Source organism: Chlorocebus sabaeus, chromosome 20 (genome assembly GCF_047675955.1).
Source record: "Chlorocebus sabaeus isolate Y175 chromosome 20, mChlSab1.0.hap1, whole genome shotgun sequence".
Classification (NCBI taxonomy): domain Eukaryota; kingdom Metazoa; phylum Chordata; class Mammalia; order Primates; family Cercopithecidae; genus Chlorocebus; species Chlorocebus sabaeus.
Window position 1 is genome coordinate 6,510,632 of NC_132923.1, and position 137,754 is coordinate 6,648,385.

The 137,754-nt window shown below is 50.7% G+C and overlaps 7 protein-coding genes across 16 annotated transcripts; 5 read left to right on the forward strand and 2 right to left on the reverse strand.

Annotated features, from left to right (window-relative positions):
• Positions 1–4,246: 4,246 nt before the first annotated feature.
• Positions 4,247–36,538, reverse strand: PRCC (proline rich mitotic checkpoint control factor). Its single transcript, XM_007976711.3, has 7 exons — positions 35,671–36,538; positions 21,565–21,612; positions 17,051–17,617; positions 11,609–11,704; positions 8,314–8,457; positions 5,762–5,827; positions 4,247–4,695 (listed from the first exon to the last, which is right to left on the reverse strand). The coding sequence occupies exons 1-7, from the start codon at positions 36,136–36,138 to the stop codon at positions 4,609–4,611; spliced, it is 1,476 nt and encodes a 491-aa protein (XP_007974902.1). The 5' UTR covers positions 36,139–36,538; the 3' UTR covers positions 4,247–4,608.
• Positions 36,539–51,979: 15,441 nt separating this feature from the next.
• Positions 51,980–62,364, forward strand: HDGF (heparin binding growth factor). 3 transcript variants are annotated; one of them, XM_007976712.3, is made up of 6 exons: positions 51,980–52,200; positions 59,100–59,176; positions 59,327–59,465; positions 60,125–60,310; positions 60,592–60,818; positions 61,015–62,364. In XM_007976712.3, exons 1-6 carry the CDS (start codon positions 52,066–52,068, stop codon positions 61,019–61,021), a joined length of 771 nt encoding a protein of 256 aa, XP_007974903.1. In that variant the 5' UTR covers positions 51,980–52,065; the 3' UTR covers positions 61,022–62,364. The 3 variants fall into 3 exon arrangements, with proteins under 3 accessions (XP_007974903.1, XP_007974906.2, XP_007974904.1); XM_007976715.3 differs by lacking the exon at positions 51,980–52,200 and adding an exon at positions 52,710–53,184; XM_007976713.3 differs by lacking the exon at positions 51,980–52,200 and adding an exon at positions 52,713–53,091.
• A 792-nt stretch (positions 62,365–63,156) lies between these two features.
• MRPL24 (mitochondrial ribosomal protein L24) lies at positions 63,157–67,172 on the forward strand. Of its 2 annotated transcripts, none has more exons than XM_007976719.3 (6): positions 63,157–63,409; positions 65,697–65,940; positions 66,042–66,137; positions 66,346–66,449; positions 66,706–66,836; positions 66,945–67,172. In XM_007976719.3, exons 2-6 carry the CDS (start codon positions 65,758–65,760, stop codon positions 67,079–67,081), a joined length of 651 nt encoding a protein of 216 aa, XP_007974910.1. In that variant the 5' UTR covers positions 63,157–63,409; positions 65,697–65,757; the 3' UTR covers positions 67,082–67,172. The 2 variants fall into 2 exon arrangements, with proteins under 2 accessions (XP_007974910.1, XP_007974907.1); XM_007976716.3 differs by having other exon boundaries at positions 63,173–63,450.
• A 353-nt stretch (positions 67,173–67,525) lies between these two features.
• METTL25B (methyltransferase like 25B) lies at positions 67,526–76,611 on the reverse strand. 4 transcript variants are annotated; one of them, XM_037997744.2, is made up of 8 exons: positions 76,522–76,611; positions 72,648–72,772; positions 72,290–72,482; positions 71,715–71,777; positions 71,231–71,374; positions 70,256–70,740; positions 68,576–68,760; positions 67,526–67,843 (listed from the first exon to the last, which is right to left on the reverse strand). In XM_037997744.2, exons 2-8 carry the CDS (start codon positions 72,683–72,685, stop codon positions 67,722–67,724), a joined length of 1,230 nt encoding a protein of 409 aa, XP_037853672.1. In that variant the 5' UTR covers positions 72,686–72,772; positions 76,522–76,611; the 3' UTR covers positions 67,526–67,721. The 4 variants fall into 4 exon arrangements, with proteins under 4 accessions (XP_037853672.1, XP_007974912.1, XP_007974911.1 ...); XM_007976721.3 differs by lacking the exon at positions 76,522–76,611 and adding an exon at positions 75,860–75,978 and having other exon boundaries at positions 68,576–68,690; XM_007976720.3 differs by lacking the exon at positions 76,522–76,611 and adding an exon at positions 75,860–75,978.
• Positions 76,457–83,042, forward strand: ISG20L2 (interferon stimulated exonuclease gene 20 like 2). 4 transcript variants are annotated; one of them, XM_007976728.3, is made up of 4 exons: positions 76,457–76,666; positions 77,310–78,173; positions 80,587–80,787; positions 81,498–83,042. In XM_007976728.3, exons 2-4 carry the CDS (start codon positions 77,427–77,429, stop codon positions 81,609–81,611), a joined length of 1,062 nt encoding a protein of 353 aa, XP_007974919.3. In that variant the 5' UTR covers positions 76,457–76,666; positions 77,310–77,426; the 3' UTR covers positions 81,612–83,042. The 4 variants fall into 4 exon arrangements, with proteins under 4 accessions (XP_007974919.3, XP_007974921.3, XP_007974920.3 ...); XM_007976730.3 differs by having other exon boundaries at positions 76,509–76,726; XM_007976729.3 differs by having other exon boundaries at positions 76,509–76,666; positions 77,271–78,173.
• A 16,509-nt stretch (positions 83,043–99,551) lies between these two features.
• Positions 99,552–105,037, forward strand: CRABP2 (cellular retinoic acid binding protein 2). The gene is made up of 4 exons (XM_007976731.3): positions 99,552–99,758; positions 103,585–103,763; positions 103,980–104,096; positions 104,564–105,037. The coding sequence occupies exons 1-4, from the start codon at positions 99,689–99,691 to the stop codon at positions 104,612–104,614; spliced, it is 417 nt and encodes a 138-aa protein (XP_007974922.1). The 5' UTR covers positions 99,552–99,688; the 3' UTR covers positions 104,615–105,037.
• A 22,672-nt stretch (positions 105,038–127,709) lies between these two features.
• Positions 127,710–136,304, forward strand: NES (nestin). The gene is made up of 4 exons (XM_007976732.3): positions 127,710–128,636; positions 129,753–129,877; positions 131,565–131,638; positions 131,888–136,304. The coding sequence occupies exons 1-4, from the start codon at positions 127,854–127,856 to the stop codon at positions 135,763–135,765; spliced, it is 4,860 nt and encodes a 1,619-aa protein (XP_007974923.3). The 5' UTR covers positions 127,710–127,853; the 3' UTR covers positions 135,766–136,304.
• Positions 136,305–137,754: the final 1,450 nt, after the last annotated feature.

Here is a 137,754-nt window from a genome sequence, read left to right on the forward strand (position 1 = left end):
CAGTGTCTGCCCCTGGATCATCCTCAGGGCTCAGAGCAGAGACGGCCCCTCCAGAGCTGCCCAGGCCTGGGGACTCCTGTGGTCCCATCTGTGCAGCCTGTTCTTTTCACATTCATTCCTGTAAGAGTCTAGTCCAGGCAATCAGCACCTGTCAGGGCCCCTGTACCTACCTGAGGCACAGGAATCTTCCAGACCATTTCCTTAAGCCACAGTCCCTAGGCCTGGGCACTGCCACCACCGCACCACCCCCAGCCTGGCCCAGGTGCCAGCTCCAGTGACTGGCCAATTCCCCTCCTTTCCACTCCAGTGCTAATCAGCTTAAGGAGAAATATGGTTGCTGAGTCAACAGAGTTGGGGTTCCACTTCCCTTCCCTTTGTTTAGACCTCAGATCTAAATGCCCTCCTGAGCAAGAGGAGAGGTGGGGAGAGAGGCAGAGGGGCAGGGAAGGAGGAGCAGAGGACTTTTCTGAAATCAGAGAGGAGGCTGAAAGTGCCAGAAAGGTCTCAGATTAGACGCAGGGAGTCAGTTACCTCGTGGCTGATTCCTTGGGGCAGGGGAGGAAGCAGAAAAGAGTGGCGTATTTATTGTACAGCAAGAGACAGAAATCAGAAAGTCAGACAATACATTTCCCCAGACTTTGGGGTGTAACAGAATGGGCAGGTGTGGGGAGGGGGCCAGAAATGCCTAGTGACCCACTTGGTGTTTCTAGAGGAGAAAGCCTGGGGCGGAACAGGGGCAGGAGCAAAGCCAGGGGCAGAGCAGGACCTAGGGACCCTCTTCTTCTTTCTGTTACTCCACAGAGCATGCGGTGGACACACCAAAGGGGTGGTGGAGCTCAGATGAACCTATGGCATCAAGAGCCCTGGGTCTGTTGTGGCGCTGTGCTAACTAGTGCAACCTTCAGCAGGGGAACCCTTTTTCTGTGCCACTGCTCCCTCCATTCTTTATGCATGGAGATAATGCCTCATTGCACACACATGAGACCATGCAAGTGAAGGGCTTTGAAAAGCAGTACTGCTGGGTCTAGAAGGGACTTCAGAGACCCTTAATGACAGAGTTTTTGGCTCAACTAAAGAGGAAACTGAGGTCTAGAGAGGGGAGGTGACAGGGAGCCAAAGGCAGTAAGGCCCAGGGCCCAGATCTTGTCCTCCCAACCCAGGGTTCCTCTTAATACCACGGGGCCCCTCCTAGGCTAAAGGATAAGGTCCCAGTCCTGCTGAGGGCCACAGCTGGAGGCCCAGCCCTGAAGACCAAGGTGGTGGAACCTCCCTCCCCTTCACGAGGGGCAATCCCGCTGACTTTACTCCTCCAAGCTGAGGCCTGGGGCTGCGGTGAGACCTCAGGAGGGAGAAGTTGAGTAACTTGTACAGGAAAAGTGAACTGGGGCGATTATGCTGAGCGAGACTCCACATGCCAAGAGGGGGAGGGCATTTCTCACCGACAGTCTTCCCATGGTCATTCCATCCCTCCTCCTGCCTCCTCCAGGTAGAGCCTCTCTGGCTGAGCCCACTGTTATATCTGTGAAAGGGCAACCTCTCACCCTGTCACAGCACACGGAAGACCTTGCTGTAAACAGAGCACGGCTCCCACTACAGGGTCCAGCTTTGTCCTCCAGCCCCTGCCCCTTCAGTTCCATGCCTTACCCTGATGGCTCTTTCCTGCTCCAGCCTCCCCTGAGCTGCCCCTTTCTTCCTATCTGCTCCCTCAACTAACGCAGCACAGTCTCAGTAAGGTGATCTGTAACTGGCTCAGGGGCTTCTCAGGGGGACTGAAGAGCTAACATTACATCCCATGAACCCACTCAGGGAGGGGTGGGGCTGGTCATCACTGAGTCCTCACCTGAAAGAAAGCTAAACTTAGGCCGGGTGCGCTGGGCGTGGTGGCTCATGCGTATAATCCCAACACTTTGAGAGGCCGAGGCAGGTGGATCACCTGAGGTCAGGAATTCGAGACCAGCCTGGCCAATATGGTGAAACCCAGTCTCTACTAAAAACACAAAAAAATTAGCCGAGTGTGGTGGCATGCGCCTGTGATCCCAGCTACTCAGGAGAATCACTTGAACCCGGAAGGCAGAGGTTGCAGTAAGCCGAGATTGCACCACTGCACTCCAGCCTGGGCAACACAGAGAGACTCCACCTCAAAAAAAGAAAAAGGAAAAAGAAAACTGAACCTAGAGGGAAAGGGGTAAAAAGGGGCAGACGGGAGCACACAGCCCAGTGTTTTCAGCATCCTTGCCACTTCCCCCAGGCCCCACCGAACTTTAACCACTCCTCCGTACATTGGGGCTTCTTGGACAGTGAGCTCAGCACGCCAGCTAGAGTGCAGATGTGGCTGGGCCCCTCCGAAGGGGCCAGCGGTGTTGCAGAGGCACTAAAACACCCTCATTACGACAACCACATCATCTCTGTGAGGGTTCTAAGTCTGATCCTTGCAGACCTCAGCTTCTCCAGCTCTACTGTCCTGGTCAATGCGACACTGCACATCCAGCTTTGCCCCGGCCCCACCAACATCTTCCAGGGCTCACTGGATCCATTTCTGACCAAGGCCTTCACACCTTTCTCCTTCTGCGCCTTGGCTGTTGCTGCCATGCTAATTTTAACCAAGTTATCACTCTTATTTCTCCCTCATTCTGTCTCTGTCTTCTGTTCATCAGAACTTGAGGCTACCACCTCCAGGAAGCCCTCCCAAATGAAGTCTATCCATTTTCTAATTGTTAGTTATTTCTCGGCGACCAGGAAATTCCAACCACCAAATAAAATGCCATCTTTGGTAGGACTAAAAAGTGGCTTTAAAAAAAATGTGGCTTAAGCCTCTTGAGTGAACTGAAGGAAGTGGGAGGCAAGAGGACCCTTATAGAGATCTAGCCCAATTCTGTCCATTTCCAGAAGACCAGGGAGTCTCCCTCTCACCATTTTCTGCCTCCCAGCCCAGAGCACTTCCAGCTACATCATGACACAGCCCCTAAAATGAGAAAGTTGAATTACTGAATCCCAGGAGCGTGGCGACTCATACGGTTAGGGCTGCATCTGTAGCATACTGGATATAAGAAAGGAAGCACTGGATTCATTGGAACCTAAGATTTTAGGCCCTGCTGAGCACACCTCACCACCTGTGACACCCCAGAGGGGCAGATCTCAGCCCTGACCCCCAGTGCCTCTGTGAACACTGGGAGCATGGTAGGGCTGAAGCTCCTTGCTGAAGTCTTAACTGGCTGCACAGATCTGGACAACTACAGCCTGAGTGTCCCTGTGGGATGCAGGAGCCCTGTCTGGCTCCAGCCCGAAGTAGGTCAGATTTCAGATAAGCGGGTGGTTTTCCTGTAAGTGATGAAACCTTCTCTGTACTTAATGAGAAACAGACTCCTCAACTTACCCCAGCACACAAAACCAGAAGCTTGGTGAGGTTCTAACTTCTGCCTCTTCCTTCCCATCCCCAGGTCTCCACCACATACCTCAAATGCCCCAATGGCCTTAGCCTCCCTTCTCTGTCACCAGGACTGCCAAACACTAATTCTTCCCAGTGTTTTCCAGCAACAGCACACTCAAGCGTCTATTTCTGGTCAACAGCTCCTCCACCTGACATCCAAGGCTCTCTTGCAGGAGTTTCCTCAATGCTACTTTCCTGCAGGAAACCACAGCAGCTAAGCCCTACTGGAATCCTGATACCCTTAGCCATATTTTTCAGTGGTGGTTTGCAGTATGAGTTGCACATTGTTTTTGGAATTATGCCATCTGTCTTGTCACTTCTGAGTGTCACAGTGCATTACAGATAATTGGAGTCTATAGACCCTGTACCTCCTTTCTTCAACAAAGGCTAGGGCTCTGGACGTCTCTAAGGGTATCTCTAGCACCCAAGTTCAATGTGAAGCTTCCAAACCAATCCAGACCAATGGACTACGAGTGTCAATCTGAATCATCTTTAGGGACAGGGATTTTGCCACTTTACCTCTTGCTGGATAGGATTTTTACGTCTGACAACTATTTTGTGCTATTGAAAAAACCTCCTGACTTCACCCAGTCTCCAGAGGTACCTGAGACAAGCAATACATATTTGGGACCACAGGTCTCTCTGAAAATCATCCCACCTCATATAAAGTTGTGCACACCATTTCTAGGGTTTTCAATGGCCACAAACACAGCTAGACGGTGGATACAGAGAAAAAATAGCAAAGCAATCAGGCAGCTCAAGATCATTTGGAAGGTGCTTTACACAAGGCAAACACAAATCCAGAGACAGGGCAGCCAATGTTTGTCAGACTGAATGTTTTATTTCAACAGACATCCCTGGTTTAAAAAAAAAAAAAAGTGGTGGTGGGGAGGGTTCAACATTTCATCACACCTGACAGGGAGCAAAACTCCCATCCCAGAACTCAGAGCCCCTTCAGAGGCATCACACAAGTCTTTGCTAGCTCCAGGACAGAGAGGAGCTGAATTTTCTAACTTGTTAAGAAAAATCTATCAAATATGTTCATTCTCGCAGAGGCGAGGGCTGGGTCCTTGGGGAAAGAGATCCTGGGCTTAGAGCAGCTGCTGGGGTCCCAGAGGTGAAGCTGGGGGCCAGGCCAGCTGGGCTGGCAGGAGATCCTGGGAGCAATCAGTTCCAGAGCCCTAGAATCCATATTTGGCTTGGGTCTGACGGCGGCTGAGCTTGTTCTCCGACCAGGTGTTCTTCAGTTCCAGCTCCCGCTCCTTGGCCTATGGCAAGGAAGAAGGGGAGGGGAGGGTCAAACCAGAATTCTGAGAAACGCTGTCCTCTTGCCTCTGTGAGCTTCCCAATGTAAAATCTTTCTCCTATCAAAATGATTATGGGGAAACTGCAAACTCCTTGAAAGACTTATCGAAGTAAAAGGGGAAGACCCCAAGAAAGCAAAGAAAAATCATTTCTTTGGAGAGTTATCAAGGTTTAAGCAGAATAAAGACTCAAGAATCCTGGTGCTTCCTCTAGTAGAATTAAAACTCAAAAGCTGAAGTGGGAAATGGGCAAATGAAAACTAGAATTTAGCATCTAAAAGGAAGAAAATCAGCCGCCTTAGACACCCAACCGGCAGAGTAGGAGAGGACAGCCTCAAAAGGCTTGGACCAGTCAAAACAGAACACCAACAAACAATTGCTTAGCCTGGAGATGCAGTTTTGCAATTGTGTTGAAAACAGCGTGTAGTACCTTAGAAATTCAAACGATTTTAAAGTAATGACTGAAGCTGTGAAAAACTAGGAGGTGGCCGGGCACGGTGGCTCAAGCCTGTAATCCCAGCACTTTGGGAGGCCGAGATGGGCGGATCACAAGGTCAGGAGATCAAGACCATCCTGGCTAACACGGTGAAACCCCGTCTCTACTAAAAAATGCAAAAAAAAAAACTAGCCGGGCGAGGTGGCAGGCACCTGTAGTCCCAGCTACTCGGGAGGCTGAGGCAGGAGAATGGCGTGAACCCGGGAGGCGGAGCTTGCAGTGAGCCAAGACCATGCCGCTGTACTTCAGCCTGGGCGACAGAGCAAGACTCCATCTCAAAAAAAAAAAAAAAAAAAAAAAAAAAGAGAGAGTTTTATTCTAAGCACCTGCACCTGAATCTTATCTGCATTGAGACTGAAGCAGAGCAGGATAATTCTGAAGGATGTATCCCCTCCTAGTGGCCACTCTGAGAACAGCAGAGGATGCCTGCTAAAAGATGGTCCCTGGCATCTGGGTTTCTAACTCAAATTCAGCCTTCAAATTACCAGATTTACAGAGATCCTGCCTGAGCCAGAGCCCTCAGCTCTCTCTCACCTGATGAATAAGATATGTGATCTGGTGTTTCCGCCGCTGCTGGCCTGTTGGCTGCTCACCTTTCTTCTGCAAGAGAAGAAAACATACTCATTAACCCACAGGATGAAAGCAGAAGTTTCTCATGTGCCCAGATGGTGTGGTATTAGGGACTAAAAGCCCATTCCTCAGCCCAGATCCTGGGGGAGAAAAGTTGGACCTGTTTTTACCTCTATATACTTACAAAGCCTTTATTTTTATTAAAGCCATTATACCAAAAAACCCAGCTCAGAACACTTGCCTGAAATAGCCTGCTAATATCCCCCACTAGACTGGAACTACTTTGAGGTCAGGACTGTCTTCTGCGTCTTTGGTAATCCCACCCTAGCCCTAGCACCCAGCATGGGGCTCTGTCTGCTATGGACATCTGAGACCAGTTTTACTGCCTGCAATCAGTCTGAAACAGTTTGTGGGCCAGGGCACAGGTGACCTTCTGCCCCCCTGCCAGGTCCTCCCACAATCCCTGTGCCCATCTCCCTTCAAACCCTCTTCATCTCTGTCCTCTTCTCCCCAGTCAAGCCAGATGTCTAGCCTGTCTGCCACCTACTGCTTATCAAGCTCGCTCCCATCAATCACCTCTGGCTAAAACCCCCACCTTCCCCATTGTAGTAAGTGCCAGCAGTTTCCCTGGAATTAGAAATTTCACAATCACTCTACCTCTCCCCAGTCTTCCAGCCTCCGCCCGTAACTGCACTGAACCCATAACCAAACTTTGATGCAAATGATTTACTGTCAAAGTCTATATTGGTCTGGGCTTTCATTCTGTGGTTTTTCTGTCCTCTGCCAGAGTTGTCTCAGACTAGAAGCTTCCTAATCATCTCCACCCAACTCCCAAAACTCCTCTCTAGAGTCTCCTCAGCACTTATGTAATCAATTTGCACTGTAATCATTTACACTCAAGTGTCCTTAAATCTCTTCTTCCCAACTATGCTGTCAACTCCTCAAGGACAAGGACCATATCTTTTTCTCCTTTTAACAAAATCTAGTTCAATACAATGAGACGGTGGCAAGAAAACTTGGAGATAGGAAAAGAGCAAATACTAATTGCTTGCTGCTATTTAATGTCATTTAATGTGACAGTTAAAGATGACAATACATAAAACATCCAGCTCCATTCCTGGCCCACAGTGAGCATTAACAACAGTAGCTATTACTATGTGACTATGCTTCTCGACCCACAGTTGGTAGAGCATGCTCTCCTAAGTGGTTTTTCCAGTAAACAGTGATGGATTTATGCTGATCTAACCACAATCCTTTGCTCTGTCCTGTATGACCGCCAGCATTCAGTTAAAACAAACGGCTGGAGCTTGTATGGCCATCTGTGGCCATAGAACAAAGCAAAGCAAATGGGGGGAGGAAAAGGGAACAAAATCCTCGACCTTGGCCTTGCTGGTGCTGGGCTCAAGTCCAGGGCTTTCCCACGTTTTCCCTCCTGTGGCAGGCTCATAAATGTCCACGTTTGCTGTTCTCAGCTACTAGGTGAAGAAATGTTCATCATACTGACTAAAGACAACTAGGACAGAAAAGGCAGGAGTATAGTGTGGGAAATGTGATGAATAAAGGCACTGGAAAGACTACAGCTGGCTACAATCAATAATGAAGAGAACACAGAAGAGTTACACACTCAGAATCTAGGGACTCCAGGATTTCTGAGGTTCTGTTGTGCTCACACCTCAAAGATGTGCTGAGCCAGGTCCCAGCTTGAAACAATGAACTAACTGGGGCCGGGTATAGTGGCTCATGCCTGTAATCCCAGCACTTTGGGAGGTCAAGGCCAAGATGGGTGGATCACTTGAGGCCAGGAGTTCAACACCAGCCTGGACAATATGGTGAAACTCCAACTCTACAAAAAAATACAAAAATTAGATGGGCATGGTGGCATGCACCTGTAGTCCCAGCAACTCAGGAGGCTGAGGTGGGAGGATCACTTGAGCCTGGGAGGCAGAGGTTGCAATGAGCTGTGACTGAGCCAGTGCATGCCAGACTGGGCAACAGAGTGAGACTCTGAAAAACAAAACAAAACCAAAAAAAACCACCACCAAAAAATGAAAACAATTGGAACGAAGAAAGGAGAAAAGGAAGAAGGGAGGGAAGGAGGGAAGGAAATGAAGAAGATAGTATTTTAAAAGAATAAAAATTAAAACAAAAAAAAGCAAAAAACTTTAAATCAAGAAAAGGAAAGAAGGATCTGACTGTAGGGAAAGAGTAGAGTAGCTGTGGATTCTGTGCAGCCTGGGAAGGAGCCACAGCCACAGGCTGGAGTCCTCTCCAACTACTCAGTCTCAGCAACCGGACCCCCCATCCAGCTGGAGAGCTGTTAAACTCCCGCAAAGTTCTAGAGGGAAGGAGCTGCTGTATCTGTGAGGTTTGCTGCATACTCAAGTACCATAGGCAAAATGTGTTTACTAAAGGTGCTGTGACAATAACAATGGGGTGTGGGGTCTAGACGGGGAGTAAGACAAGATTTTGCTTGGCAGCCTCCCAAGCTGACCACTCAATAGACCTTTCCCACTTACTTTGCTGAATGACTTCATGGTTTTCTCTTCTGTCAATGACTTAGTCATCCATTGCTGGGCCCCACTGAGCTGGTCATCACCTTTAATCTCCACAAAGTTGATTTCTTCTCTCCCTCGGTTTCTCTTGCCCTGCAGCCGCTTAAACTAGAAAAGAAAAAAATGCAGGACTCAGGAATCTGGGCAAGGGGGTCGGCAGATGTCACTAAAGAGCCAGAGTTTATGGAATGATTTTGTGACTCACCAATCCCAAGGCACCCTCAGTTCTTCTCTATATCCTTTTACCTGCCACCTACCAAATTCCCTTGATGCCAGATGAAAGGCTACTTGTACTCAGAACGTCTCTTGAACCCACGAAAAGGGAAGCTAAGAGGTATCTCCAAACATGAATGACAACAGAGAACCAGTGGTATGAATTTGTACTCAAACAGTATCTGCCTACCACTATGCAATATATCCATGTAACAAACTGGCACATGTACCCCTGAATCAATTTTATTTTTAATGATATCTGCCTAAAAGGACTGCATACAATTTTCAAATTAAGAATTCAGGGCGGGCGCCGTGGCTCAAGCCTGTAATCCCAGCACTTTGGGAGGCCGAGACGGGCGGATCACAAGGTCAGGAGATAGAGACCATCCTGGCTAACACGGTGAAACCCCGTCTCTACTAAAAAATACAAAAAAACTAGCCGGGCGAGGTGGCAGGCGCCTGTAGTCCCAGCTACTCGGGAGGCTGAGGCAGGAGAATGGCATAAACCCGGGAGGCGGAGCTTGCAGTGAGCTGAGATCCGGCCACTGCACTCCAGCCTGGGCGACAGAGCAAGACTCTGTCTCAAAAAAAAAAAAAAAAAAAAAAGAATTCAGAGCAGGCCGGGAACGGTGGCTCACAACTGTAATCCCAGCACTTTGGGAGGCCGAGGCAGGCGGATCACCTGAGGTCGGGAGTTTAATACCAGCCTGACCAACATGGAGAAACCTCGTCTCTACTAAAAATATAAAATCAACTAGGCGTGGTGGTGCATACTTGTAATCCCAGCTACTTGGGAGGCTGAGTCAGGAGAATTGCTTGAACCAGGGAGGCAGAGGTTGCGGAGAGCTGAGATTGCACCATTGCACTCTGGCCTGGGCAAGAAGAGTGAAACTCTGTCTCAAAAGAGTTTTCAGACTCAAAAAAAAAAAAAAAAAAGAATTCAGAGCAGGCCAGGCAGGGTGACTCACACCTATAATACCAGCATTTTGGGAGGCAAGGGTGGGAGGATCACTTGAGCCCAGGAGTTTGAGACAAGCCTGGGCAATAAAGTGAGACCCCATCTCTATAAAAAAATTAAAAAATTAGCCAGGTGTGGTGGTGCATGCCTGTGGTCCCTGGGAAACACAGCAAGACCTTGCCTCCAAAAAAATAAAATTCCAAGCCCCAAAAAAACACAGAACTCCAGGATTTCTCCTTTAAAAATCAGTTCTTTGTCCGTCTCTGTTCCTTCTAATTGTTCGGTATCACCGAATCAACAGACCCCACACCAAATTGGACATCAGAGACAAAGAATGTGGGGCTGCATAGAAGAGGAGCCTCACACACACACAGAGGCTTAGCTTTAACTTCAAAAGTTTTTAAGGGTAAAGAAAAAAGAAAGCCCAGTAAACTTTCTAGGAGACTGCTACTCTTTCCTCTTCCTAAAAAAACAAAATGCAAACCACACAAGTCATCCAGAGGTGTGCCTCAAAGGGAATGTGGGTGAAGGAGAATAGAATTTTAAAACTCAGAAGCTTCAGTGAGACCCAGGTCCTGATCTCAACATTAGTGAGGCCTTCTATACTCACTCCACCTATAAGAAACTGACTTTTGCCACTAAGTGGGTTCTCAGCTGTCTCCTAGGCTTAGTTGGTTCCCAAAGAAACCAACTATCAAACCTGCCAAGAAGGAGATCCATAGGGAAGTGGATGAACAGTATCAAGCACAGGCAGAAGTATGCAAAGGGACGGACACCTTTCTGGGAAAAGGTAAGCAGAGAAGAATTATTTTTTATAAGAACCTCCATGGAAAGGTAGCACCCCTATTTCTGCAGATCCCTCCTAATAGGCTGTGACTTCCCTGCAGATAAGATAGAACAGTACTTTATATCCCGAATAACGGCCTGAAAGTCACAGGACATTGTGCTTTTACCCTTCCTTTTGCTGAAGCTTGGGAAAGCTAGCAGCAGGGAGAGACCATTATGTGAAACACAAGGGTTATTTAACATAGCTGCTTGGTGCCTCCCCAGATCCATTCTCCTCTTCTTTAGTGTGAAAGAATCCAAAATTTTTGCTAGGCATATTGCCACACAACTAATAAAACACTACATTTCCTAGACCCCCTTAGAACTAGATATGGCCGGCTAGATGCGATGGCTCACGCCTGTAATCCCAGCACTTTGGAAGGCCAAGATGGGCTGATCACTTGAGGCCAGGAGTTTGAGACTAGCCTGAGCCAACGTGGTGAAACCCCATCTTTACTAAAAATACAAAAATTAGCTGGGCATGGTGGCACATGCCTGTAATCCCAGCTACTCCTACTCAGGAGGCTGAGGCACAAGAATCGCTTGAGCCTGGGCGGCAGAGGTTGCAGTGAGCTGAGATCGTGCCACTGTACTCGAGCCTGGGCGACAGAGCAAGACTCTGCTCAAAACAAACAAACAGAAAACAAAAAAAACCAAACAACTAGCTATGGCCACTTGAGCAGATTCTAGTCAGTGAGATCAAAATGGACGTGCTCTTAGGAACTTTCAGGAAGTCTCCTAGAAAGGGAGATGAAGTGTTCCTCCTCTTTCTTTCTCTACCCTGCTGCATCTTCAATGCCAGTGTGATGGCTGTAGCTTTAACTGCTATCATGGATCATAAGAATAAAGGCCACAGCCTAGGGATGGCAAAGCAATGATCAGAAAGAGACTGAGACCAGGCATGGTAAATCACACCTGTAATCCCACCACTTTGGGAGACCAAGGCAGAAGGATTGCTTGAGCCCAGGAGTTCAAGTGCAGCCTGGGCAACAAGCAAGACCCCGTCTCTACCCAAAAAAAAGGAGACTAGATCCCTGACTCCGTGGAGCTTCCAAAGCACCCCTGTATCCTTCTTCCATGAAGAAAAAAACTAACTTGCTTTATATAAGCCACTATTAATTAGAGGTTCTCCGTTACATGTTGCCAACCTAATCCTGATACAGTTTTGTCTTGTGTGTGTGTGTTTTTTAATTTCCTTTGGCTTCAGATTTGAAACATGGTGCCCAGGGGTCAAAGATGGTCACTTGTGCTTTGTTAACTTACTGCTTCGTCATCGATGAAGGAGGCATCTGGGGCAATTTCCTGGGGTGGGACCAGGGCCGGGTCCTGTGCAGGATAGTAGCCACCACTGTAATAATCCTGCAGCCAAACAGGAAAGAAAAACACACCAACTGAGGGCACAGTTGGAGAGGGGAAGGTAAGGTCTGTCCAGAAATGGAAAATCATCATCAAAGAGGCAGTGGTGAGATATCCACACTACAGCTTCTTCAAACAGACCAGTTAAAGGCATAGATCCCAAGGACTTACCTATAACTCAAGAACAGTCCCTACAGCTTTTCTCATCTACACTATCCAGACAGATGGGTATTTTTTAGGAAACGGTAACAAGAAATAAAAACTGTCTCTCCTGCTTCAGTCTATACCTTACTCCCTCAGCTACTTCCTAAGAGCGACTCTCACCCCTTACCTCTACCATGCCCTCAGCCCTGCTCCTCCTGCTCATAAGACCCCAATGAGCTACGATGCGAGCAGGGACAAGAAGGCATATGTCATGCCATTCCTGCTCCTCATTCTAGTTTGGTCCCGTGGATACAGGGAAACAGTCTAAACAGGGTGGGGAGGCTATAGATCTCTGATTTAAAATAACCACTATTAGGATACAATGAAACTTACAAAGCTGGGAACAAAGCAGGTTTATTTACCAGATTTTTAGTTCAGGAATCTCATGATTCCCCTTAGAGGTGAGTGGCCCAGATGTTGTTGCAGATCCTAGAGAAGAGGAGGGTGACGGCAAGGGCAAGGCCCCTGCTTGGCCAAGTCAGGCAGCCACAGGGCCAATAAACTGTTTCCTCCAAGGGCCTACACTTTTTTCTAATTCGTCCACTTCGTCTTAAACTCCAAGAAATGTCCCTCTAAGAATATTCATTTTATGATGAGCTAAATGAAAATAGGTTTAATATTCACTACATAAAAATAATATATAAAAATCCAGAGCAATTAGAGTATGGATTTTTTTTAAATGGTATTCACAATAAGATACATTTAAATTTCAGAGTCCCCTAGTGTATTTAAAGTGCTTTAATTTACATAGATTATCTCAATGGTGTTTATAACTGCACATAGAATTCTAATTTGTTATTCAATTTAAATAGCTTTTTTTTTTCTGCTAAAGAGTTAAAAACACTATCTTTCTCCATCCTTCTTTTTTTGTTGTTGTTTTTTGAGATGGAGTTTCGCTCTTGTTGCCTAGGCTGGAGTGCAATGGTGCCACCTTGGCTCACTGCAACCTCCGCCTCCTGGGTTCAAGTGATTCTCCTGTCTCAGCCTCCCATGTGGCTGGGATTATAGGCGCATGCCACCACGCCCAGCTAAGTTTTGTATTTTTACTAGAGACGGAGTTTCATCATATTGGTCAGGCTGGTCTCGAACTCCTAACCTCAGGTGATCCACCCACCTTGGCCTCCCAAAGTGCTGGAATTACAGGCGTGAGCCACCAAGCCCAGCCTATCTTCCTCCATCCTTCTAACAACAACCTTAAGGGCAGATATACTATCTCTGCTCAGCCTATATGAAACAACAAGGCTTAACAGCAAAGATTTAGGAAACACAATTGTTTTCAAAGTATTTGGTCAGAACAGGTTCTCCACAAAGCCCTCCCTCTTCACTCATGCCCGGATTGAAAACAATAACGCTGACCATTCAGAGAATCACAGTGGTTGAAGAGATTTAAGTCTTCCAACCATCCCAGGCCAGCAGTTTTTAAACTTGCTGAAGCTGCCCAGTCATGGGGCCAGCAAGCTGCCTCTGTTCAACTCCACCACTGGTGCCAGGTCCCCCAGCCCCTGCTCCTAGGAGCCCTCTACATCTTGGGAAGCTCTGACTGCTAGGAATTATCTCTTAAACCTACTTACAACCTGACATTCTATACTTTTACTCTCTGAGGCCATACGGATCAAATCTAAATATCTCTTCCAAACAACAGGTGAATACAATATGAATAAAAAGTTACAATCAGCATTTATTGAACATTGACTATTTTCCAGGAACCACCATGCTAAACTAATGTAATTATTTTAGCAATGCTTTGAGTTGCTCTGATATCCCATTTTAACCTGAAGAACCTGAGACTGAGAGGCGGTTAAGTAACTTGCCCAAACTCAGCTTGAGATTCAAACCTCAAATCACGCTCACGATTCTCTTTATTCTTCTTTTTTTTGGGGGGTGGGGGGTGGTGGTGAGGGGATTCTCTTTATTCTTATTTTGCACTCAACCCTCCAGATTCCATTCTTTCCTCTTTGGCCCCAACTGTCCCTTCCTGTTTTTCTCAATACTCCTCACCTCCATAAACTCTTCTTAGACTAACTGCTATCTAGAAGTCTATGCCATAGATTCCCTTATCCTCATTATCCACATTTCAGGAAGCTATCTTGTAACTCCAAGATTAGATACCAGTCCTCTTCCGCCTTCCCTTCATACCTCTCATCAGCTCCCACAATCAGATTTTGTTTTCAACATAGGGGAAGTGCTCCAGGACACTGGTCTAGGCAAAAATTTTATAGCTAAAACCTCAAAAGCACAGACAATAAAACCAAAAGTCGGCGGGGTACGGTGGCTCACACCTGTAATCCCATCACTGTGGGAGTCCAAGGCAAGCAGATCACCTGAGATCAGGAGTTCCAGACCAGCCTGACCAACATGGTGAAACCCAGTCTCTACTAAAAATACAAAAATTAGCCAGGCGTGGTGGCAGGTGGGTATAATCCCAGTTACTCGAGAGGCCTGAGGCAGGAGAATCGCTTGAACCCGGGAGGTGGAGGTTGCAGTGAGCTGGGATCACACCACTGCACTCCAGCCTGGGTGACAGAGCAAGACTCCATCTCAAAAGTAAAAAAAATTAAAAATTAAAAATAGGCAGGGTGCGGGAGCTCACGTCTGTAATCCCAGCACTTTGGCAGGCCCAGGTGGGCAGATCATTTGAGGTCAGGAGTTCGGGTCCAGCCTGGCCAACATGGTGAAACCCCGTCTCTACTAAAAATACAAAAAAAATTCGCCGGGCGTGGTGGCACATGCCTGTAATCCCAGCTACCCAGGAGACTGAGGCAGGAGAATTGCTTGAACACAGGAGGCGGAGGTTGTAGTGAGCTGGGATCGCACCACTGCACTCCAGCCTGGGCGACAGAACAAGACCCTGTCTCAAGAAAAAAATTAATTAATTAATTAATTAAATAAATAAAAACAATGCCCAGGCACAGTGGCTCTCGCCTGTAATCCCAGTACTTTCGGAGGCTGAAGTGGGCGGATCACCTAAGGTCAGGAGTTAGAGACCAGTCTGACCAACATAGAGAAACCCGCCTCTACTAAAAATACAAAAAATTAGCCAGGTGTGGTGGCGCATGCCTGTAATCCAAGCTACTCGAGAGGCTGAGGCAGGATAATCACTTGAACGTGGGAGGCGGAGGTTGTGGTGAACCGAGATCGCGCCATTGCACTCCAGCCTGGGCAACAAGAGCGAAACTCCGTCTCTAAATAAATAAATAAATAAATATACAAAAATTAGCCGGGTGTGGTGGCAGGCACCTGTAATCCCAGCTACTCAAGGCTGAGGCAAGAGAATCTCTTGAACCTGGGAGGCAGAGGATGCAGTGAGCCGAGATTGCACCACTGCACTCCAGCCTAGGCAACAGAGGGAGATTCCATCTTGGGGGAAAAAACAAAACAAAACAAAAAAACACACACACACAACCAAACTTCGACAAATGGCACTATATTAAACCAAAAAACTTCTGCATAGCAAAGGAAACAACAGAATGAAGAGACAACATGTAGAACGGGAGAAAATATTTACAAACTATCCATCTGACAAGGGACTATATTGTGGAATATACAAGAAACTCAAACTTAACAATTAAAATAATAATAATTTCATGAAAAAGTGGGCAAAGGATCTGAATAGACACTTCTCAAAACAAGTAATAGAAATGGCCAGTATCTATATCTTTAAATGCTCAACATCACTAATTATCAGGGAAATACAAATCAAAACTACAATGAGATACCATCTCACACCAGTCAGAATGGCTATTATTGCAAAGTAAAAAAATAACAGATGCTGGCAAGGTTGTGGAGAAAACGAGAACACTTATACACTGGGGATGGGAATGTAAATTAGTTCAGTCACCATGGAAAGCAGTTTGGAGATTTCTCAGAGAACTTAAAACAGAGCTACCATTCAACCAAGCAACTCCATTACTGGGTATATACCCAAAGGAATATAAATTATTCTACTGTAAAAACACATGCACACATTTCATCACAACACTATTCGCAACAGCAAAGACACAGAATCAACCTACATGCCCATCAACAGTGGCCTGAAAAAAGAAAATGTGGTACACATATACCATGGAATACTACACAGCCATAAAAAAAGAACAAAATCATGTCCTTTGCAGCAGCATGGATGGAGCTGGAAGCCATTAAGCAAATTAACACAGAAACAGAAAACCAAATACCACGTTTTCACTTATAAATGGGAACTAAATACTGAGTACACATGGACACAAGGAAGGGAACAATAGACACCAGGGCCTACTTGAGTGTGGAGGGTGAGGAATAAAAACTACCTATTACAGCCAAGTGTGGTGGCTCACACTATAATCCTATCACTTTAGGAGGCTGAAACGGGCAGATCACTTAAGGCCAGAAGTTTGAGACCAACCTGGTCAAATGGTGAAACCCGTCTACTAAAAATACAAAAATTAAATTAGCAGGCATGGTGGAATGTGCCTGTAGTCCCAGCTATTAGGGAGGCTGAAGAGGGAGAGTTGCTTGAACCTGGGAGGTAGAGGTTGCAGTGAATCAAGATCGTGCCACTGCACTCCAGCCTGGGCAACAGAACAAGACTCCATCTCAAAAAATATAAAATACAAATACAAAAATTAGCGGGGCGTGGTAGTGGCAGCACACACCTGTAGTCCCAGCTACTCGGGAGGCTGAGGCAGGAGAATCACTTGAACTCAGGAGGCAGAGGTTGCAGTTGAGCCAAGATTGCACCACTGCACTCCAGCCTGGGCGACACAGATTCTCTCTCAAAAAAAAAAAAAAAAAAAATCTGTACACCAAACCGCTGTATCATGCAATTTACCCATGTAACAAACCTGTATATGTACCTTCTGAACCTAAAATAAAGGTTAGGAAGAAAAAAACAGATATATATATATATATATCACAAATATGTACAAATATTATGGATCAATAAACAATAAATAGATTGTTTTCAAAATAAAGGTGTCATTTATGTGGTTCACCCTGTCAGACTTCAAGACTTAGGCAATTTAGATTAATATCATTCAGAATACAGGTATGTTCTGCGGCCTAATAAATCAAGCCAAGGTGACACCACAGAGGCTGTATCACTAGCTCAAAGCTCTCCTTGACCACCATGTTCCAATATTCCCTCGCCTGCCCTCTGTGCCTCCTACCCACCTGATAATAAGCACCAGCGGCATTGGCATCGCCATACGTGGAAAACTGATTGTAGCTGTAGTCATCCCCAGGCTTAGGCATCCAAGGGGCCCCACTTGAGCCTGCTGCCATCTTGAATTCAAGGGGGGCATTGGCTGCATCGTCCTGGAAAGCCGGCTCTGGTTCCGTGCCTGGAGGCAGCTCTTCAGGGACAGTGGGGATGGGGTAAGGGTATGGCTCAACTCCAGGTGGCTCGGCCTTTTCAGGGAGGGAGAAAAAGTTTTCGGGGGCTACTTCCTCATCACTGTCGTCTTCCTCCTGCGTGATCTGCTTTGTCACCTGCAGGGCAGCACTCTTGGCAGCAGCCTTGATAGCAGAGGGCGACGGAGTGGTGGTTGTGGTGCCCACAACAGGGGCAAGAGAGGAAGTCTTGGTCTTAGAAGCCAGTCTGGAGGGCTTAGTATCAGGGGAGCCATCCGAGGGTTTGCGGGAGAAGGCATGGGGCAGGAGCAACCTGTTAGTCTCTTTCACAGTCAGGTTTTTAGGTTGGGGAAGCAAGGCAGACAAACCAGTCCCCTCGCCGGATCCCTGGTGAGCCCAGGTTTGGGGTAAGAGGAAAGAAAGATGACAAGTGAGATTTTATGTACTAGCAACACCAAAAACAACAATTACAGATAAGTTCTCTAGCCTAAAGTCTTACCAGCCCTTGTTTCCTCCTCACTTCCATCCACTCAGACCACCCAATCTGGGCTTGACTCCTGCTACCTCAGACCTTTCTGCGGGCTGCTTCTCCCAAGGTGAGGTATCATTCTTCTCCTCTTCCATCCCAACCCCAGCTCCACTGCCCTCTTCCACAGAGCGAGCCTTCCTCAACTCTGTCTTCAACAAATACGATGCTCTTAACCTCACATCATCCTTCCTCCCAAAAAGCCCAGGTCTCTCCGGTTCATCACTCAACCTCTCTCCATGTCCTGAAGGGACCTCTTAACACAAGAGCCCTCGCCTTCCTTCGGAACACTACCCAAAATCAGGAACAAGGTTCTGTCCAAAAGAGACATCCATACTGCTGCCAGAAGTTCCCTCCCGGCCAGGCGCAGTGGCTCACGCCTGTAATCCCAGCACTCTGGGAGGCTAAGGTGGGCAGATCACGAGGTCAGGAGCTCCAGACCAGCCTGGCCAACATACCGAAGGCCCGTCTCTACTAAAAATACAAAAATTAGCCAGGCGTGGTGGCGGGTGCCTATAATCCCAGCTGGGCCCTGTAATCCCAGCTACTCGGGAGGCTGACGCAGGAGAATTGCATTGAACCCAGGAGGCGGAGGTTGCAGTGAGCCAATATCATACCACTGTACTCCAGCCTGGGTGACAGAGTGAGACTCCGTCTCAAAAAATAAAATAAATAAATAAATAATAGTACCTTTGCCTAATCAAGGGAGAAAGCTAACCCTGAGCGAGACCCCTCGGCAGTGCTAATGGTGCCTAGGAAAGACTGGAGGCCCAGCACGCTCAACAAGGAAGTAGTGAGTCCAGAGACTGCAAGGTGCCTCACACAGTTTTTTCCAACCCTTTAAATTGCTCTCCTTGTCACCATCCCCAGAGCACAGCAAACAGGATTTCCTTTCTCTTTTCTTTCCCCACTTAGATAGGAACCTGAAGCCTCAGTGTGGATGGAGCAGCTCCCTCAGGACTTCAGTGCTAAAGCTATTTTTTTTTTTTTTTAGTCGGAGTCTTGCTCTGTCACCCAGGCTGGTGTGCAGTGACATGATCTCGGCTTACTGCAACCTCCACCTCCCAGGTTCAAGCAATTCTCTGCCTCAGCCTCCCGAGTAGCTGGGATTACAGGGGCCCACCACCATGCATGCCTGGCTAATTTTTGTATTTTTAGTAGAGACGGGGTTTTACCATCTTGGCCAAGCTGGTCTTGAACACCTGACCTGTGATCCACCCCCTCGGCCTCCCAAAGTGCTGGGATTACAGGCGTGAGCCACAGCGCCTGGCCTAAGGGTATTTTTTAGTTACGACCATAGAATCCTACACTAGCTGACTGAAAGGGTTTTTATAAGATCATCTTTGGTTCTTTTCAGATTTACTCAGCTTGCAAATTTCCCTAATCTAACACATTACAGCTTTTTTAAAAAATATGTAATTTTAGCATGCTTAGTGCCATCATACATACAGACGTAGTTTTGTCAGCCAGAAATGAGTATATATATGCTGCATTTTTTTAATCTGAAGAAAGTCCCCTACCCTACCCAAGGAAGATCCTATAGATGTGGCATATTAGCTTGTTAATGCCAGAGTCAAGCATTTAACTTTTGATCTGTAAGCTAATTGGCCCAGCCCATTCAGAGTTCCTATTACCCAAAATAATCTCTGATTCTGCTTTCTCTATGCTAAAAGGCCAGCTTGGCCTAACTGTAGAGCTGAGGGAAATGACAATTGGAAAAACAGAATGGATACGGTCACTGTGTCACTGTCTTAGAGTACCTGTGTACTCCAGCCTTCTCAGCCAAGAAATGCCCAGAATGAATAAGACATTTGAGTCAAGCCACACACAACTGCTCATCTGGAGAGTGGGCTCTTCTTGCTGTGCGTGTGTTCACAAATTTGGGTTAGTCCAGCCTGGCCGTGCCCAGGGGCTCCGGTTCATAGGAACCAGACTGAGGTATGGGGCGGAGCACACCCTCAGGCTACCTTTGAAGTGTCCGACTTATCAGATATCTGGGGTCATGGCTACAACACTTTGCAGTCCTAGGTCCCCACTCTGCCTTAAGAGCTCACAGTTCCTCTGTCTACTCATTTCTTCCTACCACCTGGAAGACTGTTCTTTACAGTCTTTAGTCTTACAGTGGGGGCGCCTTCTGAGCCAGTCCACCTCCTTCAGGAAGCTATCCTGGTAACAGGTCTGCCTTTGCTCAGTCTCAGCACGCCAGTGTCGTCCATGACTCCTTTTTCATCCACTACAAATGCAAACACCAGCCTCGCCAGTTATCTTTCTAACTTCCACACAACTACATCCTTCTAAGACCGCTCAGAGGTGGAAGCAACATTTAACCAAGTCAGGAGAAGGGGCAGCTTCGTACCATATACTTGAATCACAAGACAGCCACTATTTTATTTCTTTTATTTTATTTTATTTTATTATTTATTTACTTATTTATTTATTTATTTTTGACAGAGTCTTGCTCTGTTGCCCAGGCTGAAGTGCAGTGGCACAATCTTAGCTCACTGCAACTTCCGTCTCCCGGGTTCAAGCGATTCTCCTGCCTCAACCTCCCGAGTAGCTGGGACAACAAGCACCCGCCACCACACCCGGCTAATTTTTGTATTTTTAGTATAAACCATGTTGGTCAGGCTGGTCTCAAACTCCTGACCTCAGGTGATCTGCCTGCCTGGACCTCCCAGTGTTGGGATTACAGGTGTGAGCCACCGTGCCAGGCAAGACAGCCACTTTATACGATCAACATCAGGTTAGAATATATAAATCACCAAGTGTGGAAGGAATGGGAAGAAACTCCTGGGGGCCAGGATAATGGTACTGAGATGAAGGGAAACAGAAGCAAACAGCAGGGAAATCATCTACTAGCACTGTCTTGTTGAGGACTTCTGGTTTCAATTACAAGGAGCTAAGTGCAGCAGTTAAGAGCTTGGACTCAATACTGGTCAGGTGCAGTGGCTCACGCCTGTAATCCCAGCACTTTGGGGAGGCCGAGGTGGGCAGATCACCTGAGGTCGGGAGTTTGAGACCAGCCTGACCAACATGGAGAAACCCCGTCTCTACTAAAAATGCAAAATTAGCCAGGTGTGGTGGCACATGCCTGTAAACCCAGCTACTCAGGAGGCTGAGGCAGGAGAATCACTTGAACTAGGAGGAAGAGGATATGATGAGCCGAGATCACGCCATTGCACTCGAGCCTGGGCAACAAGAGAGAAACTCTGTCTCAAAAAAAAAAAAAAAATTGTCAGATTGCCTGAGTCTGAATCCCAGCTCTGCCCATACTAGTTGTCTGATCTTAGGCAAATTCCTCGTTTCCTCATATGTAAAACAGAGATGATAATACTATGACTTAGGCACTATCATGAGGATGAAATCAATTAAATGCTAGTAAAGCACTTAGAACAGTGCCTAGTACATAGTAAGTGCTATTTAAATGCTTATTTTCCAGGTTAAAAATAAGATAGGGAGAAGACAGACAATTTTAACATCATTTTGACTAATCCACTTATTCTACCCTCCCTAAATAATCCTTTTACACTATATGTAATGAACTGAATTGAGTTACAATTCATCTCCCTACCACTGCCTGTCTTCCAGGAAAGGTAAGACCAGCATGTTAAAGCCAGGAACAGAGTGGAGAGGGTATAGATGCACAAGGTCTAAAGTTATAAAGAAAAACAAAGCCAAACCTAAATAGTCCTCAAATATCTGTGTTTGCTCTAAACCTAATTTGAAAACTGCTGGGTACTGTAAGTTCTGTCTTTGAGAAAATAATACAGGAAGAGAAAAAAAAAATGGTTTATGTCACAATGCTTACCTGAAGGATAGTTTTCTTCTTTGTGGGTTCATCTTCCTCAGAATCTGACTAAGAGAAAAAGAAATGAAGTAAGGCCTCACTGTTTCAGGACAGTAAAGGAAACACCTTAAATAAAGCACATAGGAAGGGTTGGACAACAGAGGCCATCTTGTCTGTGCCCCACCTCTGTCAGAGGTACACTCACCCCAGGCCCAGTCAAACAACACAGCTCCCTTCCTGATCTCAAACAGCTTCAGAGAAATCGGGGTATGCCTTGGCCCCCCTTGATTACTCAATTCCCCTGCCCTCGCAGACCTGTTGCACAGCCTTTTTGGCATCAATTTCTTTTCTGTTAAATTAAGACTATCTCCTCCCATTTGGTCCTTGGTGGAAAGGAAAAGCTATACCCATTCTTCTTCCTATAATTCTGTCCACTAGAAGATGAATGGGAATTGGCCTACAATTTCACCCAATCTCAGCTTCACTTTTAAAACCACTTATATAGACTACATAACCACAAAGCTGGGGAACTCCAGTGGGATTGAGTGGTGTGTTAACTACTCCTCTATGAGGCATTAAAGGTCAAAGCCATTGGAGAAATCCATTCCCTCTCCAAGTATGATCTATTGACTGACACAGTTGTTCATGCCCAGGAAGAAAGTAGGCAAATGATGATCGTAAGGATCTGGGGCAAGACAGAAGGTCATCTGTGTTATCCTTCTGACTCATCAGGATTGTTTCTAAGACAAGCTCTCATGCTGAAAAATAGCTACACTTTTAGCTCAATCTCAGTTCCTTGGCATCTTCAAGTCAAGGAGAACCACAAGGCATACGAATAGCAAGCTTTAACCTTTTTATTTTAAAAAATTATTCCCCCAGCCATGAAACTTAAAGCTTTCCATTTGTTCCCAGGGCCTTGGTTTGGATATCTGTAAATAAAAAAGTGATTAGGCAAGAATTTCAGATCCCATTCATCTCCAAGATTCTGTGAGAACTCAAATCCTCTGCTGTTCTATACTCGCTCCCATATCTCACAAGTTCCTTTTTGAATTTACCTGTTCCAAGGATCTTTCAATCATAATTACCTATTATATTCAAGACACTGTGCTAAGTACTGTACACAGCATTTCCTAACCAGTGTCCCAGGCAGGGCTTGGCCAGCTAGAGTCCCAGACCACTAGTCTCAGTCTGGACCATTTCCCTCAGTGTGCTTCAAAGATTCCCTGTGTGTGCCATGATATGAAAAAAGTACCTGCCCTCAAAGAATTTACAATCCAGTAAGAATAATAGGTACCCAAATCACTGTAATAAAAGGCAGTATAAGGCCGGGCACCATGGCTCACACCTGTAACTCAGCACTTTGAGAGGCCAAGACAGGTGGATCACCTGAGGACAGAAGTTTGAGACCACCCTGGCCAACATGGTGAAACCCTGTCTCTACTAAAAATACAAAAATTAGCTGGGCAAAAATTAGGTGGTGGGCGCCTGTAATCCCAGCTACTCGGGAGGCTGAGGCAGGAGAAATGCTTGAACCAGGGAAGCAGAGGTTACAATGAGCCAAGATCTTGCAATCCAGTCTGGGTGACAGAGCAAGACTCTGCCTCAAAAAACAAAATAAAATAAAAATAAAGGGCAGTATAAGATAAGAGCACGAAGTATGGTTCAAACATCCCCTCAATTAGTACTACCATTAAGGAAAACTGTACGGAGGTGCCTTAAGAAAACTAAGAATATAAATTTAGTCAGGCGTGGTGGTACACGCCTGTAGTCCCAGCTACTCAGGAGGCTGAGGTGGGTCACCTGAGCCTAGGAGGTCAAGGCTGCAGCGAGCCGTGATCATGTCACTGCATTCTACCCTGGGCGACAGAGTGAGACCTTGTCTCAAATACTAAAAATAAATAAAAATAATAAAAATTTTAAAAAAATTAACAATAGAATTTACCAAATGACAGTGTGGCACGGTGGCTTGTGCCTGTAATCCCGGCACTTTGGGAGGCCAAGGCGGGAGGATTGCTTGAGCCCAGGAGTTTGAGACCAGCCCAAACAACATGGTGAAACCCCGTCTCTACTAAAAATACAAAAGATTAGCTGGGTGTGGTGGCACATGCCTGTAATCCCAGCTACTCGGGAGGCTGAGGCAAGAGAATCGCTTGAACCCGGGAGGCGGAGGTTGCAGTGAGCCAAGATCATGCCACTGCACTCCAGCCCAGGCGACAGAGTGAAACTCTGTCTCAAAAATATAAATAAATAAAAATGCAAAAGTTAGCCAGGCGTGGTGGCACGTGCTTCTCAGGAGGCGGAGGTACAAGAATTGCTTGAACCCAGGAGGCGGAGGTTGCCGTGCGCTGAAATTGTGCCACTGGACTCCAGCCTGGGTGACAGAGCAGACAGTCTCAAAAAACAAAAAAAGAAAAAAAAATTAGACCAGGCATTTACATGGTGCCTCACACCTGTAATCCTAGCACTTTGGGAGGCCAAAATGGGAGAATCACTTGAGGCCAGGAGTTTAAGACCAGCCTGGTCAACACAATGAGACCCCCACCTCTAATTTTTTTTTTTTTTTTTTTTTAGACGGAGTCTCGCTCTGTCGCCCAGGCTGGAGTGCTGTGGCGCAATCTCGGCTGATTGCAAGCTCCGCCTCCTGGGTTCATGTCATTCTCCTGCCTCAGCCTCCCGAGTAGCTGGGACTACAGGCGCCCGCCACTGCGCCCGGCTAATTTTTTTCTATTTTTTAGTAGAGACGGGGTTTCACCATGGTCTCCATCTCCTGACCTTGTGATCCGCCCGCCTCGGCCTCCCAAAGTGCTGGGATTACAGGCGTGAGCCACCGCGCCTGGCTTTTTTTTTTTTTTTTTTTTTAAAGATGAAATAGAAAATAAAAGAGGGACCTCACTCAGAAATTTTTTACAAAATAAATAAAAATTTAAAATAGGCCCAGTCCAGTGGCTTGCACCTGTAATCCCAGCACTTTGGGAGGCCAATGAAGGCAGATCACTTGAGGTCAGGAGTTCGAGACCAGCCTGGCCAACATGGTGAAACCTCAGCTCTACAAAAAATACAAAAATTAGCTAGGCATGAGGGCAGGCGCCTTTGCCTGTAGTCCCAGTTACTCGGGTGACTGAGGCAGGAGAATTGCTTGAACCCAGGAAGCGAAGGTAACAGTGAGCACCAAGCTTGCGCCACTGCACTCCAGCCTGGGTGACAGAGCGAGACTTGGTCTCAATAATAATAATACAAATTTTTAAATTTTTAAAATTAAAAATTAGCTGGGCATGGTGATGCACACCTGTAGTCCTAGCTACTAGGGAGGCTGAGGTGAGAGGATCGCTTGAGCCTGGGAAGTGGAAGTTATAGTGAGCCAAAATTACAATGGTAAAAGAATGTACTTCATAGAAGCAGAGTACAATGGTGGTTACCACTGAGGAGATGATGGTCAAAGGGTACAAAATCTCAGACAGGAAGAAGAAGTCTGAGAGTATTTTTGAGATCTATTGCACAGTATGGTGAATATAGCTAATAATAGTGTATTATACATTTCAAAACTGCTGAGAGTGAATTTCGAATGTTCTCACCACAAAAAAAAAAAAATAAGCATTTGAAGTGACAGCTATATTAGTTTAATTATTCTACAGTATTCATAATTCTTAACATCACCATGTATCCTATAGATACAATGATAAATTGTCAACTTACAATAAAAATGTTGCATCCCCTTAAAGAATCTCCTGTTTGTATTTGTGCTTCCTTTCATGTAAGTCCTTCCCCTTGTCACTCCCACCCCTCCCATATCACTGCCACCTCTCATTCTGTTACCAATCTGTGTTCTGTACTTCCTGACTCAAAACTCCTGAGAAGTCTCTCTGATGAATCTCACCTTGCTCCTTTTCACTAGGTGTCCCTACATCACTCATTTGTTTAGGGTGGCATCATATTAATTTGGGTTCATTTGTGCCTGCTCTGTAAACATTACATTTTTCACATATATTCTTGCCTTCACTCTGACGGCAAAGGGTATTTCTTTTTTTTTTCTTTCTGGTTTTTTTTTTTTTTGAGACAGAGTTTTTTTTTTTTTTTTTTTTTTTTTTTTTTGAGACGGAGTCTCGCTCTGTCGCCCAGGCTGGAGTGCAGTGGCCGGATCTCAGCTCACTGCAAGCTCCGCCTCCCGGGTTCACGCCATTCTCCTGCCTCAGCCTCCCGAGTAGCTGGGACTACAGGCGCCGCCACCTCGCCCGGCTAGTTTTTTGTATTGTTAGTAGAGACGGGGTTTCACCGTGTTAGCCAGGATGGTCTCAATCTCCTGACCTCGTGATCCGCCCGTCTCGGCCTCCCAAAGTGCTGGGATTTTGCTCATGTTGCCCAGGCTGGAGTGTAATGGCGTGATCTCGGCTCACTGCAACCTCTGCCTCCCAGGTTCAAGCGATTCTCCTGCCTCGGCCTCCCTAGTAGCTGGGATTACAGGCGTGTGCCACCACGCCCAGCTAATTTTGTATTTTTAGTAGAGATGGGGTTTCTCCATATTGGTCAGGCTGGTCTCGAACTCCTGACCTCAGGTGATCCCCCTCCTCGGCCTCCCAAAGTGCTGGGATTACAGGCGTGAGCCACCGGGCCCGGCCCAGCAAAGGGTATTTCTTATAGTTGAATACTTCCTCCCAGTAGTCAGTACACAATGAGTTTAATTACTAACTGCTATCAAATATTTATATATATATATATATATATATATATATATATATTTTAAACCCGTAAGGGAAATCCATCTTGGTATCTAAGTGTGGGGGATAAAGGAAAGGGTGGCAAAGGAAAGCACAACCATCTACCAAGTGCTTCCTATGTATCAGGCAATTTACTCATTTTTCATTCAATCCTTATAACATTTCAAAGTAGGCATTATTATCATCTCAATTTTATGGTAAAGAAAGTAAGGCTCAGAGAGATAAAATAGGATGGGGCAGAACCAGGATCAGAACCAGTTCTAGTGCCCGTGCTTTTGCAGGAACACCACACTGAGCTGTCTGCTGCCAGGTCTGAGATTCACACTCACTAGATCCCACACGACACAGCTGAGAGAGCATGAGGCACAAAATCAGAAGCACTGGTTTGAGTCTCAGCTCTGCCCCTTACTGGCTGAGGGATCCCGCTATTTAACTTCCCCAAGCCTAAAGTGCAAATAATACTTACCCATGTCACAACCACAGGAGCTACTGTCAGTGAAAATGATACAAACTAAAATTCTAAACAAAGTTCAAAAAGTATTATTTTCTCTGGTTTGCCAAGATATCAAACTCACCCAAGAAAAGACTTAAGCACCTGGCACCTAAGCATTTTCTACCTTTTCTCTCTGTTCTAAACTAACTCTCACTGCCCCTTACAGACTCCTGACCATCTCTCTTGTCTTTTGACCATAAAGACTTATCTCCTTTCTGGCAGACCACACAGAACCACCTCACTATGGGGTATACAAGGTTTTCATGGAGTCCCCAAATACGTTTTAACTTTGACATCCTTAGGCAACAGGTCCAATGGCAACAATCTGAAATAAACAAATTTCATCCAAATTTAAGATGATTACATTTATAAAACTATACAAGCATATTCTTATTTTTCAGATCCTTTGAAAAACAAAAAGTGGCTACTCTGAGACTGTAGCAGGCAAAATGCCCCACAGCTAATAGAATTGAAGGCCAGATCCATGGTGGAAAGAAAATTCAATTTCTCTGTAAATGTCACAGACCGTTTCCATTATACTGACAACCTGAGTTTATAGTTTAAAAGCACACACAAAAAAAACCTGTACAAAGACTTCGGAACAGTCTATTTCTAGATTTAGAGGATTGCTATGGCTACTCACAATCACTCTTCTCTTTGAACACCTTTTTCCCTTAAGACATGGTCTTGCTCTGCTGTGCCCAGGCTGGAGTAGAGTGGTGCAATTACAGCTCACTGTAACCTCAAACTCCTGGTCTCAAGCAATCTTCCTGCCTCAGCTGGGACTACAGACACTTGCCCACCATGCTCAGCTATTTTATTTTTTTAATTTTTTTGTAGAGATAAAAGGCGGGGTCTCACTCTGTTGCCCAGGCTGGTCTCAAACTCCTGTCCTCAAGCAATTTACCTGCCTTGGCCTCCCAAAGTGTTGGGAGAGGCCCAGATGGGAGGATTGCTTGAGCCCAGGAGTTTGAGACAAGTCTGGGCACTGTAGACAGACCTCATCTCTACCAAAAAATTTTAAAAATTAGCTGGGCATGGTGGCTCATGCCTGTAATCCCAGCACTTTGGGAGGCCGAGGTGGGCAGATCACAAGGTCAGGAGTTCGAGACCAGCCTGGCCAATATGGTGAAACCCCATCTCTACTAAAAATACAAAAATTAGCCGGGGATGGTGGCGGGCGCCTGTAGTCCCAGCTACTCAGGAGGCTGAGGCAGGAGAATCGCTTGAACCCGGGAAGTGGAGGTTGCAGTGAGCCAAGATCATGCCACTGCATTCCAGCCTGGGTGACAGATGAGACTATGTCTCAAAAAACAAAAACAAAAACAAAAAAATTTAAATCAGCCATGGGCCTATACTCCCAGCTACTCAGAAGGCTGAGGTGGGAGGACTGCTTGAGCCAAGGAGGTCAAGGCTGAAGTAAGCTAAGACTGTGCCACTACACTCCAGGCTGGGCAACACAGCAGGACTCTGTCTCAAAAAAAAAAAAGGAAAGAAAAATGAGGCAGGAGGATCACTTGAGCCCCAGGGGATTGAGGCCAGCCCAGAGAACATCATAAGACCCCCATCTCCACAAACAAAAAAATTTTTTTCTTTTTTTTTTTTGTGAGACAGAGTCTCGCTCTGTGGCCCAGGCTGGAGTGCAGTGGCGCGATCTCAGCTCACTGCAAGCTCTGCCTCCTGGGTTCACACCATTCTCCTGCCTCAGCCTCCCAAGTAGCTGGGACTACAGGCGTCCACCACCACGCCCGGCTAATTTTTTGTATTTTTAGTAGAGACGGGGTTTCACTGCATTAGCCAGGATGGTCTTGATCTCCTGACTTTGTGATCCGCCCGCCTCAGCCTCCCAAAGTGCTGGGATTACAGGTGTGAGCCACCGCACCTGGCTTTTTTTTTTTTTTTGAGATGGAGTCTCACTCTGTCACCCAGGCGGGAGTGCACTGGCGCGATCTTGGCTCACTGCAACCTCTGTCTCCCCAGTTCAAGCAATTCTGTGCCTCAACCTCCCGAGTAGCTGGGATTACAGGCATGCGCCACCACGCCCAGCTAATTTTTATATTTTTAGTAGAGAGAGTGTTTCACCATCTTGGCCAGGCTGGTCTTGAACTCTTGACCTCGTGATCCACCCGCCTCGGCCTCCCAAAGTGCGGGGTTTACAGGCATGAGCCACCATGCCCCGCAAAAAAGTTTTTTAAAAACATAGCCAGGTACAGTAGCACATTACCGTGGTCCCAGCTACTGGGAAGACTGAGGCAGGAGGGTTGCTTAAGCCCAGGAGGTAGAGGCTGCAGTGAGCCATTATCAAGCCACTACATTCCAGCCTGGGCAACAGACTGAGACCCTGTCTCATTTAAAAAAAAAAGAAAGAAAGAAAGAAACTCTGCACCCATTAAACAGTAACTCTTTATCCTCACCTCCCCCCAGCCCCTGGTAACTGTTATTCCACTTTCTGTCTCTATGAACTTGACTTTTCTAGGTACCTCATATAAGTGGAACTATACAATATTCGTCCTTTTGTGACTGGCTTACTTTACTTAGCATAATGTCTTCAAGGTCCATCCATGTTGTAGCACGTATCAGAATTTCATTCCTTTTTTTTTTTTTTTTTCTTTGAGACGGAGTCTCGCTCTGTCACCCAAGCTGGAGTGCAGTGGCCGGATCTCAGCTCACCGCAAGCTCCATCTCCCGGGTTCGTGCCATTCTCCTGCCTCAGCCTCCCTAGTAGCTGGGACTACAGGCGCCCGCCACCTCGCCCGGCTAGTTTTTTCTATTTTTTTTAGTAGAGACGGGGTTTCACCATGTTAGCCAGGATGGTCTCGATCTCCTGACCTTGTGATCCGCCCGTCTCGGCCTCCCAAAGTGCTGGGATTACAGGCTTCAGCCACCGCGCCCGGCCTTCATTCCTTTTTAAGGCTGAATAATATCCTAACGTGTGCACATACCACATTTTATCTACTGTTGATGAACACTTGGGTTGTTGCCACCTTTGGCTACTGGGAGTATTGCTGCTATGAACACTGGCGTACAAGTATCTGTTTGAATCTCCACTTTCGATTCTTTTCACCTAGGAGTGAAATTGGTAGATCATCATTCTGTTTGTTTAACCTTTTGAGGGGGCCGGGCGCGGTGGCTCAAGCCTGTAATCCCAGCACTTTGGGAGGCCGAGACGGGCGGATCACGAGGTCAGGAGATCGAGACTAGCCTGGCTAACACGGTGAAACCCCGTCTCTACTAAAAAAATACAAAAAACTAGCCGGGCGAGGTTGCGGGCGCCTGTAGTCCCAGCTACTGGGGAAGCTGAGGCAGGAGAATGGCGTAGACCCGGGAGGCGGAGCTTGCAGTGAGCTGAGATCCGGCCACTGCACTCCAGCCTGGGCAAAAGAGCAAGACTCCGTCTCAAAAAAAAAAAAAACACCTTTTGAGGAAATGCCAACCTGTTTTCCTCAGGAGTATATTAAATGGAGGTTGTGGAGTCAACTTCTAGAGAGTGCTAAAGACCAACAAATGGCCATCTGAGTGGGTCTGTGCCATTAGATCAAGGAAGAAGGGCAATGCTAGAAACACCGAAGCATCCAGGGCTGAGAGTGTCCTCGGCCACAACAGGCACACATTGGTTTTGAGAAACAAACTGTTGAGTTTGTTAATACGAAAGTACTGTATTTCTTCTTGGCCTCACGAGAACCTGAGCCTCAATGGCCACCACTGTCCTCTCTGTTCCAGCTGCCAAGAGTGACAAGACGCACATACCCCGAGATTGCTGAGCAAGAACGGAAACAGACATTTTCCATTAAGCTAGGTCCTGTGGGATCTGCTAATCTATCAGAGCCTCATTCCCCATGGCAGCCTCTCTCTTATCTTCCCAGGCTCTGAGACACTCCCTCTCCAAAAAGCAATCACTAGCTGCCAGGACTAAAAGCCAAGGAGGAAATAACCCAAGAACAGATGCCCCCTAAGCCCCACACCTGGGGGCTCCAAACCCTAATCATTACTATTATCCCCATTTGCTAGATTCATCAACCTTTTTTACTCTTAAGTCTCAAGTACCTGCTGCTAGGATACCATTTTCACTCCCATTTTTGCACTCCTCATTTGTATTGCTTTCTGCTTTTTCAGGCTCTTCCTTCTATGTTTTCAATAGACACCCCGATAAACACAACAAATCTCATCCAGGTTCAAATACAATCGCAGCTACCCACAGACTGTGTGTTTTCAGGCAAATCACCTCTGTTCTCTAAACTTCTGATTTCTTCTTTATAAACTAAAGGTAAGTGTCAGACATTAAGCAGGTGCCCCACACATATAAGCACACTCTCCCTTCCCTTTAGCTAGGGCTAAAACTTAGCTAAATCCACTGCAGGCAATTCTTATTTGGTTACTAGAAGTGACAAAAATTAGTGAAATATGCCTCAGAGCTTCAAATTTTCTACTATCTGGGTAAACAATCTGAAAGTGGTGATAAATACTAATCCAGATAACCCTAAAATTTCTGTGTGCTTTGGAATACGCATTATATGATAGAAAACTCTTCCAGCAGACTTATTCTTCTGATTTTGGTTTTTCATACGCTAGGGGAAGTCTGCCTCCCCTAAGCCTATGAAATCAACCAGTGTAGCTTGGGTCACAGCAAGAAGGGAAAAAGAAGGGATGATTATCCATTCTATGGATCATTCCTAATTCCTCACAAAAATCAAAAACTGACTGAATTTAATTTTGGAATACACCTGGAGGGAGAATTTGGTACTACCCTGACTACAGATGATTGGGTAATATGACCCAAATCAAATCAACCAAATTCTCACTCCAGGAAAACCAGAATTGAGACTACCATCGTAGTTCAATCTGGACTGATCTCTAAAAGGAAAGAAATAAAAACCAAGGTGTGGGTGACCATCTTTCACCTACAACAAAGGTTAAGAAGCTAATCTGCAGAGGAATAATGAATCCGCAGAGAAAAAAAACCAAGGTGTGGGTGGCCATCTTTCACCTACAACAAAGGTTAAGAAGCTAATCCGCAGAGAAATAATGAATCAAGGCCAGGAGCAGTGGCTCACGCCTGTAACCCCAGCACTTTGGGAGGCCAAGGCAGGCAGATCAGTTGAGCCCAGGAGTTTGAGACCAGCCTTGGCAACATGGTGAAACTTCATCTCTACTAAAATTACAAAAATTAACCAGTCTCATAATCTGGTCTCAAAATAAATAAATCAATATATTAAAATTTAAAAATAAAATAAAAAATTTTTTAAATAAATCAAATGTGCAAAGAACAGCTGTGTAGAGATCCCCAACAGATCTCAGGTTCCTGATGCAGGTTCCTTCTGAGGTACCACGGTATATTTATGATGCATTACCATTTAAGGCCAGGCATGGTGGCTCACATCTGTAATCCCAGCACTTCGAGAGGCCAAGGCAGAAGGGCTGCTTGAGCTCAAGAGTTCAAGACCAGCCTGGGCAACATAGCGAGACAACGTCTCCATTTATTTAAAAAAGAAAAGAAGAAGAAAAAAAAAAAACATTTAAACTAGCTTGAGCTGGCTTCTAACACTTGCAACAAATGAAATCTAATCCCCAATCTGCTCTGCCTTCCGTATTCCCTCAATAAATAGCAACACCACCCCCCAGCTGCCTGAGGCAAAATGCAGTGGGGGTCAACCTTGAATCCTCTCCTTAGTGTAACATCTAATCAATCCTCCAGTCTTACCACTTCCCCCTCCTAAATGTACCTCGATGCTCCAGTTCTCTCCATCCCCTAGTTCATCAACCAGGCCACCAGCCTCTCACATTCTGCCAGTCTTGCTCCCTCCAAGTTTCTTACCACTCTGTGATCAGAGATTTCTTGCCTTTAAGGGGTCTTCACTACCCCCAAATAAGGTAGAAAGACCCTAGCATGGCATCCAAGGCCCATTATCCGGCCTCAGCCTCTCTCTCTCTAGCCCCATTCTCTCAGCACTCCCCACCCTCTCAAATGCTCCAGCCACTGTGCTTAACTCACCTGAGGTTCCCTGAAAGCGTTCTCCCTCTTTGTCCTCCAAGCTTTTATACATTGTTTCCTCTGCTGTGCTGCTCCCACACTACCCTTTCATCAGCCTTATCTCTGCTTAGACATCTCCCCCTAGAGGGCTCCCCAACCTCCCAAGACTGGACTAATGCCCACTAGGTGTACTCCAATGGCACCAGCTTATCGCGGTCCTCTGCCTTTATCTAAAATCTATTTCCTTCTGTTTTCTCCAGTAGATCATAAGCTCCTTTTGGGCTGGGGCTATCATGTTCACTACTGTACATTCTTAGCTCCAGGTACAAAGAAAGAGCTCAATATCAATTGAATGAAATAGTTGAGAGTTAATTACTTCTAATTACTTCTACTTCACCACCAAACTCTAAAGGGAAATTATTTACTTAAGGAAACCTAATTCATTCTTTCAACTGCGTACTAAGAGCCTACTAAGTGTAAGACATAGAGCTCAGAACTGGAGGGGCTTAGAACTGGAGGGGCACAGCTCTTTTAAAGACAATGGTTGGCTGACGCGGTGGCTCACGCCTGTAATCCCAGCACTTTGGGAAGCCAAGGTGGTCAGATCACCTGAGGTCAGGAGTTCAAGACCTGCCTGACCAACAAGGAGAAACCCCAGTCTCTACCAAAAATACAAAATTAGCTGGGCGTGGTGGCGCACGCCTGTAATCCCAGGTACTCTACTCGGGAGGCTGAGGCAGGAGAATTGCTTGAACCCTGGAGGCGGAGGTTGCGGTGAGCCGAGATTGTGCCATTGCACTCCAGCCTGGGCAATGAACGAAACTACATCTCAAAAGATAAATAAAGACAAAGGTTACCATCACCTGACCATCTTGAACATTCTTAGGCTACCTTTCTGCAGGAATTACGTGTTCCAAGAACAAAAAGAGCAACTTGAACAGAACAAAAATGGGAAACTCAACCAGCAAGGGCTAGGACTTTAATTAGCCATGTCACTGTTCACTTCAGAAATTTAGTGAATGCTTACAAAGGAGGGAGTGTTAGGAGTCTTCAGCGTTTTCTGCCACCTCAGCCACCTTAAATGGCAGATTCTACATCCTCTCCCAACTTTCTATAATGCTGCCTTCACAGCGCTAGAAATGAGCCTTTCCATGTCCGTGTAGACTGTTTTTATTTGTCTCATTCAGGGATCCTTCCATGTTCCAGGTTAAATCAAAGCCAAGGTAAGTTTCCATGGAGCAATAAAAGGCTTTTTTTTGGATCCTAGACTTAGGATGACAGACTCTCAGGTGTGCAAGAAGAGGGAAATAAAATGGAAGAAAGTGACCAGGCGCGGGGGCTCACGCCTGTAATCCCAGCACTTTAGGAGGCCAAGGCGGGTGGATCACGAGGTCGGGAGATCGAGATCATCCTGGCTAACACAGTGAAACCCCGTCTCTACTAAAAATAGAAAAAAATTAGCCGGGTGTGGCACAGGCGCCTGTAGTCCCAGCTACTGGGGAGGCTGAGGCAGGAGAATGGAGTGAACCCGGGAGGCGGAGCTTGCAGTGAGCCGAGATCGCGCCACTGCACTCCAGCCTGGGAGACAGAAGGAGACTCTGTCTCAAAAAAAAAAAAAAAAAAAAAAAGAAGAAAGTTTCCAACAAGATGGGGGGGGGGAAACTCTGCAACCTCCTTCCATGAAGAATCCATATTGGAGTTCTTTCACTCATAAAACATCCATGGGAGTATTCAGTATGTGCCAGACACTGTTGTAAGTACTAGGATTATAGCAGTGAATTTCTTTTGTAATCCCTGTCTTCATGGAGTTTATATACTAGTGGGAGGATAGATGATGTTAAGTGCAATGGAGAAAAATAAAACAAAGAGCAATGGGGAGGAGGTTATAGGAGGTTGCAATTTAAATAACAGGCTAGAGAAGTCCGCACAGAAAACAGGCCTTTTAGGCCAAGTGAGGTGAGGGAGAGAACATTAGGATATCTGAGGGAAGAAATTTAAGGAACAGCAGGTTCAAAGAATGAAAATGGCTCCTAGGCAGAGCTGGGAGTCTGAAGAAAAGCAAAGGCAATAAATTTCTCTCTGGTAAGTAATTCTAAGCAGTTCCTGCTCCCAGGCTTAATCTCTCCTTTATCTCCAAAGCCCTCACTCCAGAAGCCTTGTATTTTTCCACTGTCACATACAGAAACAGGTAAGACTCGCTGCCTCTTCTAGAAACAGTACCCAAGCATCCTAATTCACCTAGCTTTGACCATGGCTAAATGGTGAAAATGAGGCACAGATCTGAGGTTCAGAGAGACTGAACCTTCATCTTCACTCTGCCCTTTACCAGGTAAAATCGTGCATGCTGGACACCTGTTTCTCATCTGTAAAACAATAGTATGTTACCTCCCAGAACTCTGTAATAATTGAAAGAAAGGACCAATGAACGGCAAACCATCTGCACTCAACAAACATTCGATTTCTCCTCTAACTCCCCTCAAAAACAGAATCCAAGATTACTATCATTTTCCTCCAGGCCTGACGTTTTTGAGTTCAGAGGCAAGGAAAAGATTTGTCCCAGATGTTCGGCAAAGGTTCAGGAGCCCTGTCTCCTGTCATTCCTCAGGTGCCAGATTTCATCCTATTCTCAGGAGGAGGAAAGGGGAAAAAGCCGGACTGAGGTGAAGATGCAGAGAGGGAGCGGATCCAAGTGTCCCTAGGCCTGTCAGTACCAGGTGATGATGACATGTGACCTTCTGCAGGCAAGCCCAGCTTCAGGAAACCCACATGGGCAAACACCCAAACTCCCCGAAGTTGACCAACTTCAGCTCAATTAATCACATTATAAGAGGATTCCAGTGGCCTTGAATCCACGGATGTGTTTGTGGGAAGGAGTTCCGAAATCTCCACATGTCCCTCCTACCGCCGACTCAAACCCGATGGACAGTTTGGGGGTGCCTTCCCCGGATACTCACATCTCCCTTATGCAACTCCGGCGCCGCGATCTTCACGGGCTCTTTCCTCTTCTTTGGCTTGGGAAGCCCCAGCGGGGGGCCGGCACCGCCAATTGGAGGGGGCAGACTGAGGCCAGGGCCTCGGGGCGAGGGCAACCCCAATCCCAGTCCCTCCCCAACTCCCGCCGCTTCAGCCGGGCTCACGCCTGGAGGTGGGGGGAAGCCTCCCAGGCCGAAGGGCAAGGGGGGAGGAGGCTGAAGCCTGGGGTCTGCGGTGGGTGGGGGAAGCAACAGCGGCGGGGGAAAGGCTGGGGCCAGCATCTGAGGGGGCGGAGGCAGCAAGGCCGGGCCCTTGGGCGCAGGGAGAGAAGCGAACAAGCCCCCTAAAGCGGGCCCAGATGTAGGGGCCACCGCCTCCTCTTCCTCCGGCTCGGGCTCAGCCTCATCCGGCTCGCTCTCATCGCTGCTGGCGTAAGCAACCAGCGACATGGCGCCTCCCGCGTTTGGGGCGCCCTTGCCGGCAGATGAGGCCTACTTGAGACCGGGGATGCCTGGAGGCCTAGTAGGCCCCGCCACCTGGCGGGGCGGGGAATCGAAAAGTCCGCCTGCTCCGTACTCTAGGGCTAGCCGCGGCAGAAGCTCATGGCTACGGCTGATTTCCACCGAATAAGGCGTCCCTCTTCACTTAAGCTCCTAGTCCCGGGCAACTACACACAGCTAATGGCCGCCGAGTCACTCCGCCTCCTCCTTGCCTCACCAATAGAGGAACTACAACTCCCAGAGAACCCTTTGGACATAGCCCGATTCTTTGTCGCAGGGATCTCAGCGCAAGACACGGCGGGAGTTGGAGTCCGAGGAAGGATTTAGGCGAGAGCCGAGAGAGATAGAAGAGAAACCCGCCTCTGACGCAGGGACACTTGGGGTGAGTAGTTTTTTTCGTCGCCTAACAATTCCGAGGTGACTACAAGCCCCACCGGTCACCACGGCAGTCACCGAGACGCATAAGAGAGCATTTCGGTACTTGAAGTTCCCTAGGGTAGCCCCTTGGCCACTAAGATTTCTGGGAGATGTGGTGCTCTTAGAGACTGCAAGTGACGTCGGGAACGAAAGGGAGTCTGGGAAGCTGGCGGATTAGGGAAAATTGCTTAAAGGGAAAGTGATCTGTAAATGAACTGGTGAAGCTTCCCCGTCGGCTGGGGCTGGGAATTAGAGTAAAACATACCAAAAAGAGCAAGGGCCCAAGGGACTCGTACGAAATTGGGCTGCAAGCCAGAAATAAGCGAGGCTGCAGGCCTAATAATAAGTATCTAAGATTTGAAATAAATGTGATGTAAGAAGGAGGAGGTGATCTCCCTCACCAGGATTGGGGTGCGCATCCGGGAGCACACCTTACCCTGGAGCCTGGGGCCTGGCCTCCCTCTGCAGCAACCAGTGAGACAAAGATGGGCAAGGCCCTAGCAGCCCCGGCCAGGTACTTGAGGTTAATCCCTTCTCAGCTCAGTGGGGTAAAGGGCTACCGTTCTGAGGAATCACTTGAGTCCGTCCTACCTGGGTGTGCCTCCCACCTATCCATTTGCAGGGGTCCTTTGCATTCCTTTACGTCTGTGAGTTTTGTCTCTTATGGCTTTGGGTGTGACCTTGTTACATCTGTCTCTGTAAGTGCTCTTCCTTTCCATCCATGTTTATAGGTGTCCTTTTCCAGCCCATTTATGTCTGCTTGTAATGATCTGCTGTGCGCCTGTCCTTCCCTGTCCGCTTGTCATTTTGTATCCTTTTCTTGTTTACCCATCTCTGCCCCTTCCTGTCTGCCTGTGACTGAGTGCCCTCTACTTGTCTGCCCTGTATGTGTGTGTCCTTTACATGCTAATCCATCTCTGTGTGGGCACCATCTCCCTGTTCCCAGATTGCAGAAAATTATATTGAGCAAAGTCAGAGAAAAGGCTGTTGAAGTTTTGGGAGGAGGCTGAAGAGAAAATTGGAAAGATTGATGAGGAAGGACAATGATGACCACAATGCAGAGAGATAGTGAAAGGCCCAAGCTTGAATCCTCTTATCAGAGGAGCCTGATATGGGGCCCCTCCTCCCCAGTCTCTCCAGCCTTCAGAGACAAACTCCATGATGCCTTCTCTATGAAGGCTCCTTAGAGCTATCTCCTTGCACAATGCTGATTTCTAAAACCTGCTTTCAAATCTAGGTTCCCTAACGTACTCTGGTGACTTTGTGCCGTCACTTCTCTTCTCTGAGTCTCACTTTCCTCCTTTGAAAACTGGATAAAGTAGGCCGGGCGTAGTGGCTCACGCTTGTAATCCCAGCACTTTGAGAGGCCAAGGCGGGTGGATCACGAGGTCAGGAGTTCGAGACCAGCCTTGCCAAGATGGTGAAACCCCGTCTCTACTAAAAATACAAAAATTAGCTAGGTTCGGTGGCAGGCGCCTGTAAGCCCAGCTACTCGGGAGGCTGAGGCAGGAGAATCGCTTGAACCCGGGAGGTGGAGGTTGCAGTGAACCAAGATGGCACCACTGTACTCCGGCCCAGGCAACAGTGCAAGACTCCGTTCCGTCTCAAAAAAAAAAAAGAGAGAGAGAGAGAAAGAAAGAAAGAAAAATGGATAAAGTAGGTCGGGCATGGCAGCTCATGCCTGTATCCAAGCACTTTGGGAGGCCGAGGCGGGCAGATCTCCTGAGGTTGGGAGTTTGAGACCAAAGTGACCAACATGGAGAAGCCCCGTTTCTACTAAAAATACAAAAATTAACCGGGTGCAGTGGTGGGCGCCTGTAATCCCAGCTACTCAGGAGGCTGAGGCAGGAGAATCACTTTGGGAGGTGGAGATTGTGGTGAGCCGAGATCACACCATTGCACTCCAGCCTGGGCAACAAAAGCGAAATTCAGTCTCAAAAAAAAAAAAAAATGAAGTATTATGGAGCCCTATCCTTTCTGTGAGAAAAGCCTGATATTTAACACACAGTGAAATGATTTAGAGCTAAGAAAAATGATTGTCCTTGTTGTCAACACATCTTGCCACCTTGCAGAGAAGCCCCTAAGGGACAGGGATCTGTCTCAAGTGTTTTCTTTTTTTTTTTTTTTTTTTGGAGATAGAGTCTTGTACTGTTGCCCATGCTGGAGTGCAGTGGCGCAATCTCGGCTCACCGCAACCTCTGCCGCCCAGCTTCAAGCGATTCTTGTGCCTCAGCCTCCCAAGTAGCTGGGATTACAGGTGTGCACCACCATGCCCAGCTAATTTTTGTATTTTTTAGTAGAGATGGGGTTTCACCATGTTGGCCAGGCTGTGTTTAACAAATGTTTTCTAAGCGGGGTCCCCTTACTGTGAAAATTAATGATTCACCTTATTGGTTATAAATCCTCAAAAAGTTGTTTTCAAGCAAGAAATTGATAATAGAAACCTCATGATAGTGAAGGAAAGGGGATTTATTTCTCATTATGTACCATTTTATACCTTTAGAAATTTGTAACTGTGCAAGGCCAGGTGCGGTGTCTCATGCCTGTAATCCCAGCACTTTGGGAGGCCAAGGCGGGCAGATCACCTGAGGTCAAGAGTTCAGACCAGCCTGCCCAACATGGAGAAACCCCGTCTCTAATAAAAATATTAAAAGTTAGCCGGGTGTGGTGGCAGGCACCTGTAATCCCAGCTACTCAGGAGGCTGAGGCAGGAGAATCGCTTGAACCCAGGAGGTGGAGGTTTCAGTGAGCCAAGATCATGCCACTGCATTCCAGCCCAAAAAAAAAAAAAAAAGACAAGAAAAGAAAACAAAAAAAAAAAAAAGAAAGTTTTAACTGCACACAGTGGTTCACGCCTGTAATCCCAGCACTTTAGGAGGCCAAGGTGGGAGAATCCTTTGAGTCTAAGAGTTAGAGACCAGGCGTGGTAAAACCTTGTCTCTACAAAAAAAAAAAAAAAAAAAAAAAAAAACCGGAAAAAAAAAAGCCAGGCATGGGCTTGGTGGTACAGACCTGTAGTCTCACCTCGTTGGGGAGGGCTGAAACAGGAGGATCGCTTGAGCCTGGGAGGTTGAGACTGCAGTTTGCAGTGAGCCGAGGTCGCACCACTGCACTCCAGCCTGGGTGACAGAGCATGACCCTGTCTCAATAAAAATTTTAAGGGATAGAAATTTAGGCCGGGCGCAGTAGCTCATGCCTGTAACCCTAACACTTTGGGAGGCCGAGGCGTGCGGATTGCCTGAGCTCAGGAGTTCGAGACCAGCCTGGGCAACACGGGTGAAACCCCGACTCTACTAAAAATACAAAAAAGTTAGCTGGGCGTGGCAGCGTGCGCCTGTAGTCCCAGCTACTTGGGAGGCTAAGGCGGGAGAATTGCTTGAACCTGGGAGGCGGAGGCTGTAGTCAGCCAAGATCACGCCACTGCACTCCAGCCTGGACAACAGAGCAAGCCTCCGTCTCAAAAAGAAAAAAAAAAAAAGAATAGAAATTTGTAACTGGTACATCTATGACCCTTTCAAAAGTAATCATAATAAAAGTTTTCCAGTAAAAGAGAATGAAATGAATAAACATATATGTTTCCCTCCTAAAACCCTACTGAAACATCAGTAAAGATTTTTTTGAAAAGGCATTAAAGATCGTTTTAAAAAACTTAAACCCACAAAGATGGAGAGTTCAGAAGAGAAGACAACACAGTAACAACATTTTGGAAGGTGGAAAAGAGACGCACCAGAGATAATTGGGCACATCCAAGAGAGCTGAGAACCAAGGTGGCCTTGGGAAATGCTGAGAATCAATGTTTAGAGTCTGATACCAGGGAGTCCCCCTACAAACTCCCAACCAGATCACCCTGATAGAAAGGTTTTTCTTTTATTTTTTTTGAGACAGGGTTTCACTCGTTGCCCAGGCTGGAGTGCAATGGCGCGGCCTTGGCTCACCACAACCTCCGCCTCCCAGGTTCAAGTGATTCTCCTGCCTCAGCCTCCCGAGTAGCTGGGATTACAGGTATATGCCACTATGCCCGGCTAATTTTTGGTTTTTCTTTTTTTTTTTTTTTTTTGAGACAGAGTCTTGCTCTGTCGCCCAGGCTGGAGTGCAGTGGCGCGATCTCAGCTCACTGCAAGCTCCGCCTCCCAGGTTCACCATTATCCTGCCTCAGCCTCCCGAGTATCTGGGACTATAGGTGCCTGCCACCACACCCAGCTGATTTTTTGTATTTTTAGTAGAGACGGGGTTTCACCATGTTAGCCAGGATGGTCTCAATTTCCTGACCTCGTGATCCGCCCGCCTTGGCCTCCCAAACTGCCAGGATTACAGACATGAGCCACCACGCCCGGCCAATGTTTTGCATTTTTAGTAGAGACGGAGTTTCTCCATGTTGGTCAGGCTGCTCTCGAACTCCCGACCTCAGGTGATCCGACCACCTCAGCCTCCCAAAGTGCTGGGATTACAGGCGTGAGCCACCGTGCCTGGTCATGATGTAAAGTTTTTAGTATGACAAGCCCCAACCAGGTACTCAGAGGTACAAAGTGGCTTTTCTAGCCCACTTCTGTTATACATGAGCAGGAATCAAGGGTTATATATTGAGGAAAGCCTCTAATAAAAATAATAGAGATAAAACAAACAGGCTACTCTGCCCAGCTAAATTTTTTTATTTTTAGTATAGACAAGGTCTCACTAAAGAGGCTACCAGCCTCTTGACGAGGCTCATCTTGAGCTCCTGAGGTCAAGCAATCCTCCTGCCTCAGCCTCCCAAAATGCTGGGATTACAGGATTACAGGCAGGAGCCACCATGCTCGGCCTGTTTTCTTTTTCCTTATATGAAACTGTTGCCAGGTGCGGTGGCTCAAGCCTGTAATCCCAGCACTTTAGGAGGCTGAGACGGGCGGATCACGAGGTCAGGAGATCGAGACCATCCTGGCTAACACAGTGAAACCCCGTCTCTACTAAAAAATACAAAAAAATAGCCGGGCGAGGTGGCAGGCGCCTGTAGTCCCAGCTATAGGGAGGCTGAGGCAGGAGAATGGCGCAAACCCGGGAGGCGGAGCTTGCAGTGAGCTGCAATCCGGCCACTGCACTCCAGCCTAGGCGACAGCTCGAGACTCCCTCTCAAAAAAAAAAAAAAAAAGAAACTGTTGTTCATGTAATTGTTTTCCTATTGTTCGTCCTTTTCTTTATTGATTTGTAAGAGTTTTTTTAGTGTCTTGAGATAGATAGATAGATAGATAGATAGATAGATAGATAGATAGATATTTTTTTTTTTTCTTAATTCAGGATCTCACTGTGACATCCAGGTGAGAGTGCAGTGGCGCTATCTGAGCTCACTGCAGCCTCGACCTCCCCAGCTCAAGCAATCCTCCCACCTCAAGCAATCCTCCCACCTCAGCCTCAGGAGTAGCTGGGACCTTACAGACCCATTGCCACCAAGCCTGGCTAATTTTTGTATTTTTAATTTTTTTTTTTTAATAATTTTTTTTTGGGGGCCGGGCGCGGTGGCTCAAGCCTGTAATCCCAGCACTTTGGGAGGCCGAGACGGGCAGATCACGAGGTCAGGAGATAGAGACCATCCTGGCTAACACGGTGAAACCCCGTCTCTACTAAAAAATACAAAAAACTAGCGGGCGAGGTGGCGGGCGCCTGTAGTCCCAGCTACTCGGGAGGCTAAGGCAGGAGAATGGCGTGAACCCGGGAGGCGGAGCTTGCTGTGAGCGGAGATCCGGCCACTGCACTCCAGCCTGGGTGACAGAGCGAGACTCCGTCTCAAAAAAAAGAATTAAAAAATAAATAAATAAATAAATAAATAAACAAATTTTTTTTTTTTTTTTTTTTTTGAGACAGAGACTCTGTCGCCAGGCTGGAGTGCAGTAGTGCGATTTCGTCTCACTGCAACCTCCGCCTCCTGGGTTCAAGCATTTCTCCTGCCTCAGCCTCCCGAGTAGCTGGGACTATAGGCACGTGCCACCACACCCAGCTAATTTTTGTATTTTTAGTAGAGCCGGGGTTTCACCATGTTGGCCAGGATAGTCTTGATCTCTTGACCTCGATATCCACCCACCTCGGCCTCCCAAAGTGCTGGGATTACAGGTGTGAGCCACCGCGTCCGGGCTTTTTTTTATTTTTTATTTTTTGGAGACAGAGTCTCACTCTGTTGCCCAGTCTGGAGTACAGTGGCACAATCTCAGCTCACTGCAACCTCCGCTTCCTGGGTTCAAGTGATTCTCCTGCCTCAGCCTCTCGAGTAACTGGGATTACAGGCATGTTCCACCACGCCCGGTTAATTTTTGTATTTTTAGTAGAGAGAGGGTTTCACCATGTTGGCCAGGCTGGTCTCAAACCCGACCTCAGCTGATCCCCCTACCTCTGCTTCTCAGTGTGCTGGGATTACAGGCGTGAGCCACTGCGCCCTGCCTGTATTTTTTTGTAGAAACATTTTTGCCATGTAGCCCAGGTCTTGAACTCCTGAGCTCAAGCGATCTGCCTGCCTCAGCCAAAGTGCTGGGATTATAGGCGTGCGCCACTGCGCCTGGCCTCTTGATATAATCTTATTTTGGTTTCCATGTATACTTTGAATTTTAAAGATACTGGGAGGGAAAAAAAAAAAAGCTTGGGGGAAAAAAGCAAGGAGAGGTCAGGGAAGGATAAAATTTGGAGAAAAATAAAAGCTCACAAACAGGAACGATGAAGTCAGAGCAGGATCAGGGCGTGTCAGGGTGACTGACAGCCCCCAGGGCTGAAGAGCAAAGGACTCATGGATGAGCCTCTTTCTCGTCCTGGCCAGCCACCTGTCATTGTCATCTTTAGAACTACTCCCATCCCCCAACACTCATCCAGGGCCTGGCACACACCTAACAATGCCCAAGGCTTATATGTGAGAGTGAATAAATGAATGACCGGGTGAATGAGTGAAGCCCTGAGCCCATAGGCAATGTGGTGGCAGAAATGGCCTTTCAGCCCCCACCCTGCCATCTGTCCTCTACAGAACCACAATCAGCCTCCACCAGCCTGGCCAGAGCTACTGCCCAGCATGTGGGGAGGCTACCTCTACCCTGAGAGAGAGGGCTCAATCTTATTAGTCCAGAAAAGAGGACTTGGCCCCTCCTCACTCACATGCCTTCCTGAGTCCTCTCCTCCCCAGGCCTCTGTCCCCAGTGTCTCACCAGCAACACCCTTGTGGGAAAGGGCTGAAGAGTATGACCAGGCCTGCTCAGAGCCATGGCAAATCTGTTGGCCTGACTCTGACCGCACATCACATTACTTTAATCTCCAGGGACCACGGGAATGCAGACATACCTGGGGGCTGTGGCTGTACAGAATGGTGGGCTTCTCATCTAACATATGGCACCTGTCTGTAGGCAGCAAAGTTACTTCCAGTACTGCTTGTCAGCAAACTCCTGCAAACAATATTGCTATGACTGGCCTTATATCTTTTTCACTTTGCAAAGTGGAAAGAAAAATGGTGAGAGATCCTCACTCCTGAATAAGATGAAACGTATGCAGTATTATTTACTACTGCATTGTCTGTGTTATCAAAAGAAACAACCTAAATGCCCATCAACAGGGGACTGGTTAAATAATGTGTAATAGTTCCAGTCCTGGGATGCAAGTAAAATAACAATTTATGATACAGAAACATTGTAAACTATTACCATTAAAATGAATGGGGTGGGCCGGGCGTGGTGGCTCAAGCCTGTAATCCCAGCACTTTGGGAGGCCGAGATGGGTGGATCACGAGGTCAGGAGATTGAGACCATCCTGGCTAACACGGTGAAACCCCGTCTCTACTAAAAAAATACAAAAAGCTAGCCGGGCGTGGTGGGCGCCTGTAGTCCCAGCTACTCGGGAGGCTGAGGCAGGAGAATGGCGTAAACCCAGGAGGCAGAGATTGCAGTGAGCTGAGATCCGGCCACTGCACTCCAGCCTGGGTGACAGAGCGAGACTCCATCTCAAAAAAAAAAAAAAAAAAAAAAATGAATGGGGTGGCAGGGCACAGTGGGGTGTGGTGGCTCACGCCTGTAATCCCAGCACTTTGGGACACTGAGGTGGGCAGATCACAAGGTCAGGAGTTTCAGACCAGCCTGACCAACATGGTGAAACCCCATTTCTACTAAAAATACAAAAATTAGCTGGGCATGGTGGCATGCACCTGTAATCCCAGCTACCCGGGAGGCTGAGACAGAAGAATCACTTGAACCTGGGAGGTGGAGGTTGCGGTGAGCAGAGACCGTGCCACCGCACTCCAGCCTGGGCGCGCCACTGCACTCCAGCCTGGGTGACAGAGTGAGACTCCTTCTCAAAAAATAAAACAAAAAAAGAATGGAGTATGGGGTGGATCTTTATGTACTAATATGGAGTCTCAAAATATATTGCTGAGTAAAAAAGAGCAAAGTGTATATGGTGTGTCACAATTTGTGTAAAGGAAATAGATATCTCTGCATTTGCTTGAAAATTAGAAATAATATTACTGGAAGAATACACACAAAATTAGTAATATTTCTGCCTCTAAGGAGAAAACTGGGTTGTAAGGGAGAGGGGTAACATGGAGATGACTTTTCAGTAAATCACTCCCTTTACCTCCTAAAGTTTGCATCATTGGCATGTATTACCTACACAAAACATTAAGCCAGATTTTAAAGATGGTGGCCTGGAACTCATGAAGATCTTCAGGTGCTTTGACCGCTTCCTGCCCTACTAAGGGTGAAGATCTCTCCTTTGACGGCCAAGGAGCCATTCATTGTCACCACAATTCTTGAAAAGAGCTGAAAAGGCCGGGCGCGGTGGCTCAAGCCTGTAATCCTAGCACTTTGGGAGGCCGAGACGGGCGGATCACGAGGTCAGGAGATCGAGACCATCCTGGCTAACATGGTGAAACCCCGTCTCTACTAAAAAATACAAAAAACTAGCCGGGCGCGGTGGCGGGCGCCTGTAGTCCCAGCTACTCGGGAGGCTGAGGCAGGAGAATGGCGTGAACCCGGGAGGCGGAGCTTGCAGTGAGCTGAGATCGGGCCACTGCACTCCAGCCTGGGCGACAGAGCGTGACTCCGTCTCAAAAAAAAAAAAAAAAAAAAAAAAAAGAGCTGAAAAAAGAACCCAGGAATACAACTCCCCAGGAGCCTCCACAGTCCCTTCCCCATGCAGGTACACATGTCACTCAGCCAGGACTGCTGCTGTCCTCCCTCTCCTGACTTAGCAACTTCAGGCCCTTCCACCTCTGCACTGCTGCCAGATAAAACTTCTAGAAATTCACCTCTGCTCATGTCTTTCTCCTGGCCAAATCCTCTTATGGCAATTAAATCTAACTCTGGGGTGTCTGACTCAGGCACTTTTTTTTTTTTTTTGAGACGGAGTCTCGCTCTGTCGCCCAGGCTGGAGTGCAGTGGTGTGATCTCGGCTCACTGCAACCTCTGCTTCCTGGGTTCAAGTGATTCTCCTGCCGCAGCCTCCTAAGTAGCTGGGATTACAGGCACCCACCACCACGCCCAGCTAATTATTTAAACTTATTAATTTATTTTTATTTATTTCTCTGTTTTTTTTTGTTTGGTTGGTTTTTTTTGAAACGGAGTCTCGCTCTGTCGCCCAAGCTGGAGTGCAGTGGCGCGATCTCGGCTCACTGCAACCGCTGCTTCCTGGATTCAAGTGATTCTCCTGCCTCAGCCTTCTGACTAGCTAGGACTACAGATGCACACCACCACACCCAGCTAATTTTTGTATTTTTAGTAGAGATAGGGTTTCACCATGTTGGTCAGGCTGGTCTCGAACTCCTGACCTCAGGTGATCCACCTGCCTCGGCCTCCCAAAGTGCTGGGATTACAGGTGTGAGCCACCGCGCCCGGCCATATCTTTTCATTCTTCAAGTGACTCCAATGTGCAGCTCCAGTCGACAGCCACTGCCCTGGAACAAAGGTGTCCAATAGAACTTACTGCAGTGATGGAAATGTTCTGTATATACACCATACTAGCCATATGAGGCCACTGAACACTTGCAATGTAGCCAGTAAAACTAAGGAACTGAATATTTAACTGGACTTAATTTTAGTCAAATTAAATTTAACTTTTTTTTTTTTTTTTTCTATTTTGAGATAGAGTCTTGCTCCCAGGCTGGAGTGCAGTGTCACGATCTTGGCTCGTTGCAACCTCTGCCTGTCGGGCTCAAGTGATTCTCATGCCTCAGCCTCCCAAGTAGCTGGGACTATAGTTGTGCTCAACCACACCCAGCTAATTTTTGTATTTTTAGTAGACATGGGGTTTCACCATGTTGGCCAGGCTGGTCTTGAACTCCTGGCCTCAAGTGATCCACCCGCCTTGGCTTCCCAAAGTGCTGGGATTACAGCACTTTGCCCGGCCTTTAATTTAAATGTAAATGGCCACACGTGTTGGCCAGTAGTGACTTAGAGAATAACTCTTCCAATTTTCCCTTTTCTAAAAAACAGAATCCGGCCAGGCGCAGTGGCTCACGCCTGTAATCCCAGCACTTTGGGAGGCTGAGGGAGGTGGATCACCTGAGATCAAGAGTTCAAGACCAGGCCGGGCGCGGTGGCTGAAGCCTGTAATCCCAGCACTTTGGGAGGCCGAGACGGGCGGATCACGAGGTCAGGAGATCGAGACCATCCTGGCTAACCCGGTGAAACCCCGTCTCTACTAAAAAATACAAAAAAAAAAAACTAGCCGGGCGAGGTGGCGGGCGCCTGTAGTCCCAGCTACTCCGGAGGCTGAGGCAGGAGAATGGCGTAAACCCGGGAGGCGGAGCTTGCAGTGAGCTGAGATCCGGCCACTGCACTCCAGCCCGGGTGACAGAGCGAGACTCCATCTCAAAAAAAAAAAAAAAAAAAGAGTTCAAGACCAGCCTGGCCAACATGGCAAAACTCTGTCTCTACTAAAAATACAAAAATTAGCTGGGCATGGTGGCACACAACTGTAATCCTAGCTACTCAGGAGGCTGAGGCGGGAGAATTGCTTAAACACGGGAGGTGGAGGTTGCAATGAGATGAGATTGCGCCACTGCACTCTAGCCTGGGCAACAGGCAAAAAAAAAAAAAAAAAAAAAAGGACCATCTTTTTTAAAAAATAACTTTTAATTATGTTATATCTATATACAGAGGAGTTAGAAAACATAGGCATTTTAAAGAAAAATAGCTAATACTATAATACTAACAGCTAATAGCTAACACATGGTAATAGTACCTGCCATGGGCCAGGCACTGCTCTAGGCATTTTACATATATCATATATATTAACTGGTTTAGCAACATCCCCCTTTACAGATGAGAAAACTGAGAAACAGAACGGTTGAGTAACTTGCTGCAGGTCACACAGCTGGTAAGTGGTATAGCTGGGATTCAAACCCAAGTAAGCTGACTCCCAACTCCATCCTAAACACCCTCACCCACTGTGGTACTGCCAGCTTTGTCAGGGCATAATGCCAGTACCTCAGAAGCTTACTGCGAAGGAATCCATTTTTTTCAAACCAAATATTACACAAAATCTAATATAACAATAAATACAGTGATAACCAATTTTATTAAGCACTCATTACGTCCCAGGCTCTGTGCAAGTAACTTTATTTATTTATTTATTTATGTGTTGAGACCTAGTCTCACTCTGTCATCCAGGCTGGAGTGCAGTGGCATGATCTCAGCTCACTGCAATCTCCGCCTCCTGGGTTCAAGCGATTCTCCCACCTCAGCCTTCTGAGTAGCTGGGATTACAGGTGGCCTGCCACCACACCTAGCTAATTTTTGTATTTTTTAGTAGAGATGGAGTTTCCCCATGTTGGCCAGACTGGTCTCAAACTCCTGACCTCAAGTGATCCACCCACCTTGGCCTCTCAAAGTGCTGGGATTATAAGCGTGAGCCACCTCGCCCTGGCCTAAAGAACTTCAGTGTATTCATTCATTCAATCCTAATTACAACCTATTTTCTGGAAGTGAAACTGAGGCTCAGGGTAGTTAAAAGTGTCTTTCCTAAAGTTACACACAAAGTGTCTGTGGTGGTGGCAGTATTCAGGCTGTTATCTCTACAGCCCATACTCTCAACCACTCTGACTCCACATAGAATGCACAAAGGCAGGCCTGCTCTGTTATTTTGGGTGGCGTGGGTGGAAGTAGGCAATGGAGGCACAGTTTTCAAAGCCACTGGTCTATTCTAACCATTCTTCTCTTCTTCATTTTACAGAGGGTGTAACTTGGGCCAAGAAGTCGTGATATGAGCAGGTCATACAGTGTTGACGGCCAAACCCCTCGACTCCGTTGGGAGTTAAAGGGAAGGAAGTGGACATTTCCTTTGAACCTATGAATGAGCAGGTGAGGTTTTGTATTCTCATTTTTCACGGTGGAAGAAAATTTTGTTTAGAAATTCTAGTTAAGTAATTTACCCAAAGCCCTAAAGCGAGTAAATGGCCAGCAGGATTCAAACCAAGTCCCTTGACATGACAAACCAGCTTCTTTCCACTAGACCACCCCTTCCCCCATTACAGTAAACTCCACCTCTCTGCTCCTGTCAGCAACTTCCTGATCCGTACAGAAATAAGTTGGCCACCATTTTGCCTGACCTCCTCCAGAGACTCGCTTCAGGATCCTAGAGCCAATCTGCACCCCACAACCTTATCTGCTTTGGGGCCCCAAGTCCCTCAACTTCTGTCCTGACCTCTTTCCCCACATAAATGTAGAAGTGCGCACCAGCATCAACGGAATCATTTCACTGAGACATTTGTAAACTAGTTCCAACGTGGGCTGGTGGGTTGAGGGCTTGTGAGTTGTGTTGTTTTAGACCCTTACTACTCAAATGATGGTTCTAAGCAGCAGCAACAGCACCTTGGAGCGCGTTAGAAATGCACACACTCCGAACCTCCTGAATTAGAATCTACTTTTTGTTTTGTTTTTGAGACAGAGATTCACTCTTGTTGCCCAGGCTGGAGTGCAATGGTGCCATCTCAGCTCACTGCAACCTCTGCCTCCCGGGTTCAAGTGATTCTCCTGCCTCAGCCTCCCAAGTACCTGGGATTACAGGCTCCTGCCACCACACCCAGCTAATTTTTATTTTGTATTTTTAGTAGAGACGGGGTTTTACCATGTTGGCCAGGCTGATCTTTAACTCCTGACCTCAGGTGATCTACCTGCCTTGGCCTCCCAAAGTGCTGGGATTACAGGCGTGAGCCACCATGCCCAGCATAGAATCTACTCTTTAAAAAAGAGATTCCCAGGTGATTTGATTGCACGTTAACGTCTGCAAAGCACTAGGTTAGATGTGAATCCCAGGGGAAGCAGGCTTATGCCCTCCTGTGTAACTGACCCTCTGCAGCTCTTGGCTTAGTTGTTAGGGGCAGCTGCGAGTTGGTTGATGATGTTACTGTAAGGAGAACTTGGATATTAAATTGCAACCAAGGCCTGGGAGATTACTGCAACAAAGGGAACGCTGGTTGTATTATTGCAACCAGCATCTGCATGGTGGACTGAATGAGAGGCCCAAGAGATTTTGCTGCAACAAGAATTTAGAAGCCTATTTCCACTTCCAAACTGGCTATTATAATGCAACAAAGTGGAGAAATTGGAAGAGCTCTTGCTTTTTACTAAATTGAGTGTACCAAATTGGAAAATAGTTTAAAAGCATGTTTGTTGGCTGGGCGCAACAATTGCTCACACCTGTAATCCTAGCACTTTGGGAGGCCAAGGCTGGTAGATCAAAAGGTCAGGAGTTTGAGACCAGCCTGACTAACATGGTGAAACCCCATCTCTACTAAAAATACAAAAATTAGCCTGGCGTAGTGACGCGTGCCCGTAATCCCAGCTACTCAGGAGGCTGAGGCAGGAAAATTGCTTGAACCTGGGAGGCAGAGGTTGCAGTGAGCCAAGATTGCACCATTGCACTCCAGCTAGGGCAACAGAACGAGACTCCGTCTCAACACAAAACAACAACAATTAAACAAACAAACAAACCATGTTTGTTGCATTGAAACTGTGCATATTTATAATAATGACCTAGGCCGGGCGTGGTGGCTCACGCCTGTAATCCCAGCGTTCTGGGAGGCCCAGGTGGGCAGATCACGAGGTCAGGAGTTCGAAACCAGGCTGACTAACATGGTGAAACACGGTGTCCACTAAAAATACAAAAATTAGCTGGGCATGGTGGCATACACCTATAATCCCAGCTACTCAGGAGGCTGAGGCAGGAGAATAGCTTGAACCCGGGAGGCGGAGGTTGCAGTGAGCCGAGATCGCGCCACTGCACTCCAGCCTGGGCAACGGAGCGAGATTCTGTCCTAGATAGATAGATCTATAGATAGATAGAATAAAATAATCACTTAGACAGTTAAAGAAAACCTGTCCTGATGCTGGACTTAATCTTGAAACATCTTCAAGAACTTGTGACAAGATTCTCTCCTAACAAAAAGATTAGCCTGATAGAATCTGGACTGTTACACTGACTGCATTTCAAAATGGAATGCATTGTAGAGCAAACACCAACTGGAACCTAGTTGCTCTGTTGCAACAAGTTTGAATTTGCTATGGAAACAAATCGACAAGCTTGTGGCTAAGGGCCTGCTTGGCTGTTTTCTTGCAATAGGACCTTCCAGAATGCCCCTCCTGTGCCAGCAGCCTGGTGTGCCTCTTATCACAAGGGGATCTATGGTTGAGAGGCCACACTATTATAAAGGCAAAAGTCATGAAACATATTGCCATGGACATAAGGACAGCCAAGTGTCATGCAGGACTCTGGGAACAACTGCAGGCATCCCCTAATGACAAGCAGCCATTCTATGCCTCTGATGTTAGTTACCAGGGCAGTCATGTTATCCCATCTTACAGCAGAGGAAACTGAGGCTGAGTCCAGGAGGTTGTCCAAGTTCTCAGGACTGAGAACAGTAGGGTAGGATGTGGATTTGGAACTTTTGGCTACATCCTGGACTTCTTCGCAGGAAGACTTTGCATATGCTTTGAAATAGGATCAGGAAACGTGAGAAGAAGAAATGCATATTTTACCTATTCAAATCTAGCATATTTTGTTGCTAAATTTTAAGGACATGTAAATGCTGTAACATAAGATCCAAATATCTTATTTCTAAGGGAACATAGGTGTCTGGAATGTGGGCAAATACAGGGACAGCAAATCAAAGACGTAATTACAATAAAGTCTTATTTAGCATAATGGAAGAGACCTGAGTTCAAGTTTTGGTTCTATCACTTCTTAGCTTATAACCTAGGCCAAAATGTAGTCTCAGAATTTGGCAAAATTCTACTCATTCTTTAATGCCCAGTTCAGTCACCACCTTTGTGAAGCCTTCCCAGACTCCCCTCCCCACCTTCTAAAAGAGGTAGCACCTGGCCCCTCAGTCTTCACAGTTTACCGAAAGGGTTGGGTTTATTGGCATTCTACTGTAACCCACTAGAACTGAGCTCATCTTTGCGGGGTTAACTAGTCATTGAGTCCAAGTCTCCTGGGCAAGACAGTAGCGTAGAGAAACGAGATTGAATGCACCCGGAAGTTGGCCAATTTGTGCCTCAACTCCTTGGCCATCTCCTGGCTACCAAATTCAAGCGTTTCTTCCTTAGCAAAGGCGGACGTAGGGCTCAAATCCCCGACGTTTCCAGGGCCACCCCACATACGGTAAGCACGGCGAGGTCCAGGGAGGACCCCAGTGCGCGGAGCGGCACGGTGCCCACTCCTCTCGCCCTGGGCGCCTAGCACACTGCCAAGAACCGCGGGTGCCCAGTAAATATTCGTGGATTGAGATGGAGCAGAGGGCAGGCGGAAACCGCGTATAGACGTCCACACTTAACTGCGCTGGGGCCGCGGTGGTGAGCACTCCGCGGAGGCAGGGGAAGGGCGGGGGCCGCTCCGTCCAGCCGGGCGCCAGCTCCTCCCGGGCGGGCGGGCACCCACCGACGCGGGGACACAAAGCCTGCTCGGCGAGCTCGGCGATCGTCTCCTTATGCCTGTGCCGCCACGCGCCGTCAGGCGGCTCCAGGTTGGGCGTTGGGCCGTGGCAGGCCCTGGGCGTCAAGAAGCTGCACGCATCAAACCGCCGCGGGAGGGAGCGCGAGGCGGGGGGGCGGGGGGAGGAGGAGGAGTGGGCCCGGGAGGAGGGAGGAGGAGGAGGAGGAGTGGGGACCGGGCGGGGGGTGGAGGAAGAGGCCTCGCGCAGAGGAGGGAGCAATTGAATTTCAAACACAAACAACTGCACGAGCGCGCACCCACCGCGCCGGAGCTTTGACCCGATCCACGCCCGCCCCGTCCGTGTGGCGCGCGGGCGGAGACGCCGTGGCAGCGCCGGAGCTCGGGCCGGGGGCCACCATCGAGGCGGGGGCCGCGCGAGGGCCGGAGCGGAGCGGCGCCGCCACCGCCGCACGCGCAAACTTGGGCTCGCGCTTCCCGGCCCGGCGCGGAGCCCGGGGCGCCCGGAGCCCCGCCATGTCGCGATCCAACCGGCAGAAGGAGTACAAATGCGGGGACCTGGTGTTTGCCAAGATGAAGGGCTACCCACACTGGCCGGCCCGGGTGAGCAGCGCGGCCCGCCGCCCCCAACCCCCTGCGGGTTTGGGTTGCATAACACCGGGAAGGGCACGAACGCTCCGCGCGGCGCGGGCAGAGGTGGGGGCAGGGGGGTTGTGGGTCTCCGACTCTTTCCCTGTAGCTTCCAAGCCCACCCGCCGGTTATATAATGGTGGAGGCGGGCGGGGGTGGGGGTAGACACCTGGTGGGCACGGTGTCCGCGCATAGTGGCGTGTGCACGGCGTGGGGATCCGAGGGCGCCGGTCACTTCCCGGCCCCCGGCTCCGCGTGCTCAGTTCCGCCCCCAGCCCCCATACTCCCAGAGGTTTCGAGCGCGAAGTCTGGCTTTGGGCCAGTCGTGTTACTCCTTCCCCCTACCCCAGGCGCCGCCGCCACCCCTCTTAAGACCCCCTTAGAGACCCCCAGTTTGTTCGTTGATTGTCGCCCCCAGTTCAAACTCTTCTCTTCCTGGATAAATGGTTAAGAAGGATCCTAACCCGGAGAGGGCTAGATGAAGGCGGAGTTCGCTTCTAGGAAACTTTGGTTTGGGGCATCTGTAAGAGGTCTAAAGTTGGGAAGGTCGAAGGATCGTTGGGGGCTGCGTAAGGGGATCTACCTGGCTTGGAAATTATCCGTCAGAACCCATCAGCCCTCAGCTCCACAGAAATATTCCTCCATATGTTGCTAACTCAAATTTAGGATTGAGGTGACAGGTTCCCTTGTGGTATTAGGAAATCCAGCCCAGACTCCCTCTTAGTAGGGGTTAGGGGAGCCCAAGTTCCTTCCCCGGCTCAGATGTGAAGATCTTCCGCCAGAACGGCGCAGTCTCTGCCATGTGGTTGATTCAGCCCGCCAGTATGAGCTCCCCCACAACCCCATCACCTGGCCAGGTGGGAGGGTGGGGCCCTGCAGCCGAGCCTGGTGTGCTCATCATGTTTCCCCTAAGGACTGAGACAGGTTAAGTAAGGAGGATGGGAGGTTGCCAGTTGCTGGAGGAAAGGAAGCGGGGTGGGGGTGGGGGCAGTGCATTTGGCACTTAAAGTTGGTGTAGAGGGGCCTTTGGTTTTGGGAGAGGGCATGACTCAGTATCCTAGAGTGCAGGACTGCTGTAGAGTGAAATCCAAGGGCAGAAGGACTGCATGGCTTTGGGGTGCTCTTCTCAGTGTAAGTCTGTGTCTGTCTGGCCCAGGCTCATTCAGGGTATCAGGTCAACTTTGGGGCCACTCAGAAAACTCAGAGACCCTTCCTCGCTGTATACCCACTCCTTAGGAGTGTGCCTAATCGCACATGCCTGCAGCTCCTGGTTCCCTGAAACTTTCAAATGGATCGAATGAGGACCAGCTTCTGCTAATGGGAGTGAAGTACAGAGAGAAGTGGGACTCTCCGTGTGCGAACTCTTGTGTACTTTACCCTGCACCCTTTGACCCCACTGGCTTCTTGGCCCAGATGCCAAGGCCCTGGTGGGCAGGACAAGAACTGAACCCAGGTCTCTACTGTTCCTACCTCCTGAGGGTGGGACAAAGTCCAGAGGCTGGATAAGCCCTGGGGAGGGGGTGTTAGCTGGAATGTGGGTTGCAGGGAACCCCTTCTGCATCCGGTAAGAGAGAAAAGGGGTAGGGACACAGAAGGACCCACACTGGCCCCTGTGAGGAAGACCTCAAGTTTCTGGTGGCCTTTGGAGTAAGGGCAGTCCTTGGGACTAGGGATCCCATCCATTTCCTCTCCACTTTGGGCCTCCAGGACAGAAGGGAGGGACAGGGGAGGCAGCGTTTCTTCCTCTGTTCAGGCCTGGACCTTTTAGATAAAGTTAGAACTGGGGTAGGGAGATCAGACTGGATCTCAAAGCGGTAGGACCCCACACTTTGCCTGTCTCCGGCTCTTGATTGTGATACTTGCAGGGAGGGCTACACCCAAGGCTGTTACCTCCCAGACACAGTCCCCTTGTACTCCAAAAGAACAGACCTCAAGTCTCCTCACCATTCCTTGGACTGTGTCTTAGTCCCTAGAGAGGCAGAACCTGAGGGGCCCTTCCTGAGATGAATGAGAAGTAAGAGGGAACCTCACTGACTCCCCCATCTCATAGGAAGCCCGAATCTTCAGCCATAAAGAAGGCCCGTGTGTGGATTTTCCTTCTTCAATCCCCGCTGCTGAAGAGGATGGGTGATTCTGGGTGAAACTACAAGGGCCCAGTGCTTGAGAGAGAGCCCAGCCAGAGGGGCCATGTGATAGGCAGGACCTGCCTGGAAGGATGGTGTGACTCCATCTTAACCTTCTCCTTTCCCTCTTCCGCCTGCCTAACTTCCTGGGGGATCTCCAAGTACTTAACAATTAACCTCCAATACTTCAGAGATTTTCCCCCCTGGTCCCTTTCTCCTTTGGCTGATTCCTGTTTCACAGTCCCAGAAAACCTGGGCAGCCAGGACCTCACCCGTCTTTCCTCCTTGTGCCCCTTCCCCCTGTACCTTCTCTTTTCTGCCTCTTGGGCTTGCCACACTTTCCTGGCCCCAACTGTCTCCTGCCCCAGATTTTCCGGTTCCTGGGTCAGGTTGGGCCTCAGCCCTGGGTGTGGTGGTCAGAACCCTGGTTGGCAGCCAGTGTGTGCTTAGCCTTCCCTGCTGCCTTCCTAAGTGTTGAGTCTGTTTTTAGTTTGAGGCAGGGGGAGAGGTATTCAGTTATCTTTCCCCACTCTACCTGAAAACTTCAGATTCCTCTTTGGACCTCAGAGCGTGTCTGTGGCTTGGGAGGCTGGTATTTCATGTGCTCAAGCCTGTCTGATGGAAACGGGCAAATGCAAGGCCTGAGAAGAAGTAACTTGCCTGCATCTGGAATGGTTAAGAGGTAGCCGAGTTCCCCTATTACTGGCTAGTGGAGGGGGTACAGTGGGGTCCCCAGCACTATTTGGCGCCACCCTGACACAGTTAGCCTTGACTCACTTGTTCTGAGTCACAGCCTGGATATAAAGGCACCGCCTGGAAGAGAGATGTCTGTATTGGGGTATGGGGCTCCCCCAAGATCTCATATCCTCTACATCTAGGAAGAACCGCCCTCCACTTCCAAATGTAAGAAAGGACATTTCCTTTGTAGCTTGCGGAATAGAGGTGCCACTGTAGAAGGAATTTCTCCCCTTTTGGTTGAAGGGTTAGGAATTCCATTAAGTGAAAAGAGCACACCTCCCCTGGCCCTTCCCTCACAAGTGCCTACACTCTAGGTGAGGGAGCCAGGTGGGCTGATGCTTTTCGGGGAGGTGCCTATCTGCTCGGCCCGTCTTCCTCTTTCTTCCCTCTAGACCCATCCTTTATGTAGCTAGAAGTCAGCAGGGCTGGCGTATCTGGTGTGCCTCATGCTATTTTTAATCCCTTTGGTTCTTTTGTTTCTCCCCCACCGCTGGGGCTAGGCAGCTGGTGGCCTCCTGGGTCCCCTGCCACACCATTCAGCTATCTGCCTCTGAGTTTGCTTTCCATGGGAAGCTGGGGTGGCACGAGACCATGGCCAGGTAGCCGCTTTGCAGTCTGTGCGTCTGCAAAGAACCTCATTTCTCCTTATTTCTGACCCTTCACCCACCCACCCCCTCTTGCGAAGCCTCAGTTTCTCCTCTTCCATCACACATTTACTGTGGGCATCTTAATGCCCGGGCTCAGGTGTGGGCGCTGAAAATGCAGAGCTCTAAGTCCCCTGCTGCACTCCCAGTCTTAGACCCTTCAGTCCCCACCCCCACCCCGGTTCTAGGTGCACACAGATCCACAGAGGAAAGGCCTAGGGAAGGCGTTTGCTATTATTGTCCTATGCCTGCCTCCTGGTATCTCTAAGCCCTGGGGGCGCTCGTTTTGTTTTTTGCTTCCCCCTGTTAAGAGGAGGGTGGGAGCTAGCTGGTAACAGGACCCAGGTGTCCTGGCTGAGGACTGGCTCCTCTGCCCCTGCTCCAGGTCTGGCTTCCTGAGAAGGACGCCTGCCTCCTCTCCGTACCCCCTGCAGCGGTAATCCAGCCCTAGCTGTGGTTTCCAGCACAGCCGGGGACCCAGGTGCCAGACTGCAGGCTTGGGGGTGGGGTGTGTGTTAGTGTCCCCTCCTCCCCAATCCGGAGAGAAGGCCCGGAGGGGGAGGGGCAGTCACATTCCTGGTTGCTGAGTGGCCCCAGGGGCGGGGTTGGGTTGTCATGGCGATGGGGATCGTGTTTGTGGGGGGAGCTGCGTGCCTTTCCACCCCCTGCTCTCACACCCGGTGTCTCCTGGTTGTGGGAAGGGCCCAGTTTGTGCTGGGCCTTCCTGGGGGGAAGGGCTGGACCTCTGTCCCCAGAGGCCACGGGGCAAGCGGGGAGGTGCCCAAAAGTCTGAAGATTCCAAGTCTGGGGCAAGATGCCCCTCAGATTCATACCCAGGCCCCTACCCCCTCTCCTGGGTGTGTCTCAGTGCATTCCCATCCACCCTGTCTCCCCAGGCCCCCAGTTGGGCCCTCTGTCCTTGTCTCTGTGTGTTAATCACTGCCTTGGCCTTTCTGTCCCTCCTGTTTGCGCCTGGGGCCCCAGTCATCATGGCCACCTGGCTTCTGTCCGGCGGGAAGCCTGGCTGCTGGGGCTGCTGCAAGTGCTGCTGGGAGTTGTAGTCCCCACCTGCCCCACCTTCCCCCTACCCACCCCCGGCTCAGCTTGGCCTGAGCTTCCAGGCCTGATCTGGGAGAGGCTGGTGAGGCCACTGCCTCTGGATTCCCTGACCTCAGACCTCTGCACCTCTCACCTTCACCACAGCACTCCTCACCACGGGCACACGTGGGGCAGGGGATTTAGTCAGGTGATCTGAGTCCGAAACCTGGTCCTCAACAACTTGCTGTGTTATTTTGGGCAAATCACTTGTTTTCTGGGCTCAGTTTCCTCATCTGTAAAATGAGAGTTTGACTGTGTGCCTTTCAGAGTTCCCTAGAAGCCTTTCAGCAGGTGTTGGATAGGCAGCCCTTTAACCTCACCCCTCCACTTCAGTGAGAGCAGCTTGCTTTTTTTATCTGTTTGATAAATTCATTCAGTAAATAATTGTATACCTACTGTATGCTAAGCACCGTGCTGCAGATAAAAGCAGAGCTGGTCTCTGACCTTGGGGCTGGTCTAGTCCAGGTAGTGCACACAGATGTTAAAAAATAATATGAATCAGTGTAAAATTAGAACTGGGAAAGCACTGTAAAGGGGAGGTCTCAGGAAAGAATTTTACCTAGCGAGTCAGCCAGGCCAGGAGTGATAGGGAAGCTTTCTGGAGGAAGTAATGGCGGAGCTGAGGCTGGAAGGATGATCAGGAGTGAGTGAGTATTAAGAGGCTGCAAGAACCATGGTCAGAGCAGAAAGGGCAGTGTACTGGGAGAGGCTGATGACGTGTAGGATGTACCGTGTGCCAAGTTATGGTCATTTCATCCTCACAGCCCTGTAGCTTTAGTACTATGACTGTCTCCCTTTTACAGATGAGGAAACTGAGGCAGAGAGAGGTTCAGTAAGTTGCCCAAAGTCATACAAGTGGGGGCAGAGTTGGGATTCAGATCTTGCCATTGTGCAGAAGGGGTGAACAAGTGGGCCCTAGAGTCCTTAAAAGATATTGAAGGGTTTTGAAGCAAGGGGACAAAATCCTTGGACCAGCATTCCCAAAGGCCCACTCTGGCTGCATTGTGGAGAATAGAATGTGGAAAATGGAGATTGTGAGAAGAGTTAGAGGCAGTGGTTTTCGTCCAGGCAAGAGATGACAGTAGTTGGACCAAGGTGATGGCAAAGTCAGGGGGCTTTGTGGCGAGACACATTGGGAGGCAAAATGGGTGCTGTCTGGCTGGTGAAGGAGAGGGAGGGATTCCTGGGTTTCTGTTGGGCGTTCATGTCTGACATTTGAATAAAGTGTCCGCTAGAAATGGTCCAAAAGCCATCTGGCTGACTATCCTGGGTCCCTCTCAGTCTGATTTTATATAAATGTGCCTTGGAGGTCAGCACCCCTGCCTCAGACTCAAAACCTCAGGACTCTAGCTGACCTCATCCCCTCATCTCACCCCAGATTGACGAGATGCCCGAGGCTGCCATGAAATCAACAGCCAACAAATACCAAGTCTTTTTTTTCGGGACCCACGAGACGTGAGTGGAGGCCAAAGGGGTATCGGTCGGGAGAGCCCCGGGCGGACTACTTTGGGGAAGGAGAGGTGGTGTTGGTACCCTTTTCATGTCGGGCTGTGCAGCTCAGGGGCAGTGAGGGGCTTGAGAGCACAGTCTCCCATCTCTCACCAGGGCATTCCTGGGCCCCAAAGACCTCTTCCCTTACGAGGAATCCAAGGAGAAGTTTGGCAAGCCTAACAAGAGGAAAGGGTTCAGCGAGGGGCTGTGGGAGATCGAGAACAACCCTACCGTCAAGGCTTCCGGCTATCAGGTGAGCCACCGCCTGCCCCAAAGACCCCCTGGAAAGCAGATGTGGCCATGGGCTCTGGCAGCCCCCGGCCCACAGATGATGCTTAGTCTTCAGAAACTCCAGGGCTTTCAGGGTAGGAGCTAATCGGGGTGGTGGGAAGGGGGCTTCCTGCAAGAGGGGATAGGGTTGGGCTGTGTGGTGTAGTTGTGGTTAGGGACAACTGTGAGGCAGCAGTCTGGGGGGCAAGAACAGGATGGAGGCGGTAAGTGGGGACAGGCCTTTGTTGGGCCCAGTGTGAGTATAGGACACGGCCTTAACTCTTTCCACGAAGGCTTCCAGGAGGAGGTGCTTGTGAGCCGGGCAGGACGAGGCGGGAGGGTGGGGGGCGGGGGTTGGCGGGGAAAGGGTCCTAGCTCCCTTTGGGAGAAGTTGACCCGAGGTTTTGCCTCCTGCTCCAGCCCTCCCCCCTCCTGCACAGAGCCCTGCCTGCCCGGCCAGTGGGTTTACCCCGGGGCTAATCCGACAGAGGTGGGTCTCAAATCACTCGTGAGACTGGGCACCTGGGTGGGGGTGGGGGAGAGGCGGGAAAAGGAAGGAGTGAGTGGCCGAGGGAGGGTCTGGGGAGGGGGCCCAGCATGGCAGCGTCTGGTGCCACTCAGCCTGTGCTGTCTCTGCTGCAGTCCTCCCAGAAAAAGAGCTGTGTGGAAGAGCCTGAACCCGAGCCCGAAGCCACAGAGGGTGACGGTGATAAGAAGGGGAATGCAGAGGGCAGCAGCGACGAGGAAGGGAAGCTGGTCATTGATGAGCCAGCCAAGGAGAAGAACGAGAAGGGAGCGCTGAAGAGGAGAGCAGGGGACTTGCTGGAGGTAACTGCTGCCTGCCTAGGGCCTAGGCCCCCCTCAGCATTCCCCATGGGGTATCCCACAAGAGCAGGGCTTTGCCTCAGAGGTGCCCAGTCTGATAGGTAGATCCAGCCTCTAGCTTGGGGAGTCCCCAGCTGATGAGATGGGACACAGAAGTCATTTCAGCTAGTAGGGCTGGGGAAGGACTGGGTGTCAGCCTGGGAAGGAGGCCCGGAGGAGAGGAGTGGGTGGCTGGTGGCCTCCCTCTCCAGCCTCAGCCCGCTTCCTCTGTCGATCCTGCCTAGGACTCTCCTAAACGTCCCAAGGAGGCAGAAAACCCTGAAGGAGAGGAGAAGGAGGCAGCCACCTTGGAGGGCGAGAGGCCCCTTCTTATGGAGGTGGAAAAGAATAGCACCCCCTCTGAGCCTGGCTCTGGCCGGGGGCTTCCCCAAGAGGAAGAAGAAGAGGAGGAGGAAGAGGAAGAGGCTGCCAAGGAAGATGCTGAGGCCCCAGGCATCAGAGATCATGAGAGGTAAGTGAGACCCCTGACCCCTTGGCAGCTGGACTAGTGGGGGCTGGTCACCCTCAGAGAGGAGGATGAAAAGGGCCTACAGTGGCCAGCCTCTGGGGAGGCGGGGTGGGCTCTCCTAGGAGACTGGCACTGGCTGGGGCAAGGCCAAGCCAAGGCCACACCATTAACCCTTCTCCCCTTCAACCCTCCCTCACAGCCTGTAGCCACCAATGTTTGAAGAGGAGCCCCCACCCTGTTCCTGCTGCCGTCTGGGTGCTACTGGGGAAACTGGCCATGGCCTGCAAACTGGGAACCCCTTTCCCACCCCAACCTGCTCTCCTCTTCCACTCACTTTTCCCACTCCAAGCCCAGCCCATGGAGATTGACCTGGATGGGGCGGACCACCTGGCCCTCACCTCTAGGTCCCCATTCTCCTATGATCTGAGTCAGAGCCGTGTCTTCTCCCTGGAATGAGATGAGGCCATTGTGTTCCTTCCGCTTGGAGCTATTTTCCAGGCTTCTGCTGGGGCCTGGGACAACTGTTCCCACCTCCTGACACCCTTCTCCCACTCTCCTAGGCATTCTGGAACTCTGGGTTTGGATCAGGGGTAGGAATGGAAAAGATGGAGCATAAACAGCAGGGTGGGCTTGTGGGGCCTGGGAGGGGCAATCCTCAAATGGGGCATAGGGACAGCACAGGAGGGCAGCCTCCTCCTGAGCTCCTGTCCCCTGCTACACCTATTATCCCAGCTGCCTAGATTCAGGGAAAGTGGAACAGCTTGTAGGGGAGGGGCTCCTTTCCATAAATCCTTGATGATTAACACTACCCATTTTTCCTTTTGCCGACCCAAGAGTTTTGGGAGTTGTAGTTAATCATCAAAAGACTTTGGGGCTTCCTAGTTGTTTGGGCCAAGGACCTGAGACCTGAAGGGTTGACTTTACCCATTTGGGTGTGAGTATTGAGCATCTGTTCCCCTTTAGATCTCTGAAGCCAGAAATGGGATGCTTGGGAAGACCCCTAGCTGTCCTTTTCCCTCTCCGCACAGTGCTCAAGGCCAGCTTATAGTCATATATATCACCCAGACATAAAAGAAAAGACACATTTTTTAGGAAATGTTTTTAATAAAAGAAAATTACAAAAAAAAAATTTTAAAGACCCCTAACCCTTTGTGTGCTCCCTATTCTGCTCCTTCCTTCCCCATCGTTGCCCCCATTTCTGAGGTGCACTGGGAGGCTCCCCTTCTATTTGGGGCTTGATGACTTTCTTTTTGTAGCTGGGGCTTTGGTGTTCCTTCCAGTGTCATTTCTCATCCACTACCCTGACCTGGCCCCCCCAGTGTTGTCACCAGATCTGATTTGTAACCCACTGAGAGGACAGAGAGATATAAGTGCCCTCTCCCGCCCTCTTCCTACTGGTCTCTCTATGCCTCTCTACAGTCTCGTCTCTTTTACCCTGGCCCCGCTCCCTTGGGCTCTGATGAAAAATTGCTGACTGTAGCTTTGGAAGTTTAGCTCTGAGAACTGTAGATGATTTGAGTTCTAGGAAAATAAAACCCGTTGATTACTATATTGGATTCTGACTGATTCTTTGGGGCATATTGGTTAACTGAAGACAGAAAGTGGGGTAAGGGAATGCAAATGATTTCCAGATCATCTCAGATTGAGGTAGAGGGTGTCAGCCTCCTCCATTAGGCATTTGGAAATCCAAACTTCTTGTGGGCAGAGTCCTAGAATAAACCACACCATTCATTCTACCTTTCCTGCCCAGCCACTGTTTAACGCACCTGGAAGAGTCTTTTTTTTTTTTTTTTTTTAAAGGGTTTGCATAAGAAGTGGGGTGTGGGAGGATGCCAGTATCGGCCACAGCCCAAGATGAAGTGGGAGTTTGGAGGCTGATTGTATAAACAACTTTGACCCCAAAAGTCAAGTCAAATAATAGTATAACCCTTTCTCCTTGCTAATGCTACCTGCCACCCTTAGCTGGTGATGGGGTGGTAGGGGGAGGGGGTTGGTAGGGTGAAATCCCGATAGTACTCCCTGAGTTAAGTGGCTTAGACCATTTCTGTTTCCTTCCAGATCTGACATTTTGTAACTAGATCGGCTACTAGCATTTGGAAGGGCCCACGTTTCATCCCTTCCTCTAGAAAGCCTACAGGCAGTTTTTGAATCTGCCCTGCCCCCACTCCAGCAGAGAAGGTCAGGGAGAGCATTGGCTGTAGCCCTGTCTGGTAAGGGCGGCCCTTCGCCTTGAACAGGAAGCCAGAACCACCTAGAAAATGGAGCCTTCTTCTCTAGAAACTACAATTCCCAGCGGCCTCCACGCAGAGCATGCGCGGGAATGTGCCAGGCGGGCCGCCCTAACTAGCTTGCCTTTCGATTCCCAACATGCTTCATGGTGTGTTTTGGTTTCCTTGATTTCCTACCCCGCCAAACTTCCTGTTTCCAGCTTTCTAGCGGCGGACTGCAACTCCCAGCATGCTGAGAGATCAGATTCGTGGTTGAGCTGCCGTTTTACACTTGGACTACATCTCCCACAAAGTCGACGGGCGTGGCAGGGGAGGGGACGCTGAGGGCCCATGTGCTGAGCAGCCGAAGTGCCACGGAAAGTGGAGGTGAGGGCCACCCGCCCCGGAGGTGCTCGTTCGAGAGGCAGGTGCGGGAAGAGCCTAACCTTTTCCCTGCCCATGGCTCAGTCGCCTCCCCAGGGTTTCTTTGCACCGAAAGTTTGGAGCGGGTGGGCGCTGAAGATAGCTAGGCCTTGACGTTGTCTGCGATGAGGCTGGTGGGGGAAGCCTTTGGAACCGTGACCTGAGAGGGCAGACCTTCGACCCCGCTATATTGCACGGCGCCTCCAGAACATGCAGGGAAAGCCCCACTGCGGGACGCTCACCAGCAGCATCTCCAGATTGTGGAGGGAAAGAAGGGAATGATATCGGGGGCATGCAAGCTGCTCTGGGCTGGGGTGGTTCAGACCTGGAATGACTGAGGTGAAGGGGCTCCTTGCAGCAATCACGCGGGAGGCTTGGGTCTTAAGATTGGCCCTGCTCCTGTCAAACTTTATGAACCAGGGTAGTCACTCCGGCTTTCAGGCCTTGATTTCCTTGTCTATAAAAGGGACTTTATGATGCATCTGGCAACCTCACCTCCCTCACTGGGCAATGTGAAGACCAAATGCCAGCAATGAAATTCCCAGCATTAGGTTTGTCATATAGTAGTCCTCTCTAAGCATTTGTTGAATACTCAGGAACACTAGGCCAATCAGCATTAATTGAAAATAACAGGGGTTTTTTTTGTTTGTTTTTGTTTCTTTTTCCGAAAATAACATCAGGGCTTTATACTGAGAAGTATAAAGAAGAAAAATGACCCAGTATCTCACTGTTCAGATAACCCGTTAATACATATTTTTAAGTGCACATGGTTAGAAAATGCAAACGTTATTATGGGAAGAAGCAAAATGGAATTAACAGTCCTCCCAAACAGTTCCTCTCCCGTAAAACAAGTACTTTGGTTTCTTGTTTCCTTTCCATAAATGTAACTGTGCTGGAATATATATTCATATACCCGAAAGGGATACTACTACTCACATTACTTTGCACCTTGCTTTGTTAAAATACTTAAAATAATCTAAATGACACCCACAACCCTGTAAATTTTGTGGATGATGAAACTGAGGTTCAAAAGTTAAATTGCCAGCTGGGCGTGGTGGCTCATGCCTGTAATCCCAGCACTCTGGGAGGCCAAGGCGGATGGATCACCTGATTTCAGGAGTTCGAGGCCAGCCTGGCCAACATGGTAAAACCCTGTCTCTACTAAAAATACAAAAAAAAAAAAAAATTAGCGGGTCGTGGTGGCACATACCTGTAATCCTAGCTATTAAGGAGGCTGAGGCAGGAGAATCACTTGAACCCGAGGTGCAGAGGTTGCGGTGAGCTGAGATCATGCCACTGCACTCCAGCCTGGGTGACAGAACAAGACTCCATCTCAAAAAATAAATAAGTAAAGTTGCCTAGTGTCATACAGTAAGATGATGGTAGAGCAGGGAGTAGAACCCAGGTGATCTGACTTCCCTGTCCAGGGCTCTTTATGCCATTGTAGTATCTTTGTCTTTGAAGAAACTTATAGATAAGGTTCATTTTTATCTATAAAATGAGGTTAATGGTGACTTCTTCATTTGGTTGTCCTTAGGCTTAAATGAGATACAGGAAAGCACCTAGCATTGCACCTGGGAAGTTGCAAGTATTCAGTAAACTGAAGCACTTACCATTTATGTCTTCAGTTCATTCACTACCTCATTAATTGAGAATTGAGTGGTTTAGAGCACATACTTAGTTGGGAAATTTAGGACTCAGTAATTCTAGAGTCTGGCCTTGGGTCTTTTTCCTTTAGAAAAGGAGCTATCTTAGGGAGGAGTGGTTATTTCCTTTCTGAGGACAGGAATTGTAAGTGGGATAGGGACATTTTAACCCCAGTTTTTATTTCTGCTACCTATTTGTTCATTTCACTGACTTACAACTGCCTACCTTTTGGCCATATGCCAGCGTTCCATCCTCTGTTTTCTTCCTATCCTGCTGTTCATACATTGATTTAATAAGTATTTCTTAAGCACCTACTAGGTGCCAAGCTCTGGATTCATGAACTTGAGATAGATAACATGGCCCTTGTCCTTAATGAATTTTTTGGACTTTGAAGTCAGATATATGTGGGTTTGAATGCTGATTCTCCAATGTAGTAACTTTGTAATCATAAATAAGTTACTTGACCTTTCTATTTCCTCATCTATAAAGATGATAACCTCTTGTGAAGATTCAATGTGATGAGGTCCATTGAGCAACGGAGTAAGTGCTTTAAAAAATGTTCCTTCCCTTGCCTCTTTGCTCCCGTTTCTATCCATCTACCCAGAGCTGACAAGGAAGATTTCTGAGCATTTTGCTGGCAAAGGGATTTCTTACAGCCTCCAGGCATGCGTCTTTCTGCCCTGCTGGCCTTGGCATCCAAGGTCACTCTGCCCCCCAATTACTGCTATGGGATGAGCCCCCCAGGCTCCTCGGCAGACAAAAGGAAGAACGCCCCATGGAGCAGGCGGCGCCCAGTGGTTGTGGAACCCATCTCTGATGAAGACTGGTATCTGTTCTGTGGGGACACGGTGAGAGCCTCATACAGGGCATAGAGTGATGGGGAATCTCCTGGGCAAGGGGAATCTCCTGGGCAAGGATCCCTCTCCCTAACCTTCGTATCTTCCCACAGGTGGAGATCCTAGAAGGCAAGGATGCTGGAAAGCAGGGCAAAGTGGTTCAAGTTATCCGGCAGCAAAACTGCGTGGTCGTGGGAGGGCTGAACACAGTAAGTGGAGAGAGAGGATGGGGAAGCTTGGGAAGCCCGTCTCATCCATCCCTCTCCATTCCAAGCAGCGCAGGGTGGCAGGAGACTGGCTGAGGGGATGGTGGCATTACTGAACCTTCTACTTTTCAACTTGGGCTGAATGTGCTGAGTAGCAAGGGCAAACCCCTTTCACACCCCTTGTTTTCTGACACTCCCCTCTCTTGGACAGTATTACCGCTACATTGGCAAGACCATGGATTACCGAGGAACCATGATCCCTAGTGAAGCCCCCTTGCTCCACCGCCAGGTCAAACTTGTGGATCCTATGGACAGGCAAGCGACAGGGCTGTGGGCAGAGGGTTTCTCACCCTCTGGGTCCACAAAGTGCTGTCCAATGGGAATGATGGGTTGGATGCTCTGGAGATTGAGAGGGACCATCTCATGGACATGATTCCCTGTGGGTAACCCCAACACAGAGGTGGAGAAACGCGGTGGTAACCCTGGTGTTTTGAACCCTTGACTCTGCTTTTGGGTTGGAGGGTGGCAGGAAACTGGCTCATAGGCCAGGCTCACCTCTTCTATCCACCAGGAAACCCACTGAGATTGAGTGGAGATATACTGAAGCAGGAGAGCGGGTACGAGTCTCCACACGATCAGGGAGAATTATCCCTAAACCTGACTTTCCCAGAGCTGATGGCATCGTCCCTGAAACATGGATTGGTGAGCGAGGGGCAGGAAGGTCAGGGGTGGGTGCTAGGAGTGAGAGTAGGGGATGTTAATGAAAGTTGGCAAGCCCTCCCACCCATCTCCTTTCCTCTGGCTTAACAGATGGCCCCAAAGACACATCAGTGGAAGATGCTTTAGAAAGAACCTACGTGCCCCGTCTAAAGACACTACAGGAGGAGGTGATGGAGGCCATGGGGATCAAGGAGACTCGGAAATACAAGAAGGTCTATTGGTATTGAGCCCAGGGACAGCACCTCCTCCCCAACTTCTGTCCCAGCCTTGAAGGCTGAGGCACCTCTTTTTCAGATGCCAATAAAGAGCAGTTTATGAGTCCTGTGTACAGCTGCTGTGAGATAGAATGGCACCCCTAATCCCAGCACACTCAGGGACTGAAGGAAAGGAGCTTCTTCCCTGAGTTTATGACAGAACCTGGATGGAAGTTAGCTGGCCTTAAGGCAGCCCTCCCAAGGGGCAGGGCCTGCAGATTCTGAGTTGGAGGCCAAAGTGGGGTAAAGAAGTCCCCTCCATGGAGATCTGTGAGTAACAGAAGCTGTCACCTACACCACCTGCTAGGGAGGCCAGTGGGGAGTGGCGTGTGAGTCCTAACTGTAGCACCCTTGCAGCAGTGCCACAGGGAGGGTGCGCGTCTCCTTTTATCTACCTACAGAAATGGGAAGGAAACAAAGATTTCTAATTTTTAATAAATTAAAACTTTACACTGTATTACATAATCCATGGAGGGAGAGAAAGGGGATGAAACTGAAGGAACCACGACTCAGGAGGATGCAGGATGCTGCTTCTCTGTATGAGATGTACTCTGCCACTGTGCTATCTGGGCACTTTCAAATGATGGGGTCTGAGATGTGTCCTCAGGCTGCATCAGCTGTCTTCAGTCTCCAGAATAGAAAGAGCCTGACCCAGGGGCATCTTGGTGGCCACCAGAACCAGGTTTCTGGGAGAGAGTTCAGGACTGAAGATGGGCAGGAGCTCAGCATGGAAACCTGGAAGAAAGGGCTTAATCATAAGGGGAAGAATGAACCAAACTCACTCAGCCTCTTCTGCCCAGGCCTACAGGCACAGTCCCTTTTCCCCATGGGGGAGGATCCAGCCGGGCTAAGGAGACCCCATTCTCCATAAGGAACACAGGTTCCCAAGGCACTGACTTGGGAGGCAGTCCTCTTGCATTGTAGGTTCTCGATGCCTGGGAAGCTTGCTTAACATGCACCTTAGGGAGGTTCACCAGAGGCTGATTTGGTAGGAATCTTAATTTTTTCTTTTTTCCAAGATGGTGTCTCTGTCACCCAGGCTGGAGTACAGCGGTGCAATCTTGGCTCACTGCAACCTCTGTCTCCTGGCTTCAAGCAATTTTTTTTGCCTCAGCCACCCGAATAGCTGAGAGTACAGGCGTGTACCACCATACCCGGCTACTTTTTGTATTTTTAGTAGAGATGGGGTTTCACTATGGCTGGTCTTGAACTCCTGACCTCAATTGATCTACCCACCTTGGCCTCCCAAAGTGCTGGGATTATAGGCATGAGCTACTGCACCCCGCCTGGATTCTTAATTTTTTAACAAATCCCCTACTCCCAACCCACTAGTGACTCAAAGGTGGGGTCCAAGGATCACAACAGTGATTAGCTGGGCCCAGGAGACGTTGGAGCTGGGACTTGGAGAAGGAGTCCCAGAACCCCAGTCACCATAGTCCTTGGGTCCCTGCTGTAGGCCACCCTCACCCTGCTCCTGAAGGTACAGCAGCCGGTCCAGTAGAATAAGCGTCTCCACCAGTGGGGCAAGCAGTAGAGCCAGGCTGAAGAAGGCCACCACACGGTTCTCCTGGGCCTGGTGGGCCTGAAGGGCAGCCAGATTCAGTGGCAGCTGGGGGTCCAGCCCCACTCGCTGTAGCCCCCGCTGCACATATCTGCGGGATCAGTCACATTCAGCACTCAGTTTGGTTTTAAGAACTGTCACCTCGCACTTAAACTTTGTTCCTAATTCCAACTTTGCTTTATTTTGTACCCTAATATGCGTTTTCACGAATATATATATATATATACATATATATATATACATACACACTTTTTTTTTTTTTTTTGAGACGGAGTCTCACTGTCACCCAGGCTGGAGTGCAGTAGCATGATCTCTGCTCACTGCAAGCTCCGCCGTCCATGTTCACGCCATTCTCCTGCCTCAGCCTCCACAGTAGCTGGGACTACAGGCACCCGCCACCACGCCCGGCTAATTTTTTGTATTTTTTAGTAGAGATGGTGTTTCACTGTGTTAGCCAGGATGGTCTCGATCTCCTGACCTTGTGATCCGCCCACCTCAGCCTCCCAAATATGTATTTTTTAAGACAGGGTCTTGCTGTCACCCAGGCTGGAGAGCAGCAGTGCAATCATAGCTCACTGTAGTCTCAAACACCCCAATCCTCCCACATCAGCCTCCCAAGTAGCTGGGTCTACAGGTATGAGCTACCATGTCTGCCTATGTTTTTTTGTACAGAGGTATCTCTCTACGTAGCCCAAGCTGGCCTCTAACTCCCAGCCTCAAGGAATCCTCCTGCCTTGACATCCCAAAGATCTGGGATTACAGGCATGAGCCACCACACCTGGCTGTGTATTTTTGAATGTTTCTCTGGCTGTGAGCTGTCTATCCAATAGTAAATTGATTTAAACATTTTCAGCCAGTTCTGTCCAACTAGCCATATTTTTAGCATTTAAAAACCTTTTTTTTTTTTTTTTTTGAGACAGTCTTGCTCTGTCGCCCAGGCTAGAGTGCAGTGGCACAATCTCGGTTCACTGCAACCTCCACCTCCTGGGTTCAAACTATTCTGCCTCAGCCTCCCCAGTAGCTGGGATTACAGGCGTGAGCCACCGCGCCTGGCCAAAACTTCATGTTTCTTTGTTAGTCTCCTGATAAAAGAGGGACAACTCTCTTAAAGAAATTTTGAGAAGGTACCCTGGTCAGAGAACTCCAAATCACTCCTCTGGGTATACTTAGATTTTCTTTTTTTTTTTTTTTTTTTTTTTTTTTTGAGACAGAGTCTGGCTCTGTCGCCCAGGCTGGAGTGCAGTGGCCGGATCTCAGCTCACTGCAAGCTCCGCCTCCCGGGTTTACGCCATTCTCCTGCCTCAGCCTCCGGAGTAGCTGGGACTACAGGCGCCCGCCACCTCGCCCGGCTAGTTTTTTGTATTTTTAGTAGAGACGGGGTTTCACCGTGTTCGCCAGGATGGTCTCGATCTCCTGACCTCGTGATCCGCCCGTCTCGGCCTCCCAAAGTGCTGGGATTACAGGCTTGAGCCACCGCGCCCGGCCTATACTTAGATTTTCTTTAGCCTATGCTGAAAGTGAGGGCGGAAGATCTCCAGTTAGAAATCTCCCCTCCACTGCCCCCCACCCCCGTACCCCAACCTCACTCTTCAATCTTGAGCTCGTGGACCCTGGGGATACCCTGCACGCCTGGCCGACGGAGCTCGGGCCGGGCCCGTCGGATGACTGTCTCCAGTGCTGCACGGTAGCAGTGAGTTCGGAGGCCAGGGCCAGCTTTCTGTAGCCGCTCAGCATATTCCTCCAGGGCATGGCAGGCCCCCTCCCGAAGCCTGTAGGGCAGTTCATAGCCAGGCAGCCCAGCCACCCACTGACTCAGTGGGTAGCCGCCAGGGTCACTCAGCTTCATGTAGCAGCAGCCCACTGAGGCCAGGGCCACCACCTCAGGACAGCAGGAGAAGTGCCTCAGCAAGGCAACACTCAGATCCCCACAGGCGTGGAGGCCTGTGAGCAGCAAGCGGGCCCTGCCCTGACACGGGTTCTCCAGTGGAAGCAGAAGCTCCTCACACAGGGCTGTGGGGTCTACCCACCTAACCACATGGTGTGGGGAGTGACGAGGGCTGGTTTGGACCACCTGTGGAGGCAGGAAAGGACAAAGGCAGATGGCAAGTCTGTTTGCTGTCCCTAGGCCACCTCAGGCCACAGGAAGGGATCTGTCCTCCATGTTATTCCCCAAGGAGGAACGTGGGAGATAAGCTGGGTGCGGGAGAGGGCTGGACCACAAGTCAGGAGATGGGATAAATCCTGGACCTATCATTCACCATGTACATCTTTTCATCTCTGAGACCCAGTTTTCTGATTTGTAATAAGTCTAAAACCTGAGTGGCCACTTCACAGGTTGTGAGAAGTATACATTGGTGTGGAAAGCACTTTGTAAATAGAAAATAACTTTGAGATACAGGGAGGCACTGGGGAAGGGGGGACCTTGGGAAAGAGGTAATAGAAATTAGGGACCACACCACTTCAAGCTGAGAAACTGGAAAGATGGAATCCAGCCTCTGTGCTCAATTCCAGCCAAGCAGCCCCTCCTCCCACAGTCCAGATGGCAGGAAGGGGTGGCCTACCTGCGGGTTCCTCTTCTCCTCTTTCTCCAGAGCCTGCAGAAGCTCCTGGTCCAGGCGCTGGGCTCTCTCCACCAGTCTCTGATCCCCTTCGATGCTCTTCACCATCAACCCCAGGCCAAGAGCCATGAAGCGGGAGAGATGGCCCTGGCGTCATGAGGAAGATGGAAACAGTCCTGTTCAGTGCCGTATCCATTGTCACCCTCCCCAGGGGCAACCTGGACACCTGGGTCCCAGGCCCGACAGAAGGCTTAAATTTTACCCTACAGAACTTATTAACATCAGTGTGGCTTAAGTTGGTATATAACTCCCCCATCTAAATCTGACTGGCTTAAAACAAATTATGCAAAGAGAAAAAAAATCTACCCTGCTTAGTTCCACCGCTTCTTGACACCTGCCTCGCTGGGCCTGTGGCCCAATAACCTGCCTTCCAGGTGTTCTATCTCCCCATGACTCAAAAAAACAGTACATCAAGACTCTGGCTCACCTGGCCTGAGCCCACGTCTACAACCTGGGTGCAGCCTGTGAAATCACTCAGCTTCTTCACCAACTGAAAGAGGAGGGAACAAAGGTCTCCTGGCCACTGGTTCTTGACTCCTGGGGCAAACACCCATAGTGAGAGTGGAGGAGACAAAGATGACAGAGAAAGATGGACACAGGATGCCCCGGATGTGATGACAGATTTGGAAAGAAAGATATAGGGGTGAGGGTGGAAGCAAGGAGAGTGGACCTGATCCAGGTTCAGGCCCACTCTCCTTGCCTTACAGGTCAGTGATTCAATCTCCCCCACAGAACAAGAACCCTGCGTTAAGCCATGAGCGGATTATGGAGATTTGAGAACAGGAATGAGACGGTGATTCAGACCTAGCTACCAACTAACCCCACAAAAGGATGAAAAAGAACCCCAGCATCAAAATATGATTATAGTTATATCTGTTGAGGTAAAGGAATGTCTAGGCCCTCTGGCCTTGCATGTGAAGTAAAGGGCACATATCTTTGTAAGCCACGCTTAAGGAGTCCCTGGGTTCCCAGACACCACCCATGCTCCAGCCATCTCCTCACCTCTCCCAGCCTCCGGATCTCATGCTGCTTCTTGGGCCTGACATGTTTCCGGAATGGAGCTGTTAGTCGGGAGCTCTGGCTGGGGTTCTCCAGGAACTCTGAGGGGGTCTGAAAGCCAGGCGTCCGGGTAAAGGCCAGGGCACAGGCTGTGGACTTCAGGGCCAGCAGGGTGAGTGGCCACACTGACCTGTACCTGAGATAGTCCAGCCCAGGCCTCCAGTGAATAGTCCCATCGAATCTGAGTGCACCAGTTTACAACCCAAGGCCCAGGAAGACCTTATGAGACTCTCTGAGCAATACGCTCACTGCAGGGCTCAAAGCCTTGAGTTCCCCAGCACAGGGCCCTTCTAGCCCATACCTGATGACCTCCCCTTCCCCAGGCATCCCCAGCAGCATTGTGGCCAGCTGTGGTGGGTTCAGTCCATCCAGTGCTTCCTGCCATGAGCAAGGGAGTGTGTCCCATAGGTTGTCTGTGAAAAATTCCTACAGAAGAAGGGGAGAAATAATTAGCAAACTACTACCACTTCCATTCTTTCCCACCCCACTCTCAACTCCACACCTCACTGCCTGCCTCTTCCCAGCACTGCTGCCACATAGGGCCACTGTAACCGGCAGGTACCTCCTACTCAGCCAAGTCAGTTCTTCTCTGAAGTCTGCTCCAGCCTCCCCCACTCTGGTGGCTTAACTCTGTTTCCTTGGAGTCCAGATTGCATTCTGGACACACTTCTTTTAGCAATTTCTGCACTTATTTATGTCTGTTTTCTCTATTAAACTGAATTTCTTAAGAGGAGGGATGGGATGGGATCTTCCCATCTGCATCCCTAACACTTACCAGAGTGACTGACACACAGTATTAGTACATTACCACTTAGTAACCTGCCATTACATGTGCCAGACACTGGTGTCTTTTTATTCATTCATTTGTCCACCACAAATTCTGGGGCTATGTTTTGGTTATACATCAAGCTCTATTGTAGGCTCAGGGAATACAACAGTGAACCTGAGACAAGATTCTGGCTCCTGCAGAGTTTACATTAAAAAAATAACTTCGGCCGGGCATGGTTGCTCACGCCTGTAATCCCAGCACTTTGGGAGACCAAGGCAGGCAGATCACCTGAGATCAGGAGTTCGAGACCAGCCTGGTCAATATGGTGAAACCTCATCTCTACTAAAATTACAAAAATTTGCCGGCATGTTGGCGTGCGCCTATAATCCCAGCTACCCAGTAGGCTGAGGCAGGAGAATCACTGGAACCTGGGAGGCAGAGGGTGGAGTGAGCCTAGATCACGCCACTGCACTCCAGCCTGGTCAACAGAGCAAGACTCCGCCTCAAAAAACCAAACCAAAACAAACAAAACTTCAGACAACATCATATGTCACATAGACAAAACACTTAATGAAATAGTAATATAATGGAGAGTTTGGGCAAGGACTACTTTAGATAGGATGATGAGGGAAGACTTGTCTGACGAGTTGACATTTGAGCTGAGACTTGAAGGATGAATAGGTGCTAGGCACGTAAAGAAAAATACAGGTAATAGCAAACGCTTATTTAACACCTTCTCTGCCAGACACCGTTGTAAACATTTGACATGTATTAACGCATTTGATTCTTTAAACAACACTTTGAGGTAGGTATTATTTTGTATCCCCCATTTTACAGATGTAGAAACAGGCACAGCACTTAAGTAACTTGCCCACGTCCAAAAGCTAGCAAATAGCTGAGCTGGGATTATTTATTTATTTATTTAATTTATTTATTTTTTGAGACGGAGTCTGGCTCTGTTGCCCAGGCTGGAGTGCAGTGGCCGGATCTCAGATCACTGCAAGCCCCGCCTCCTGGGTTCACGCCATTCTCCTGCCTCAGCCTCCCAAGTAACTGGGAGTACAGGCGCCTGCCACCTCGCCCAGCTAATTTTTTTTGTATTTTAGTAGAGACGGGGTTTCACCGTGTTAGCCAGGATGGTCTCGATCTCCTGACCTCGTGATCCGCCCGTCTCGGCCTCCCAAAGTGCTGGGATTACAGGCTTGAGCCACCGCGCCCGGCCTATTTATTTATTTTTTAGAGATGGAGTCTCACTCTGCCACCCAGGCGGGAGTGCAGTGGTGCAATCTCAGCTCACTGCAACCTCCACCTCCCTGGTTCTAGCAATTCTCCTGCCTCAGCCTCCTGAGTAGCTGGGACTACAGGTGTGTGCTGCCAAGCCCAGCTTTTTTTTTTTTTTTTTTTTTTTTTTTTCCTTGGATTTTAGTAGAGACGGGGTTTCACCGTGTTGCCCAGGCTGGTCTCGAACTCCTGAGCTCAAGCAATCCACCCGCCTCGGCCTCCCAGAGTGCTAGGATTATAGGCATGAGCCATCACACCCAGCCTGAGCTGGGATTTGAAACCAATTTTACTCTAGAGTCCTTGCTCTTAACGATTCTGTGATTGCCTTTCTGTGGAGGAAGATCAGTGAGTGCAAAGGTCCAGATGCCTGCCATATTGGCAGAGCAGAAATCAGGCCAGCAGAGGTATAGCACAGTGAAATGTGTGAGAGAATAAAATGGGATAGAGTTGAAGAGACAGTAGGAGTCAGATCATGGGCTTTATAGGTAATAGTAAGGAATCAGGATTTCATAAAAGTATGTAGGAAGCAAGGGATTGTTGTGATCAGATTTACATTTGAATGCTATCGATCTAGCTGCTCAGTGAAGAATTGGTTATGGCAGGGCAGAGGTAAGCACACAGCGAGATCGGTTAGGAAGTAGTTCAGAACAGAGGTGATGGTGGCTTGGCTTAGGGTGGCAGCAATGGAGGTGGGGACAAATGGATGAATTTGGGATCTATTCTGAAGACAGAGCCAAGACTCTTGTTGAAGGACTGGATTGTGGATCAATGAAGGACAGCGCTGAATCAAGGATGGCCTCTGGGTTTGCGGTCTAAACAATTCAGTGGATGGTGGTGCCATTTACGCATTCTCTATTCTTCACAATGATCCTTCAGACTGGGATCCACTGTATAGCTGAGGAAACCTGGGCTAGGACAAGTTGGGGGTTAGGGAAGCCTAAGGTTAACATCATAGGGGAGGCAGGATTCCAGACCAAGCCTTTTTGATTCCAGAGCCAGGCCTGTCTACTATACCACAAAACCACGAATTTATTCAAAGCTTGGATGAATAACATGTGTGTTCTTGGAACACCTCACATGCTCCAAGAAGAGTTTAACATAGTTGCAGCATGGTTCCAATGTCCACGCATTTTATTACCTTGGATCTGGGAAGATTACAAAAATAATCTAGGTAGGTATTAGAAATATTATTTATACAGTGAGCCGAGATCACGCCACTGCACTCTAGCCTGGGACAGAACGAGACTCCGTCTCAAAAAAAAAAAAAAAAAAGAAATATTATTTATGCCAGCTGAAAAAAAAGGAGGGGTCACTCCAGTTTTAACCCCTCCTTGTACAGACAAAAGACTGAAACTCATAGAAGGAAAGAGATCAGAGGCTAATTCTCCAGATTCTCTCCCTGACGTGGACACCTAGCCAACCACACGACCAGAGACACCCCACCCACGCCCCTGTGGCCTCACGATGATGTAGGCATCCAGGATGGAACGGTAGAGCGCCAGGACACGGGTAAGGTTAACAGCTAGCTGCCTCCTCCCCTCATGAGAGAGGCCTCGGGCGGAGATGCCCGGCATCCCGCGGTCCAGAAGGCAGCGCGGGAAGCGAGAACGCAGTGAACAGGGATCCAGGGTCACTACCACGCGGGTCCAGGACCCGGACGGGGCTCAGCTCTGCAGGCAGAACAGGAAGAGTTTTGGGTCCAGTCTCCGACGCTGCCTTTCCGGGATCCCATGCTGCAGCTGAAGATTTGAGGCGCCCCCAAGAGGTCACAGGTTGCGACGTTTCACAGTGCGAAGGTGTCAGCGTCGGAGACACGTAGGGCGGGGTAACAGTGCAATGACGCCACAAAAGCGTGCCGCGGAGCTCAGCTCACAACGAGGCGGGCCAAGTTCCAGTTCCCGCCCCTTCCCGTACACGCCTCTCCGCTGCCGGAAGTGAAGCCGGAGGTGTCCGGCTGGCTGTAGTTCCGGTTTATCGCGGCCTTCCCACACCTTCGCGTTGTACCACCACGGGGCTAGAGGGGCCGGGGAGCGCATCCCGCCCCCGCCCCCGCCCCCACCCACACCGCCCCCTCCTCCGCCGCCACTGCCGCTCCTCACACACTCCGAATCACAGGCCTCGCTACCTGAGGTCGGGGCGGTGCGGCTGCGCGCGCGCCGACCTCTGGCGCGTTCTAACCCGCGCGCCTGCCTTCCCGGGCTTCGTCGGCGCGCACCGATTTCCGCATCCGGCTCTGGACGCTTCCGGCCTTAGCTAAACCCATCTGGGAGGTAGGTTCGTGAGTGTGAGAGGGCGATCTGTACCGCGGGGACCAAAGTATGCTTATCCAGGTGGGCTGCCTCGAGCCTCGATCCCACCCACCCGCTGGTAGGTGGTGTCAAGGTCCTTGCTTGGGAGGACTTGGGTGAGATGCATGTGGAGATTGTCCCCAATTCCGGCCTGGAGCCAAGGGAAAGGGATGCCTGGATTTGTGTCTGTATTCGTGGGCCACGCTGCGGATGCCTGGGTAGCCCAGAGGTTATCTACGCCATACTTCTCACTGTTTTCGAGCGTACCTAGATGTTCCCTTCCTAGGCAGAGTATAGAGCTCACGTGTTCTGGCCTCTTAGACTCATAGAGGGTTCGAGCTCTATGGGACCCTCCAGTCCCTTCATTTTACAAATGAGATTCAAACCTAGAGCGCGGTAATGACCTTACTAAGACCAAACGGCTGGTGAATTGGGCTTCACTAGAATCCAGGCTTGCTGGCTAACACCATTGCTTCCTCCATCATTTCATGTTATGTTTTCATTTCCCCTCTGTCTGAGAGATTGCTCTGATGTCTTTCCTTCCATAAGTCCTACGTAGATCGATCTTGCCTCATTTTTCTCCCAGGCCTAGGAGCTCAATCACCAGGATCACTTTCTTCCCCAGGGTGTACTACAGACCTCCACATGTTGGACAGTAGGATTCAGCAAAGAATGAGTCCAACATCATCTTTTCATCCATAAGCCACTCTTCCCAACTGCTCTTCCACCTCCCATTGTCCCTATGTCTACTTTACTGCTCAATCTGGATTTTGGGGAACCTCCTCCCAAAAAGGCATTAGAAGGAAATGCCAAGCACCGAAATTTTGTCAAGAAGCGGAGGCTCTTAGAACGGAGAGGCTTTCTGAGTAAAAAGAACCAACCCCCTAGCAAGGCGCCTAAGTTGCACTCTGAACCTCCAAAGAAAGGGGAAACTCCCATGGTGGATGGCACTTGGAAGACCCCTTCCTTCCCAAAAAAGAAGACAGCTGCCTGCAGCAATGGGTCAGGACAGCCCCTGGACAAGAAAGCTGCAGTGTCTTGGCTGACCCCTGCCCCTTCAAAAAAGGCTGATTCTGTTGCTGCTAAAGTAGATTTGCTGGGGGAATTCCAGAGTGCCCTTCCAAAGATCAATAGCCACCCAACCCGCTCTCAGAAGAAGGGCTCCCAGAAGAAATCCTCTAAGAAGAATCATCCTCAGAAGAATGCCCCACAGAACTCCACCCAAGCTCATTCAGAGAATAAATGCTCCAGAATATCCCAGAAGTTGCCACAGAAGATGGTGGCAATTGACTGTGAGATGGTGGGCACAGGACCAAAGGGGCATGTTAGTTCCTTAGCTCGATGTAGCATTGTCAACTACAACGGAGATGTGCTTTATGATGAGTACATTCTTCCCCCCTGCCACATTGTGGACTACCGAACCAGATGGAGTGGTATCCGAAAGCAGCACATGGTGAATGCCACACCCTTCAAGATTGCTCGAGGCCAGGTAAGAAGCATGGGGCTTGATGGTGGCAGGGAGGTGGATGGAGAGAGGTGTAAATCATTTTTCAGCAAAGGATATCACTATGGGAAGACACCAAAGGTTTGTGGAGGGAGGGAGGAGAATCTATCAGTTATTGAAGAAGGCCCCCTGTCGGTGCAAGGAGCCATGAAAGTCAGGGAGGTACAATTAGCTGGTGTCACAAACTTCATTGGTCAAGACCTATTTTAGCCGGGCGCGGTGGCACTTGCCTATAATCCCAGCACTTTGAGAGGCTGAGGCAGGAGAGTCGCTCAAGCCCAGGAACTCAAGATCTGTCTGGGTAACAAAACGAGACTCGTCTACAAAAAAGTTAGCTAAGTGTGATGGTGCATGCCTGTAGTGCCAGCTACTCAGGTGGTCGAGGCTGCAGTGAGCTTAGATCACACCACTGCCACTGCACTCCAGCCTGAGTGACAGAGTGAGACCCTGTCTCAAACAGACAGACAGACAATTTTAGGTTCCAAATTGGGTCTGGGGAACTAGGAATCTGCATAGAGAAATAACAGTAAGTAATGTCTGGACAGAGCTACAGACATCAGTGTCAGGAGAAAGGGCTTGATTTGGAAAAACCTTGTGAATTGGACCCTAAGCTTTAGACAGGAAAGGTGGAGAGCTCTTCCCAAGCAAAAAGTAACGTGGGGCAAGTGCGGAAAGTGGTGGTGGTAAGAGAGGGCAGAAAGTTGACAGGAGGAGCTGGGATATATTTGTCCAACTGGAACAGGTAACCAGTGAAGGGCATAAACAGCAGAGGGCCAGCACTTCGGGTTGTCATCTAACTTCTAGCCCTGTGCTGGTTATTGGGAGCGCAAGGCATGAACAGGAAAGGAGAGTGAGCTAGGAGGGGTGAAAGGAGGAAATGAAGGGAGAGCAAGAGGGGCGCCTGCTGGTCTCAGGAGGCCACCAGAGGGCGCCCTTGGTCCACGTCTTTGCAGATTCAGGGCCACACTCTGCCTTCTCTGGACACACTGTTCCCATAATGCCTTATGTGCGGTCAGTTGGAGAAAGTTCATTAGAGGTGAGGTGACTGACTATTTTAGAAAAGACAGAAAGAAGAGTTGAACATCCTGGGCACAAAGGGGCACAGCCAAGCAAAGGCATAGGAGAGGCGGAAGATGGGACGGGTCTGAGACAGCAAATCTGCCCAGCTTTGATGAGGGCTATATGTTGAGGTTAATAAGAAATGAAGGTGGTGGTGGACAGTAAGTAGGTGAAGTCAGGAGTAACTAAATACCTAGTTCACGGGACTACGTCTGGTTTTCGTCATAAAGCACTTCCCCAGTGCCAAGCTGGGGTTATGAGACTAAGGTATGTCCAGATGAGCCTAGCCCCTTCAAAGGGGGTCCCTTTGGGAGGCTATGCAGGACTGTCACTTTTGTTGAAAACCTGTTTGGAACCTCATTTTGAGAATGATCTTCAGAGCCTGTGGCATGTTCTTTGGTTGTCCTCATTGGTAGTATGTCCTCCTGCTTTAAGAGCCTAAAATGGCTAGGTGTGGTGACGTGTAGTTTCCTGAAGACCAAGTGTGGTGGCTCACACCTGTAATCCCAGCACTTTGGGAGGCCCAGGCGGGCAGATCGATCACCTGAGGTCAGGAGTTCGAGACCAGCCTGGCCCATATGGTGAAACTCCATCTCTACTAAAAATACAAAAATTAGCCGGGCGTGATGATGGATGCCAGTAGTCTCAGCTACCTGGGAGGCGGAGGTTGTAGTGAGCCAAGGTCGCACCAGTACACTCCAGCGTGGGCAACAGAGCAAGACTCTGTCTCAAAAAAAAAAGTTTCCTGAAATATTAAGAAGTTATTTTACTTGGTTCCAAAACTAGTGTGAATAAGGTTCCTTCTGCAACTTTAGTTTATACGTGATTCTTAATTTTTTATGGTTTGTAGACTCTGAGAATTTGATGAAAGCCACAGATTCTCTTCCGCTAGTACCCATACACATCTAATTGCATGTAATTTTGGGCTTTTGTTAGCCTCCCTGGAGCCATGGTCCCAGCCATGTGTCTAAGGCCAGCATAATGGTAATAGCTAAAGGACTTCATGTAGCAAGCCAGAACCGAACTAAATACATGGACATCTTAAACATGAGTGTCATTTAGGACTGAAGGCAAATTAATGTCATGGGGTGGAGATCAATAAGAAGGTAAAGAGCCACTGGCAGTATGAGTCCAAACAGGGTACACCATGGAAATCACCTGCGGAAGAGGAAGTGGATTGCAGAAGAAAGAAAACTTGTGGGAGTGAGCATTTCGAGGATGGAGAGGTGGGCAGTTGGTGAAAGAATCCAGAAGGGTTTGATGGTCATGTTGGGCTTTCAGAATGCAGGGGTTCCACCGCAGTCTTGCTTCTCACCACTCTCTTCCACACTTGTTCCAGATCTTGAAGATACTCACAGGGAAGATAGTGGTGGGACATGCCATCCACAACGACTTCAAAGCCCTTCAGTACTTTCATCCCAAGTCCCTCACCCGTGACACCTCCCATATCCCCCCCCTCAACCGGAAGGCTGACTGCCCGGAGAATGCCACCATGTCTCTGAAGCATCTCACCAAGAAGCTGCTAAACCGGGATATCCAGGTAGCATCTCCCCACATCCCCCGCCCCCATCTTGGACATGGCTCTCATTGATGCCCCTAGCCAGACTCTGATCCCAGAAGTCCTGTAGTTGTAGAGCTCCAGAAGGGCTGCTATGATGGGAAGAGCTTTGGATGAAGGGCCCAGTAGTGTCTCTCCATCTGTACACAGGATAATAATTCCTGTTGTCTACCTCATAGAATGTTTCTAAGTGTGCTTTGGAAAAGGGAAAAAGTCATAAGTAGATATAAAACCCTAAGTAAGGAAGAAAGCAGGTAGCAGTGGTGGTCTAAGAGACCATGTAGTGGATGCAAGGACCGCTCATATTTTACATGCTATCATTTAGCAAAAGGTGGCCCATCTGGCGGGAAGGTGTGGACATAGATCACATATAGAGCAGTTAAGGAACTAGGGAAAGTGGAAGACTCAGAAGACCTGTCTTTGACCTGGTATGTTCTGGCTCTACAGAACCTAATATGGTTTATACATACTGCCACACAAAGGACTGAAGTAGATAGTGGCAAAGACTTCCTAGGACTTGAACCCCTGAAATTACATAAGGAATAGGGCCCCACCAGAGTTCTGTCTTTGTAGCCTGCTGACTGCAGAAGAAACTGTGTAGCGGAGGCAGGGGAAAGAGGAGTGCAGAGTCAACTGGAAAGGAAGAAACGGTTTCTTGTTGCTTCATGCTCTTGTCTTCCTTGCTTGCTCAGGTTGGGAAGAGCGGACATTCCTCTGTGGAAGATGCCCAGGCCACCATGGAGCTGTACAAGTTGGTTGAAGTCGAGTGGGAAGAGCACCTAGCCCAGAATCCCCCTAAAGACTAGTGACAGTGGGGATGCTGGTGATATGGGGAGGCAGAGGCAGTGCCCAGGAGAAACAGGGCAGCGGACCAATGGACAGCTCCACCAGCTCCACATCTTTGGAAGCTAGATTTGTGGGGAGAGACAAACTCTACCCCAGACTTAATACCCACTGAAATTTCACCTTAGGTGTTGTGTCCTATGTCTGGTTAAGTGTCCCATGGAAGGGGGAGGCCTTCACGTCAGAACCCAGCCCTATACCGTTTACTTCTTAAATGGTGCTAACCACAGGTGTCCCAGCGTGCTCTGTGCCAGTTAAGATTTTTAACTTTCAAGGGGCAGGGCATACTGGGAAATGTAGTTTCCCAAACTGCCTTATCACTTGGGTGGACATATGTCTCCTTTTATGCCTTTTGATTTGAGTAATTAACAGCATCCTCTTCCACACTCAGAAGTGTTCTGGTTGGGGCCAGGTGTGGTGGCTCACGCCTGTAATCCCAACACTTAGGGAGGCCAAGGCAGGCGGATCACCTGAGGTCAGGAGTTCAAGACCAGCCTGGCCAACATGGCAAAATCCCGTTCTCTACTAAAAATACAAAAAATTAGTGGGGCGTGGTGGCAGGCGCCTGTAATCCTAGCTACTCAGGAGGCTGAGGCAGAATTACTTGAGCCCAGGAGGTGGAGATTGTAGCGAGCCGAGATCGCGTCACTGCACTCCAGCCTGGGTGACAAGAGTGAGACTCTTTCTCGAAGGAAAACAAAAAAGTGTCCTGGTTGGCTAATAAATTGTGTGGTCCCTGCTGGGCACGGTGGGTCACACCTGTAATCCCAGCACTTTGGGAGGTTGAGGTGGGCAGATCACGAGGTCAGGAGATCGAGACCATCCTCGCTAACACAGTGAAACCCTGTCTCTACTAAAAATACAAAAAATTAGCCAGGCGTGGTGGCAGGCTCCTGTAGTTGCAGCTACTCGGGAGGCTGGGGCAGGAAAATGGCGTGAACCCAGGAGGCGGAGCTTGCAGTGAGCTGAGATTGTGCCGCTGCACTCCAGCCTGGTCCACAGAGCAAGACTCCATCTCAAAAAAAAAATTGTGTGATCCCTTTCCATGTCACAGACTCTGCTTTTGGCTCAGAGTCTGTATCTAGCCTGTGTCAGGATATTGCCTGTTCTTCCCACCTTGACTTCCAGAGCAGCCATCGCTGGTGAGCTTTAGTTCTCCTTAGGGTTCCACGGCATTAAAAGTAAGAGTGTAGCTTGGAAATCAACTTTTGTGATTTAGGAAAGCTGTCTCTTTCCTAAGGTAATGGGGGTTTATTTCATTTAGGCCCCAATTGGTAGGTTTTAAAATAATTTATAAAGTGTTTTAATAATTTGGTTGTCTTTTTTACCTTGCTAAACCAAGCCTCTAAAAACTCAAATTATTCCCTTGATAAACTTTTATAATGGAAAAGCAATTATGTATGGTTTCTTCTTTATGTTAAATAGCTCTATCACAAAGTATCGTGGGGCTGTAGGGGATTTCCAGGGTCACTGGATGACACTAACTGGGGCCCTTCCTGGAAGTCATTGAGAAGAACTGACCAAGCCTTTGTGCGTAACACATGTGACACATACAGTGCCTTGTCCTCATCCCTACCACACATCAGAGCTGGGCATGGCAGCTCACGCCTGTAATCCCAGCTCCCCTGCAGGCTGAGGCATGAGGATTCCTTGAGCCCAGGAATTTAAATCCAGTCTAGGCAAAATAGACCCCATCTCAATTTTTTAAAAAATTAGGGGCCAGGCGCGGTGGCTCAAGCCTGTAATCCCAGCACTTTGGGAGGCCGAAACGGGTGGATCACGAGGTCAGGAGATCGAGACCATCCTGGCTAACACGGCGAAACCCCGTCTCTACTAAAAAATACAAAAAACTAGCCGGGCGAGGTGGCGGGCGCCTGTAGTCCCAGCTACAGAGACTGAGGCAAGGGAATGGCGTGAACCCGGGAGGCGGAGCTTGCAGTGAGCTGAGATCTGGCCACTGCACTCCAGCCTGGGCGACAGAGCGAGACTCCGTCTCAAAAAAAAAAAAAAATTAACAAGCACACCTAGAATGACACCCCAAGCCATGCAACTCCTGGTCCCACACACACAGGGTATGTGACCAGGAGAGTGAGGTAGAGAGAATGGGCATGAAGGAGGGGCAGAGCAGGGGAGAAAGAGTGCTTGGTGATGACAGCCTGGTCCTGCTGCCAGCTCTTGGTGGTACACACCTCATATTGGAAAAGAGTCGCCAGTCTGACCTTGTGTCCAGGATCATTATCTGTACTTTCTTGAGAGAATGCAGACTCCATGTCTGCACCAGGACTTTTGCATTCTTGAGTGGCTGGTCTGGTTCCAGGGACTAGAGTCACAGTCACAGCTGCCTATAGAAGGGAATTTCCTGCAACCAGACCAGACCCAGACATGGTTTTGTTGTGGCCTGCACTGTGGGGTCTGTTACACAGATAGCCATTATGCTCTGAGCAAATTGGTTCCTGTGGGGCCCAACATATTTAATGTCCATGACTTCACAAAGGGGTGCCAGGTACCCTTGCAGAGCAAGAAGTGAGAATAGTGCAAGGAGGCCACAACAGAAACTGGCAGGAATACACACATGGAAGCGATTCTTAACTACATGGTAATCAGTAAATGAAGATAACTGTGATATTCTCATTAGGGTACTTCTTAGCTGAAACAAAACTAGCTTTGTCAGGCTGGGTGCGGTGGCTCACACCTGTAATCCCAGCACTTTGGGGAGGCTGAGGCAGGAGGACGGATTGAGCCCAGGAGTTTGAGACCAGCCTGGGCAACATAGACCCATCTCTACAAAAAAAAAAAAAAACTGGCTTTATATGTGTCTTGGTGAAGTAGCAACTGGCTTTTATGATCCACCTACCCCCACACCCCATGTCTAAAAAGGCACATGACTCTGCTACAGCCTCAAAACAAAAGTACCTGATCTCAGTCCAATGTTGAAAAGAGCTCATTCTGCCAGGCGCGGTGGCTCATGCCTGTAATCTCAGCACTTTGGGAAGCCGAGGCAGGCAGATCATGACGTCAGGAGATCAAGACCATCCTGGCTAACATGGTGAAACCCCATCTCTACTAAAAAAATACAAAAAATTAGCCAGGCGTGGTGGTGGGCACCTGTACTCCCAGCTACTCGGGAGGCTGAGGCAGGAGAATGGTGTCAACCCTGAGAGGCAGAGTTTGCAGTGAGCCGAGATTGTGCCACTGCACTCCAGCCTGGGCGACAGAGCGAGACTCCATCTCAAAAAAAAAAAAAAAAGAAAAGAACTCATTCTTACTTTTGCTCACCAAGAGAAACCCGGGAGACCAGAAGACCTTGCAGGCAACTCCTTAACTGTCTACCCTCATCACACTTCCTTGTCAGAGCCCAGCTTACCTAGCAAGGGTGCCTGGAATCCCCTGTACCTCAATCCCCTTCCTGTTCTGTCTCTGTCCTGACTTCAGTTGATAGTGGACAAACCCTATTGTAGATTGCTGCCTGAACCCCAGTCAGCAAGTCCTGTTTTGCCTTAAATCTAAGGTCTTGTTGGATGCAGTGGCTCACACCCGTAATCCCAACGCTGAGAGACCAAGACAGGCAGATCAGTTGAGATCAGGAGATTAAGACCAGACTGGACAACATGAAACCCCATCTCTACTAAAAATACAAAACTACAAAAAAGTCCCCGGCACATGGGGCGCATGCCTGTATTCCCAGCTACTCGGGATGCTGAGGCAGGAGGATAGCTTGAAGCCGGGAGGCAGAGGTTGCTGTGAGCCAAGATCATGCCACTGAACTCCACTGCAGCCTGGGCGACAGAGTGAGGACTCCGTCTCAAAAAAAAAGTAATTAAATCTAAGGTCTTTCAGCGTGGAGCAAATGCATGACAGCATGTAAGCTTTTGCTAGTAATATTCTTTTCATGGCATAATGAAGTTTTCTAATACTAAAAGACCCTCTGCTACAAGTAAGACTAGGAAAAGACAAGAGTGTAAGAACATACCCTGCTGAACATACTTGTGATAGTCTAAAACTTCACTTAACAAAGCAGTTCTCAAACGGGGAAGGGAGGGAGCATTATTTTGAGATTTTAGGCATTAGCACTACTCATCTCTCTACCCTTAAGAACCAGTGATCGGCCAGGCACAGTGGCTCACGCCTGTAGTCCCAGTACTTTGGGAGGCCAAGGTGGGTGGATCTCAAGGTCTCAAGTTTGAGACCAGCCTGGCCAACATAGTGAAACACGGTCTATACTAGAAAAACAAAAAATTAGCCAGGTGTGGTGGCAGGCGCCTGTAGTCCCAGCTACTCAGGAGGCTGAGGCAGGAGAATTGCCTTGCGGTGACCCAAGATCGAGCCACTGCACTCCAGCCTGGGCAACAGAGTGAGATTCCGTCTCAAAAAAAAAAAAAAAAAAAAAGGCCAGGTGCGGTGGCTCACGCCTGTAATCCTAGCACTTTGGGAGGCTGAGGCCGGCGGATCACAAGGTCAGGAGTTCAAGACCAGTCTGGTCAGCGTGGTGAAACCCCGTCTTTACTAAAAAATAGAAAAATTAGCCAGGCATGGTGGCACCTGCCTGTAATCCCAGCTACTCAGGAGGCTGAGGCAGGAGAATTGCCTGAACTCAGGAGGCGAAGGTTGCAGTGAGCCGAGATCGTGCCACTGCGCTCTTCCCTGGGCAACCAAGCAAGACTCCGTCTCAAAAAAAAGAAAAAGTTATCTAGGGAAGGCTCCAAGGAGGAATCATTTGATTACTAGTTTAATAGATAATTACAGTGGACAACAATAGGAAAGATCAACAGTACTGTAATTATGAACTTGCCCCAAGGCACATTAGCCCAAGTTCAAGTTTAGAGAGACAAACACCTAAGAATGCGATGTGCCAGGTACCTCTATGAATATCCTGAATCCACAGTCTGGGTGTAATGTAGGTCACAAAGCACTTTCACCAAAGAGCTGACAGCTTAAAGAAGTTACTTTGCATAGATAATGGGTTCCAAACTTGATTTTGCCACTTACTAAATTTGTGACATGAGTAAGTCACTTTGATTTTTGGAGTCTTAATGGTTCTAGTGCCAAAATCCTGGGATTTTTTTCTAACCTTGATATTTAACTGATGGTTGCTATCATCAATAATAATAATAATGGCAACCATTTATTGAGTGCTTCTCTGTGCCAGCCACTGTGCCAACCCCTTTAGATACAATATCTCAGTCCAGTGCGGTGGCTCACACATGTAATCCCAGCACTTTGAGAGGCCAAGACAGGTGGATGGTTGAGACCAGGAGTTCAAGACCAGCCTGGCCAACATGGAGAAACCCATCTCTACTAAAAATACAAAAAAATTAGTCAGGTGTGGTGATGCATGCTGTAACCCAGCTACTTGAGAGGCTGAGACACGAGAATCACTTGAACCCGGGAGGCAGAGGCTCAGTGAGCCGAGATCACGCCACTGTACTCCAGCCTGAGCAACAGAGCAAGACTGTCTCAAAAAAAATAATAAAATAAGTAAGAAGATGCATTATCTCAGTCTCTGTAAAGTAGGTGGTATTGTAATTTAACAGTTGAGGAAACAGGTTGACAAAAGATAAGAAATCTTTCCCAGGCCAAATAGCTGGAGGTTGGCAATGCTGGCACTCAGACTTCCCAGGTCTGCCAATCTGAAGTCTCTGCTCTTAACCACTGCCCTGCTCTTCTGTTAACACAAGACTTGGAATCTTGCCACTGAAATATTTATTAAGCACCTGCTATGTGTTAGGCATTGTGCTAGGCACTAGGGAAATGGGCATTGTCTTTGCCCCTGAGTTGCTTACAGCAACCTGAAGAAGAGAAACCAGTAAACTATTTTCAGTGCAGTGTGGCAAGTGCCATCCCAAGTCTTTGAAGGATTTCAAGCAGGGCAGTGATCTGATCAGATCTGTGGTTTTTTTTGGAAGATGATGCTGGCAACCAAATGGAAGCTGGATTGAGGAAGGCCCGGGAGATGAATTCTGTTGGGATAATTTGTATAAGCAATGATGGAGGCCTCAATCAATAAAGCGGGAGGATGCATCTGAGCATCACCGAGGAGGTAGAATCAATAAGACAGAGATCGGCCGGGCACGATGGCTCACACCTGTAATCCCAGCACTTTCGGAGGCTGAGGCGGGTGGATCACGAGGTCAGGAGATCAGGACCATCCTGGCTAACACGGTGAAACCCCGGCTCTACTAAAAACTACAAAAAATTAACCAGGCGTGGTGGCAGGCGCCTGTAGTCCCAGCTACTCAGGAGACTGAGGCAGGAGAATGGCGGGAACCCGGGAGGCGGAGCTTCCAGTGAGCCAAGATCGCGCCACTGCACTCCAGCCTGGGCGACAGAGCGAGACTCCGTCTCAAAAAAAAATAAAAATAAAAAACAAGACAGAGATCAAGGCAAGAGATAAAAGGTTGACTTGAGCCGAGCATGGTGGCTCATGGTCTCCCAGCACTTTGGGAGACCAAGGCGGGTGGATCACCTGAGGTTGGGAGTTCAAGACCAGCCTGACCAACATGGAGAAACCCCATGTCTACTAAAAATACAAAATTAGCCGGGCGTGGTGGCGCATGCCTGTAATCTCAGCTACCCAGGAGGCTGAGGCAGGATAATCACTTGAATCCGGGAGGTGGAGGATGCAGTGAGTGGAGATCACATCATTGCACTCCAGCCTGGGCAACAAGAGCACAACTCCGTCTCTCAAAAAAAAAAAAAAAAAAAAAGTTGACTTGATATTTCTGAATGAGGGTGAGTAGACAGTAGTGGTGCCATTCACCAACATAGAGAATATGCTGGAGAGAACTGCAGATTTTGAAGATGTGTTAGGTATTCTACTAGGTTGACTTTAAGCTGTCTGAAGATATCCAGTCAGCAGCTGGATAACTAGACTGGAGCTTAGCATAGCAAAGAGATCTGGGGCTAGAAACTAAGGCTCAAAGACAACAGGGTAGCAGGGGGATGGAAGACTTGGATTGGGATGAAGCCTTCCAGGAAAGGTATATAAAGAAGACCAGAAGGTTGGCCCGGTGCAGTAGCTTACACCTGTAATCCCAGCACTTTGGGAGGCTGAGGCAAGCAGATCACTTGAAGTCAAGAGTTCGAGACCAGCCTGGCTAACATGGTCTCCACTAAAAACACAAATAAGCTGGGCATGGTGGTGCACACCTGTAATCCCAGCTATTCAGGAGGCTGAGGCAGAAGGATCACTTGAACCCGGGGGGCAGATGTTGCAGTGAGCCGAGATGGCACCATTGAACTCCAGCGTGGGTGACAGAGCGAGACTCCGTCCGCCTCAAAAAAAAAAAAAAAAAAAAAAGAAGAAGGGCAGAAGGTCAAAATCAGAGTTTAGGGGAACACCTGGACTTACAAGCTTCTGGAGGTAGAGAGGCCTAAGAGAGAGCTAGCAGACAGGTAAGAGGACAACCAAGGAGACTTTCCAGGAAGAAGGAGATCAGACTTCATGGAGAAGTCAGTAAGGTAAGGTAAGAACAAACAAAGGGGTCTGTTGTAGCCCCTCCTCTGTACAATCTCTGGGGTGGGAGTTGGGAAGGTAGCAAAAAGCTCAATTGCAGTGGGTTGGAGGATAAACTGGAAGTGGGGAAGGAGAGAAGTGGGTGTGGACTGCTCTTTCTTGGTTCTGGAGGGAAGCAGGTGAGGGTCGCTATAGGAGCAGAGGCCTGAAGATACTTAGGGATGGAGCCAGTGGATCATAATGTGGCTGGGCAAGGGGCAGGTGAATGAATACTACAGTAGATCCGGAAAGGGTAGACAGGAGGGATCCCAGGCTTAGCCTTGGCCAGCAGTAAGGACACCTTATCTTCTAGGAAAGAAAGGAAAGAAGAAAGGGTAAGGGCAGATAGATATATTTCTGGGTGGTGGTGGAATAAAGTGATTATCACCTAGTGACCTTGATCTCATTCAGTTGGAGGCAGAGTGGTCTGCTGAGTGAGGAGAAAGCCAATGGGTCATGAACTGAGAAGAATAAAGACAGCTTGGAGAGGGCTTCAAGAAGAACAGGAGAGTGAGCTGACCAGGAACTTAAGGAAAGGCTGCCGAACAATATTGAATTCCTGATTTGTCAGAAACTGAATTTGCAGGGGCACTGCAAGTTGATCGTGATTTTTTTTTTTAAGCATCACTTGGCAGCCCAGATGTAGAAAGGGAGAGTTTATATGGTTGGGCTATGTAGGCTACAATGGAAGGACGGGGTGTGGGTCCAGAGGCCAGCGTCAAACAGGATGGAGACAAAGTAGTTGACATCCGTATTGAGTAAGCATTGAAGGTCCATTGGTGGCTGCAGGATTAGAAGCAGAGAAAGATTGGGAGCTGAGGTAGACACGCAGTGACCTGAGCTGCGCAGATGCAGCAAAGGAAAAGACACAATGAGCACATGGCCATGACCCTTAAAGAATTTGGGGGAGGCCGGGCGCGGTGGCTCACGCCTGTAATCCCAGTACTTTGGGAGGCTGAGGCAGGCAGATCACGAGGTCAGGAGATCGAGATCATCCTAGCTAACACAGTGAAACCCCATCTCTACTAAAAATACAAAAATATTAGCTGGGCATGGTGGCAGGCACCTGTAGTCCCAGCTTCTTGGGAGGCTGAGGCAGGAGAATGGTGTGAACCCGGGAGGCAGTGGAGCTTGCAGTGAGCAGAGATCACGCCACTGCACTCCAGCCTGGCCGACAGAGCGAGACTCCATCTCAAAAAAATAAATAAATAAATAAATAAAAATAAAAATAAAAATTAGCTGGGTGTGGTGGTGCGTGCCTGTAATCCCAGCTACTCGGGAGGCTGAGGCAGGAGAATGCAAAAATTAGCTGGGCATGGTAGCGGATGTGTATAATCTCAGCTATTTGGGAGGCTGAAAGCAGGCGAATCACTTGAACCTGGGAGGCGGAGGTGGCAGTGAACTGAGATCGCGCCACTGTACTCCAGTCTGGGCGACGTGAGTGAGACTCCGTCTCAAAAAAAATAAAAAATAAAAAATAATCTGGGGGAGGTGGCCGGGCCTGGTGGCTCCTGCCTGTAATCCAATAACTTTGGGAGGCCGAGGCGGGTGGATCGCCTGAGGTTGGGAGTTTGAGACCAGCCTGGCCAACAGGTCAAAACCCTGTCTCTATTAAAAATACAAAAATTAGCCGGTCATGGTGGCACACTCCTGTGATCTCAGCTACTCAGGAAGTTGAGGCAGGAGATTTGCTTGACCACAGGAGGCGGAGGTTGCAGTGAGCCAAGATCACACCACTGTACTCCAGTCAGGCAACAGAGTAAGACTCCATCTCAAAAAAAAAAAAAAAATGGAATTTGGGGGAGGGATTTCTAAGAGGACAACCGAGGTATAGGAAGAATTGAGAAGACTAAAGAGTTCTGAGCTCTCCCAGCCAGAGATAATTGTCTCAACCAGGGCTGTGTCACTCTCTTTTTTATTTATTTATTTATTTATTTATTTATTTCTGATACAGAGTCTTGCTCTGTCGCCCAGGCTAGAGTGCAATGGCATGATCTCTGCTCACTGCAACCTCAGCCTCCCAGGTTCAAGTGATTCGCCTGCTTTCAGCCTCCCAAATAGCTGAGATTATACACATCCGCTACCATGCCCAGCTAATTTTTGCATTTTTGGTAGAGACAGGGTTTCACTATGTTGGCCAGGCTGATCTCAGACTCCCAACCTCAGGTGATCTGCCGGGCTGCCCCAGCCTCCCAAAGTGCTGGGATTACAGGCGGGAGCTACCGCACAACGGCTTTTTTTTTTTTTTTTTGAGACAGAGTTTCACTCTTGTTGCCCAGGCTGGAGTGCGGCGGTACAGTCTTGGCTCACTGCAACCTCTGCCTCCCAGATTCAAGCGATTCCCCTGCCTCAGCCTCCCGAGTCGCTGGAATTACAGGCATGCACCACCACACTCAGCTAATTTTTGTATTTTTAGTAGAGACGGGGTTTCACCATGTTGGCCAGCCGGGTCTTGAACTCCTGACCTAGTGATTCACCCACCTCAGCTTCCCAAAGTGCTGGGATTACAGGCGTGAGTCAACGCACCTAGCCGGCCTCTCCTTTTAATTTTTATTTTATTTTATTTTATTTTAGGTATTTATTTATTTTGAGACAGAGTCTTACTCTGTCACCTAGGCTGGAGTACAGTGGCACAATCTGGGCTCACTGCAACCTCCACCTCCTGGGTTCAAATGATTCTCTTGCCTCCGCCTCCCAAGTAGCTGGGATTACAGGCATGTGCCACCATGCCCAGCTAATTTTGTATTTTTTAGTAGAGACGGGGTTTCTCCATGTTGCTCAGGCTGGTCTCGAACTCCCGACCTCAGATGATCCACCCCCTTCGGCCTCCCAGAGTGCTGGGGTTACAGGCGTGAGCCACCGTGTGCAGCCGCTATGCTTTCTTTCAAAGGGTACATATAATGCATAGGATTTGGAGAGGTGGGGAAGTGTGGAGAGAGAAGGTGTTTTTAAGAATTTGGCATGGAAAGACAAGCACACCTTAATCCTCTTCCAGGCTCAACCAAATTCCATTCTGAAGTGTTTAAAAGCAAAACTTTGGAATCAGACACACCCAGGACACCACATGGAAACTCTTGCACAGCGCTGGGCCCAGAGTAAGTGCCACTCATTTCCCAGGCCCGAGTCTGTGACCCTGACTCTGCCTGCCAGAGCACATAGCAGCACCAGAAATGTAAATCATCAATCATTTGGTTCCCCGAGGCCAGAGGCAGCTTCCTTAAAAGTCAGGTCCTTTACTCCCTTGCACCCGGTGGAATCTTGCTTGGTTGCTTCTTTGGAAAGATTTCATGAAAGGGATCCAAACCATAACTGAAGGAGGAAGAAGGCAACTGACTGTCCCTGCCCTGGGAGCTGGGGAGGGAGAGGGAGCCCACACGAGGGCCGATAGGGAGGCAGAGGCAGACAATCCAGCCTGCAGTTCTAGACCCAAGGCTGTGGCTGGCTCTCCCAGTTGGACTGGCAGAATGGGTAGTTCTTGGGGAGGTTTCCTGAATGTAGGAGGGTGGAGTTCAGGTGAGCATGAAGGGGCCAGGACTGGGGTAAGGGCAGAGTATTCTGGTGGCTTCCTCAGCCACATGTGCACAAGCATGCTCTCTCTCTCTCTCTCTCTCTCCCCCTCCACTCTACCGCAGGGACTGCCCCTTCCCAGCTTTGGAATAAATTCCCTGGGACTCCTGGGAGACCAGCACCTGAGGATCAGAGAGCTTATGAGGAGATTTGGCCCACAGAGACCATAAGTGCCCTCAAGTAACGAGAAAGGTGCACCCAGTGAGTGTCCTGGATCTGGCGGGCTCCCTCTCTAGGATAGTTACTGTGGGCTCAGTGGGAAGACTGATCCACCAAATAGCCAGATCAGGCCAGGTGCAGTGGCTCATGTCTGCCTGTAATCTCAATGGTTTGGGAGGCCGAAGTGGGAGGATTGCTTGAGGCCAGGAGTTTGAGACCAGCCTGGGCAACATAGCGAGACCCCCATCTCTACAAAAAACCAAAATTGTTAAGTTAGCTGGACGTGGTGGTGCATGCCTGTAGTCCCAACTACTCAGGAGGCTAAGGTGGGAGGATCACTTGAGCCTAGGAGTTCGAGGCTGCAGTGAGCTACGATTGTGCCACTGCATTCCAACCTGGGCAGCAGAGTGAGACTGTCTCAAAAAAATAAACAAACAAACAAATACCCAGATCATCTGGAAACCTGGAAACCTGGCACTGACAGTCCCTGAGCTCTGGGATTTAGGAGGCTGAGACTGTGGCAGGAGTTTGGCAGCTGTGAAATTCAGGAGCTGCTGGCTCCTTTGATCCCCCAGGGACGTGTCCCTGCGGATCCTCAAGTTCCAAAGCACCCACTTGGATGCCTAGCTCCAGGTTGTTAGAGGAATCACAGGCAGGGAGAGGTTGGGGGCTTCCTGAGGGGGGTTTGCATCCTCAGCCTGGCTAACTCTGACATTCACAGGCCTTAGCTCAGTGCCCTTTGGGAATCCAGGCAGGCTGGGGGACCCTGGCGGATGGGATGGGGTAGGAGTACTGGGCAGGGGGAGGTGGGAGACTGTTCAGTCTCTCTTTCTTTGACAGCTAACATTTTCCAGAGCTGGCGCCTGCAGAGGAAAGGAAATCAGAGCTTCCCACCTCACACATCTTTTTCCCATTTTGTTCATGCTGCCCAGAGAAAACCATTAGGGCTAGGTCAGTCTGGGGCCTCCCCCGCCCGCCCATCTCTCAGCCCTGCTATAAGGAGGGGTGGGGGTGGGGGGTCATTGGAAGGACAAGGCCCTAGCCTGGCTAAGAGGCCAGACTCTGAACTCTTGTATCCCTTCTTAATTCCCTGCCAGTTCAAGATGGGAGGGTGGGGGCGGGGACCAGGAGTCTGGGCTCCTGGGGCCCTCCTTTATTCTGCTCAAATCCCCCAACACCTCTGACTATCTCCCGGGAGTCTGACTCACTGGCCCTAAGGAAAGGGCCTGCCTGGCTGCCAGTCCTGGGTCTGGTCTGCAGCAGGAAGGGCCCAGAGGTTGGGGAAGCTGGTCCTTATTTCCCAGCTTCTGGGACCCCAGCCTCCTCCCTGGAAGCCCTAGGAAAGCTGGTTTCCACAGGTCCCTAGGAAGTAGGCTGGGGGATGGCTGCTGGGTCCCACTGTCTGGAGACAAGAGCTGCATTTGGGGACTTGAGAGGAGGGAAATGGGAGCCCCAAGGAGCCTTGGAGAGGAGTTCTGCACAAGCTGGCTGACCACCTTCCTGAAGCTGAGCCATTAGCTCCTCCTACTGCCTCCTAGGGACAGTGAGTCCAATATCCTCTTTCTGTCCCCACATAGAACCTCAAAACCCAGACCTGCACCCCTCTCAGTCTCCTCTTCTCTGGGACCTTGCCTTTCTCCTCTCCTCTTGCCTCTTCCCTCTTGAATCCCAGAATCCAGTTATCTGGCCCAGTGCCCACCCCGCTTGCAGCACACTCCCCACCCAACCTTTTCCTTCTTCCTCCAGAAACTCCACATCATCTCAGTGCCAGGGGGTGGGGGCAAGGTGAAGGTGCCCAGACCCTGGATCTTTTATTTCCCATCCTTAGAGGGTAGGAGAGGAGGTATCTGAGACGTGGCCTGTGTTCCCTAGGTCTAGCGCCCTGGCAAGGTCGAAGGCTGCAAGCTGGTTGTGCACCTTGTCTAGGGCTGGCCACTTCTAGGTGCCACGCGAACCCATGTGTTCAGCTTGCCAAACTTGCCATGGCTACACCTTTGGCCTCCTGCCCTGGGCTGCCAGGGGTTAAGAGGCCAGTGCAGGGTGAAGGGTGGGAGTGGTGGAGGGGTCCAGCCCTAGAAACTGGATCTTAAAAGCCAAGAGGAGTTGAACTGCAGGTCAAATCACTGCGCAGACTGACTTCTCCATCCAGGGAACTGAAACCCAGTCTGGACAAGCCCTCAACCAGTGCATCCCCACCTCCTCCCTCTCCCCGAGGCTCAGCAGCCCAGCCCAGCCCTGAGAAGAGTGTTGGCAGCTGGAGCTGGGAATGAGGTGGCAGAGCCAAGAACAACAGAGGCACCGCCTGGGTGCTGTGCAGATCCTCCCTGGTCTGCCCACAATGCCTCTTGTCAAAGTCAGAGGCACCACCTGGCCACCTGGGTACTGCGCAGACCCTCTCCTTATCTGACTGTAATCCTGGTCAGCCCCCTCCTCCCAGTCTATGGTCCTGACCCTACCTGGCCACATCTGCCTCTCTTTGCCAGACCTCAGGGCTGGCCCTGGAGGTTACTGTCATCCCCTGCCTTTGGGTCCAGTTACCCCTTTCCCCAGGTCACTCAGGATTCTCTACCCTAACCATCCCTAGTTTTCATGATTTCTCTCCTGCATCCAAATGTTTCTGGGAAATGAGTTGCCTCCTTTCTAGATTTCTGACCCTTCTCCCTGCTTGCACTTCAGTTTGCTGGAAACTTTTTTCAGGCCTAACTCCTATTTATCCTGCTGCGAGGACAATTTCATTTGGGGCAAATCAGAGCCTGGCCTTCTCAGACTTGAAAAGGGCTGAGCTCCTGAAACCAGAGAGATCAGAAAGCAGCACTCTGCTCTGCACCAAGGATCAGGCCAGACTGGGAGGCAGCCTGCCTGAGTCTGTGCTCTGTGCTAAGTGGAATCCTGAGGGCTCAGAGTGGCCAGGAGACAGAACTCTCTTGCCCCAGCTGCTCCCGGCCCCTCTCTCCTGCTCTGAGACTTCCCTGCATTCTGTAGAAGTCCTGAATTCACTGCTGCCCCTACACTGAGTAGCAGAGACCCAGGTGTCTAGCCCCACCTGGGTTTAATTTCTACATGCGTTCCAGCCAACAAACTCTCTGACCCAGCAGATGAAATAACACTGCCCAGGGTGAGGTTCTTCTCCAAATGCTGAATTTGGCTAGAGAATCTTCATGGCCCCGGTTGGGGGTGAGGGTGGGGGCTTAATCACTCTCCCACACTTCCCATCCCCAGTCAACCCTTCCCTCTCCGGCGGCTGGGCTGGGTGGTCACTCCTTCTCCCTGCTAGCCTCAAGGAAGTAATGGAGAGGGGAGGGGGGTCTCCTCTCCCCAGGTCCTAGACCCCTGAGTTATACACACATCTACACCCACTCACACTCTTCACCATCCAGGAGCCCTCTCCTGCCCATCTCTATTCCTTCAGGTGTAAGACCAGCCACCTTCCTTTTAGCCACACCACCATGGAACAAAGCCCCAGAATGTTGCTCTCCTAAGTCTCTAAGCTTGTTTCCTCCTCACTCCACCCCTACCTATCCCACCTCTGCCCCCCGCCCAGCTTTTCTCATCAACTTTGCACCCTCCCCTCACTGAGTCTCCAAATTCCTGGGGGGGCCCAAGAGGGTTATGACTAAAGCTCCTGCAAAGGGTCACCCTGGGCAGATCTGTAGCAGATTTGGTCATAATTAAAAGGCCAGAGGCACTGGGAAATTCCTTCTCCTTATTGATCCCAGCGGGAAATTAAAGCCAGTTGTTTGTGACTGAGTGGCTGATGAAGGTTGCAGCTCCTCCCCATTGCCTGCTTCCAGGGTCCTAGCCCCTGCTCCTTGCCTCTAGGCATCTCCATCCTCCTCCTCGGTTAGTCCCCTCCCCCAAGCCCCTCCACACTCTCATCTCCCACCCCTCAGCCTCCCCAAGTTCCCTTCCCCAGCATCTTTCCTAAGCACCCTCCGCGCCTGCTGCTCCCTGGAGTAACAGGGCTGCTAGAGGGTGAGACCTCAGCCTCAGCTATTCAGCACCCTGCTTAGACCCCCTACCCACCTCCCTCAGCCAGGGTTGGGATGCTAGGGCTGGAGCTGGAGCTCAGGCCCAGAGCTGCCAAACCGCAAATGCTAACATCTGGAAAGAATTCCTCTCCCAGCCCGGCTTCCCTTTGTCTTTCTTCTGTCTCTTTGGAAATCATGGCCGGTGGGCTGGTGGGGGAAGTGGGGAAGTGAGGAGAGGAGAGTGGGCCCAGGTCTCCCTGCCCCCAACCCAGGGAGTCCCACTCCCTGGCTCTAGCCTCCCCAGCAGCCTCAGCCAAGCCATTCAGTCTGTGCTCCCCTGCTCTAGCATCGAGGGGCCAATCACCCCCTCCTATGAACTCTGTTCCTGCATCCTGGTGACCATCTTTTGGGTGAGGTTTTAACATCCTTAGTCACTGACAAGGCTGTGGGGGAGAGTGCACTGGTCCTTTTGTTGTGCGGGAGGAGGGATGCCTATTGAGCAGGAGGCTGGGCACTTCTGGCTGGGGGCTCGAGAAGGCTGGTGGTGTGGAGATGGACATAATGACCTGGGTTGGGGAGGCAGGGGGCAGTGAAGGGAAGGAGGAGCAGCAGGAGTCTGGTTTCCACCATGTTCCCTCCTCTAGCCTCTCCTCATCCCTTTGGCCAGGAGCCCGATTTCACTGTCAGAGCCTAATCCCCCTCCTTTACCTACAGCATTGCTGAGCAGGGAGGATGGGGGAGGAGCTCAGGCTGTGCCTGCAACCCCAGGCCCTAAGCACTTCCCAGGGACCCCCCCAACCCCACTTCCTTCCACCACCTCTGCTTTTGTCTGTCCTTCCTCAGAGAACTCCTTGACCTGCTGCCCTCTTCCTTCCAGAAGCACAGGCCCCCCAAACACCCCCAAATAAGCTCTCCCACACAAACCTGGACCCCTAAACCCAGGCTGAAGTATTCAGCTCCCTTCTTCAAATCTCTGTTGGCTACTGCAGGCGGGGCCCCACAGAGAAGTCCTTTCTGCAGTGGAATCTCCATCCCTCCTGCTGCCCAGTCAGCCCAGCTGCTTTATTTTCTCACCCACCCATTTCTGCAGATTTCCCTGTCTGCAACCCGGAGGCCCGACCCCCCAGTACATTCTCCAGCCTTCAGTTCTCAATGGTGAGGTCACTCTGGCCCCTCTCCTTTGGTCATCTTCCTCCAGACTCCTCCCCAGCTCCCACCAAAGCCCCCAACTCCCTAGATCCCTCCTAGGTTCTAAGCATAAGGGCTCAGAGATCTGAGAGAGCCTGCCTGCTCCACCCTTGGCCACGCTGGCGAGGAGGGGCCGGGGCAGGGACCCAGGGCTGGGACCAGATGTGGGGTTTTTCTTCCCGCCTCAGAAGGAGCTGGGAGGGAGAGTCCGGGGAGGGTGGGGGATGGGATGCAGCGTCGGTTCGCCCAGGGCCACCGGTCCGAAGGGCCCCCCGAGTTGGACACGCCGGGACGGTTCCTTTGGCTCCAATCACTGCATCCCGCCAGGCTCCGCTCCTCTGCGGTTTCCGGCCTCAGGTCCCAGGCCTGTCTCCGAGGCTCCCTGCCTGACCTCAGTTTCTGTTTCTCCGTCTCCCTGCCATCTCCACTGGGGTCTCGCCCACTCCCACTCGGGTCTCTGCAGGAAGCCTTGCCCTCCTCCCACCCTCTTTGATCTCCCGTTTCAAAGCCGCTCGCCAAGGGAGGGGAGGTAGCTCCTTCCGCCCGTTTTACAGCTCAGGATGGTGACACCTGAGACCCTGCTCCGCCTTCTCCCCGGGCACCCATCCTCCCTCCTATCTTGGTGGCGGCGCAGCTCGCCAGGGCTCCGCGCCTCTGTCCCCGCCTCCCTCCCTTCCGCCTACGGAGACCCCCTCGGGGTCTGGGGAGTGAAGCGACAGAGAAAGCGCTTTAATAAAGACCTCGCGTCAAGTGATTGACTGTGACCTCTGCCCTCCCAGCCTCGCGCCCTGGGCTCCTGCTTAACCCTTCAGTGTCCGCCCAGCCCATTAAGGGGAGCGAGTCGCCTGGCGACTACTTCCAGAGTCCCCAGGCACTACGTGAGCCCGAAGCAGGGTGGAGTGGTGGGGGGACCGTGCCACCCCCGCCCAGCCTCTCCTAGTTGTTCCAGCAGGGGGCGCCGTTGCCTCACTTAGATCCCTAATCCCCCAGAACCCCGGAGCTCCCCCGCCCCTCTCTGAGTTCGAAGTGGTCCCACTGGATCCAGTTCAGGCTTCAATGGAGCCAGGGCTCAGTTGCCCACTTCCCCCGGTCAGCTACGGCTCAAGATCTGGGATCCGCCCGCGGGTGGGGTCGCCAGGTGTCCAGCGCCAAGGAGTTGAATGCATCCCCCGAGTCAGGTTGGGGATGGGTGGCGAACAGGCGAGACGTGAGGAACTCTGGTGGGGGACAGCCATACAAGAGCCCTGAGCATCTGCGCCCGCAGCTGGCTCCCCGCGCCTAGGCGGACAGCGCAATTCAAGTGCAGGCTTTGCATCCGCTTCCCCATCCACTCACTAGAGCAGGAGCAGGCTATCTCGGTCCCCAGAGAAGCCTGGACCCACACACCGGCTAGATCCAGAGGTTGGTGGCGGGGGCGCAGGGCCCCCCCAAGTGGGGGAGGGGGCGGAGCAGAGGGCGGGGCCGCTTCAATCCTGGGCAGGGGCGGTTCCGCACAGGGTACAAAAGCTGTCCGCGCAGGAGCCCAGGCCAGCTTTGGGGTTGTCCCTGGTCGTATCTTGGTTCCTGAACCTCACGACTCGGCGACGGCGACGTCTCTTTTGACTAAAAGACAGTGTCCAGTGCTCCAGCCTAGGGGTCTAAGGGGACCACCACCCGCGCCGCCACCATGCCCAACTTCTCTGGCAATTGGAAAATCATCCGATCGGAAAACTTCGAGGATTTGCTCAAAGTGCTGGGTAAGGAAATGTTCGAGGGCCCAGGTGGGGCAAGGGGGGCTCTGGAGTCCTCGAAGGTGGGGATGAAAAAGAAAGCGGGACCACAGGGCGTGAGACACTGGGCGCCTGCATCACTGAAAAACGTGCCAGGCGTCCGGGTCCCGGGGCGCTGGGCACGACGCCTAAATCCCGCTTTCTCCTGCGGGGGCCCACCGGTGCCAGCACTGCGGTGACTCACAGCCTGTGAATCACGTAGAAACCAGAAGCGCGAGGTTGGCCTCTGGGGGAAGGGGAGGCTGGCCTCAGCGGCCGGACTCGGCGAGCCGAGGCACCTGGCTGTCCGCAGTTCAGAAACTGCGGGCTGGTGGAGCCACGAACCCTGCATCCAGACTGGGAGCCCGGTTCCCTAACCTGCCCAGCCGCTCGGACACATTCCAATCTCCTTCCCGGTGCCCCCCTCGGTAACTCAATCCCCAGAGCAGGCTCATTACCCCTAGGCGCCCAGCTCTGCCTACCAGGTGATCTGCCGCCCCAGCGCCCCCTGAGCTCGCCTTTCCTTCCCGTCTGCACTTTCCACTCTACTCTCCCTACCCCCCATCTGTGAGACAAGTATTTTACTACAACGAGCAGCTCCAGAGTTCTAAAATCGCTAGGGATAATTATCACTTTCTTGGATTTCAACAAATGGTTTCGTGTGAAACCCCAATCCCACATTTCCAAAAATCTAGGTTCCCACCTCCCTCCACACACGGTAGATCAGCTGCAGCCCAACTGGGTGTGTTTGTCAAAGGTGGGGAAAACAAAGTCAATCCAGACTGCCCTTCCCACTTTCCCAGCCCACTTTCTGTGTGCTCTCTGGGCCAACTGGGCTAGACATCTGGGGCTCTGGGGGAGAGATGGACGATAGTTAAGGACCCCAGTCACTGGGAGCATAAAGACAGGCCTGCTGCCTTCAATTCCTGCACTGAACAGAGAGAGGGTAGTTGGGCTGGGCTGGGCAAGGGGGTAGGAAGGGAGAGCACCCTGGACTATAGGAGTGAGACTGGATCTAAGAAGGGTCTGGAATGTTGCAGAGAGAGCAGGAATCTCCATCTTTCCTTGCTGTTGGTTCTTCCTGCTATCTAACCACAATACTTCTTGGAGTCATATCAGTCTTTTTCGCTCTGTCCTTGCTGAACTTAAAGACGAAAAGATAGAAGTTTTCTCTTTGGAAAGCCTAGATGCCACTCCCTCCTCATCTTCTCTGGATTCTGGCTCCTGTCCCCAGTGGATGAGGTGGTGGCCTGGCACACCCCCAGGTCCCAGCTGAAGAATAAGATTCAAGGCCCCAATCCTGCTGTCTGTCTTCAGTCTGTTTGTCCTCTCTGCAGGGTCTCTCTGAGCCACGTGCCCTCCTCAGGCCCTGCAGGGGGGAGATTAAAAACAGATCCGTTAGACAAACACAGTCCTGAGCCAGTCAAGGCCGGCTGAGCTGGGCCCCCAGCTCCACAGGCACCAGGGGCTCGCTGAAGGGATGTCTCCTCTGAACCCAGCCTTACTTCTGCAGGAACTTCGGTCCCGGCACAGCTCTCTTAGCTCTAGTCAAGGGTCTATCTCAATAAGACTTGGGAACCTCAGTCATTTCTCCCTAGACCCAAGAGTTCAGCAGCCAACCATGGGGTCCTGGGCTCCCCAGGGACAAGGCTTCCTCTCTCCCTCTCTCTTCTGTTTGGAGTAGGGTAGCTATGCTTTGGCGCTGAGGGGAAAGAGGATTTGTTTCTCTAGGAACCCAGGTCTGGAGGAGGGCCAGGGAGTTGGCCAGATCAGGGGCAGGGAAATCCTGCTGCCTGGCGGAGGGCCCTTTCACCCCCACCTAGTGCATCCCTGCCTGTACTCCAGGACAGGGCGGCAGATCAGGCCAGGTGAGGTGGGTGTGTGGAGCTTAGACCTGGAGCCCATCCAGAGAGGCCCCCTGCTCTGCACATCTTCCTTTCAGAGGGGTGCTGTCTCCTATCTCCCCCACTTTGGTTAATAACTGGGGAACAGAGAGAAGGGGTCCAAACTGGGCTGGGATATGGAGGTGCACAGAGAGTCTGAATTCACAGAGGCTGAATGAGATAGCCAGACCCTGTGAGGGGAGTGGGGGGTCCTGAAGTAGGGGACACATCACAAGAGCGGGGAGGGCAGGCTCCTTTTCTATCCCTTCTTCTCACAGCAGAGGGGGTTCCCTTGAGGGGACAGGGATATGGGAGTCTTCCAGAAGGGCAGATGAGCACGGTGCCTAATGAAGGGAGCTTTGTCTGAACCCCAGCTTTTGTTTTCCTTTTTTTTTTTTAGTGGTGGGATCTCACTATGTTGCTCAATCTGGTCTCAAACTTCTAGGCTTAAGCAGTCCTCCTGCCTTGGCCTCCCAAAGTGCTGGGATTACAGGCATGAGCCATGGCACCTGACCCTTTGCCTTCCTTTTATCAGTAAAAATAATACCAACAATAATAGCTACTGTTTCCTGAAAACTTAAGCATATGCCTGGCACTGTGTGTGCTGAGTCCTAAACACATACTATTCCGATTGGCTATTTTTTATTTATTTATTTTTTTGAGACAGAGTTTTGCTCTTTTTGCCCAGGCTGGAGTGCAATGGCACAATCTTGACTCACCACAACCTCTGCCTCTAGATTCAAGTGATTCTCCTGCCTCAGCCTCATGAGTAGCTGCGATCACAGGCATGTGCCTCCATGCCCAGCTAATTTTGTGTTTTTAGTAGAGATGGGGTTTCTCCACATTGGTCAGGCTGGTCTCAAACTCCCAACCTCAGATGATCCACCCACCTCGGCCTCCCAAAGTGTTGGGGTTACAGGCGTGAGCCACTGCTCCTGGACATTTTTTGTTTTGTTTTGTTTTGTTTTTGAGGCAGAGTCTTACTCTGTCGCCCAGGCTGGAGTGCAGTGGCATGATCTCGGTTCACTACAACGCTCAAACAATCCACCTGCCTTGGCCTCGAAAACTGCTGGGATTATAGGTGTGAGCCACTGTACCCAACCTTGATTGGCTTTTTAAGAAGCTGTTATTTTCATTTTACAATTGAGGAATCTAAGGCTCAGGGTGGTTAAGCCATTTGCTCAGGGTCACCCAGCCTGCAAGGGGGCTGAGCCAGGAGGAAATCACAGCCTAATGACCTTACTCCAAAGCCTCTGTCTTCCCAGGCTGCTGACCATTCTGTAGAGGGAAGTAACTGCCCCTGCCCTCTTTCGTTGCTGGGAATCTCTGCTCCTCATTTTTGAATGGGGCAGAAATTGGGCAAATGAAGACCTATCTAGTACTAGATAGGGTGGGTAAATAGGGCAGAGAGGGAAATGGTTCCTACTTCCCAGGACATGAGTGATGGGGCCTGGCCTGTGCTTGGCCAGGGGTACAGACCCAGTGACTCCGATGAGCTGTCAACAGGGTAGACAAAAGGCTAAAAGTGAAGTAAACAGAGACAACCAGAGCCGGTAGCAGGATGTTTGTTGGGCAGGGGGCTGGGGAGAAGCTGCCCCTGGACATTCCAGGACTGAAGAGCTGAGACATGGGGAGCCCAATCCAGGCCTGCTAACTCAATAAGGTGGGGCCACAGCTGGGAACAGGACCCCCAGGGGCAGGCCACTGCCTCTCTCCCTCTCCTCCCTAAACCCCCTCATCTTTCAGGGCTGCACTGCCTGCCATCTCCTTCAAGGCACTTTCCTAGACACCCAGGCACCAGGCAGATGCACCCCCCAACACACCCACCCCAAGCAAGTCACAAATCAGCCTGCTCCAACTGTCTCATGGGGAGGGTGTGAGAGAGGTGCCCAAAGCCCCCCAAAAGGTGAGCCTCTCCACTCTCCCCACAGGGGTGAATGTGATGCTGAGGAAGATTGCTGTGGCTGCAGCGTCCAAGCCAGCAGTGGAGATCAAACAGGAGGGAGACACTTTCTACATCAAAACCTCCACCACCGTGCGCACCACAGAGATTAACTTCAAGGTTGGGGAGGAGTTTGAGGAGCAGACTGTGGATGGGAGGCCCTGTAAGGTGAGTGCCAAGAGGGGCTCCAGGGTCATGGCATCATTGCCCTGCCTCTCAACTTACCATTTTCCAGGCTAGCAGTTAACTCCTAGCTTCTCTCTGTTCCCACTAGGGAAAATCCCTAAGTAGTGGTGGGGGCTAGAAAGGGGCTCTCTCCCTTATCCCTGTCACTGCATTGCGCCTGCTATGGGCCCAGCTCACTTGGCTACCTGTCTCTTGCAGAGCCTGGTGAAATGGGAGAGCGAGAATAAAATGGTCTGTGAGCAGAAGCTCCTGAAGGGAGAGGGCCCCAAGACCTCGTGGACCAGAGAACTGACCAATGATGGGGAGCTGATCCTGGTAAGTCCTGGCTCCTCCCCACTAATAGCAAACCCAGCCCTAGATAAATTCCGAGATTCTCTGGGAGACCCCAGGGTGCAGGAGACTCAAGAACAACCACAGCTTGACTCCGCACCCTCCTGATGGGACTGCTTGGACAGAACTAAGGTGTCCCTATGCCATACAGTGCCCTGTGTGAATTAGAAATGGTTGTTGTTCCTTTTATGCAAAGCAAAGGGCATGTACTGAGGCGTCCCAGCAGCTCTCCAGGGAGATCTTCCTGGCTCGAGGAGGAGGACAGGCCCCTCTATTGCCATCCTCCCTCCAGTGATACCTGGGTATTCTGGGACCAGCTCCTATCTATTGGTCTTGAGCCAAGAAGCAGGTTTGGACCTGGAGGCCAAGCAGAATACCTCCATTCAACCCTCCCCTCCAAAGCCACAGGACCCCAGGGGCCTCTCAGGCTAACAACTACTCTGTCCTTCCAGACCATGACGGCGGATGATGTTGTGTGCACCAGGGTCTACGTCCGAGAGTGAGTGACCACGGGTAGAATGGCGGCCAGAGCCCACCACTGGCCAGGCTCACCGCCCTGCTTCACTGCCCCCTCCCTCCCACTCCCTTCTTCTAGGATAGTGCTCCCCTTACCCCAGTCACTTCTAGGGGTCACTGGGATGCCTCTTGCAAGGTCTTGCTTTCTTTGACCTCTTCTCTCCTCCCGTATACACCAACAAAGAGGAATGGCTTGCAAGAGCCCAGATCACCCATTCCGGGTTCACTCCCTGCCTCCCCAAGTCAGCAGTCCTAGCCCCAAACCAGGCCAGAGCAGGGTCTCTCTAAAGGAGACCTGAGGGCCTGAGCAGGAAAGATTGGCCCTCTGGCTTCTACCCTTTGTCCCTGTAGCCTATACAGTTTAGAATATTTATTTGTTAATTTTATTAAAATGTTTTAAAAAAATAAAACCTGTCTCTGGCTCATTGGGCAGGGGGTAGATAAGTCACCTGAGTTCAACCTTGCCTCTGAAATGTAGTGTGGGAAAGACTTGTGTTTCTACAGCATGGAACTGAGTTACACGACAGGAGGGAACAGTCCTTCTGGTCACCCTGTTAACCACCACCCCTTCATTTGCTGCTGAATCCACATGCCTCACCTCTGCATTCCCTCCTCCAAGGTCCCTCCTTGGTGTCCTGCTCTGGCCTCCAAGGTCACCAGGGTCTCCTCCTCCTGACCTCTCAGCTGGGGCACTGGGCTCTGAGGAGCTGACTCCCACCTTCTCCCATGTTTTCCATTACGGTGACAGTTTCCGCCTCCTCCTCCAACTGTTGCTTGCCTCTCCAACTTCAGCCCATAGATGACCCCAGGCCTGGCCTTGGCCTCCCACATGGTTCCAGATGAGCTCATCAACACCCACAAGCTGGCCTTGCAGCTGCCTGGGCCTCTGGGTGAGAGGTCTCATCCTGCCTGTCAGCCCTTTGTGTCCGAGACAAGCCATCTCTGCTACCATCCTTCCTCCCTGCCTCAATCTCCCACATGCCCTTCTGCCTCTGGCTTCTAAATCTTCCAGGTCCCTTGGATCCTCCTCCAACCCTCTCCCTGAGCCTCCACACTCAGGTCTACACCAGATCTCAAACTCCTGGGCTCAAGCGATCCTCCTGCCTCAACCTCTCAAAATGCTTGGATTGCAAGCCACTGTACTCAGCCAGTTGTTTTGTGTTTTTAAAACACGAAATAATGTAATTTAATGGCTTATGTACTAGGAAGCTCCAGTTGGGTCTGGCTTCAGGTATGGTTGGATCCATAGTTTCAATGACGGTCATCAACCTCTCCCTGTCCATACATCCTGCTCATCTGTTTCTTTCTCTCTCTCTCTCTCTTTTTTTTTTTTTTTGTTTTGTTTTGAGATGGAGTCTCTCTCTGTTGCCCAGGCTGGAGTGCAGTGGTGGAATCTCGGCTCACTGCAAGCTCTGCCTCCCAGGTTCATGCCATTCTCCTGACTCAGCCTCCTGAGTAGCTGAGACTACAGGTGCCCGCCACCACACCCAGCTAATTTTTGTATTTTTAGTAGAGACGGGGTTTCACTTTGTTAGCCAGGATGGTCTCGATATCCTGACCTTGTGATCCACCTGCCTCAGTCTCCCAAAGTGCTGGGATTACAGGTGTGAGCCACCGCACCCGGCCTTTTTTTTTTTTTTTTTTTTTTTGAAATGGAGTCTTACTCTGTCACCCAGGCTGGAGTGCAATGGTGCAATCTTGGCTCACTGCAACCTCTGCCTCCCAGGTTCAAGTGATTCTTCTGCCTCAGCCTCCCAAGTGGCTGGGATTACAGGCACGAACCACCACATCCAACTAATTTTTGTATTTTTAGTAGAGACAAGGTTTCACCATGTTGGTCAGGATGGTCTTGAACTCTTGACCTCAGGTGATCCACCCGCCTCGGCCTCCCAAAGTGCTGGGATTACACGCGTGAGCCACTGCGCCCGACCTCATCTGTTTCTTTTGTGTATCAGTCACATTCAATCCTGTCACATGGTTTTCTCCGAGTCATGGGAAATTGCCTTCAGATGCCCTAAGCTTACACAGTTACAGTTTGAGATCCAAAAAAAAAAAAAAAGAGAGAGAGAGAGAGACCCAGGGTCCCTATCTTCTACATTCCAAGACTCAACTCTGTTCTGCTTTGGTCACATGACCATCCTTTGGCCTAGGTGCTGTTGGGACAGGTGGGGCACTGTGACAATCCCTCAATCCTAAGGAATGGGAAGGGACAGTTTTCCAGTGAAAAGGGTCACCATGAGTCTCAGGTTTCTAATCCATATCATAGCAATTCTAAGTAACACCTCACTGGGTTGTTACAAGAGTTAAGTAAAATAAGTCACATTCAGCACATAGCACTTAGCCACAGGAAGCCCTCAGAGGGTGATGGTCCTGTCTCTCACCCACCCTCTACAGTTCTGCCAGGGGATTCTTCTAAAACAAAACTTTCATTATGTCAGTGCCCTGTTTAAAAAACAACCAAATAAAAACTCACCTTAACTGCAGCCCTTTCTTTTGCCCAGAATAAAATCCAAAGCAGTACTGGAGGCTCTTTAAGTCATGGCCCCTCCCCTTGCCACATCTGCTCCTCTGAGAAGGACCCACTGCATGGTTTGTCGTCCTCTGCCCATTGGCACCCAGCGCTTCTCCAACGCTTAGCTCCTTGTGTAGCCCTAAGCAGCCTCTCTCCATCAGCGCTAACAGTCAGTGGTCACGCTTCATAGCCTAGGAGCCTCCTCTCCCTGCAGTACCAGGGTGCCCTGGGGCCACGGCCTCCCACTCCCGCCCCATGAGAAGCCACACACTACTGCTGAGGGCAGAGGGCCAAGGTCAGGGAGTAGGGAGACAGTGTCCAGAGCCCTTGGGGAAGTGAGTCCCCACTCTGACGGTGGGATGGGGGAGGTGAGGGGTTTTTTCATGTACTCATCTAATATTGTTTCCTGAGAGCCTCCTAGGAGCTGGGCACCCTGCTAGGTACTAGGAACACGGAAATGAATCAAACAGACAAGCTCTCCACCCTCATGGGGCCTGTAGGGGAAAACGGAGCTTTAGTTGGGAAAGATAATTTAAAAATAAGTGTACCAATAAATACATAATTGCATATTGTGGTAAGGGCTATAAGAAAAAGCGGGACGAGGGAGAGAATAATAAAGCAGACCTCAGGTAGACCGGGTGTGGGCAGAGGCAGCAAGAGAGGAGGTGTGTAGAGGAGTAAATGTAGAGGGGAAGGTGCTCTGGGGAGCAGAAACCACAGGCTAAAAGCCTGGAGGCAGCCAAGCATCGGAGGCTTGACTGGAGTGCAGGGAGGCTGGAGGGGTGGCCAGCGCCCCGTCTTGCAGAACCTGAAGACCACGCCAAGTACTTCTTTATTCTAAGAGTAATGAGAAGCCATCAAAGGATTTTTGAAGGGGGTAGCATTGCATCTGTGTTTTTAGGAGTTCCCTCTGGCATCGAGGTGGAGAGGGACTAGAGAAATGGGTGAAGGAAGAGCCAGCAGGAGGCTGGTGAAGTGTACAGGCAGAAGGTGGAAAGAGTCAGGTGCAGGGCACAGTGATGTGTAGCCGGGAGGTGAGAGGATGAGAGAAAGAGAGGTGTGAAGAATGGTTCTGCGGCTTCTGGTTTTGGTCACTGCGTGGCTGGCGGGGCTGTTTTCAGAAATGAAAAAATGAAGCCCGCTGGGCTGGCTGCTGAGAGTCTTTCTGGATGCCTGCTTTTTGTTTGTTTGTTTGTATTTGTTTGTTTTTAGATAGATTCTCCCAGGCTGGGCACTCACAACTGTAATCCTGGCACTTTGGGAGGCCAAGACGGGAGGATCACTTGAGGTCAGGAGTTCGAGACCAGCCTGGACAACATGGTGAAATCCTCTCTACTGAAAATATGAAAAAAGGGCCGGGTGTGGTCGCTCACGCCCATAATCCCAGCACCTTGTGAGGCGAAGGTGGGTGGATCATGAGGTCCAGAGATCGAGACCATCCTGGTTAGCATGGTAAAGCCCCATCTTTACTAAAAATACAAAAAATGGGCTGGGTGTGATGGCGGGTGCCTGTAGTCCCAGATACTCTGGAGGCTGAGGCAGGAGACACACTTGAATCCGGGAGGCAGAGGTTGCAATGAGCCAAGATCATGCCATTGCACTCCAGCCTGGGTGACAGAGTGAGACACCGTCTCAAAAAAAAAACAAAAAATTAGCCGGGTGTGGTGGCACACTCCTATAATCCCAGCTTCTCGGAGTCTGAGGCAGGAGAATAATTTGAACCCAGGAGGTGGAGGTTTCAGTGAGCCGAGATCACACCATTGCACTCCAGCCTGGCAGACAGAGAGAGACTCCATCTAAAAATAAAAAGTGGGCTGGGTATGGTGGCTCACACCTGTAATCTCAGCACTTTGGGAGGATGAGGCGGGCAGATCACCTGAGGCCAGGAGTTCGAGACCAGCCTGGCCAACATGGTAAAACCCTGTCTCTACTAAAAATACAAAAAAATGCCAGGCTCACGCCTGGAACCCCAGCACTTTGGGAGGCCAAGGCGGGAGCATCACGAGGTCAGGAGTTTGAGACCAGCCTGGCTAACAGTGAAACCCTGCCTCTACTAAAAATATAAAGATTAGGTGGGCATGTTGGCACGTGCCTGTAGTCCCAGCTACTTGGGAGGCTGAAGCAGGAGAGTTGCTTGAACCTGGGAGGCGGAGGTTGTGGTGAGCCAAGATCGCACCATTGCACTCCAGCCTGGGCAACAGAGCGGGACTCCATCTCAAAAAAATAAAAAAATAAAAAATAAGCTGGGCGTGGTGGCGCACGCCTATAATCCTAGCTACTCCGGAGGCTGAGGTAGCAGAATTGCTTGAAACTGGGAGGTGGAGGTGGAGGTTGCCGTGAGCCAATATCGCGCCACTGCACTGCAGTTGGGAGACAGAACAAGCCTCCATTTCAAAAAAGAAAAAGTTAGATAGCTAGATAGCGTCTCCCTCTGTTGCCCAGATTGGAGTGCAGGGGCGCTATCTGGGCTCACTGCAACCTCCGCCTCCCAGGTTCAAGCGATTCTCCTGCCTCAGCCTCCTGAGTAGCTGGGAATATAAGCGTGCACCATCACACCTAGTTAATTTTTGTATTTTTAGTAGAGACGGGGGTTTTGCCATGTTGGCCAGGCTGGTAAATTCCTGGCCTCAAGCGATCTGCCCGCCTCAGCCTCCCAAAGTGCTGGGATTCCAGGCGTGAGCCACCGGGTCCCGGCCTGTTTGTTTGTTTGTTTCCTCTCCTCCTTTCTGCATCACCGCCTCCCATCTCACCTCCTTCCAGATTCCTTGCCCCATCTCATCAACATCCAGGTCACCCAGCTCCCCTTACCCCTTCCCACCTCAGCTTGGCTCCCTACTCCCCACGTCCTTAGGCTCTGGAGGCTGAAGCTCTGTCTTTCTGTTTGTCTGGAGCACGTGCTCTTATTTCTCTGCCTAGTTTGTCTCTTTCTAGAACAAAGTTATTGAGAAAGGCAGAGAGAGGAGCCCTCTTTCTTTTTCCCAGGAGATCCCTGAGAGCAGGAGCTGGGGCTCATTCCTCAGACTGGGGGCTCCCTGAAGGCAGAGGCTGTGTCTTATCCCTGAGATGGGGAGACTCCCTGAGTGCAGAGCGGGCACTGCTCCCTTTCCTGGCTCTGCTTCTTCAGTTACTTTCCTGCCTGCCAGCCTGAGATGACAGGGAAGTTACAAGTTACAGTTACAGTTATGGACTGGGAGATTGGATCAGGGAGGGGCTACCTCACCCTGCTGGCCCAGCCTGGCCCCATCCATGAGAAAGTCCCTCCAGCTTCCCCTCCCACCCCAGGCCCTCTTGGGCTCCTCAGTCGTTACCTGGGCCTTTGTTACTCAGCAGTGCCTTTCGGAGAAAAGGCACAGCGGCTCTCACCTCCTGCCTGTGCCCCCAAATTCTGTGAGATCTTTGTGGGCAGAGAGGCTTTTTTCCTCTGAAGTCCAAGCTTCTCAGAGCCCAACCACAGGAGAGGCCAAAACATGGTTCCAGTCCTGCCACAGCTGGAGCCAGGGGGCCCAGAGAGGGTGGAAGGGCAAGGCAAGCGGGGAGGGGAGCGGGGTGCAGGAAGAGAATGACTCCCCCTTGGGGTTGGGAGGCTGACATACATGGCAGATCTTGACAGGCACTGGGAGAGTCTGCACCTACATCTTAGGGAAACTGAGGCAGGGCCGATCCCTCTTCTTCCCCCACAAGAGACGGGAGTATGGAGCTGAGAGAAAGGCCCAGTGATGTCAAAACCCAGTGATGCTCAGGGCACAGCTGAGACCAGAGAGGACAAAGCCCAGAAGGAGCCCAGGGCCCAGTGGGGCCTCTGAGACCCCAGCACCAGAGGACAACTTCATGCCTATGTGTGGCAGGAAGGGCCGAGTTACGGGGGTCCCCAAAGGAGGGACGCAGAACCAGAGATGGAAGCCCTGACAGAGACAAAGAGAGGCAGAATGAGAGACACAGACAGAGTGAGACACACAGAGAGAAAATGAGAGAAGAGAGAGGCAAAAAAAAAAAAAGAGAGAGACTGGGTGGGAGGAGAGGAAAGGGAGGAGACTGGAGAGGCGACACAGGAGAAAGTGGGGAGATCCTGAGACACTCGGGAGGAGGGGAGGAGGGGGAAGAAAGGGCCCCAGGGGCGGTGGTCCCAGGAGACAGGGCGTACTGGCCAGGACCTCTGACCCCAAGTCCCAACAAAAAGCTGCTTAAGGACAGCCACAGGGGCAAGATGGATGGGCATGTGGCCGCTGGCCCCTTTGTGGCGGGGGATGAAAGGCAGCAGGCTCTGAGGACAGTCTTCAGAGCTCCCCACCGCTGAGGCTCCCCTGCCCCTCCCCCAGTGACCTCCCGAGCCTTCAAGTGTGGTGGGAGGTGGGGAGGGGAGGAGCTGAGTCCAACCAGGTGTTTCTCCAGGCTGGGCCAGTTGCACCTGAGGAAAAAGGGGGACAGGGCTGAGGGGCTGTGGGGGGCCTGGGAGGGGCTCCCTGAGTCTTTGTAGAAAGTGAATCAGTCACAGGCAAATAAGTTGGATGGGCCAGGTCGATGGGGCCCCAGCAGAGGGGGTCGAAGCTGTTGTTCTAGTGACCATAAGAGGTCCCCTGGCCAGGGCGTCCCACCTCTCTCCTTTGGGCCTGGCACTGCCCTCCCGACCTTTTGGCTTCCTCCTGCCCTGTCCCCCTTGGCGCTGCCAGTCGAGAAACCAGTTCTGTTCCTGCCCTGGATAAGAATCTCTGGGCTGGGCTCTTCCCAGGCAGCGGCAGAAACCTGGCAGGAAGACAGCACCTCCGCCCCCAGCCAGGGCCAGATCTCCCCATTGCAGGCCCACCCCAGCTGCAGGCGGCCCCTTCCCGCCATCCCAGGGGCCAGTGCCACTTTCCTGCAGCCCCGCGGACACATCCTTGCTGCCTACACTTGGTTTCCCCTGCATCGGGGTCAGACCCATGGCTCTTTATGGAAGGATGGGACCTAGGAGCGCCCTCCCCTCCTCTCCTGTGTAACTTCCTTCTCTTCCCATGACACTTGGCTCTCTAGAGCGCCTTGCCCATCCCCATTTACACTCAAACAGAAGAGCTCCTCAGAACACCCTTGTAGGAGTCAGGGTCCCTCCCTGCTTTTTCCTTGGGTGTCCCAGAAGCCGGGCTGCTCCTTTCTCCCTACTTCCCCTTCCTGAGCCCCCTCCCCACTCCCCACAGGCTCCCTGCAGCTGCTCTCATCAATGGCTCTCAACGGCAGGGTCACTGGCGTCGGGTGAGACAGGGTTGACCCCACTTAACCCCAGCACCAGGTCTCCTCTTGGCCCATCATTCATTTCCCATGACATTTGGTCCCTTTTTCATCCTTTGGAGATGCAGCCCCCGCTTCTCCAACGGGAAGGGACTTTAAAAGGTCATCTCCTCTGTTCTTCTCCCTCCTCATCACATGTCTGCTGCCCTCTGTCCCTGTCCTGCACCCCAGAAACAGCGGGCTGCTCCTTGTTCCTGTCCTGGCCTACTGCAGCGCTGGTCAGCCTCTCCAGCTTCCTCCATGCATCCAGCCGCTCGCAGGAGGTGGTGGGAAGACCCAATGGCAGAGGCAGAGAGGAGGGCAATTCTGGAAGCCGTCAGGGCAGATCTGGGGGCGTCTGGAGGAGTCTAGACTTGAGCCTCAGCTCCCACCCCCGCTGCTTGAGGTGAGCAGGTGTGTCAGGCCAGGCAGGGACTCAAGCTGGTGACTCAAACCTGACAGCTGCACGGTCCTCAGCAAGGAGTCCTCCCTTCCGCCGCCCCAAGGTGGAATCTTAGAAGCTGGGAATTCTAGAACCAGAGAGCAGAGTCCCAGAAGGAAGGGACCTCAGGGATCCTGCCTCTCCTCTGTGTTAGAGGAAACGAACTGGAGGGCCACAAAGGGGCACGGCCAGCTTGGGAGTCACCCAGGTGTCAGGGAAATCATTACTCACAGAAGAGGGGCTGCTTGGGTTCAGTACAAACCAGCTTGGTCCCAACTAGTGTCAGCTAGACCCCTCCGCACCCTCTTCCTCTCCAGCGAGGGGCCTGGGTTCTTCAGTGTGGAAAGAAATGTCAGTCTTTCCTACAGCCTACATTCCTGCCTCTCATCCTGGAGTGGGCAAGCCCCTGCCCCCGCGCTAGGCCTCTCTCCTGTCCTTCCCTGTTGCAGATGATGAGGCCAGAACAGGTGTGGGGCCCTCTAGGCTCAGGTGAGGGGTTATGAACTAAGGTTTCAGGAGGAGCCTGAGAGCAGGGCACCCAGGTCTCAGCGAGAGCTGCATGGGGAGGAGGAGACACCTTGCCTGATGCAGGCTGCAGCTGGAAGGGGGGGCCCAGAAGATTCCTCAGCCGCCCAACCAGCCCCTAAGTCCATCCCAGCCCATCCCAGGACGTGCCTGAGTAGAAGGAGACCCAAGACACAGGCACAGGTGTCACGACTGTTTTCATATTCACTTGGGGTGCGTACAAAGAAGGACCCAGGCCTGTTAGCCTGGCCTTGGGCAGGCTGGCAGCATGTAGTCCCTCGACAAACATTTGCTGAGCATCAGCTACATGTCAGACACTAGTGAGCGGGACCTACGCACTCTCCCACTCCAGAGCTTTCATTCAGCCTTCCATCCACTGAGGACTATTTTCCGAGCTCCTACTGTCTGCCAAGCGCATCCACTCCCGCACCTCCCCGCAAGGTCTGGAGCCAGAACGGGACCTCCAGAGCAAGCACTGTGGGACGGGTGTCCAGAAGAACCCACTTCGGCCATCACCAACCTCTGCTGCCTGCAGGCTGCCTGGGTCTCAGCCCCAGTACCCATCCTCACAGCTGCAAATAAAGGCTCAATCTTTCATCGAAGCTTTCCTGCAATTGTCCTTCTGTCGTCACAGCCCCTGACGCAGAAACCAACCAAGGAGCTGTGGAAACACAGAGGCAGAAAGGTGAGGTCATCCCGTCGAGCACCCAGTCTGAGGGCCAGAACACGTTCCACACCCCAGCTGAGTCTCAGAAAGAGAGAGTCCACCCTCCCACAACCTTCTTTGGTTCACTTCTCCCCAGGGTTTGCCCATATTCCTCCAGGGAAGTCCTTCCTGGAGGCTAACTTAAGTGCCTCCTGCTGTCACTTTAACTTCTCAAGGGGATGAAACCCAGAAGATAGGCTTCTTTTCTCAAAGGGCTCAGGGACTGGGGTGGAGAGTGCTGTGGGCACACAAGTGGGAAAACTTTCTCCACCTCTCTCAGCTTTCTTTTCTCTTCTCTACACCTCCTTCTCTCCCCTTCCCTCCTCTCTCTTTAGTCTCCCACTCAACTCTCAGCAGCTGGCTGGGAGCCAGCATTGTTCCTGCCTGGCTCCCCTCTCCCCCACTCCTTCTCTCTGTGCGTCCCCCTCCAGCCAGCCCAGTCCCTGGCATGCAATAGCCCCGGCTGGGGGGCAGGGCAGCATGCAAGACCTTTCCTGCCCCATCTTCTGCCTCCTCCTCACTCTGCCTTTCCAGTCCCCGTTGATGGCCCCCACCCAGCATAAGAGGCTGAGGAGCTTGGGTTACCCAGGCCCCTGGTTATTTTTAATGCCACCAGCTCAGGAGATAAATATACCTCCCCCTCCCCCCAGCTGTCCTGGGCAGAGTAACACATCCCTTCCCAATTCACTCCCTCTCCTACTGTTCATCCACTCACCTCAGAGTTGACTCACCCGAACGTCTTCTGCTCACATTCTCTCCTAGTGGATCCCTCTAGACCCTGGACTCCCTGCAGAAAGCCAGCTTGACCCCCAATCTCAGAAAAGGGATGGGAGGAGAGCCTCAGTGTCTTGGCTCCACCTAGTGGCTTCTCAAGACACCACGCCTAGCCAAGGGGTCTAGCAGGAGCCTAGCCTTGATGCCACCTGGCTGGGGCAGGACTTCAGAACACTGCCGGGAGGAGATGCTGCACAGAAGTTGCTTCTGCTGGTGGTTGAGCCTCCAGGTTGAGTCTGGGCCCTGAGACCCCTCTCCCACTTGGCCAGGCGAGGGGTTGGTGGTCTAGAGCCCACTGCCTCTTCTTCTCTGTGATTCCACACCATTCTGTTAGATCCCACAATCCAGGGAGGTTCTTGGAATTCATTTCCAGGCCTCTGGAAATAGTTAAGGGCAGGAACTGCAGCTCTCCAGAGAGGACAGAAGGGGAGCCCGGAGATCAAGATGGACTGTTGTTCATTCCCGGCTTGTTAGAGTTCCTGGGATTCAAGAAGCCAGCAGGCCTCCAGAACAGATCTCAAAATGAATCCCCCAAGAGTGGTTATCTGGTCTGTGCTTGAACACCCAGGAACAGGGTATTCACTCCCTCTGGTGGCAGTTTGTTCCAGGACAGAGACAAGTATTGTGACTGGCTCCTTTGGGCTGAGATTGGTGCCTGTAGCTTCCACCCTTCAGACCTGGTTCTGCCTCCTGGAACCATATAAGAAAAGTCTGAACTCTTTTACCCAAGAGCCTTTTAGACACTTAAGATGGCCCCACTCTAGGTTTTATTTATTTTGAAATAGTTCATGTACTCGATCAATAATCACATTCCAGATGGTGGTGTGCCTCTCAAGCCCCCACAGCTCCCAAGTGTCAATTCCCTGCTGACTTCTCTCTCTCTTTTCACTATTATTATTATTATTATTATTATTATCATCATCATCATTATTATTATTATTATTATTGTGATGGAGTCTCGTTCTGTGGTCCAGACTGTAGTGCAGTGGCACGATCTCGGCTTACTGCAACATCTGCTTCCTGGGTTCACATGATTCTCCTGCCTCAACCTCCCAAGTAACTGGAACTACAGGCAAAGGCGCCTGCCATCACGCCCAGCTAATTTTTGTATTTTTTGTAGAAATGGGGTTTCACCACATTGGCCAGGCTGGTCTTGAACTCCTGACCTCAAGTGATCTGACTGCTTTGACCTCCCAAAGTGATGGGATTACAGGTGTGAGCCACCACACCTGGCCCCTGCTGGCATCTCTCTCTTCCTCCCAAGTCAGAGCCACTGTCCTCTCCATTCTCTTTATTGTTATTTTGCCTTTGGAAAATATTTTTGCATGTTGGGCATGGTGGCTCATACCTGTAATCCCAGCACTGTAGGAGACTGAGGAGAGAAGATCACTTGAGTCCAGGAATTTGAGACCAGCCTGGGTAACATAGTGGCAAGACCTATCTCTATTTTTAAAAACATTTTAAGCTGGGTGTGGTGTCTCATGCCTGTAATCCCAGCACTTTGGGAGGCTGAGGCAGGCGGATCACCTGAGGTCCGGAGTTTGAGACCAGCCTGACCAACATGGTGAAACCCCGTCTCTACTAAAAATACAAAAATTAGTTGGGCATGGTGGTACACGCCTGTAATCCCAGCTACTTGGGAGGCTGAGGTAGGAGAATCGCTTGAACCTGGGAGGTGGAGGTTGCAGTGAGCCAAGATTGCGCCATTGCATTCCAGTCTGGGCAACAAGAGTGAAACTCCATCTCAAAAACAAAGAAACAAAAAACATTTAAGGCCAGGCATGGTGGCTCACACCTGTAATTCCAGCACTTTGAGGGGCTGAGGCGGGTGGATCACCTGAGGTCAGGAGTTCGAGATCAGCCTAGCCAATATGGTGAAACCCTATCTCTACTAAAAAATACCAAAATTAGCTGGGCATGGTGGCAGGGGCCTGTATTGTCAGCTACTTAGAAGGCTGAGGCAGGAGAATCACTGGAACCCAGGTGGTGGAGGTTGTAGTGAGCCAAGATCGTGCCATTGTACTCCAGCCTGGGCAACAGAACGAGACTCTATCTCAAAAAAAAAAAAAAAAATTAGAAATAATTTTAAAAATAAAAAATAATTTAAAAAAACATTTTGCCGCCAGGTGTGCTGGCTCACGCCTGTAATCCCAGCACTTTGGGAGACCAAGGTGGGCAGGTTATTTGACCCCAGGAGTTCTAGACAAACCTGGGCAATATAGTGAGACCCCATCTCTAAAAAAATACAAAAATTAGCTGGGTGTGGTGGTGTGCCCCTGTAGTCCCTGCTACTTGGCAGGTGCTGAGGTGGGAGGATCATTTGAGCCCAGGAAGGCAAGGCTGCTGTGATCTTGCCACTGCATTACAGCCTGAGAGACAAAGCAAGACCGTGTCTAAAATATATATATATAAAAATATATCTATATATATAAAGACTACATATGTAAGTATCTATAAATAACATATTGTTTGGTTTGGCAGGGTTTTAGACGTTTAAATAAGTGGCATCCACTGTGCATATTTTACTGCAGCTTGCAGTAAAATATACTGCAAAAATATACTGCAGTAAAATACTACAAAAATATACTGCAAAAATATACTGCAGTAAAATATACCGTGCCCGGCCACTGGTATGAGCACTTTTTAAAGCAATGTGGGCCGGGCGTGGTGACTCACACCTGTAATCCTAGTATTTTGGGAGGCTGAGGCGGGTGGATCACTTGAGGTCAGGATTTCGAAAGCAGCCTGGCCAACATGGTGAAACCCCATCTCTACTAAAAATACAAGAAAATTAGCTGGGCGTCATGGTAAGTGCCTGTAATCCCAGCTACTTGGGAGGCTGAGGCAGGAGAATTGCTTGAACCTGGGAGGTGGAAGTTGCAGTGAGCCAAGATCGAGCCACTGCACTCCAGCCTGGATGAACGAAACTCTGTCTTCAAATAAATAAATAAATAAATAAATAAATAAATACAACAATGTGACGGCCAGGTGCAGTGGCTCATGTCTGTAATCCCAGCACTCTGGGAGACCAAGGCATGTGGATCACTTGAGGCCAGGAGTTTGAGACCAGCCTGGCCAACATGGTGAAACTCCATCTTTATTAAAAATACAAAAAAATTGGCCAGGCACAGTGGCTCATGCCTGTAATCCCAGCACTTTGGGAGGCTGAGGCGGGTGGATCACGAGGTCAGGAGATCGAGACCATCCTGGCCAACACAGTGAAACCCCGTCTCTACTAAAAAAAATACAAAAAATTAGCCAGGCGTGGTGGCGGGCACCTGTAGTCCCAGCTACTTGGGAGGCTGAGGCAAGAGAATGGCGTGAACCTGGGAGGCGGAGCTTGCAGTGAGCCGAGATTGCACCACTGCACTCCAGCCTGGGCGACAGAGCCAGACTGTCTCAAAAAAAAAAAAAAAAAAATGCAAAAAATTAGCCGTGTGTGGTGGTGTGGGCCTGTAGTCCCAGCTGCTCAGGAGGCTGAGGCAGGAGAATCACCTGAACCCAGGAGGCGGAGGTTACAGTAGCCAAGATTGCACCACAGCCCTCCAGCCTGGGTGACAGAGCAAGACTCCATCTCAAACAAACAAACACAAATCAATGTGGCATTATCAGGTGAAGCTGAAGATGTGCTTTCCCTATGACCAGCAATTCCCTCTCAGGTCGCACCTGAGAAATGGGCATGGGCATGTGCCCAAGAGCACGGGCAGGAGCGTTCACAGCAGCACAGTCGGTAACAACCCAGACACCCCTTTATTCATTCATTTATTCATTTCACAAGCATACATGGAGTACCTGTGGAGGATCAGGCACGGGGAATTTGAATAAGACAGACACAGTCCCTTACAGGGGTGATCGCTCTCTGCTCAGATGAGGTGGGTATTATTGTCCCATTTTATAGATAAGGAAGTTGAGACTCAGAAAGATAATGTGCCTCACCAGAACGCAAACTCAGGTTTGCCTCCAGCACCTGTGCTCATTTTTTTTTTTTTTTTTTTTTTTTTAAGGCAGAGTTTTGTTCTTGTTGCCCAGACTAGCATGCAACAGCTCGATCTCGGCTCACTGCAACCTCTGCCTCCCAGGTTCAAGTGATTCTCCTGCCTCGGCCTCCCAAAGTGCTGGGATTACAGGCGCCCACTACCACACCCGGCTAATTTTTTGTATTTTTAGTAGAGACGGGGTTTCGCTATATAGGCCAGGCTGGTCTCAAACTCCTGACTTCAGGTGATCTGCCCACCTCGGCCTCCCAAAATGCTGGGATTACAGGCGTGAGCCACCGCTCCTGGCGAGCGCCTGTACTCTTAATAGCTTTGCCGCACTGCTTCTGGATAATGCATCTTTCACCCGTCAGCACACTGTGGTATCTGTGCCCTCCTTCAGTGGGGTGTTCAGAGCCACACTCAGCCCTGGAGATGTGATCAAGCTAGCATAAGGGTGGACATTCAGTCAGCTCCCTAATGGGAGCTTAGTGTGGGAGGGCACTGAGGTACTGCCAAACATAGACCTCAGCTTCAGCCTCTCCTGGCGGCCCAGCCCAGCCCAGCCCAGCCTAACCCTAGCCCCCTAATCTCAGCTCCAACCCAGCCCCACCTGGCCTTTAGTTCTCTATTTACTTCTCCCAAAAACTAGGTAGGTGGGTGGTGATGGAATAGGAAGACTAGATTTTAACCTAGGGAGAGGGTTTTGAAGCCAGAGCTGGTCATTTCCTGGCTCCAGTGGGGCTAAGCTGGCCCTGAGTGAGATGGTAGGAGGAGCATGAGGGATGGCAAAGATACTGAAGGCTCCCTACTAGTTCCTCTCTGATTCATCTTCTGATCCCCCAACATCGCCTTCTTTCCCAGAAAGGGGGAGGTACAGGCTGAGTCAGAAGTGAAGTTCAAGTTCTAGCTGTGTGATTCTGGATAGGTTACTCAATCTCTCTGAGTTGTTTCCTCAGGTAGAAAACTGGATGATACTGATGACGGTATTACCTGTCTCACTATGCAAATCTTAAGGTTTTCAAAAATTGTTTCCCGGGGAATGTAGCTTTTCTTGAGGCAATAATGGCCCCTGGTGGCCATGCCCCAGCAGACCCCACTACCTTCTGCCGAACAGAGACCCGCGCTGAGTGAGGAAGTGGGCAGGTTGCCTCTCTGAAGTTGCGCATCAAAACCACAGACCCAGGTTGGGAATGGTGGCTCATGCCTGTAATCCCAGCACTTTTGGGAGGTCGAGGCAGGAGGATCACCTGAGGTCAGGACTTCGAGACCAGTCTGATCAACATGGTGAAACCCCGTCTCTACTAAAAATACAAAAATTAGCCAGGCATGGTGGTACGCACCTGTAATCCCAGCTAGTTGGGAGGCTGAGGCAGGAGAATTGTTTGAACCCAGGAGGCGGAGGTTGCAGTGAGCCAAGATTGCGCCACTGAACTCCAGACTGGGTGACAGAGTGAGACTCCATCTCAAAAACAAAAACAAAAACAAAACAAACAAAAAACCCCACAGACCCAGAGAGTTAGGGTTAGAAGGGAACAGCTTGTTGTTTTGTACCCTTACCCTTACCCTCTGCGACCTCATCCATGCTCATAGTGGCCCTTTATCCACTCTAACCAGGCATCATCCTTCTAAATCTCTATCCCAGCCCTCAACCCTAGAGTTGCACATCTGGAAGCTGCTGTATCTCCCCCATGCCACTCTCTCTCCCCTTCCCCAGGGCTTAACCACATACCTGGGAGTCTTCCCTGTCCCCTCCCTCCATCCCCACATCTAACTCATCCTGGAACACACACAGCCTAGAAATTCTCATGTCTCTTTCCTCCTCTCTACCCCTAGGCTCAGGTCTCATCCAACCTTGCTGGTGGCAACTGCCCTCTAACTCGACACCCTACCCCAGCCCTCCAAGATGATCTTTCTAAGATGCAAATCTGACCAGGCTACCCTTTGGTTGAGGTTAAAACCCTTCATGGCTCCTTGCTGCCTAGAGGACAAAGGCCCATGTTCCTCCCTTCACCACACCTGCCCCCTCCTCTGGGTTCCCTTGCTCATGCTTGCTTGTCTACAAGGAACACACTCCCTGGCTCCCAGGCCTGTCCTCTAACACACCCATAGGCTCCTTGGGGAAGGGCTCCATATCGCTCATCTTTGATTCCTTTGCAACATTTATTAGGTGCCTACCGTGCCTACCTGGTATTCAACAGGTGCTTAATAAATATTGTTTGGCCGGTTGAGGTGGCTCACACCTGTAATCCTAGCACTTTGGGAGGCCGAGGTGGGTGGATCACTTCAGCCCAGAAGTTCAAGACCAGCCTGGGCAACATAGGGAAACCCCATCTCTACAAAAAATAAACAAAATCAGCTGGGTATAGTGGCATGCACCTGTGGTCCCAGCTACTCGGGAGGCTGAGGTGGAAGGATCACTTGGGCCCGGGAGGTCGAGGCTGCAGTGAGCCCTGACAGCACCACTACACTCCAGCCTGAGGGACAGAGTGAGGCCCTGTCTCAAAAAGAAAAAAAGCTGGGCTCGGTGGCTCATACCGGTAATCCTAGCACTTTGGGAGGCCCAGGTGGGAGGATTGCTGGAGCTCAGGAGTTTGAGACCAGCCAGGGCAACATAGTGAGACCTCGTCTCTACAAAAATAAAAAACAAAAGACTAGCTATGTGTGGTGGCACATACCTGTAGTCCCAGCTACTTGGGAGGTTGAAATAGGAGGATCTCTTGAGCCTGGGAGGTTATGGCTGCAGTGAGCCGTGATTGCATTACTGCACTCTAGCTTGGGTGACACAGTGAGATCCTGTCTCAAAAAATAAAAGGAAGTAAAATTAAAAGAAATAAATCAGTAAGGAAACCAAGACCCAGAGGGGTGACTTGATTAGTTCAGATATCCCATAGTAACACAGGACTCCTCGTTCAATGTTTTTTTCACTCCACTGGGCTGCTCCTTAGTTTCTACCCCCAGGACAGAGAATGGGAAGGCCACCTTTCCTGCTGTGGACATGAAGGGAAGGAGAGGGCAGGAAAGCCAGTCCCATCATCCCTCCAGTAGGGAAAGGAGAAAATGGAGTGAGAAGGAACATTCCCACCTCCTGGTGTCCAAGTCTCCCTTATGTGGCTGGGGAAAAGCAGGACAGAAAGGCAGGGGCCAGCCTGGGTGCAGAGCTCCCAGGTCCCAGCCGGGCTGCCCAGAAGAGGCCCTTCCCTTTCCCTGCTTCCCAGGTGCCTTGGTACAGAGCTTCTCAAAGTTGATCCCCTGCCACCTGGTCTCCATCCTGTTTGTTTCCCTTTCCCCATCTCTTTTCTAAGACTCATTGCTGACCTTCTCCTTGCCACACACATCCAGTGGGACCTGTCTAGCTGGGAAATGGAGGGAAAGGAAGAAGAAGGGAGAGCAGAGGAGGGGCTAAATTAGGGATGAGGGCAAGAGCGACTTCCTGGCCCCTGCCCTAGCCCATGCATTGTGAGGCAAAGAAGTTTGGGGTAGGGGAGGTGACAAAAATGAAAGAGTTTTAGATCTGTCTGACCACTGCCTGCAGTGTTCTGTTGTATCTCCCCCTCCTGTCCTATAATGACTTTTTGGCAGATTCCAGAGCTTTCTGGGCACTTTGGGCTACACAAGTCCTACATAGTTCAATTGACCCACTTTTTTTTTTTTTTTTTTTTTTTTTTTTTTTTTTTTTTTTTTGAGACTGAGTCTGGCTCTGTCACCCAGGCTGGAGTGCAGTGGCTGGATCTCAGCTCACTGCAAGCTCCGCCTCCCGGGTTTACCCCATTCTCCTACCTCAGCCTCCCAAGTAGCTGGGACCACAGGCGCCCGCCACTTCGCCCGGCTAGTTTTTTAGTAGAGACGGGGTTTCACCGTGTTAGCCAGGATGGTCTCGATCTCCTGACCTCGTGATCCGCCCATCTCGGCCTCCCAAAGTGCTGGGATTACAGGCTTGAGCCACCGCGCCTGGCCAATTGACCCAGTTTTAAACTTCAATTACCTATCCCATTAAAACACTCTTCATTACTTGCTAGCCAAGGCTTGACCCCAGGTCCAAAGACTGGCACTGGGGAGAGGAATGCTCTGCTCTTTGCACCCACCCCCACCCCTGTAGCCCCCTCTGAGGCTTATTTCCCCTCTGTAGGAGAGGAAGACACAGGGTAGGTGCCGCTTACCTAGTGTTACAGTCAACCTCCCTCAGATGTGAGCCTCCCTTGGGTGTGGTGACACCCGAACCGGCTGCACCATGGGGGCTCCTTTTTGGGGTCCTCTTGGCCCACAGAACCTCACCTGTCTCCTCCTGTGCCCCTCTCCTTTCCCCATTCATCTCTCTCCAGGCTCTGTGTCTCTTGTTCGGTGAGGCCAAGAGAGTGGATGAGCAAGTCCTCCAGCCTGAAAGACAGCTGGCCTGGAGCGGGATGCCAGTGTGTCCTTCAGCAGGCCCTGCCTTGAGGAGTCCTTCCTTGGGGAGGCTGCACGCACTCTCCTTGGTAGGCATCGTCCTTGCCCTCTGAGCAGAGGAGGGAAAGCCACAGCCTGCCATCCCGAGCTGGCCATTCCATACTCCAGTGCTGCTGGTCACGGCCTCCTCACATTCCACCTGCCTTCTCTAATGCAGACTTGGGTGGGGAGAAGGCCTTCAGGATGGGGACTGGCAATTTCCTTTGGGCTGTGTGTGTGCTACTCAGAGGCCATTATTTTTGGTTTCAGAGCTTAGACACAAGTTCATTCAGAAAGTCTTCATCAAACATTATTCCAGGATGGGCACGGTGGCTCACGCCTGTAATCCCAGCACTTTGGGAGGCTGAGGCAGGTGGATCACTTGAGGCCAGGAGTTTGAGATCAGCCTGGCTAACATGGTGAAAACTCAATCTCTACTAAAAAAAAAAAAAAAAAAAATTAGCTGGGCATGGTGGCACAAGCCTGTAGTGCCAGCTACTCGGGAGACTGAGAATCGCTTGAACCAGGGAGGCAGAGATTGCAGTGAGCCAAGATCACACCACTATACTCCAGCCTGGATGATGGAGCTAGACTGTCTCCAAAATAAATAAATAAAATTTAAAAAATTTAAAAATTAAAAATACAAAAACATTATTCCAAGATCCCTTACCATCTGGTCATCTTCTTCTGGGATTAACTCCAATCCATCAAGGTTCCTCTTGAAATATAGTGTTCAGTACAACACTCCAGATGTGGAGGACGATGGGAATGTTGCCACTGCTCATCTGGACACCTCACATCTATAGTCACTTATATCCTTTTCACTTTTTTAGACAGCCACTTAGTATTGGTTTCTTCCTAACAAGCTTGTAGTCTTCTAAAACCCCCAGCTCTTTCTTCTTCGCTAGACATGCCCTACTCTTCAACTGGTCTTTATTCTTCTCTTCTTATGCTGTTGATTTTTTGAAACCAAAAGCAGAATTTTATACTTATCCCTATTAAATGTCTTTTTTTTTTTTTTTCTTTTTCTTTCTTTCTTTTTTTTTTTTTGACGGGGTTTCACTCTTGTTGCCCAGGCTGGAGTGCAATGGTGCAATCTCAGCTCACCACAACCTCCACCTCCCTGGTTCAAGTGTTTCTTCTGCCTCAGTCTCCCGAGTAGCTGGGATTACAGTCATGCACCACCATGCCCGGCTAATTTTATATTTTTAGTAGAGATGGGGTTTCTCCTTGTAGGTCAGGTTGGTCTTGAACTCCCGACCTCAGGTGATCTGCCCACCTCGGCCTCCCAAAGTGCTGGGATTATAGGAGTGAGCCACTGCGCCCAGCCTGTTTTTTTTTTTTTTTTTTTCTATTTTGTTAAAATATAACTCTCAGTTCTTGCATAGTCTGTAGATCTGATAAACATGGCTTCCATGTTTTCATTCAAGTCTTTAATTAAAACTTTTAATTGTCAGGACCAAGGACAGAATTCCCTCTGGGCAGCACACAGAACCTCCCCTAAGCTTGCTCGTGGCCATCTCTGGGGATGACTGCTCGGCTGACTTTGTATCCACTGGCTGTAGTACCACATAGCTCATATGTCCTGGGTCCAGAGACCCAATAAAAGGTACAGCCAATGGCCCCACAAACATCCCAGTAACCAAATGCAGTCACCAGGGAAAGAGAGGAAGGGAGGGCCTAAGTTTCTCTAGGGAGCGCCTTATTTCTCTAAGTGCCTCGAATATTGGGTATCTGCTTAGAATCTGGTAAGCACTGACATCAGATCCTCTAGGCTGTGAATGCTGGAGCCTACCATCTCCTGTTTTAGGAAAATCAACACCACACTCTTCCCCAGAATTCTTAACCATCTCTATTCCCCATAATTCCTAAAACTCACCAAGAGTGATTCACGAGAGAAGGTTTTCTTCAGCTTAATAGCTTTCATTGTGACGGTCCTCAAAAAAAGCTTTATACAAAGACTTCCCCATACACAGTCTTATTTGATTATCAGAACAAACTTATAGAGATAGTTGGGTATTAACCTGCTTTACCAAATAGTTAAACTCAGGCTCACTTAGAGAAATTATGTGATTTGTCCAAGGTCATTCAGTTAGAAAGTGCAAAAATCATCTGCTCTTTGCATGAGACACAGTTCCAAATGTCTGCCTTCTGGGTGAGGGTGAGGGGTTCAGAGAGGAACCCCCAGCCCAATGCCACCCTACCTCTTTAGGGGACTCCCCCAAGAATCCCAGGGGATCTCAAACATTTAGCGTCCCTCTTCTCCCAGACAGAAAGTGGAAGAGAGAAGGAGGTCAGGTGCGGTGGCTCATGCCTGTAATCCCAGCACTTTGGGAGGCCAAGGTGGGTGGATCACCTGAGGTCAGCAGTTCAAACCAACCTGGCCAACATGGTGAAACTCCACCTCTACTAAAAATACAAAAATTAGCCTGGCATGGTGGCGGGCAACTGTAATCCCAGCTACTCGAGAGGCTGAGGCAGGAGAATCACCTGAACCTGGGAGGTGAAGTTTGCAGTGAGACAAGATCACATTACTGCACTTCAGCCTGGGCAACGGAGCAAGACTCCCTCTTAAACATAAAAATAGGCCGGGCACGGTGGCTCAAGCCTGTAATCCCAGCACTTTGGGAGGCCGAGACAGGTGGATTGCGAGGTCAGGAGATCGAGACCATCCTGGCTAACACGGTGAAACCCCGTCTCTACTAAAAAAAAATAAATAAATAAATAAATAAAAAAATAAAAATAAAAATAAAAGAAAGAGAGGAAGAGATTCCAAGCCAGCTCTGCTGGCCACAGCTCTAGGGAGACCTCAACCCAAACCAAACAGCAGGATTTATGAAGTTATGCAAGGTTGAAGGAGCCTGGGCATCCCAGATCCTCAGCCTCCTGGCCTGCACTGACTCTTAGTCAATCTCCTGTCACTAACCCCTCCCTGACCTCCATTCTACATATTGGTGGTGAATTCCAAAGCCCCATTGGCCTGGGGACAGCGATGGGGTCCTTAAGAGACTCCTCAAGGGGAGGGGGTATTGATGGGATGACTTCCTGGTTATTGACCTGGTTGTACCCTCTACCCAGAAAAACCCCTCCATCCTTTGTGCTGCAAGGCTCTGTCCCCAGCACCTTGGAGGCTGATCAAGTATTCTAGTCATCTTATTATGTTTACCTCCACCACCAGACTATGAGTGCCCGTCACTGTTAACCTCACATCACCAAACTATAAGCATTTCCAGGGCTGGGACAGAGTCCCAGCAATCTCTTTGGTGCTGACACATAGTAAGTGCTCAATTAACACTTGAGCTAAATTGGATTTAGCAGCTTGATCAGAAATGCCTTCCCGGAAGATCCCCTCTGTCTCATTATCCCTTCATCTCCTCCCCAGCCCTGCTTCTCCTTCACTGTAAATCCCCCAAATTCCACTTGTCCTTTACCTCCCAGCTCAAGGATGCGCCCCATCCAGAGAGCCTTCCTTACTACTCTCACCCTTGGTGAGCTCTCTACTTCATAAACTGTAGAATCCTTAAAAGGCTGTTTTGAAGATTAAGTCAGGTCACGGAAGTAAAATGTTAGAACACGACTGGGCACATCATAAAGGCTGGATAAACTTGGGCTAGTGGTTAGGAAGGGAAGAGTGGCCTCTTCCTGCTGCTTCCACTTCTGAAAGCCGCCAGAGGGCGTCAACCACCCAAAATTCTCTGGCAGGGGGTGCGGGAGAAGGGGCCCCTCCCCAAGAACAGAACTTTCTAAAGTGGATGTTTGAACCTCGCAGTTATACGGAAGAGTTGTAGGAAGGATGGAGAGACAAACGTACTTAAGCCCATGACGGCCCTTCACCTGGTCGCTCCCTTTTCTGATGGAGACTCAGGCAATAGCGTGTGTGTGTGTGTGTGTGTGTGCGCGCGCGTGTGTGTGTGTCCCAATATCAGACATTTGTTCTTGTTTTCCAGGCAGTGTCTCTCCAGCTTCTTTCTGCAATGCTGTAGTACTCGCTCCAATATTTCAGGAGGATGAGCATTTGTTATTTCAAAAAAAAAAAAAAAAAAAAAAAAAACCTGGCCACATCCATTTCTTTCAGCAGCCATGCGATTTCCATCACTGCTCCCATTTTATGGATGAAGAAACTGAGTCTTAGAGGAATTCAGTAAGTGATACCTCTCTCGGATGTGTTGAGTAACTGAGACTGCACTCCCTCCCAGGCTGGAACGTCTTGACACCCCCACTCCCACAGGCTCGGTTCTGTGCATTATCTGCCTTTTTTGCGGATTGTGACCCTTCTTCACGGCCTCCTCCCTCAGGAAGCCACCACCCTCAGATCCGATTCTCCATGGTAGGGCTTATTCTTTGGTTCCACTCTCCAGCACCCTGGGGAAGCAGGGACAGAGGCTGCTGCCACTCTCTGACCTCTAAGGGGTTAAGACCTGGGTCCCGCCCCTCTTCCCGCCCGCCTGGCGGGAGTATGAATAGCCTCGCTCCCACTCCCGACTCTCAGTCGCTCAGGCTACTCCCACCCCGCCCCGCCCCGTCATTGTCCCCGTCGGTCTCTTTTCTCTTCGGTCCTAAAAGCTCTGTGAGCCGCTCCCTTTTCCTGGTGCCCAGCGTCTGTCCATCCTCAGTGGGTCAGACGAGCAGGATGGAAGGCTGCATGGGGGAGGAGTCTTTTCAGATGTGGGAGCTCAATCGGCGCCTGGAGGCCTACCTGGGCCGGGTCAAGGCGCTGGAGGAGCAGAATGAGCTGCTCAGCGCCGAGCTCGGGGGGCTCCGGGCACAATCCGGGGACACCTCCTGGCGGGCGCGAGCCGACGATGAGCTGGCGGCCCTGCGGGCCCTCGTTGATCAGCGCTGGCGGGAGAAGCACGCGGCCGAGGTGGCGCGCGACAACCTGGCTGAAGAGTTGGAGGGCGTGATGGGCCGATGCCAGCAGCTGCGACTGGCCCGGGAGCGGACGGCGGAGGAGGTAGCCCGCAACCGGCGCGCCGTCGAGGCGGAGAAATGCGCCCGGGCCTGGCTAAGCAGACAGGCGGCAGAGCTGGAGCGCGAGCTAGAGGCTCTACGCCTGGCGCACGAGGAAGAGCGCATCGGCCTGAACGCACAGGCTGCCTGTGCCCCCCGCTGCCCCGCGCCGCCCCGCGGGCCTCCCGCGCCGGCCCCGGAGGTGGAGGAGCTGGCAAGGCGACTGGGCGAGGCGTGGCGCGGGGCAGTGCGCGGCTATCAGGAGCGCGTGGCGCACATGGAGACGTCTCTGGGCCAGGCCCGCGAGCGGCTGGGCCGGGCGGTGCAGGGTGCCCGCGAGGGCCGCCTGGAGTTGCAGCAGCTCCAGGCTGAGCGCGGAGGCCTCCAGGAGCGCAGGGCAGCGTTGGAACAGAGGTTGGAGGGCCGCTGGCAGGAGCGGCTGCGGGCTACTGAAAAGTTCCAGGTGAGGAGGTTGAGGGCCTGGGTGAGAGAAAGTTCCAGAAAGCTCCAGAAAGTCCCTTATGAAGCTCAGAGACCTACTGGGAAGGGAGTGGGGCTAGCTGGCTGTTGAATCAGGAGCCAGTTCTCAGAAACCTGGTGCCACAAGTCCTAGACTTTTACAGCCCCGTCTAGTGTAGGGTGCGAATGGTGGGGATTCTCGAAACACATCCCTGGGTGGGCAGTCAGGCCCAAGACCCATTGCAGCAGCCCCCCACCCCCCACTCTCTGGATGGCACCGTCTGGCTCTGATGATGACCGGGGCTCTGGGCCCCTCCCCAGGCTCTGCTATTACTGGGAAGATGCCCAGCACTATCGCCTCTGCGCTGAGTCTGGTGGCCTGGTCACTCAGAATCTCCAAGTTCCTCACAGCCCTCCTTCCCCTGAGGGGAGGAGTGAGGGGCCGTGAATGAATGGCTACCAGCCCCCTCCCATGTCATGGCTTCTCGGCTCCCTGGAGCACATTCCAGAGGCCCATAACAGCTGCTCCTTCTCACAGGGCACAGATGTGACCAGCAGCTGCGAAAACAGCTTCTTGCCTGAGCCACACAGAGGTGCCATGGCCACCTCCCCATCCCTCCTCTCAGAGGAGAGAGAATCCAGAACATGTGGGAAATGGGGTGGGGCGGGGGTGGGAGCCTGCTGTGAGGAGCAGGAGACAGCTATGGGAGATGGGACCAATGGGGGACTGGGGCTGTTTGCCTTCCAGTCCTGCAGGCTCCAGGCCTCTTGATTAATCGTTTTTCCTTCTGCTTCCACTTTTTTTTTTTTTCCCTCTTCTCCTCTCCATAACCCATCACCCCCCCTTCCTGTGGGGGCTGTGTTCTGAGCAACATGTGCTACCATTTAATCAGCATCCTCAGAGGAGGAGCAGTGGGAGAGGGCTGAGAGGGCTGACAGGGGCCCTGGGCTTATCTTGGCTGATCCAGAGGGGGCTCTCTGGGTAGGGAGTAGGGTGGGCACAGAGAAGTCAGCCAGGGAGCAGGAGGTGCTTCCCAGGCAGCAGCAGCGGGCAGGACACAGGTTGGTTCGCAGAAGGGACCCCAGCCCCTCCGCTGACTGCCTCTTGCCTGCCCTGCAGCTGGCTGTGGAGGCCCTGGAGCAGGAGAAACAGGGCCTACAGAGCCAGATCGCTCAGGTCCTGGAAGGTCGGCAGCAGCTGGCGCATCTCAAGATGTCCCTCAGCCTGGAGGTGGCCACGTACAGGTACGAGATGAGCCCTGTCTACCCAGGCACACAGAGGTGCACACACATGCTGGGGCAGACTGTGTGACTGAAGGGGACCAGAGGTGTAGGTGATGGTAACTCTGCTGCCACTGGGTTCTGTAACTCTAGGCTAGTCACTTCCACACCGAAACATGTCCTGCCTGAAACCATCTGCTCTCCCATAGGTTGGAGACCTGAAAAATGTCCTGTGCCCAGGAAATTCCCCCAAGACAGATGATATTGCCGAGTGGGACAGCCTCTGGAGAGGGGCTGGACCCGTGTGGGGCAACTGTATCCAGACCCTCCCCCCAAGGGGCAAAGCTCCAACTCTATGCGTGCCCACACCCCGGGGGCCATGTCCTTTAGCAACCACGGAAAGGAGGCATCGCAGGCATGGGGTGGCTGCACTGACTTGTCACCTGACCTGGGCCTCAGCCTTGTCTAGGGGCTGAGGGCTGGGCTGGGGGACTTCCAAGGCCTCTTCTAGCCTGGATGTCATGGGGCCTGACTCCTCTGATGCCCCCTAGTGCCCTTGGTCCTCCCCAACCTTTCATTGTCCACATTTTCTGTTTTCCTAGAAATGGTTGAGACCAAGGAGGGGCGGCTTCTCACTTGCTATGTGGCCTTGGGCAAAGCCCGCAGTCTCTTCTGGGAAATTGGCCCTGTTGGCTGAGGGGCCATTGATGGACCCTGAGGAAGGGGCTCTGTGGCTGGTGAAGGGCCATATGAGGTCAGGAAAGGAGGGGAGGCAAGGGCCAGAGATGGAAGGTCAGTGAGGCTCTGGGGAGGATGTGGAAGAGAGGGGCTCCACCACCAGGGAAGAGAAGCCCAGAAGGAAGGCCACAGCACTGGGAAGGACAGAGGTGAGGCTACAGCAAGTGCTAACCAGTCTCAGAGATCATGGAGCAAAGCAGAGAGGAGGAGCTGCTCAGCCTAAGTTGTTGAGTTGATTGGTCCCTGCTCCCCTCATTGGTTCAAGGGGCACTGAGGCAGGGGCCTGGACACAAAGACCTCCGTGCACCGAAGAGCTTGGGATCCAGAGTGCTTAGAGATCCTAAGATGAGGGCCCTGACCCCAAGTGAAATCACCGAGGGGAAGGGTCTGGTGGGCCCCGAGGAATTTAACTGCTGGTTTTTGAGGCATGAAAAGGATTTGGAGAAGGGGAGCTGAATTCATTTGCTTTTGTCTGTCGCTAGCTCTGGGGGCCACCAGGGAAGGAGGAGGGAGCCCATCCCATGGGAACGGACTGAGAATTCCCACTTCCCCAGAATCCTCTCCTTCTCAGACCCTCCAGATGGTGACTTGGACAATGGCAGCAATTAGCATGAGAATCGGTCCCCCACACAGAGGATGAGGTCATCGGCCTGGGGTGGGAGGAGGAGGCTAGCCTAAGCCTTGTGTGCGTGTGTGTAGGGCAGTGTCCGACTGTGTGGGAATCTGCTTCTATGTCTGAGCTCTGCTGTGTATCCCAATACGGTGTGACTCTGTGTGACCAAGTGTGTGACGTCTGTGGGTATGTGACTATGTGATTTCACCCTCAGTGTGACTTTTGTGTGACATTGTCAAATGAAGAGGAAGCCTGCAGGGCCAGGATGGTACAAGCTCAGCCTGAGTTGTCCCCAGCTGGCTTGCTGCCTGCAGGCCTGGGGGCAGAGGGCTGACCCCACTTTCCCTCCCTCCTCTCCAGGACCCTCCTGGAGGCTGAGAACTCCCGGCTGCAAACACCTGGCGGTGGCTCCAAGACTTCCCTCAGCTTCCCGGGTAAGAGGAGGCGCCAAGGTCCCACAGAAACTACCCTGCTTTGCTCTTCATATCCCAGACCTATCTTTCCCTAGAGGCACCAATCTAAATCACAAGTCCATGGCCTCCAGTGTCAGTGAGCATGCTCTCAGCCCAGCCGTGGGCACCAGGGGCAGGCGCATGGACACTCTTGCTAGTGGTGGCTGCTCTGTGGCTCCCCTCACTGCCAGTGATATACTGATGCTGTTTCTTCCCCCTCTGCCTTTCCAGACCCCAAGTTGGAGCTGCAATTCCCTGGGACCCCAGAGGGCCGGCGTCTTGGATCTTTGCTCCCAGTCCTGAGCCCAACTTCCCTCCCCTCACCCTTGCCTGCTACCCTTGAGACACCTGTGCCAGCCTTTCTTAAGAACCAAGAATTCCTCCAGGCCCGTACCCCTACCTTGGCCAGCACCCCCATCCCACCCACACCTCAGGCACCCTCTCTTGCTACAGATGCAGAGATCAGAGCCCAGGATGCTCCTGTCTCTCTGCTCCAGGCACAGGGTGGGAGGAAACAGGCTCCAGAGCCCCTGCAGGCTGAAGCCAAGGTGGCCATTCCTGCCAACGTCCTGCCTGGACCAGAGGAGCCTGGGGGCCAGTGGCAAGAGGCCGGTACAGGCCAGTCCCCAGAGGACCATGCCTCCTTGGCCCCACCTGTCAGCCCTGACCACTCCAGTTTAGAGGCTAAGGATGGAGAATCCGGTGGGTCTAGAGTGTTCAGCATATGCCAAGAGGAAGGTGAAGGACAAATACGGGGGTTGGTAGAGAAAGAAACAGCCATAGAGGGTAAAATGGTGAGCAGCTTACAGCAGGAAATATGGGAAGAAGAGGATCTAAACAGGAAGGAAATCCAGGACTCCCAGGTTCCTTTGGAAAAAGAAACCCTGAAGTCTCTGGGAGAGGAGATTCAAGAGTCACTGAAGACTCTGGAAAACCAGAGCCATGAGACATTAGAAAGGGAGAATCAAGAATCTCCGAGGTCTTTAGAAGAAGACTTAGATACACTAAAAAGTCTAGAAAAGGAAAATAAAGAGCTATTAAAGGATGTGGAGGTAGTGAGACCTCTAGAAAAAGAGGCTGTAGGCCTACTTAAGCCTATAGGAAAAGAGGACACACAGACATTGCAACCCCTGCAAAAGGAGAATCAAGAACTAATGAAATCTCTTGAAGGTAATCTAGAGACGTTTTTATTTCCAGGAAAGGAAAATCAAGAATTAGTAAGTTCTCTGCAAGAGAACTTAGAGTCATTGACAGCTCTGGAAAAGAAGAATCAAGAGCCACTGAGATCTCTAGAAGTAGAGGATGAGGAGGCACTGAGATCTCTGACAAAGGTGAATCAGGAACCCCTGAGGTCTCTTGAAGATGAGAACCAAGAGGCCTTTAGACCTCTGGAAAAAGAGAACCAGGAACCACTGAACACTCTAGAAGAAGAGGACCAGAGTATTGTGAGGCCTCTAGAAACAGAGAATCACACATCACTGAGGTCTTTAGAAGACGACGACCAAGAAACACTGAGAACTCTTGAAAAAGAGACTCAACAGCCACAGAGGCCTCTAGGGGAAGAGGATCAGATGACATTAAGACCCCCAGAAAAAGTGGATCCAGAACCACTGAAGTCTTTTGACCAGGAGATAGCTAGACCTCTTGAAAATGAGAATCAAGAGTTATTAAAGTCACTCAAAGAAGAGAGTGTAGAGGCAGTAAAATCTTTAGAAACAGAGCTCCTACAATCACTGAAGTCTGCAGGACAAGAGAACCTGGAAACATTGAAATCTCCAGAAACTGAGGCACCACTGTGGTCTCTAGAAGAAATAAATCAGGGGACAATGAAACCTCTAGAAATTCAAGAACCACTGGAGTCTGTGGAAGTGAACCAAGAGACATTGAGACTCCTAGAAGAGGAGAATCAGGAACCATTGAGATCTCTGGGAGCATGGAACCCGGAGAATTTGAGATCTCCAGAGGAGGTAGACAAGGAAAGTCAAAGGAATCTGGAAGAGGAAGAGAACCTGGGGAAGGGAGAGAACCAAGAGTCACTGAGGTGTCTGGAGGAGGAGGGACGGGAGCTGCCGCAGTCTGCAGATGTGCAGAGGTGGGAAGATACGGTGGGAAAGGACCAAGAACTGTTTCAGGAAAGCCCCGCTGGGATGGCTGGAGTGGAAAATGAGGATGAGGCAGAGCTGAACCTGAGGGAGCAGGATGGCTTCGCTGGGAAGGAGGAGGTGGTAGAGCAGGGAGAGGCGAATGCCACAGAGGAGGTCTGGATCCCAGGCGAGGGGCACCCAGAGAGCCCTGAGCCCAAAGAGCAGAGAGGCCTAGCTGAGGGAGCTAGTGGGAAGGGAGGGGCTGAGGGCCTCCAGGACCCCGAAGGACAATCACAACAGGTGGGGGCCCCAGGCCTCCAAGCTCCCCAGGGGCTGCCAGAGGCGATAGAGCCCCTGGCGGAAGATGAGGATGTGGCCCCACGGGGTGGCCAAGCTTCCCCAGAGGTCACGTTGGGGTCAGAGCCTGCCACGGGTGAGTCTGCTGTGGGAGCTGAGCCAGGCCCAAGGCAGGAGGTGGGAGGGCTGGAGGACTCAGGCCATCTGACCAGGGAAGAGGTGATGGAACCACCCCTGGAAGAGGAGAGTTTGGAGGCAAAGAGGGTTCAGGGCTTGGAAGGGCCTAGAAAGGACCCAGAGGAGGCAGGTGCTCTGGGGACAGAGCTCTCCGAGTTGCCCAGGAAGAGTAGAGACCCTTGGGAGTCTCCCAAGAGTTGGGAGGAGTCAGAGGCTGAGGCCCCTAGGGAAGCAGAGGAGGCATTCCCTGCTGAGACCCTGGGCCACGATGGAAGTGATGCCCCTCCACCTCGGCCCCTGGGGTCAGAGGAAGCTGAGAAGGATGTACCACCAGTGCTGGTCTCCCCCAGCCCAACGTACACCCCAATCCTGGAAGATGCCCCTGGGCCCCAGCCTCAGGCTGAAGGGAGCCAGGAGGCTAGCTGGGGGGTGCAGGGGAGGGCTGAGGCCCTGGGGAAAGTAGAGAGTGAGCAGGAGGAGTTGGGTTCTGGGGAGATTCCCAAGGGCCTCCAAGAGGAGGGGGAGGAGAGCAGAGAAGAGAGTGATGAGGATGAGCTGGGGGAGACTCTTCCCGACTCCACTCCCCTGGGCCTCTACCTCAGGTCCCCCACTTCCCCCAAGTGGGACCCCACTGGAGAGCAGAGGCCACCCCCTCAAGGGAAGACTGGAAAGGAGGGCTGGGATCCTGCTGCCCTGGCTTCCAAGGGCCTTGAGGCCCCACCCTCAGAAGAGGAGGAGGGGGAAGAGGGAGAAGAAGAGTGTGGCCGTGACTCTGACCTGTCAGAGGAATTTGAGGACCTGGGGACTGAGGCATCTTTTCTTCCTGGGGTCCCTGGGGAGGTGGCAGAACCTCTAGGCCAGGTGCCTCAGCTGCTACTGGAGCCTGCAGCCTGGGATCGGGATGGGGAGTCTGATGGGTTTGCAGATGAGGAAGAAAGTGGGGAGGAGGGAGAGGAGGATGAGGAGAAGGGGAGGGAGCCAGAGGCTGGGCGGTGGGGGCCAGGATCCTCTGCTGGCAGCCTCCAGGCCCTGAGTAGCTCCCAGAGAGGGGACTTCCTGGAGTCTGATTCTGTAGGTGTCAGTGTCCCCTGGGATGACAGCTTGAGGAGTGCAGTGGCTGGTGCCCCCATGACTGCCCTGGAAACTGAGTCCCAGGACAGTGCTGAGCCTTCTGGCTCAGAAGAAGAGTCAGACCCTGTTTCCTTGGAGAGGGAGGACAAAGTCCCTGGCCCTCTGGAGGTCCCCGGTGGGATGGAGGACTCAGGCCCAGGGGCAGACATCATTGGTGTTAATGGCCAGGGTCCCAATTTGGAGGAGAAGTCACAGCATGTGAATGGGGGAGTGATGAACGGACTGGAGCAGTCTGAGGAAGTGGGGCAAGGGACGCTGCTCGTCCCTGAGGAAGACCGAGGGAGCCCCTTTCAGGAGGAGGAGGGGAGTGCCCTGAAGACCTCTTGGGCAGGGGCTCCTGTTCACCTGGGCCAGGGTCAGTTCCTGAAGTTCACTCAGAGAGAAGGAGATAGAGAGTCCTGGTCCTCAGGGGAGGACTAGGGAAAGACCATCTCCCTGGCACTGGGGACTTAGGGGTGCAGGGAGTGGGAGGATGTCTCCAAGCCCGTTCCCTGCTCAGGAGCAGCACTCTTAACTTACGATCTCTTGACCTGTGGTTTCTGGCTGAGAGGCCTGGCCGGCTAAGGTGAAAAGGGGTGTGGCAAAGGAGCCTACTCCAAGAATGGAGGCTGTAGGAATATAACCTCCTACCCTGCAAAGAGGATCTCTTGCCTGCACCATCTCATAGGCTAAGTAAAGCTGAATCCCGATAGTACTAGGCCCCCTTCCCTCCACATCCCATCAGCTGGAAAAGTCCTGTAGCCCAGAGGCTTCTCCAAAGGAAGGGTGACATGCTGGCTTTTGTGCCCAAGCGCACCAGCCCTGCCCCATCTCACTGCAGTAGCACCACCCTCCTGGGCTGTCTGGCCTGTGGCTAATGGAGGTGATGGCACTCCCATGTCCTGACCTCCCCATCCCTGCCACCTGTGGCCCTGCCTGGCTAGTCCCTGCCTGAATAAAGTAATGCCTCTGCCTTCAAAGTCTGGACTCTTCCTTCCGCCACTCAGAGGGGCCCCTCAGAGTTAGTACAGGAGCAGAGATGGGGTGGTGGGGGAGACTGTTGGGGAGGAGGGAGGAGATGCTGGTGCTAGGGAGGGGCTGCCTCCTGAGGAGAGGAGGACCCTGGAGACCTCCTTGGGGGATGAGGGCAGACAGACCCAAGCTGCAGACAGCAGTGCTGGGGCCTGGGGAGGGCCAGGGGCTGTAGCTTGGCTGGAGGAGGCCAGTCCAGGTGACCTCAGCGCCTGCAGAAGCCAGGCCTGTCATCATCTCTGCCCCCAGCACTGATTACAGGGATTAGGCCTTGGGGCCACCCCCACCCTTGTATGTCCCCCGCCATTAGCCCCTTGGTGCCGCCAGCATAATAAGCCCCCTTGTCTCTAAACCCAAACAAGTTGTCTGGCCTGATCTGCTCCCCCGGCTTGGTGGGAGCAGGGTGAAGGAAGAGACAGGTCTATTCGGCTTCAGTCTGGCTGCATGGCCTCAGGTCAGCATTGATCCTCTAAGCCTCACACTCTGCCACACAATGAGAGAGGCTGGGCCAGGTGACCTGGGAGCCTCCCTGGGCCCAGGAGAGCAGGAAGGAGGCTGAGGACAGCATAGGTCTTCGGTAGGACTTCCCTCCAACGCTGCAGCAGGAGGCAGGGGAGAGGGCAGAGTGGGGGGCTGAACTGTCGGGGTGGGGGCTGGGGGTGTGCTGATGACAGTGCTGTGCTGGCAGCAGCTTAGCCCAAGGGTCCTCCAGCCACAGCGTCTCCTCCTCCCCCCACTTCCCAGGAACTCTCTGTGTCCCTGTGTAGGACAGGGAGGGGACCAGGGGTTCCTGGATTAGGTGGGGCCTGCAGGCCTTGAAGTCAGGATACCCAAATAGAAACCACTCGCTGCTTCAGCTCTGCGGGGAAGGAAGATCTGGCGACACCTCTAAATAGCGCTGGTGGGGGTGGGATAGGGGCTGCCAAACAAATGTTCCAGTTTGGAGCGGATCCCAAGTCCGGGAGCAGGCTCTCCCTCCCTTTGGGCTCAGGGCTGAGGGCTGGAGAAAGATGAGAAGATGAAGTCCCAGCCCCTCTGGCTCCTACTCCTGTCCTCCAGTCAGAGAGGGGTGGGTAGGGGCCTCCCTGACAGGCCCTCACTGTCTGCCTCTCTGCCTGTCTTCATCTAGCACCTCTGTCTTGGGCACCCAGGCTCCATTTCACACCCACTATGCCCCATCCCTCAGGGGCCGGGATCCTGTCTCTCCCCACCCCACCCTCCTGGCAACCCAAGCCTCCGCTCTCTCCTTCCTGTACCCACTGCTAACAAGGCCCTATCTGATCCTGCCAGGCTACTAGGCCTGGGGCCAGTGCATTGGCATCCAGGCAAGGAAGGTCCACTCCCTGCCCCTCCAATGGGACAGAGGTGCCCTGTGCTTGATCTCCCCAGGCCCTCGGG

What these genes read in the sequence shown, in the direction of transcription:
- PRCC (XM_007976711.3), bottom strand. Translation starts at nt 36,138, where the DNA reads ATGTCGCTGGTTGCTTACGCCAGCAGCGATGAGAGCGAGCCGGATGAG. An exon ending in CCTTCATCGATGACGAAGCA is followed by an intron (nt 8,458 to 11,608) that starts GTAAGTTAACAA and finishes TTTCTTTTCTAG; the next exon opens with TTTAAGCGGCTGCAGGGCAA. An exon ending in TCACATATCTTATTCATCAG is followed by an intron (nt 4,696 to 5,761) that starts GTGAGAGAGAGC and finishes TCCTTGCCATAG; the next exon opens with GCCAAGGAGCGGGAGCTGGA.
- HDGF (XM_007976715.3), top strand. Translation starts at nt 53,005, where the DNA reads ATGTCGCGATCCAACCGGCAGAAGGAGTACAAATGCGGGGACCTGGTG. An exon ending in TTTTTCGGGACCCACGAGAC is followed by an intron (nt 59,177 to 59,326) that starts GTGAGTGGAGGC and finishes ATCTCTCACCAG; the next exon opens with GGCATTCCTGGGCCCCAAAG. An exon ending in GAGCAGGGGACTTGCTGGAG is followed by an intron (nt 60,311 to 60,591) that starts GTAACTGCTGCC and finishes GATCCTGCCTAG; the next exon opens with GACTCTCCTAAACGTCCCAA.
- MRPL24 (XM_007976719.3), top strand. Translation starts at nt 65,758, where the DNA reads ATGCGTCTTTCTGCCCTGCTGGCCTTGGCATCCAAGGTCACTCTGCCC. An exon ending in TCGTGGGAGGGCTGAACACA is followed by an intron (nt 66,138 to 66,345) that starts GTAAGTGGAGAG and finishes TCTCTTGGACAG; the next exon opens with TATTACCGCTACATTGGCAA. An exon ending in CTTGTGGATCCTATGGACAG is followed by an intron (nt 66,450 to 66,705) that starts GCAAGCGACAGG and finishes TCTATCCACCAG; the next exon opens with GAAACCCACTGAGATTGAGT.
- METTL25B (XM_007976720.3), bottom strand. Translation starts at nt 75,970, where the DNA reads ATGCCGGGCATCTCCGCCCGAGGCCTCTCTCATGAGGGGAGGAGGCAG. An exon ending in TCCTGGATGCCTACATCATC is followed by an intron (nt 72,773 to 75,859) that starts GTGAGGCCACAG and finishes CTTCTTCTGTAG; the next exon opens with GAATTTTTCACAGACAACCT. An exon ending in GGGGAAGGGGAGGTCATCAG is followed by an intron (nt 72,483 to 72,647) that starts GTATGGGCTAGA and finishes GGACTATCTCAG; the next exon opens with GTACAGGTCAGTGTGGCCAC.
- ISG20L2 (XM_007976728.3), top strand. Translation starts at nt 77,427, where the DNA reads ATGTCTACTTTACTGCTCAATCTGGATTTTGGGGAACCTCCTCCCAAA. An exon ending in TCAAGATTGCTCGAGGCCAG is followed by an intron (nt 78,174 to 80,586) that starts GTAAGAAGCATG and finishes CACTTGTTCCAG; the next exon opens with ATCTTGAAGATACTCACAGG. An exon ending in TGCTAAACCGGGATATCCAG is followed by an intron (nt 80,788 to 81,497) that starts GTAGCATCTCCC and finishes TTGCTTGCTCAG; the next exon opens with GTTGGGAAGAGCGGACATTC.
- CRABP2 (XM_007976731.3), top strand. Translation starts at nt 99,689, where the DNA reads ATGCCCAACTTCTCTGGCAATTGGAAAATCATCCGATCGGAAAACTTC. An exon ending in TGGATGGGAGGCCCTGTAAG is followed by an intron (nt 103,764 to 103,979) that starts GTGAGTGCCAAG and finishes TGTCTCTTGCAG; the next exon opens with AGCCTGGTGAAATGGGAGAG. An exon ending in ATGATGGGGAGCTGATCCTG is followed by an intron (nt 104,097 to 104,563) that starts GTAAGTCCTGGC and finishes CTGTCCTTCCAG; the next exon opens with ACCATGACGGCGGATGATGT.
- NES (XM_007976732.3), top strand. Translation starts at nt 127,854, where the DNA reads ATGGAAGGCTGCATGGGGGAGGAGTCTTTTCAGATGTGGGAGCTCAAT. An exon ending in CTGGAGGTGGCCACGTACAG is followed by an intron (nt 129,878 to 131,564) that starts GTACGAGATGAG and finishes CCTCCTCTCCAG; the next exon opens with GACCCTCCTGGAGGCTGAGA. An exon ending in GACTTCCCTCAGCTTCCCGG is followed by an intron (nt 131,639 to 131,887) that starts GTAAGAGGAGGC and finishes CTGCCTTTCCAG; the next exon opens with ACCCCAAGTTGGAGCTGCAA.